General features: G+C 47.3%; 1 protein-coding gene across 1 annotated transcript; it reads left to right on the top strand.

The window, feature by feature from the left end:
- The first annotated feature begins 29,371 nt into the window (after positions 1 to 29,371).
- THNSL2 (threonine synthase like 2) lies at positions 29,372 to 133,809 on the top strand. The gene is made up of 9 exons (XM_075332647.1): positions 29,372 to 29,493; positions 102,727 to 102,957; positions 103,715 to 103,909; positions 106,468 to 106,620; positions 110,362 to 110,592; positions 119,110 to 119,255; positions 119,343 to 119,468; positions 121,810 to 121,961; positions 133,140 to 133,809. Exons 2-9 carry the CDS (start codon positions 102,735 to 102,737, stop codon positions 133,336 to 133,338), a joined length of 1,425 nt encoding a protein of 474 aa, XP_075188762.1. The 5' UTR covers positions 29,372 to 29,493; positions 102,727 to 102,734; the 3' UTR covers positions 133,339 to 133,809.
- The last annotated feature ends 10,370 nt before the right edge of the window (positions 133,810 to 144,179 follow it).

Here is a 144,179-nt window from a genome sequence, read left to right as displayed (position 1 = left end):
CAGTGCCCCAAACCGAACCTTATCTAAAGCCTGTATGAACCCACAGAATTTAAGTTCCATATGTTTGCTCATCTCTATACACTGAGACTATAGGCACGGAACATATACCTCAGTCAAAATAACTGTATGTCAATGCTATATTGCAGAATAAGCAAGTTAATAGGGTCACATTGCAAATCTCATGGTACCATGTCCGTCACAAGTAAAAAGCGAAAAGTCAGAACCAGTAGGATTTTTTGGGCCTTGAGGTACCTTGCGGGGTCTAATGTGACTCCATTCATTTGCACTAAACTACAATGTAGCCGCAGTGTACTACAATATTTTGACACATGACATATGCCATAGCCAAATTCACTGTGTAATCACAGCCATATAGCCTATGGGTTGTACAGAGACAGAGGAACTTTCCAACAGACTTGCTTAAAACTACATTTATAAGCTGCAGTTTTGAAAAGTTGTGTGCCCCCATGTTGGAGACTCTAGTAATGGTGGCTTATAAAAGGGTGGAAAAGTGGTTCTCCTTAAGGAATAAGTAGCAGTCCATGTTACTGAAAGAAGAAGGCTTACTTGTCTTATCCCAGCAGAGGCACAACATGTTTGATGGTGTAAGTCTGATAGCACACCATTGCACTCATGGAGGTCCTGCTTTTTCCTATCTGTCTACTTTATTGCAATCTGATTGTATGAAGACAGTCACTTAAAGTGGTTGTCCAATACCTATAACTCTTTTATAAATATCTAAAAAATTCCAATTCCAGATTTTGCTGCGAGTAAGCATGGATCGATTGCACCACAAAGAGTACCAGGACATACCCTGACATGGGATAGGCTTAACTAAGCTTCTACTGGGTATTTGCCAGAGCTTCTGATGGTGAGAATGTGCTTGGCTACCGGTAGCCGCAAGGTGTCACTCCTAGGGTAGTGTCTGGGGCTGTGGCAGCTGACCTCCAGGGCAGGGACGGGATGGGGTCAGGTATGAACAGATACAGACAGAGTGGATGGGGCAGGTAGGTACAGCTGGGGTAGACAGGTACAGAGAATACAGCAGATACAGACAGGTATGGGAAGGCGACCACAGGAACAGGATACACGGGACCTGAAAAATAGCTAGCAATCTGGTAACTAACTAACTGAACACTCTGTTTAAGCACCTCCCCTAGGGGGAAGATGCCTTAAATACCTAGTGGCTGTTAGCCTATGGCTGAGAGGCACTTCAGAGTAATAATACACTGGACCAGGAGAGCTAATCGAGGGCTGTGGAGAGGCAGGAGAGGGTGAATAGGGACACCGCTATTACAGTACTCCTTGTCTGAAAGAAATTTCTTCTTCAGAATGTCATCGGAGTTAATAGTAGTATGAATGGCCGGTGGAAGAGGTAGACCGGATGCCTGATGTTTGGGAGGTTTTTTCCCGAACCCCAAATGGCAGATGGAACCAGTCTCCAGAATAGTCATCTCAAAGGCTTCAGGGACACATTGGAAGTCTTCTCTCCCTTTGTTGAAGTCAATAGCAAGACGCTGACTAGCAGGGAGCAGAACTGGATGGCAAGGAGGTACATTGGAAGACATGGAAAAATGAGCACTCATCAGACATCTTTTGTGGCAATTTTGCCCCAACGGAGCACCTCTCCAGACCTCCAGTTCAGAGCAGGCATGTTAGTACAAAGACAAAGCAGACCCAGGAGAAACGTGCAAGACAGGTATGGAAGCACCAAGAAGGAGCTCTTCTCCGAATATAAGTTCCCATCTGTAGTTCCACTGGTTCAGAAACGAAGTGTATGGGTTCAGACAAGAGTGCTCCATCAAAAGACGACATCGATAAGGGATTCTAAAGGCATTGGACGGGTATCTGGAACTGATCCACCACAGTCTATTGTATGAAGTTTCCATCAGATCCGGAATCAAGGTGAGCCATCTCCAGAACTGAATTCCTCCATACGATACGGACATAGACAGGATCAACGGAGAAGAGGGATAATTCTCACCTAGCGTAGTGCCTCCTATCTTCCCAAGGCATGAGAGTCCCAGCTTCAAGAGACAGGCATGGATGAAGTGTTCAGCTCCTCCACAGTAGAAACACAGGACCGTGGCTCGACGATGTTCTTGTCATTGCTCGGATATCTTGGTATAATCAACCTGCTTCGGTTCAGGAAATGGAGTGGAAACTGGGAAACCAGTGGACTCTGGAGGAATGGAGCCAGGGTCATAGGTTCCCTTTCACGAGTCACTTCGATGGAGCATTCCTGGAATCTGCAATTGACCTGGGTAGAAAAGAAGGGCAGTGAGCCCCATAGGGGTGAGCAGGCCCATGACGATCGGGAGGGTGCAGGGTAGTAAGGAGTTAAAGGTTTTGGTTGGGGATGAGGGAGGTAGATGGGGGCATGGGATTGGTGGTTGGTACTGGAGGGGGGATTGGTGGAGAGCAAGGAAGGGGTGGGGGTGTAGTTTGAGGTATAAAGAGAATGTAAAGTGTGTTACCTCCCCTTTCGTCGCTTGAACTTTGTGCCCCAGGACGTCTGTGCTGCAGCCCACTGCGATGGCTGACATGGCCGCTTTAATGGATTTAGTGCATGGGGCTGCTGAGGTCCTGGGTGCTGACGTACTGCGGGATCAGCTGGCGGCGGTTTGCGGTGCTGGAGCGGTGATTCCTGCTGCTCCTGCGCCCGGGCCTGTTCTACGTGCTCGGCGGTCACGGCCGCCGGTGCGCTACTCCCCCAGCGGAGGGGGGAGAAGGAGATCAAGGAGCCCCTTCGGGGACCCTCCGGCACGAGGGAGCCCCGCGTCTGCTGTAGTGGAGCTGCCGGCTGCCGGGAGGAACCCTCGCCGGAGATCCCGCGGGTCGGAGGTGGGCGGAGCTTCGGCGAGGCCTACTTCCGGTCCGCGGCCTGCAAGGTCCCGGAGCGGAGTAGCGGCAACCCCCGGTGATGTGCGGGCCGGGGGTGGAGCCCAGCGTATCGGATTGGCGGTGGAGACTCCCTGCAGACGGCAGGGGAGCGACTCAGGATGGGTAGTGGAGGTAGAGTGCGGCGGCGGGCAGAGACGAGCGGGAGAAGAGTGCGGTGGCCCGGCGGGCATGGTGCGGTCCCGGATTACGGTCCCCTCCGGCGAGGATCGTGCTGGGGGGTTCCCGGCGTTTGTCAGAGGCGGGACGGCGATCCCGCAGTCGGCAGGGAGGGAGCCCAATGAGCAGGGAGGACGCAGCAGCGGCGCAGCAAGGATACCGGAGGCCAGCAGGGATGGACGGCGGTACGGCGCCACGTCGTGCCAAGAGACTGAGGTCCAGCAGGAGGCGCCCGGAGGAGCGGGGTGCGGTGACCGTGGGGGTCGACGGCCGCCAGGTGCGGGCTGTCCCCTCGCTGGTCCCCCCTGTGGCCGGCAGCGGCAGTTCGGACTCCGGAGGGGATGAAGAGTCGATGGCAGCGACAGGTCGGACGGAGCGACAGCAGGATGATCGGGGCACAGCTGTGCCGACGTCGGTACAACGGCAGCCTGGTGAGCGAGTGACAGAAATGTTTAATGCTGTGGGTAGTGCGGGCGGGGGAGGGGGTTCCTCCGCGGGAAGTGTTGCGCAAGGGGCGAGTGCGGTCGGTCAATCTGGTCTACCGGGCCCGGAGTTTTGGGGGCAGCTTTTGGGGGTGTTGCAGGGGTTGTCGGCGGAACGGGGTAGTCGGATTGGGCCTGGGGCTCCGGTGGGGGCGTGGGTGGCCCCCTCGGAGGTGGTGCAGACAGAGGCGCCGGTGCGTGAGGTTGCGGCGCGGGACACTACCGCGGCGGTAGATGCGGGACAGGCGGCCGGTGGGGCGGCTGACGTGGGTGCGAGTAAAGAGGCGGAAAAGGAAAAGGAGAAAGAGGATGAGGTGGTGCGGTTGGATGATAGGGCGCGGAGTGAAATTTATGTGTGTTTTGAAGGTCAGTTGGGGGTTCATTTAAAAAAGGAAGTGAGGGACAAGATTTGGAAAGGGGAGTATGTGGAAATTTTATCCCTGCTTCCCTTGGAGAAGTTTAATTTGGATAAGGTGAAGCCCAGTGATACAAAAAAGGAGAAGGAGGACGAGGAAAAACGGAGGTATAGGTTGATCCCGAGGACGTTTACCAATTGGCTGCAGGCCTTTGCGATCTTGGCCAGCGTGATTGGGGAAAAGGAGCCGGAGCACTGTTCCGCTCTATTTGGTTATATGGACGCGATAGGGGAGGCGTATAGAGTATACGGCGGATTAGGGTGGTTAAGATATGACGAGCAGTTCCGGCAACGGAAGGCTCTGCGGCCTGGTGTTCAGTGGGGACACAAAGATATTTCTTTGTGGATGCGGCTAATGACGGCTCCGGCTCAGCCCTTTCGAGGTGGTGCCGGGAGCCCGGGTGCGAGCGGCGGGTCCCCGGCTGGACAGAAAAAGGGGGCTTGTGGCAATATAACGAGGGCCAGTGTAAGTTCGGGGCCTCATGTCGTTTCAAACATGAGTGTTCCGGATGTGGAGGTTCTCACTCCCTGGCAAGGTGCTTTAAGAAAGGAAAAGGAAAGGCGGGGGAGTGGTCTGGAAAAAGGGAGGACGCCAGTGAGGGTAGAGGCGATGCTTCCCTATCTAAATAGGTACCCGGATGTTAGAGCGGCGGAATTGTTGGCACGTGGTTTTACGGAAGGTTTTCGGATTCCGTTTGAATCTTTGGCGCCGGTGTTTCGCCCGGGGAATTTGAGGTCCGCAAAAGAACATCCAGCGGTGGTGAAGGAAAAGCTGCAAAAGGAGGTGGAGTTGGGGAGGATGGCGGGTCCATTCCAGGACCCGCCATTCTCCAATTTAAGGATTTCCCCCCTTGGGGTGGTGCCTAAGAAGGAGCCGAACAAATTTCGGCTCATCCATCATTTATCTTATCCGGCGGGATTGTCGGTGAATGATGGGATATCACCAGAGTTGTCGGCAGTTTCTTATGTATCCTTTGATAAGGCATTGGAGCTGGTAAGGGCTGCCGGGCGGGGGGCCCTAATGGCAAAGGCGGATGTGGAAGCAGCTTTTCGTTTACTTCCGGTGCATCCAGAGAGTCTTCATCTCTTAGGGTGTATGTGGGATGGGGAATACTATGTGGATCGCTGCCTGCCGATGGGCTGTTCCATTTCGTGTGCACATTTTGAGGCATTTAGTACCTTTGTGGAATGGGTAGTCAAAGACGTGGCAGGGGTCCATTCAGTGATTCACTATTTGGATGACTTCTTTTGCGTGGGTCCGGCGGGCTCTTCGGTTTGCTCCTTGTTGTTGTTTACGTTAGAGCGGATTGCGCGGAGCCTGGGTATTCCGTTGGCAAAAGAAAAAACAGAAGGGCCGGTGACTGCTCTATGTTTTTTAGGTATTGAAATTGATACACTGGCAATGGAATGCCGATTGCCTGAGGGGAAGCTTCTGGATTTGAAGGCGTCAGTGCGGTTTTTGTATCAGGCCAAGAAGGTGCGGTTGCGGGACTTGCAGTCATTGCTCGGGAAATTGAATTTCGCTTGTCGCATCATGCCGATGGGGCGGATATTTAATAGGAGGCTGGCAAGTGCAACCGCGGGGGTAAGAGCTCCGAATCACTTTGTCAGAGTGACAAAAGTGATGAAGGGGGATTTGTTGGTTTGGGAGAAGTTCTTGGACCGGTACAACGGTCGGACTCTTTGGATGAGCAAGGCTTTGTCCAATAGCCAGTTGGAGTTGTATACTGATGCGGCTGGAGCGACAGGTTTTGGGGCAATTTTTCAGACGCACTGGTGTGTTGGAAAATGGCCAAAGCTTTGGGTGGAAGCAGGTCTGGTGAGGAATTTGGCGCTGCTGGAATTGTTTCCCATAATTGTAGCAGTGGAGTTATGGGGCCCCGTTTTTTCCGGAAGAAGGGTTTGCATGCATTGTGACAACATGGCGGTGGTGCATTCCATCAATGCGCTGTCGGCAAAATCCCCGCCGGTTGTGGGGTATTTAAGGCACTTGGTGTTGCGTTGTTTGGAGTTGAACATTTGCGTGGTGGCTCGGCACGTGCCAGGGATTCGAAACGAGGTGGCTGACGCGCTATCACGGTTTCAGTTTTGCAGGTTCAGGAAGCTGGTGCCGGGAGCGGACGAGGATGGAGAACCTTGCCCGGACGGGCTGTGGGACCTGGCATCGGTGTAGCTTTTGAGGGGATTAGGAGATCGGTGTCTGAGGCTACTTGGTGTCGATATCAGGCGGTGTGGAAGGAATGGGCAGAGTTGGAAAGAAGGGACTTCGTGGAGTCGGGTTACAAAGACCGAGTGTTGGGGGTCCTGATGTTAATTAGTGGGGATTTTTCGGCAGGTCGGTCCGTTTCGGTGATGGGTGGCAAGCTGGCGGCATTGGCCTTCCTGTTTCAGATGCAAGGGGTCCGGGATGCGACTAAGGATTTTCTGGTGCGGCAGGCAATGAAGGGTTTTCGGAAAGGGGCCCAGTCGCGTGACATGAGGCGGCCGGTGTCATTGTCTTTGTTGGGGCGTTTAGTGGGATGTTTGGGGGAATTGTGTTCGTCTCCTTTTGAGAGGGGGTTGTTTTCGGTAGCTTTTGTATTGGCGTTTTTTGGGGCCTTTCGCATTGGTGAATTGGTCAGCCCGACTAAGCAAGCAATGGGTGGTTTGATGATGGAGGATGTAATGCTGGGGGAGGATAGAGTGGAATGTCGGCTTCGTTTTTCGAAGACGGATCAGAGGGGGCGGGGGTGCTTAGTGGTGTTGTTTGCGTTACCGGGACACCAACTGTGCCCGGTGGTACAGGTTTCGGAGTTTTTAAAGGTGCGCGGAGGTTACCCTGGCGTTTTCCTGCGGCATGCGGACGGATTGGCCTTGTCGCGTTACCAATTCATTGCGGTGCTGAAGATGGCCTTAGCTCGGGTGGGGGAGGAGCCAAGTGAATACGGGTCTCACTCCTTCCGGATTGGGGCGGCAACGGAAGCCGCCAGGTGGGGTTTGAGTGAGGATTGTATCCGGCGGATTGGGAGGTTGGAGTCTTCCAGGTTTCGCTTGTACATTAGGCCTCATTTGGTCAGATGATGATTCGGGGGTGGGGAATTCCTGTTTTGTGTTTTGATGCTGGTATGTGACAATTTTCTTGGCTGTTGCTGTTTTATTCGTGGTGTTTATATTTTGTAGGGCCATGCCTTGTGTGGATCCTCGGGCACTCCTACGTGTATTGGGGAGCGTTGCGGGCGGATGTGCGTCACGATGGTCGGCAGCTTGGAGTGTCGGTGACAGAGGCCCGAGTAAAGTGGCTGGGAATTAGGGGCATGACCTGGGGTAGGGTGCGCCCAGAGGTGGCTTATTATAGCCGTATGGATCGTGACCCGGATGTGTTAATTTTACACGTGGGTGGGAATGATTTGGGAGTAAGGTCGGCAAGGGAATTGAAAAGGGACATAAAGTTGGACCTGTTACATTTGTGGAGGGCGTTCCCGGGCATTGTGATCGTTTGGTCGGACATCATAGCTCGGACGCAGTGGCGTTTTGGTAGGTCGGTGGACCGTATTAATAGGGCTCGGAGTAAGCTGAACCGGGCAATTGGCAGGTTTGTGGCACGGAATGGTGGTTTGGTGGTGCGGCATAGAGAATTGGAGGAGTCCACGGAACAGTACCTAAGGGGAGATGGGGTTCACCTGACCGATGTGGGTCTGGATTTATGGATGCTGGGTTTGAGGGATGGCCTGGAGCAAGCACTTGGGGAGTGGGGGGCCCGGGCCAAGTAAGGTTGTCACTTGGCCGGTCTGTGGCGGGGGGATAGGTCCGTCTGAGAGGTTGGGAGTACCGACAGTCGGTTTGTTGGTACGAAGTCGCTCAAGGGGAGTGGCTTCGGAGTGGATGGGAACTTGCAGGCGGAGGTCCTGCAGGTTCTGGGTGGGGGTAATTAACGATGGAACGTTATTACCCCTCACCTTGGGCCGGTTGGTCACGGCCGAGGTGGTCCTCTGGGCCGGTTGGAGGTTACGGCCGGGGGGTTAAGAATGATGGTTGTTTCCCTCTCGGATGGATCTATCGGTGGTTTTGGTTATAAGGGTATATATGTATAAAGGTTATGTTTAACAATGGGTGGCATGTTGAGCCACGAGTTTGGTATACATATATACGGTTAAATAAAAGCTGTGGCCATTCCTTGCAATAAAGTCGTAGTTATCGTCTTTATTTAAGTAAATATGGTATGGGGGGTAGAACCTGTTAACCTGCTTATCCCTTATAGATGCGTCAAGGAAATTAGATCACCAGCATAGCAGTAATATCACAGCCTGCCAGTTCATACATAATCCTCTAGCTTACACCTTCCCAAAAGGCAGCCACCAGTACCTGATTATTATATCCCAGTTTAGATGAAAGGGTGTGGAATTGAACAGTATTCTGACCAGCAGTCTGAACACTTTGACGCAGCTGAAGAAGAGAGGATGCAACAGAGGCAATACGAGTTGTGATGTGCAGACCTGGACTGTAAAAGTCTGGATCCGCGAGGGTTCAAAAGTACCTGAGCACCAGCCTCAGGCCCAGAGTTCTCAGGGAACTCCGGATAACTATCCAGGTCCGGCAACTCGGGTAATTAAAAAAACAAAGGAAATATAAAGAGAACAAAAAGGGGAAAGCAATCACGTTATACTTATTGAGTCTCTTCGCGCGGCTGTTCACTACTTCCGGGGCCACCCATTAACTTCATACATATGCACTGCTTTCCCCGCCCAGTGCCAGCGTTTCTGATTGGTTGCAGTCAGATGTGTCGCCCTGGCCTATCAGGTCGTCATAAGGGTGCCATGCAATCTGCCCTTCTGCATGGTACCCGCTCCTGCTTGGTTACGGGTCCTGTCCCTTTGGTGTTGCTAAGAACAGGTATACACAAATCCAGAGGAACACTGCACCACACCCACCAAACACCCATTGGGCCGCCTGAGGGGAATAGGGCCACCCAGATGGGGGGATGGTAGAAGGAGGGCCAGAAGTGTCAAGTAGTAGTCAGAGAGTGTCAGTGAGCAGTGACAGGAAAAGGTCACGCTGCGGAGCTGGGCTCCTGTACCCATCCCAGGTGCCAGACGTTGGCCTGGCCTGGAAGGAGCTGGAACCCCGGTCGCAGGGGGTAGTGACAAGGGGCACGGTACTGCCACGGAGGGCAGTTCGGCGGCCTTGTGCTACAACCGGGCAGGGGCCAGGGCACGACGGGGTACGCGGACCCTAGGCTGGGATGTAGCTTTATGCAGCCCAGTAATTCACCCGACGAGGACGGCATCTTCATGAACCGCTCTCCACCCGCTCCAAAATCGGAATACTAGTGCACCGAGAGGGATAGGACTTCCCAAAACCGTCCAGAAAATCCCAAGCGTGAACCCTGAGAGCAAGCTCACCCTGCTAGCCACGCAGGTGAGTGGCACCCGAGTAGTCTTAGGCAAAAGGGATCCACCAAAGGTAAAACACAGTGCCAAGGGACAAGGCTTCAGACCAACCAGCAACGCCAAAAGGGCACAGACCCAGCGTGTTCGAACTAAAGCTGCAAGGCATTCAAGACTTTGGTTTACCCGGTGTCAGTGTCAGCATCTATGGACTGTGTGAGTACGTTGTGCCCCTTTGCTTCCAACGGGTCCCCCAGCCTACCATCACCGAGCCTCGGGACACCATCCCCCGCCCACGGAGGGGTTAAGATCTCCAGCTGCCATCCCATCGCTCCCGGGCGCTCCCTCTCTCTCCTAAATGCAGTAGCATCCCACTTTACCACGACTCGTGCGTGACGTCATGAACACTATCCAATCCACCCATCTCCCCCTTTTGTAAATACCTTTTTCCCCCTGTTTCATTTCGAGCGGCCGCGCGACCCCACCTCGAGCCACTGCGGATCCGGAGCCAAGCAGCCCGTCGGCTATCTCGGGAGCGGCACACAGTCGTGCCCCAGCCTGTATGACAACGTGTCTGGCTGCTTTCAATCAGAAGCGCTCTATGTGCCTCTCTGTTAGTGTAAAAAAAAAAATAAAATTAGTATATGGTCCCCCATATTATGATATTCTGCACACAAAGCATACGGCTACAGTCTGCAGCCCCCAGCTTATCTTGGCTGTGTATTAAAATAAGAGAAACCGCATGCGACCTTTTTTAAAAGTTAAATAAATCATTTTAAAAAGTGATGTGCGGTACTCCTCAATTTTGATACCCAGACATGATGAAGCTGACAGCTGGGAGCTGGTATTCTGAGGCTGGGGAGACCCATGATTATTAGCCCCCCAGCCTAAAAATTGCAGGCTGCAGCCGCCAAGGATTGTCGCATCCATTATATATGACATTCCCGGATCTTCACCCAGCTCATCCCAATTGCACTGGTGCCGTGGCAATCAGGGTAATAAGTGGTTAATTACAGCTCACAGCTACCCCTGTGCCCTAGATTAGTAATGGGGGGGTCTATGAGACCCCCCATTACTAATACTGTGATAATAAGTGATAATAAGTGAAAAGAAATAAACACAAACACCTAAAAAAAATATTTAAAATAAAATACAAAAAAACCCCACCCTCTTTCCTTCCTTTATTAACCAACAAAATGACATAATCCACACGATGTCCATGACAATCTAAGCTGTGCTACACTACTGAAGGCACAGTGTGACTCTAATGGATGTGACAATCCTGTGCGGCAGCTGCAGGCTGCTATCTTTAGGCTGGGAGGGCCCCATATGCATGGGTCTCCCCAGCCTGATTATACCAGCTCCCAGCGCTCAGCTTTATTATGGCTGGGTATCAAAATTCAGGGAGGACCGTATGCCATTTTTAAAAAACTATTAATTTAAATACTTTAAAAAATCCGCATTCGGTGCCTCTTTTTTTAATACACAGCCAAGATAAGCAGACGGCTGGGGGCTGCAGCCTGCAACCATGTGCTTTATCTGTGCTGGGTATCATAATATGTGGGACACTAAACCAATTTTTTTTTATTTGAACAGTATTTACACCAATAAAGATGCACATACAGCGTCTCTAATTGGTTGCAGTTAGACATGCTGTCACACAGAGTGGGGGAATGTCTGACTGCAACCAGAGACATCCTGAGGCTGAAAAAAAAGAAAAAAATCCATCAGAGAGATAGCAGACATGCTTGGAGTAGCAAAATCAACAGTCGGGTACATTCTGAGAAAAAATGAATTGACTGGTGAGCTTGGGAACTCAAAAAGGCCTGGGCGTCCACGGATGACAACAGTGGTGGATGATCGCCGCATACTTTCTTTGGTGAAGAAGAACCCGTTCACAACATCAACTGAAGTCCAGAACACTCTCAGTGAAGTAGGTGTATCTGTCTCTAAGTCAACAGTAAAGAGAAGACTCCATGAAAGTAAATACAAAGGGTTCACATCTAGATGCAAACCATTCATCAATTCCAAAAATAGACAGGCCAGAGTTAAATTTGCTGAAAAACACCTCATGAAGCCAGCTCAGTTCTGGAAAAGTATTCTATGGACAGATGAGACAAAGATCAACCTGTACCAGAATGATGGGAAGAAAAGAGTTTGGAGAAGAAAGGGAACGGCACATGATCCAAGGCACACCACATCCTCTGTAAAACATGGTGGAGGCAACGTGATGGCATGGGCATGCATGGCTTTCAATGGCACTGGGTCACTTGTGTTTATTGATGACATAACAGCAGACAAGAGTAGCCGGATGAATTCTGAAGTGTACCGGGATATACTTTCAGCCCAGATTCAGCCAAATGCCGCAAAGTTGATCGGACGGCGCTTCATAGTACAGATTGACAATGACCCAAAGCATACAGCCAAAGCTACCCAGGAGTTCATGAGTGCAAAAAAGTGGAACATTCTGCAATGGCCAAGTCAATCACCAGATCTTAACCCAATTGAGCATGCATTTCACTTGCTCAAATCCAGAGTTAAGACGGAAAGACCCACAAACAAGCAAGACCTGAAGGCTGCGGCTGTAAAGGCCTGGCAAAGCATTAAGAAGGAGGAAACCCAGCGTTTGGTGATGTCCATGGGTTCCAGACTTAAGGCAGTGATTGCCTCCAAAGGATTCGCAACAAAATATTGAAAATAAAAATATTTTGTTTGGGTTTGGTTTATTTGTCCAATTACTTTTGACCTCCTAAAATGTGGAGTGTTTGTAAAGAAATGTGTACAATTCCTACAATTTCTATCAGATATTTTTGTTCAAACCTTCAAATTAAACGTTACAATCTGCACTTGAATTCTGTTGTAGAGGTTTCATTTCAAATCCAATGTGGTGGCATGCAGAGCCCAACTCGCCAAAATTGTGTCACTGTCCAAATATTTCTGGACCTAACTGTATTGTACCTGATAACTAGCTAGCATTCAGGTAACTAACTGAACACTTTGCTCAGGCACCTCCCCTAAGGTAAAGATGCCTTAAATACCTAGTGCCTTTCAGCCATAGGCTGAGAGGCACTTCTGGGTAACAATGCACTGGCCTTTTAAGAGTAGGAAAGGAATGTGTGCACCCTAAATATGTTTCCAGAGAGCCTGTGCAGCGTGTGCAAGCCTTGGAAGCAGGAGAGCACATGCGCAGTCGTGGAAAGGTGGGTGAGGGTGCAGACCAGCCGCGGCTGTATGTGTGTTCCTGCAGGGACATCAGTGATACACTTAGTTGTTTTTTTTTAAACTTTTCTTTCTGTGATGTTTCGTTTGAGGGTGTCACAGGAGGATTGCCCTAAAGTCACTTATCTGAAACTTCTATCGCTCTCCTTCAACAAGTCATCATCAAAGGGTGCCGCTGTGGTCACTTATCACAGCTTTATCACTACCATCCTCTGATGATCTCCTGGCTCAGAGGGGTGATAGAGAAATGACCGCCGCAGTTTTAATGGCCACTACCACACTTGTTGTATGTCTGATTGTCATGATCCAGGAACGGTATTCTCCGCTCCAGAGTTTCCTAGACGCAGCCTGGTCATGTCAGGGGTTAACTCCCATCGTCCTCGTTCTGATTTCAGGAGGCACTATATCTGGTCTCTGCATTTGCATTCCTGTGCTGGTTATAGTTTTGCTCTGCAGCCTGTGACTGGCTCTGGTGAGATTTCCTGTTTGATCTGACTCCTAGTTGTCGTGCCCTGACCTGAACCCTCCCCCGTTTGTCTGTCTGTCCCAGTCCCAGACTTCCTGCTTCGGTCAGTTGTTTACCCATCCTGGTTCATCCTCCTTGACGTGTTTGCGTCCCCTGACCCTCCGTTCTTGTCTTCTGTTCCCTGTGCCCTTTGTGTTCCCCTCTGCATACCTGATCTCCCGCCTACCGACTTTGGTTCTGTTTTCTGACCTGATTTTGATCCTTCCTTTGCAGTGACTTGACTCTCCTGGCTTAAACCCTGACTGTTTGACTACTCTATTGCCCCCTGGTGGTTTGTCGGTGAACTGCCTGCTGAAGTTACTCTGCTATACTTCAGCTTCCTTTCTGTTAGGCTAATTTCACACATCAGTTTTTTCCATCAGGCACAATCCGGAAAAAAACGGGTAAAACGGATCCGGTGCCGGATCCGTTTTATCCCCCTTGATTTGTATTAGCGCCGGATTGTACCTGATGGCCTTGCGTTGCATCCGGCTTTTGCCGGATCCGTCATAATTGCCTAAAGCGGCGGCCGGAGGGAACGTATCTTGTAACGTTTTTTTGTCCGGCAAAAAAAACGCATCGCGCCGGATCCGGAGCGATACGGCGTGTTTTACAATGGAAGCCTATGGCGTAATGCAATAAAAAAACGGATGCGGCCGCCGGATCCATTTTTGTAAACTGAGCATGCTACAATGTATTGAAAAAAACGGATCCAGCAAAAAAAAAAACGGACGAAAAGGATGCAAAAACGGTTGCGCCGGATCCGTTTTTTTGACGGATCAGGTATATTGGAACCGTCAAAAAAAAGGATCAGGCACATCAGTTTTTGCATATTCTGCGCCAGATCCGTTGCATCAGGCACACGCCGGATTGTGCCTGATGCCAAAAACTGATGTGTGAAATTAGCCTTAGGGGCACTTTGCACGCTGCGACATCGCAGGTGCGATGTCGGTGGGGTCAAATTGAAAGTGACGCACATCCGGCATCGCATGCGACATCGCAGTGTGTAAAGGCTGGATGATACGATTAACGACCGCAAAAGCGTCGTAATCGTATCATCGGTGCAGCGTCGGCGTAATCCATGATTACGCTGACGCGACGGTCCGATGTTGTTCCTCGCTCCTGCAGCAGCACACATCGCTGTGTGTGAAGTCGCAGGAGCGAGGAACGTCTCCTACCGGCCTCACTGCGGCTTCCGTAGAATATGCGGAAGGAAGGAGGTGGGCAGGATGTTTACATCCTGCTCATCTCCGCCCCTCCGCTCTTATTGGCCGGCTGCCGTGTGACGTCGCAGTGACGCCGCACGACCCGCCCCCTTAACAAGGAGGCGGGTCGCCGGCCACAGGGACGTCGCACGGCAGGTGAGTGTGTGTGTGAAGCTGGCGTAGCGATAACTTTCGCTACGCCAGCTATCACCACATATCGCTGCTGCGACGGGGGCGGGCACTATCGCACTCGGCATCGCAGCATCGGCCTGCGATGTCGCAGTGTGCAAAGTGCCCCTTACAGTGTTACTTTGACGCTCCTTCACTGCACTGCTGCCACCTAGTGGGGAATATGCTGTACTACAGCTTACCAGTCCTTTGTACAGCGTGACAGTCTGCCTCCCACAGCTTCAGTGGTTGCTACACCACTTCTTTCCCCACCACCCACATCTTCCACACTGCCACAGTCCCAGCTTCTAACACCACCACCACTCTCCCTTAAATGGTCGTCATAAGGGTGTGGGGGTAGAAGCAGACACATCTGTCACTTACTCTGCTTCTATCACTGCCCCCTGATTACATCTCATTTCAAGGAAAGAACTGTTGGTGATAGAAACAGGGACTGAGGCAGTGGCAAGTTAAGATTCTTGCTGCTAGTGTGACGCCCTTGACTATCCAGGTCGTCCCAGGTAGGCACAACAACACTACACACCCCCCTTCCCAGTTAGGTAACCGCAGTCAAACTAAAAGCCTTGTCACCATCCTCCAGGTTTGATGTCCACACCAGGGGGGTGGGGCCAGGTGGTTGGCTCCACCCACCGAGGAGTTCACAGGCCTGGAGGCGGGAACCTTGTAGTCAAGTTCAAGTGAGTAGAGAGAGTGGTTTTGACAGTGAAGGAGGGAGGTTATGTCCAGAAGCAGACCTGTGTTCAGGCCTGCCAAAGACTACTCTGGTGGCTGGGTCGGAGCCCAGTCACCATTGGCAAGGAGGCAGACGGTAGTGGCCGCCTGCAGGAGATCGGGAAGACGACCGGTGGAACCGTAAGGGACCAGGACAGGGTAGTGGCCCGCCGGAACCGAACCGGGGAGCCAACTGGATACCGGAGCACCAGGCAGGGTACCCCGAACTAGGCTAGAAGCCACCACCATAGTCAAATTAACTGATTGCGGTCTGGACCTCAGGGGTTCATTCCCACCCAAGTCCCGATTGAAGGCAACAGCCCAACCATTCCGGATAAGTGCCACCGCCAAGGGCCAGAGATCCAAAGGGCCAGCGTCTGCGGGCAAATGGGCTCCTATGACAGATACACGCCGGGGAGCGGACTACCGGTGCCTAGGCACAGGAGTCAAGAGGTGCAGGAGAAAAGCGGACATTACCAACATAACCTGGGAAAAGCTGCAGCCGGCTGCGGGCCCCGTTCATCACTCCGTTTAGTTTACCAGTGACTCCAGTGTCTTGTGTCAGAGTGAGTACACCAGTGCCATCAGGCACCGCGCTGCACCGCAACACTACACCCTGAACCCAGCCCCGGCCCACCGGACCCCGGGACCAACATCCCCTACCCACGGAGGGGTCAACATCTAGCTGCGCAACTACACCGCTCCCGGGGGGCCCCTACACCTTCACCGCAGCGGTGGTGTCTACAATCACGACAACCCATGGGTGGTGTCACAAACTATCACCTCAAATCCAAACACCCCAAATCCCCGCGTGTAGCGCCAACTCCCTTGCAGAGCGACGTGTCCCCTGGGTCCGTGAGAGGATCGAGTCACCACCCGCAGTGCGAGCACGGATCCGAGCGGCTCGGCGGTCACAGCCGAGCCTGCGGGGCAGTACACTAGCACAGAGGAAGTATAGCAGTGACCATTGAAGCTGCATGTGGGCATCACAGAACTGTAGCGTCAACTCCCTTGCAGAGCGACGTGTCCCCCGGGTCCGTGAGACGCTCGAGTCACCACCCGCAGTGCGAGCACGGATCCGAGCAGCTCGGCGGTCGCAGCCGAGCCTGCAGGGCAGTACACTAGCACAGAGGAAGTATAGCAGTGACCATTCAAGCTGCAGGTGGGCATCACAGAAGTGTAGCGCCGGCCACTTTAGATGTGGGCAGAGATGAAGTGTGGCGGGGGTCACTGAAGCTGTCTTCTCCATCACAAATCATTGAAACAGGACGTCATCAGGGGACGGCAGCGACAGATGCTGTGGTGAGTGACCACAGTGCCAAACTCTGGTGACGTCCTGTTTCAGGTAAGGTGATAGAAGCTATGGGGTAGTGACTATAGAGCCCTCATCTTGTGATGTCCTATTTGAGACTCCCATCAAAAGATACATCACATATCGCTGATTGGTTTTCGATCAACATCCTCGGTCTAAAAGGACCCTTACTTACAAGTGGTAGTTCCAATCTTAAGTTAATCACAATCAGTGTTAAGGGGGCTTTACACGCGGCGATATTGCTAGCGAGCGTACCCGCCCCCGTCGTTTGTGCGTCATGGGCAAAACGCTGCCCGTGGCGCACAATATCGTTAGGAGCCATCCCACGGACTTACCTGCCTAGCGACGTCACTGTGGCCGGCGAACCGCCTCCTTTCTAAGGTGGCGGTTGGTGCGGTGTCACAGTGACGTCACTAAGCATCCGCCCAATAGAAGTGGAGGGGCGGAGATGAGCGGCCGTAACATCCCGCCCACCTCCTTCCTTCCTCATTGCCGGCGGCCGCAGGTAAGCTGTAGCTCGTCATTCCCGAGGTGTCACACGTAGCGGTGTGCTGCCTCAGGAACGACAAACAACCTGCGTCCTCAACAATCAACGATTTTTGGAAAATGAACGACGTGTCAACGATGGAGGGTTTGATGAGTATTTTCCATCATTAACGGCCGCTCGTTGGTGTCACATGCAACAACGTCACTAACGATGCCGGATGTGCGTCACGGAATCCGTGACCCCGGCGATATATCGCTAGATACGTCGTTGCTAGTGATGAGCGAGCATGCTTGTCACTACTCGGTACTCGCACGAGTATCGCTGTACTCGGGCTGCTCGGCGGGGACCGAGTAATCTCGCGATACTCGTGCTGTACTCGTGGTCTTCATTTCTGCATGTTGGCGCTCTTTTGAGAGCCAGCCCTCATGCAGGGATTGGCTGGCAGACCACTGCAATGCCACAGCCCTGCTAGTTGTGGAATTGCAGTGATTGGCCGGCCTGGACAGCGTGACCGAGCCTTTATACCGGCCGGCGCGCTGTGCTCTGCTCACAACTATCCAGACAGTCAGTGCAGGGAGAGTGTCGCTGATTCAGGGAAAGCTTTGCGGCCCTTTATAGTTAGTTCCGGAGCAGTGCTGCAAACAGTGTGACCAGAAGTCCTTCTCAGGACTATTGTAGTTGTATACAGGCAGGCAGGGTATAGCCAGGTCGGAGTACAGTAGCAGAGTCCTTCTCAGGACTATTGTTGCTATATACAGGCAGGGTATAGCCAGGTCGGAATACAGGCTAGTGACCAGAAGAGTCCTTGTCAGGACTATTGTAGCAGTATACAGGCAGGCAGGCAGGGTAGTGGTGACCGTATACCAGCCTTCATCATATCTGGGGCTGGTGTACACAGTGTAAAACAGTCCAGATAGTGTCAGACTTCTCAGTAATTGTCGCTCCTAAAAACCAGTTAGGTTCTTATTGCGTCCGTGCTTGCATTTAAAAACAGCACGTGTGTGGCAGTCGGTGGCAGGGTACAGGTGCGCGTTTTGCACAAACTATTATATAACGCACAAGTCTAGTGTATAATAATACACGTCAGTCAGCAGTGTCTGATAGTGTCAGACTTCTCAGTAATTGTCGCTCCTAAAAACCAGTTAGGTTCTTATTGCGTCCGTGCTTGCATTTAAAAACAGCACGTGTGTGGCAGTCGGTGGCAGCGTACAGGTGCGCGTTTTGCACAAACTATTATATAACGCACAAGTCTAGTGTATAATAATACACGTCAGTCAGCAGTGTCTGATAGTGTCAGACTTCTCAGTAATTGTCGCTCCTAAAAACCAGTTAGGTTCTTATTGCGTCCGTGCTTGCATTTAAAAACAGCACGTGTGTGGCAGTCGGTGGCAGGGTACAGGTGCGCGTTTTGCACAAACTATTATATAACGCACAAGTCTAGTGTATAATACACGTCAGTCAGCAGTGTCTGATAGAGTCAGACTTCTCAGTAATTGTCGCTCCTAAAAACCAGTTAGGTTCTTATTGCGTCCATGCTTGCATTTAAAAACAGCACGTGTGTGGCAGTCAGTGGCAGCGTACAGGTGCGCGTTTTGCACAAACTATTATATAACGCACAAGTCTAGTGTATAATACACGTCAGTCAGCAGTGTCTGATAGTGTCAGACTTCTCAGTAATTGTCGCTCCGAAAAACCAGTTAGGTTCTTATTGCGTCCGTGCTTGCATTTAAAAACAGCACGTGTGTGGCAGTCGGTGGCAGCGTACAGGTGCGCGTTTTGCACAAACTATTATATAACGCACAAGTCTAGTGTATAATACACGTCAGTCAGCAGTGTCTGATAGTGTCAGACTTCTCAGTAATTGTCGCTCCGAAAAACCAGTTAGGTTCTTATTGCGTCCGTGCTTGCATTTAAAAACAGCACGTGTGTGGCAGTCGGTGGCAGGGTACAGGTGCGCGTTTTGCACAAACTATTATATAACGCACAAGTCTAGTGTATAATACACGTTAGTCAGCAGTGTCTGATAGAGTCAGACTTCTCAGTAATTGTCGCTCCTAAAAACCAGTTAGGTTCTTATTGCGTCCATGCTTGCATTTAAAAACAGCACGTGTGTGGCAGTCAGTGGCAGCGTACAGGTGCGCGTTTTGCACAAACTATTATATAACGCACAAGTCTAGTGTATAATACACGTCAGTCAGCAGTGTCTGATAGTGTCAGACTTCTCAGTAATTGTCGCTCCTAAAAACCAGTTAGGTTCTTATTGCGTCCGTGCTTGCATTTAAAAACAGCACGTGTGTGGCAGTCAGTGGCAGCGTACAGGTGCGCGTTTTGCACAAACTATTATATAACGCACAAGTCTAGTGTATAATACACGTCAGTCAGCAGTGTCTGATAGTGTCAGACTTCTCAGTAATTGTCGCTCCTAAAAACCAGTTAGGTTCTTATTGCGTCCGTGCTTGCATTTAAAAACAGCACGTGTGTGGCAGTCGGTGGCAGCGTACAGGTGCGCGTTTTGCACAAACTATTATATAACGCACAAGTCTAGTGTATAATACACATCAGTCAGCAGTGTCTGATAGTGTCAGACTTCTCAGTAATTGTCGCTCCGAAAAACCAGTTAGGTTCTTATTGCGTCCGTGCTTGCATTTAAAAACAGCACGTGTGTGTCTGTCTGTGGCAGCGTACAGGTGCGCGTTTTGCACAAACTATTATATAACGCACAAGTCTAGTGTATAATACACGTCAGTCAGCAGTGTCTGATAGTGTCAGACTTCTCAGTAATTGTCGCTCCTAAAAACCAGTTAGGTTCTTATTGCATCCGTGCTTGCATTTAAAAACAGCATGTGTGTGGCAGTCGGTGGCAGCGTACAGGTGCGCGTTTTGCACAAACTATTATATAACGCACAAGTCTAGTGTATAATAATACACGTCAGTCAGCAGTGTCTGATAGTGTCAGACTTCTCAGTAATTGTCGCTCCTAAAAACCAGTTAGGTTCTTATTGCATCCGTGCTTGCATTTAAAAACAGCATGTGTGTGGCAGTCGGTGGCAGCGTCAGGCTCCATATTGTCCCTGGATAGAGACGTGCATGATGGCCTGTAAACATGAAGTGCCCATTGTAAGGAAGTGGGTCTATTGTAGTATAGCCCTTAGGCAGGGCAGCCACAAATTGGGAGGCTCCACGTTGTCCCTGGATAGAGACGTGCATGAGGGCCTGTAAACCTGAAGTGCCCATTGGAAGGAAGTGGGTCTATTGTAGTATAGCCCTTAGGCAGGGCAGCCAAAAATTGGGAGGCTCCACATTGTCCCTGGGTAGAGACGTGCATGAGGGCCTGTAAACCTGAAGTGCCCATTGGAAGGAAGTGGGTCTATTGTAGTATAGCCCTTAGGCAGGGCAGCCAAAAATTGGGAGGCTCCATGTTGTCCCTGGGTAGAGACGTGCATGAGGGCCTCAAAACATTGTTCCCATTGCAAAGGAGCGGGTCTCCTGTCGTTGTAATGTCCATTCTGCAAAGAATGGGCGAAAAAATTTACCACTGGGGGTATACCTGAAACAAAGGCCTAAGTATTGCAATTTGTAACGGTCATCATCATGGTGGCGCATGAGGAGAAGGAGGAGCAGTCCAGCGATTATCCAAAGTCCAGAAGTGTGTACCCATGGGTGAGTGGAGGTACATGGCAAACTTTAAATTCCGCTCTCATTTGCTGGTGGTGTGGTGAAGTCTGGCCCAATCCAACCCTTGTTCATCTTGATCAGAGTCAGCCTGTCAGCATTTTCAGTTGACAGGCGGGTGCGTTTATCTGTAATGATTCCACCTGCGGCACTAAAAACACGCTCTGACAAAACGCTAGCAGCAGGGCAGGCCAGGACTTCCAAGGCGTAGAGAGCCAATTCATGCCACGTGTCCAGCTTGGATACCCAATAATTGTAAGGCACAGAGGAATGTCGGAGTACAGTTGTTCGATCTGCAAGGTACTCCTTCAGCATCTGGGCAAACTTAGGATTTCTTGTGGCACTACCCCGCACCTCAGGGGCTGTGGTACGTGAGGGGCTGAGAAAACTGTCCCACATCTTAAAGACTGTTCCCCTACCTCTGGCGGATTGGACTTGTGCCTCTCTCGGCTGTACGCCTCGGTTGTCCACTGATTCATGACCTATGCCGCTAGCGTTTTGTGAGGGGAATGCTTTGCCTACTTCCGTGACTATGGCCTTATGGAACTGCTGCATTTTGCCTGACCTCTCCGCCTCGGGAATAAGAGACATAAAGTTCTCCTTTTAGCGTGGGTCTAACAGTGTTACCAACCAGTAATGATTGTCGGCCAAGATGTTCTTAACGCGAGGGTCATGAGACAGGCAGCTTACCATAAAGTCAGCCATGTGTGCCAGACTCTTAACAGCCATCACTTCAGTATCCTGACCAACACGATGACTGAACATGCTGTCCTCCTCCTCCTCCTCCTCATCATCTACCCTGTCCTCTGGCCAGCCACGCTGAACCGAGGATATGACTGCATGTCATATCCTCAATTTGGCCAGAGAGTTTCTCCATGTCTTCATCCTCCTCCTCGTCATAGTCCTCCACTGCACGTTGTGATGAGACGAGGCTGGGCTGTGTGTTATCATCACCCACACCCACTACTGTTTCTTGCTCAAACTTATCGCGCTCCGCCTGAAATGCATCATGGTTGTTTTTTGAGCAGAGACCATTTTAGAAGGCAGAGAAGCGGTATGGTGACGCTAATAATGTCGTCATCGCCGCTCACCATCTTGGTGGAGTCCTCAAAGTTTTGGCGGATGGTGCATAGGTCGGACATCCATCTCCACTCCTCAGGTGTTATGTGTGGAGTTTGACCCATTTCCCGACGGCTTAGGTGATGCAGGTACTCAACAACTGCCCTCTTCTGCTCACATATCCTGACCAACTTGTGCAGAGTTGAATTCCAACGCGTGGGGACATCACACACCAGTCTGTGTGCCGGAAGATGCAAACGGCGTCTTAAGCCGGCAAGGCCGGCTGAAGCAGTAGGTGACTTTCGAAAATGTGCAGACAGGCGGCGAACTTTTACCAGCAGATCAGACAGCTCTGAGTATGACTTTAGAAACCGCTGAACCACGAGGTTGAGCACATGGGCCACGCATGGAACATGTGTCAGCTGGCCTCGCCTCAAAGCCGCCACCAGGTTCCGGCCATTGTCACACACGACCTTTCCTGGCTTTAGGTTCAGAGTTGTGAGCCAGTGATCTGCCTGCTGTTTCAGAGCTGTCCACACCTCTTCTGCATTGTGGGGTTTGTCACCTATGCAGATTAGCTTCAGCACTGCCTGTTGCCGCTTCGCCGAGGCAGTGCTGCAGTGCTTCTGTGTCGCCCTGGACAAGCCAGGGGCCACAGAGCACAACACTTAAACACCCCACACTCCCTGCAGGCATATCATAGTCAAAACACAAAATCCTTGTTGCCTTCCCCAGGGGCTGTTGTCCACACCAGGGTGTGGAGCCAGGCGGTTGGTCTCCACCCACCGAGGAGGAGGGAAAACACAGGCAGTGAGAGTTAAGCTAAGGAAGTGGAAGGAGGAAAGTAGTAGAGAGGAGAAAAGTGACAGCAAAGAGCCTGAAGTTGGTCCGGGTGTGTGGCCCGGACAGGACAGCAAGGTTGGCAGGATGTGGTGACCGTCTGCAGTGGAGGCCGATTGGAGTCTGCCGTAAGGACCGTGGACGGGTGGTGACCCGGCCGTACCGGACCGGTATACAAAGAGAAGCCAGCACCATTGGCAGAGGACTTTCAGATCCCGGCAAGGCTTGGTGTCGCCGTGAATTTGCCAAATCCGTTAGTGAAGGGAACCTCAGGGTTTCCAAACAGCCAAGTCCAGATAGAAGGCAACCGTACAACCGTGAAGGGGAGACACAGCCACCGCCAAGGGCAACCGTCTCCCAGGGCCAGCGCCTGTGGGCAAAAGGGGCTCCTCCGGCCCATATCCAGGTCGGGGAGCGGGTTACCGTTGGGAAACCATCACTACCAACACTTAACTTAGGTGCAGGGAGAGACAGTCATCACTAACCTGCAGGGAGGAACAACCGCAGCCGTCCGAGTGACCCGTCCATCCAGCCACTTGTTTAACCGTGAACTGTGTCATCATCATTGGGCTGAGTGAGTACCTCCGTGCCGTGCGGCACAGCGCTGCCCCTGCGACCCTGCACCTCATCAGGCCCCGCAACCCGCCTGTCATCCATGTCTACCCCATCACCAGGCCCCGGGACAACCAACCCCCCTACCCACGGAGGGGAGAAATAACAACAAAGCTGCTCCCTGTCACAGGCTCCCGGGATCCCCGTCCAGAGCAGCGGTGGTGTCCACACAATCACCACAACCGTGGGTGGCGTCACGGACAATATCCCCAAAACCCAAACCACCCCTTTTCACTCACGGGCGAGTAGCGCCGCTCGAGTCCCCGGGATCCGGCCATCGCTCGAGCCAACGAGCAGCAGCAGCCGTAGAGCAGCGTCAGCCGGACCCGAGCAGTGGGAGAGCGCACCGTCCCCTCCTCCGCCCGCGACACTTCCAGCTTGGGACTGGTGTGGAGGGTAAAGTGGATCAGGATGCGGAGGAGGAGGAGGAGGCTGAGGAGCATGACATTCCGGAGCTGTAGAGTGTGTGTGAAACCCTGACTGAGGTAGGGCCTGCAAAACTTGGTGTGTGAAGGACGTGTTCCGTCCCTCGCTCAGACTGGGTCCCAGCTTGCACAATATTAACCCAGTGTGACGTCAACGAGATGTAACGGCCTTGCCCACATGCACTTGTCCACGTGTCTGTGGTTAGGTGGACTTTGGCTGAAACAGCGTTGTTCAGGGCACGTGTGATGTTTTGTGACACGTGGTTATGAAATGCGGGGACGGCACACCGGGAGAAATAGTGGCGGCTGTGGACCGAGTAACGTGGGACAGCTGCCACCATCAGGTCGCGGAATGCTTCTGTCTCAACCAGCCTAAAAGGCAACATTTCCAGCGCAAGCAGTCGCGAAATGTTAGCATTTAGAACTGTGGCATGTGGGGTGTTGGCAGTGTATTTGCGCCTGCGTTCAAAGGTTTGCTGAATGGATAACTGAACGTTGCGCTGGGACAAGGACGTGCTTGATGATGGTGTTCTTTCTGCGTAGGCAACTGCAGGTGCAGGAGTGGAGGAGGCTTGTTCGCAGGCAGCATGGACAGGGGATTGGCTCGCATGCACAACCAGCGAAGACGTAGCAGTGACATCAGCAAGCACTGCTCCTCGACTCTGTTGTACTTCACACAAAGTCGGGTGCTTGGCTGACATGTGCCTGATCATGCTGGTGGTGGTCAGGCTGCTAGTTTTGGTACCCCTGCTGATGCTGGCATGGCAGGTGTTGCAAATGGCCTTTTTAGAATCATCTGGAGCCAACTTAAAAAACTGCCAGTGTCAGAGTTCCGGGTTTTCCAGTTTTCTTTTGAAAGAGCTTGCCCTTTGTTAACATGGAGTTTTCTGTTCTGTTGCCCTACTTCCTGTCCATCTGTTTAAAAGCCGCCCCTAAAGCTTAGTCCAGTGCCTGAGTATACTGCTTCCTGTGTGCTCCTGCCCTGCTGCTTTTGGTTCCTGATTGTTATTCGGATCCTCTTGGAAAACAACCGACACCGACTCTGGACTTCATCTGGTATCATCTAGCTGTGCCCGGACTCCGTTTGCCGTCTTTGGTCGGCACTTCTGCCCGGTTCCTTCCGTTTAATACCACTCTGGACTCACATCACGTACGGACATTTTTGGACTTACCTATTGCCCTTTTGTGTCCCGGCTGCTGCGCATTTAGGGCTTCTGGGGTGATTGCCAGACAGTCCCTGTATAGGGGTTCGCTCTTGGTGGTCTCCCTGGGGGAGTCCGGTGCGCGGTCCCGGGAATTCCCTTTCGCTCCGTCCCTGGAAGGTATTTCCTGTATTTATGTTCTACTGTGTTTTTGTTCCGTTTATGTACATATTTTCTGGTTGCATATTATAAACGTCTTGCACCAAGAACTCGTCTCTGGTTGTCATTGCCCTAACGCAATCGAAATCCTCAATACATACAATAGTATTACAGCCAGACTCGGGAAGACCTAACATTTGTACAGGCACCTTGTGTCGTGTTGTTCCGGGGAACAGTTGCCTGACGTCTGCCTGGGGCCACCACTCTGCTTCTTACTGCCTGTTGTGATACTACGCCTCCCTCCCCCTGTGCACTGCTGTCCTCGCTCTGCATATCCTCCTGCCAGGTTGGGTCAGTTACTGGATCATCCACCACGTCGTCTTCCTCTTCCGCACCCTGCTCCTCCTCCTGACTTCCTGACAATTGTGTCTCATCATCGTCCACCCCTTGTTGAGACACGTTGCCAACTTCGTGAGAACGTGGCTGCTCAAATATTTGGGCATCTGTACATACAATCTCGTCATGGCCCACTTCAACAGGAGCTGGCGAGAGGCCAGAATTTGTGAATGGAAACGTGAACGAACAGCTCTTCCGAGTGTCCAAGTGTGGGATCAGTAATGTCCGTGGACGTGTACTCGGCCTGGTGGTAGGAAGGAGGATCAGGTTCTGAAATGTGCGGTGCAGTATCACGGCTACTGACACTTGACCGTGTGGAAGACAGAGTGTTTGTGGTGGTGCCAATCTGACTGGAAGCATTATCCGCTATCCAACTAACAACCTGTTGACACTGGTCTTGGTTCAAGAGCGGTGTACTGCTGCGGTCCCCAAGAATTTGGGACAGGACGTGCGAGCGACTAGATGTGGCCCTTTGTTGTGGCGAAATTAGAGCTTGCACACAACCTCGGTCTCTGCCTGCACCACCATCACGTCCACTTCCTTGTTCGTTGACAACGCCCTTGCGCATTTTGCAATGCTGTGCTGATGTGTATTCACTAGACTTGTGCGTTATATCCAAGTTTTTGCAAAACTCACACAAATGCAGCGGAAAGCTGCCACCAACAGGCACACACGTGCGGTTTTTAAATGCAAGCACGGAGGCACTAAGAACCTAACAGGTCTCTATCCAGGGACAACGTGGAGCCTCCCAATTTTTGGCTGCCCTGCCTAAGGGCTATACTACAATAGACCCACTTCCTTACAATGGGCACTTCAGGTTTACAGGCCATCATGCACGTCTCTATCCAGGGACAATGTGGAGCCTCCCAATTTTTGGCTGCCCTGCCTAAGGGCTATACTATAATACACCCACTTCCTTACAATGGGCACTTCAGGTTTACAGGCCCTCATGCACGTCTCTATCCAGGGACAACGTGGAGCCTCCCAATTTTTGGCTGCCCTGCCTAAGGGCTATACTACAATAGACCCACTTCCTTACAATGGGCACTTCAGGTTTACAGGCCATCATGCACGTCTCTATCCAGGGACAATGTGGAGCCTCCCAATTTTTGGCTGCCCTGCCTAAGGGCTATACTATAATACACCCACTTCCTTACAATGGGCACTTCAGGTTTACAGGCCCTCATGCACGTCTCTATCCAGGGACAACGTGGAGCCTCCCAATTTTTGGCTGCCCTGCCTAAGGGCTATACTACAATAGACCCACTTCCTTACAATGGGCACTTCAGGTTTACAGGCCCTCATGCACGTCTCTATCCAGGGACAACGTGGAGCCTCCCAATTTTTGGCTGCCCTGCCTAAGGGCTATACTACAATAGACCCACTTTCTTACAATGGGCACTTCAGGTTTACAGGCCATCATGCACGTCTCTATCCAGGGACAATGTGGAGCCTCCCAATTTTTGGCTGCCCTGCCTAAGGGCTATACTATAATACACCCACTTCCTTACAATGGGCACTTCAGGTTTACAGGCCCTCATGCACGTCTCTATCCAGGGACAACGTGGAGCCTCCCAATTTTTGCCTGCCCTGCCTAAGGGCTATACTACAATAGACCCACTTCCTTACAATGGGCACTTCAGGTTTACAGGCCATCATGCACGTCTCTATCCAGGGACAATGTGGAGCCTCCCAATTTTTGGCTGCCCTGCCTAAGGGCTATACTATAATACACCCACTTCCTTACAATGGGCACTTCAGGTTTACAGGCCCTCATGCACGTCTCTATCCAGGGACAACATGGAGCCTCCCAATTTTTGGCTGCCCTGCCTAAGGGCTATACTGAAATAGACCCACTTCCTTACAATGGGCACTTCAGGTTTACAGGCCATCATGCACGTCTCTATCCAGGGACAATGTGGAGCCTCCCAATTTTTGGCTGCCCTAACTAAGGGCTATACTATAATACACCCACTTCCTGACAATGGACACTTAATGTTTTGAGGCCCTCATGCACGTCTGTATGCAGGGGCATTGGTGAACCTCACAATTTTGGACTGCCCTGGCAAAGGAAAATACTACAAAGACTCACTTCCTCAAAATGGGCACATTAGACTCAAGAGGCCTTCATGTACGTCTCTTCTCAGGGACATCGGAGTGCCACACAATGTTTTCACGTAAAATCTTTCATGTATTAATCTCAAAAAGTAACATACACCAGCTCTATCTCACTATTGGGTATGTGCCCTTAACATTTCCGCCATGAAAAATCATTTTGGGGTCATTTTGGAAGGTTTTCTGGTGAGTCCGTAAAAATGGCGTAAAACGCGGACAAAATTGTTCACAGCTGTGACTTTTCAGTGATAAATGCTTCAAGGGGTCTTCCCCATGCTGATGCCATGTCATTTGAGCACTCTTCTGAGACTTTTGTGCCATTTTTAGGGTTTCTCCATGCTGCCGGGGGGTCATTTCACAAAAATACTCGGGTCTCCCATAGGATAACATTGGGCTCGTTGCTCGGCCCGAGTACACGAGTATCTTGGGAGGCTCGGCCCGAGCTTCGAGCACCCGAGCTTTTTAGTACTCGCTCATCACTAGTCGTTGCGTGTAACGGGGCCTTTAGTTCTGATCATAGATAAACTGATCTGTAGGTACAAATGTTGGGAGACATTTCTGTGAAAAGGAGGGGGCCCAATACAAAAAATAACATGGGTCCTAGTGTTTAGTCCTGATTAACAACACCTCACCACTAACCATCCAGGACAGGAGGCTGTGGTGCTTGTTTGCTCCGTTCTTATTCTCCACACTTTTGCTTACCTGCATACCTGTGTAAGGCGATCACTGGGAAAGTTCTGACTCTCAGGGGCAGATTAGGAATGGTGGATGGGTGCATCCATGTTGACGTAGGCCTCCAAACTAAAGTCAGTGCAGAAAGTCAAACTTCTCAACTTTTTTGACTGGGGATTGGGACAGAGTGAGTTTTGCGGCACAATAAGTTTTTCCCATCGCTATGTCCTCCTTAAGTGGTCATACTTCTCCACACCCATTCTTTTCTCCTCTACATCTTGGTTTCTCTGTAGCTAAGACTCCAGGATACAAGACACCTTCCAGAAGTTCTGATTTTCAAGAATTTTCAGGCATATTTTTGGCAAAAACCTAGAAAATTCTCCTATTCTTCAAAAAGTCTGGAGAATCATCTCTTTTTTCTGGACTTTACAGGAGATTTGACCATTATGTAGTCGAGCTTGACCCTAAAGGTGTAAGGGGTGGGCAGACCCCTTACAAAGAGGTGCAGTGTTTCCCCCTGAAGATACCCTCGCTGGGGTAGACAAAGCTGTTGATGTTTTATGTTGATGTTTTATTGTAATTGCACTGTATAGCTGGGTTTCCCCTAGTGGCCGAGTGGGACGGCTGTCCCCATAGAAACTGTGCAGGAGGGAGGAGGAGCCGGAAGCTGAGGGGGAAAGAGAGTGTGTGTGTGTGAGAGGCAGTTGATTCCGGGACAGGGGAGAAGGAACAGCCAGGGGCAGAGTGTGGAGCTGAGTGGGCAGAAAGAAAGAAAGAAGGGAAGAAGAGAAGAAGTGTCCTCAAGGGTGAAGCAGAATTGGTGTGGGTCCAGTCTGTGATAGCCGGAGTGGGAGCCTAGGTGAAGTGGAGTAGCCGGGCACATCCCCACTAGAGGAGACGACAAGGAAAGATTTCCACGGACAGGAATTGTGACCGTGCGCTACAAAATCCGTGCATTGAGCTGTCTGTGAAACTCTGTGCAATAAAGATGTCGTTTGGTTTATCTGATCACTGCCTGAAGAGTCTTCCTGCGGCTGAAAGTATGCTCTTTTACACCACACTCTGCCCCACAGAACAATCCCCTGTCCCAAAAGTGACGGCGGAGCCGGGGGTAAGCCTGATAGAAAAAGGGGCCACGACTACAAGCCCCGAGGCACCCCTGGCACCCCGTTACAAAGGAATGAACTACATTTCTATGTGGCCAGCTCTTATGGCAGAATAGGAAACTGAGGCTTCAGGGTCTGTGAAGACTGCAGTGAACACTTGCGCTGTACCTTTAAGATGCACAGTCACATGACTCTGGGTACAGAGGGCAGATTCCAGCAGCACAGAGAACCTCTGCAGGAGCTCTCCTTCCCTGACAACTTATTTGGGTATTTTTAATGAAAATTGAATATCGGAACAAGCACAATTAGGTTTTTCTGTGAAGTGACCCCAGGAGACTTCTGATCAGGTACAAAATGAACGTTCCCAACCCCAGGACTGACCATTGTTTATGTACTGTAACTGTCCCTCTGAGCTAAGCAGATTAACCCTATCCCATCCCTCCAATAGTCCTGCAGCACCAGCAGCTCACAGGCTGATTATTGTTTTATCTGGTGCTATAAACATTTTATGTGTGTGGGTTAAGATTAGCTACTAAGAAGACACAACCTGTAATGGTCACTGGTAATTTATGGAAAAGTTATAACACAGAGCAGTTACATTCTTGTACATAGGAGCAGTATTATGGTACTTATATTCTTGTACATAGGGACAGTATTATAGTAGTTATATTCTTGTACATAGGAGCAGTATTATGGTACTTATATTCTTGTACATAGGGACAGTATTATAGTAGTTATATTCATGTACATAGGAGCAGTATTATGGTACTTATATTCTTGTACATAGGGACAGTATTATAGTAGCTATATTCTTGTACATAGGGAGCAGTATTATAGTAGCTATATTCTTGTGCATAGGAGCAGTATTATAGTAGTTATATTCTTGTACATAGAGGGTAGTATTATAGTAGTTATATTCTTGTACATAGGAGCAGTATTATAATAGTTATATTCTTGTACATAGGAGCAGTATTATAGTAGTTATATTCTTGTACATAGGAGCAGTATTATAGTAGTTATATTCTTGTACATAGGAGCAGTATTATAATAGTTATATTCTTGTACATAGGAGCAGTATTATAGTAGTTATATTCTTGTACATAGGAGCAATATTATAGTAGTTATATTCTTGTACATAGAGGCAGTATTATAGTAGTTATATTCTTGGACATAGAGACAGTATTATAGTAGTTATATTCTTGTACATAGGGGCAGTATTATAGTAGTTATATTCTTGGACATAGAGACAGTATTATAGTAGTTATATTCTTGTACATAGGGGCAGTATTATAGTAGTTATATTCTTGTACATAGGAAACAGTATTATAGTAGTTATATTCTTGTACATAGGGAGCAGTATTATAGTAGTTATATTCTTGTACATAGGAGGCAGTATTATAGTAGTTATATTCTTCTACATAGGAGCAGTATTATAGTAGTTATATTCTTGTACATAGGAGCAGTATTATAATAGTTATATTCTTGTACATAGGAGCAGTATTATAATAGTTATATTCTTGTACATAGGAGCAGTATTATAGTAGTTATATTCTTGTACATAGAGGGTAGTATTATAGTAGTTATATTCTTGTACATAGGAGCAGTATTATAGTAGCTATATCCTTGTACATAGGGAGCAGTATTATAGTAGTTATATTCTTGTATATAGGGGCAGCATTATAGTAGTTATATTCTTGTACATAGGGAGCAGTATTATAGTAGTTATATTCTTGTACATAGGGGGCAGTATTATAGTAGTTATATTCTTGTACATAGGGAGCAGTATTATAGTAGTTATATTCTTGTACATAGGAGCAGTATTATAGTAGTTATATTCTTGTACATAGGAGCAGTATTATAGTAGTTATATTCTTGTACATAGGGGAAGTATTATAGTAGTTATATTCTTGTACATAGGAGGCAGTATTATAGTAGTTATATTCTTGTACATAGGGAGCAGTATTATAGTAGTTATATTCTTGTACATAGGGGGCAGTATTATAGTAGTTATATTCTTGTACATAGGAGCAGTATTATAGTAGTTATATTCTTGTACATAGGGAGCAGTATTATAGTAGTTATATTCTTGTACATAGAAGCAGTATTATAGTAGTTATATTCTTGTACATAGAGGCAGTATTATAGTAGTTATATTCTTGGACATAGAGACAGTATTATAGTAGTTATATTCTTGTACATAGGGGCAGTATTATAGTAGTTATATTCTTGTACATAGGGAACAGTATTATAGTAGTTATATTCTTGTACATAGCAGTATTATAGTAGTTATATTCTTGTACATAGGGGCAGTATTATAGTAGTTATATTCTTGTACATAGGAGCAGTATTATAGTAGTTATATTCTTGTACACAGGGGCAGTATTATAGTAGTTATATTCTTGTACATAGGAGGCAGTATTATAGTAGTTATATTCTTGTACATAGGGGCAGTATTATAGTAGTTATATTCTTGTACATAGGAGCAGTATTATAGTAGTTATATTCTTGTACATAGGAGCAGAATTATAGTAGTTATATTCTTGTACATAGGGAGCAGTATTATAGTAGTTATATTCTTGTACATAGGGGGCAGTATTATAGTAGTTATATTCTTGTACATAGGGAGCAGTATTATAGTAGTTATATTCTTGTACATAGGAGCAGTATTATAGTAGTTATATTCTTGTACATAGGGGAAGTATTATAGTAGTTATATTCTTGTACATATGGAGCAGTATTATAGTAGTTATAGTCTTGTACATAGGAGGCAGTATTATAGTAGTTATATTCTTGTACATAGGGAGCAGTATTATAGTAGTTATATTCTTGTACATAGGGGGCAGTATTATAGTAGTTATATTCTTGTACATAGGAGCAGTATTATAGTAGTTATATTCTTATACATAGGGAGCAGTATTATAGTAGTTATATTCTTGTACATAGGAGCAATATTATAGTAGTTATATTCTTGTACATAGAGGCAGTATTATAGTAGTTATATTCTTGGACATAGAGACAGTATTATAGTAGTTATATTCTTGTACATAGGGGCAGTATTATAGTAGTTATATTCTTGGACATAGAGACAGTATTATAGTAGTTATATTCTTGTACATAGGGGCAATTTTTATTATAAAACAAACAAATACAATTATAAAAACACAAAATTGCCCGAAGAAAACACAAATCACTGCATTCTGCAGTCACATATACAAAAGCACTAAATAATCACATTACATGCATAAATAAATGATGAATTCCACCGTTAGCAGAGAGAGAGAAAAAAAAAAAAAAAACACCATATCTCCTAACTGAACCTCACATTCCTCCATAATGTGGCGTTCCTCTGACTCCTTCCAATTTCTATGGTTTTGATCCACCGGAGCTCCGACATAACCTGATCGGCTGCAGCGGTGTGATCAAATGGCTCATTGTGCAGCGATACCCGGGTCCTCATGTGCCAGTGGTAGTACTTGATGACACTAATTATGATATACATGGTCTCTCTGTCGATATTACTGACATTTGAGGGGACACCGTACACTATGTCAGGATACTTTAGGGTCCGCAGTCTGGGGATTTGGAGACGATCGGACACTTCCTCCCGGATCTTCCTTCCTCCCCAGCAATCACATATAAAGTGATCCATAGTCTCCTCCTGCCGACAACCAAGGGGACAGGTCCGATCAGAGACGCTCAGAAACTTCAGATTCCCCCGGACAAAGAGCCGACTATGGAGCGAAAGCCAAGTAATATCGAACAGTTTGGAAGGAAGTCGTCTCCCGTTCAGGAACCTGAGACTGTCCTGAAGGGTGGTCGTGACACAGTCCCTCAGGGCCAGTGGAGAATGGAAGAAGGTCCCACATATCCGAGCATACAGGTCTCTTCTCGTGTTGCTCTCAATGTAAGACCTCTGCAGTCCCCACTTCCTGACACACTTCAGACCATAGTCCAGATACTGGGGGAGGTGGTCACCTGTCCATCTCCTCCTCTTGAGACTGCCGCCTCGCACCCAAGACTCTGCAAAAGGCAATATCCAGTACCTGATACTATTCACCCACAGGGAGCTACTGTTTGAGTCCATGTTCCCAAAATTCACCTTCAGAAACAAGGAGTCAAAGAAAACCCTTGGATTCAACATATCCAGCCCACCCTCTCTCCGCTGTAAGTACGTTACTCCCCTATTTATTAGGTTCAGCCTATTCCCCCACAAGAGCTGGAAGAACAGGCTGAAGAGCCTCGCTGAGAAAGGCTCTGGCAAAGGGAAAATGACAGAGACATACAAAAACACGGGGACCAGGTAAGTCTTCAACATAGTGACCCTTTCTCTGTAGGTCAGCCTCCAGTTCTTCCATCGCTGAACCTTCACATTTCCGGTTTCCAATTTCTCCTCCCAATTGAATAGGGCTTGTGCAGAAAATATACCCTATGGGAACAAACATGCTAGAAATAGGAGGAAACCCCTATGGCTAAATAGAGCTGTAAGGGAAGCAATAAAAGAAAAACAGAAAGCCTTAAAAGAATTAAAGAGGGTAGGTAGTGATGAGGCATTATATAATTATAGAAAATTAAATAAAATATGTAAAAAGCAAATTAAGTTAGCTAAGTTTGAGACAGAGAGACTCATTGCGAGAGAAAGTAAAAATAATCCTAAAATATTCTTTAACTACATAAACAGTAAAAAACTGAAAAGCGATAGTGTTGGCCCCCTTAAAAATAGTCTTGGTGAAATGGTGGAAGGGGATGAGGGTAAAGCCAACCTGCTGAATGACTTTTTTTCTACGGTTTTTATACAAGAAAATGCCATGGCAGATGACATGACCAGTGATACCATAAATTCACCCTTGAATATTACCTGCTTAACCCAGCAGGAAGTACGCCGCCGCCTCGAAATCACTAAGGTTGACAAATCTCCGGGCCCGGATGGCATACACCCCAGAGTACTACAGGAATTGAGTTCTGTGATAGATAGACCATTATTTTTAATCTTCTCAGATTCCTTAATAACAGGGTCGGTACCGCAGGACTGGCGCATAGCAAATGTGGTGCCAATATTCAAAAAGGGGACAAAAACTGAGCCGGGAAATTATAGGCCGGTAAGTTTAACCTCTACGGTTGGTAAAATCCTTGAGGGTTTCTTGAGAGATGCTATACTGGAGTATCTCAAGAAAAATAACCTTATGACAGAGTATCAACATGGGTTTATGAGGGATCGATCCTGTCAAACTAATTTGATCAGCTTCTATGAAGAGGTAAGTACAAGCCTGGACCAGGGAAATGCAGTGGATGTTGTGTATATGGACTTTTCAAAAGCTTTTGATACGGTGCCACACAAAAGGTTGGTACATAAAATGAGAATAATGGGGATAGGGGAAAATATGTGTAACTGGGTTAAAAACTGGCTCAGTGATAGGAAACAAAGGGTGGTTATTAATGGTACGTACTCGGACTGGGTCTCAGTTCATAGTGGGGTACCACAGGGGTCAGTATTGGGCCCGCTTCTTTTCAACATATTTATAAATGACCTTGTTGGGGGCATGCGGAGTAGAATTTTAATATTTGCAGATGATACTAAACTCTGCAGAGTAATCAATACAGAGGAGGATAATTTTATATTACAGGGAGATTTATGTAAATTGGAGGATTGGGCTGAGAAGTGGCAATTGAAGTTTAATGTAGATAAATGTAAGGTCATGCACTTGGGTAGAGGAAATAACATTTATGATTATGTACTTAATTGTAGAACACTGGGTAAAACAGACACAGAGAAAGACTTGGGTGTATGGGTGGATGGTAAACTTCACTTTAGTGGACAGTGTCAGGCAGCTGCTGCCAGGGCTAATAAAATAATGGGATGTATTAAAAGAGGTATAAGTGTTCATGAAAAAAATATAGTTCTACCTCTGTACAAGTCACTAGTGCGACCGCACTTAGAATACTGTGTACAATTCTGGTCACCGATATATAAGAAGGACATAGCTGAACTGGAGAGGGTGCAGAGAAGAGCGACCAAGATTATTAGAGGAATGGGTGGGCTGCAATACCAAGATAGGTTATTAAACTTGGGGTTATTTAGTTTGGAAAAACGAAGGCTTAGGGGGGATCTAATCACAATGTATAAATATATGAGGGGACAGTACAGAGACCTTTCCAAAGATCTTTTTACACCTAGGCCTGCGACTGGAACACGGGGGCATCCGCTACGTCTTGAGGAAAGAAGGTTTAATCATAATCACAGACGAGGATTCTTTACTGTACGAGCAGTGAGACTATGGAACTCTCTGCCGCATGATGTTATAATGAGTGATTCACTACTAACATTTAAGCAGAGCCTGGATGCCTTTCTTGAAAAATTTAATATTACCAGTTATGTATATTAGATTTTATGACAGGGTATTGATCCAGGGAACTAGTCTGATTGCCGGATGTGGAGTCAGGAAGGAAATTTTTCCCCATTGGAACCTGTTTGCCACATTGGGGTTTTTTTTGCCTTCCTCTGGATCAACATGTTAGGCTACGGGTTGAACTAGATGGACTTAGAGTCTCCCTTCAACCTTAAAAACTATGATACTATGATACTATGATACTATGAATTTAGCCTGGCATTATCATCCCTCCCGAATTTAACCCCTAGGATCTTAATATGGGTGGAGGCATTGGCAAACTGCGGCAGATCAAAGCCGGGATCAGTGTCTAATGTCCACAGAGCTTGACTCTTCTCAAGGTTGACCAGAGACCCGGAGGCCTCTGAGTAGCTTCTGATGGACGCAGATAACATCTGCACCTCATGAGGATTGGAGATCACCAACGTCACATCATCCGCATAGGCAACAACATTCAGAGGCAAGCAGTGGGGGACCGACACCCCCTGAAAATCGCACTCCTGCAGTGACCTCAGAAACGGGTCCAGGGCAAAAACATACAGGAGTGGACTCAATGGGCAGCCCTGTCTCACCCCTGCCTCAACTCCAAAAGTGTCACCCTGCCAATCATTAATCAGGGGAAAGCTCACCGCCTCTCTGTACAGTGTCTTCAGCCAATCCACAAATTTTCCCGGAATACCGTACTTTGACAAAGTCGCCCACAGATAGTCATGATCAACCCTGTCAAAGGCTTTAGCCTGGTCCAGACTCACAACATATCTCCCACACCGCTGAGCTTTACATCTCTCGAACATCTCCCGTATCGAGATGACTGCTCCAGAGATGTTCCGCCCTTTTACTGTGCCAAACTGAGAGCCTGCCAACAGTGCCGGAGACAAACAGACTAACCTAGAAAAGAGGATCTTTGCCAGAATCTTCCTGTCCACATTCAGGAGGGCAATCGGCCTCCAGTTCCTGATGTCGCTCGGCTCTTTACCCTTAGACAGCAGAACCAACGAGGAGACTCTCATGGATGGAGGCATCAGGTGAGTTTCTAGGCAATTGCTATACACATCCACAAGGATTGGAGCCAGGAGGTCTCTAAATTTCTTATAAAACTCTGCTGTAATACCATCTGGACCTGGTGCCTTCTTCAGACATAATTTATCAATAGCCTCCTTAACTTCCTCCACCGTTAATTTTGCTGTCAAAGGAGAAAAGTCCAGATCATTAGTATCAGGCACTGGAGTTGCCTCCAAGAATTGAACCATCTTATCTCTATCCAAAACCTTCCTCTGAAACAAGTCAGCATAGTAAGATCTCACCACCCCCAGGATACCCTCCCGTGAATCCTGCAATACACCCTGGGAATCAGTGAGACCTGTGACCATTTTCTTGGCCACCCTCTCCCTGCAATTCTCAAACGGATCAGGGGCCCCTAAGGACCCATAATCTCGCTCAAGAACCAGGGAGGTGTACCTACTGTACTGATACTGCCTTATCTCAGATTTCAGCCGGTTAATCCTTACTCTGTCATCCCCACCCGCTGAATACAATGACTCCAATTCTTTACGCAGTCTTAGGTACTGGCTGTACTTATTCCTCCCTTTATTAACTGACAGTCTCTGCAAGAGGGATCTGATATCCTCCTTGACGTCCTCCCACCAGTCGGTCACGTTGTCATAGAAGTCAGCCCTGTCTAGATGAAGCTCCATAAGAGAGTGGATACGATTCTGGACATAAACATCATCCAGGAGACTTGAATTAAGCCTCCACAACCCTCTACCAATGTCCGGACGGGTAGAGACTCCTAGGCACAAGCACAAAGCGAGGTGATCAGAGTAAGGGACGACCTTCTCACTCAGGGCGCCGACAGCCTCAGTAGGACTCACAAACACAAAATCTATCCTACTGCTTCTGTTGGAACAAGAACTTAGGCTGCCGACCTCCCTGTGTGAAAGCGTCAGTCAGCCCTGCCTGTGTTATGATGTTCTGTAGGACCTTACCATCCCTGGTCACTGTCCTGCCTGAGGAACTGTCACCGGATGTCAGTATCGCATTAAAGTCCCCCGCCATCACCACTGGAAGAGAAGTGAAGAGGTAAGGCTTGACATCATTATAAAGCTGGATCCTGTCAGTCACCGTCTGTGGCCCATAGATGTTAATAAGCCGGAGTCGCCTACCATGGATAGTGACTTCCAGAACCAGACACCTCCCCATGACCACCTCCGTCATCCTATGTACAGTCACGTCATTGGTGCTAAACAGGACAGCGACCCCGGCGTAAGGCTCCACAGCCAGTGACCAGAATGATGGACCGGACCACCATTCCCTCTCAGCCTCCCTCATAAGCCCCAGGGATGTCAGTCGCGTCTCCTGCAGGAAGATGACATCAGTGCCCAGGTATCGTAGATGTTCATATACCGTATGTCTCGTCCTCCTCACCTTAATACTATTCACATTACTCGAGGTTACTGTTAATGAGAACCCGGCCATCACAACACAATAGAAAAGGAGCAGAGTAACAGCCATCATCATGAATCAAAGATGTTCTGTCCACCACTGGTGTCCATGTCAGTCTCTACCTGAGGGTCTACAGAAATGGGCTTCCTTTTCGGCGGGGGATGGTCCTCTACATCCCTGTCACATTCAGCATCAATTTTCCTTAACTCGTTCTCATAGTCCTCATCATTAGACTCTGATAACACCCCATACCTGCCGGACACGACCATCACTTCAGCAGAACCCTGGACCTTCTTGCTAGCACTCTGACCAGAGTCATATTCTGCCTCAGGTTTACGAGAGGACGCATTTTTTTTCTTCCTCTTATTGTGCTTAACACTCCAGTCCTCAGATACAAAGAGTGATGCAGAAGAGGGGCCTACGTGAGGCTGCTGGACCTGAGGGACAACCTCCATGTTCCTCTTTGTACCCTGCTGCTCTGGCGTCACATGGGCGGACTCCTGGTGGGCATCTGAGTTGGTCGGTATCTCTCCTGACATTACATCCTCCTCCTGAGCCTCTGCCACCAACTCAACTACCTCCTGAGCCTCAGCCCCTGCCATCACATCCTCATCCGGGAAGGCTCTGCAGATGTTGTGCCAGGCGTCTGGACAGTCCCTGTGAGGATGGCCCATCTTACCACAGAGGTTGCACCGGACGTCCCGTCAATCTGCAGCGACATGGCCAATTTCCCCACACAGGCTGCACTTCACCACAGTACAGGCATTGGCCAGATGACCCTTTCCACCACATTTGAAGCATTTTCTGGGCTGCCCGGGGTAGTAACATCTCCCCTTCTCCCTCCCAATGAAGAAGGAGTTGGGTAGGTGGGCAGTGATATTATTATATTGCCTCAGCTTCACCTGTACCTTCCACCCCATTGTCCAGATACCATCCTCATCCCTGACCTTGGTGAGATCAGAGACGAGGTCACAATGTCTCCGGAGCCACACCTCGATGTCCTGTGGGGGAACGGCCTCATTCCAAAAGGTGACATTTACAGTAACAGTATCTGGCCTGGAAATAGGAACCAACCAAAACTTATTCCAGCCCTCGGTGTCCCTGAACTTGGGATAATGGGCCCAGAATCTGTCCAGATCACCAACGAGCTTGAAACTGACCTCATAGCCCTGCCTGTCCTGCAGATTAGAGACGGCCAGAATCTCATGTACCACAAACCCCATCTGGCGGCACAGCAGCTCCCTCACCACATATCTGCGTTGCGGCAGATCCTCCTTGGCACCCATGTACTTAAAACGCACAACATTTATACGTTTAAACGTCTGGCCGGTATATCTGGCACTAGAGGTGAAGGATGGGGCGCCGCGGCTCCAGGCATTCCTGGGGGGCACCCGCTGGGTCACACTGGGCTGACTGACAGGGAGAGGATCTGCAGTAGGGGGGGCTGTCACACCTTGTGGACTAGATGGTAAAGGGGGATAGTCACATACGTCATGTACATTATCCTGAGCAACATCATTATCAGACAGTGCAACGTCCATCACAGATTGTGAATCCCCTCCCGCCCCCGACCCCACGGGGACAGTGTCATTAGCCCCAGGCTGTGCCTCAGCCTCATCAGCACAGACAGTCTCACACATACTGTCCTGCTCCTGTGAGGAGCATGCTGAGACTTGTGGTGCCTCTGCTGGAGTCTGAGGCGTATGCTCCTGTTCAGACTCTACAGGCTGTCCCTGCTGCTGCAGTGGTGCCCCCTCCTGGAAGCAGAAGCGTGCAGCCTGTACCACCGGCCGTGCCTGCTGCTGGGGGGTCTCGTCCTGAACAGTCTCTGACTTTATGTGGGGGGTCCTGGTCTCCACAGCACAGTCTTGTGTATAGGAGGCAAACCGCTCCCGATTCACGTAGGTCTCCTTCAGGGGCCCCATCGCCTCCAGACAACAGTCCATGTCCTGTACCACCCCGGCCAGCTCCACACCCAGCGCATTCAGCCTCATGTCGTACGTGGCATTGTTATCAGGGTGACTGGTCTTCAGGTGGTAAATACAGTCTATTTCACTTTGCAGCATTTGTTTATGTGTCTGCAACTCACCCATCTTCCTTACCAGTCCAGGTATCTCCTCTGCCAGCTGCAGCTCGGGCGCACGCCCCGTCTCCACAGCTTCAGGCTTGGCCACAGGTGCAGGGACCTTGAATACAGGCTTGTCAGAGGCCTCCACCACAGATGTCTGCATGGTGGCCTTGCTGGACCCAGGCACTGGGACTTGCTTACAGCTGGCACTGGACTGCGACCTGAGCCCGCCATGCCGGACACCACATGCTGCTGCTGGAGATTCTCTTGCAGGGTCTGCTTCTCCAAAGATGTCCTCTGTCTGCGGGCCGGAGAGCTGAGCTGCACATGCACAGCTGACGGTGATGGAAGCTGAGCTCCTGGCTGGAGCTGTGCACTGACCGGGGCCTCTCTGGAGGAATCACAACACTGCTCACTTTGTTTCTTTTCTTCACTCACTTCTGGCTTCTTTGCTGCACTTGGAGTTTGTTTACCTCCCAAAACAGGACACATGGATTCCTTACTTTCTCCTTTCCTGCTGGAGCTTTGTGCAACACTCACAGGTCTCACAGCGACTCTGGGGGTGGTATTCCCAATGGAAGAGGCCTGGGAGCCGTGTCCCAGTGTAGGCCGGGAAGCCTGGGCCTTGCCTGGGGAGCTGCCCCGCCCTGGGCTTGCTCCAGACATCAGGAGAACTGCTCACACACAACCTCACAGCTTGGGGGCAGTATTATAGTAGTTATATTCTTGTACATAGGAAACAGTATTATAGTAGTTATATTCTTGTACATAGCAGTATTATAGTAGTTATAATCTTGTACATAGGGAGCAGTATTATAGTAGTTATAGTCTTGTACATAGAGGGTAGTATTATAGTAGTTATATTCTTGTACATAGGAGCAGTATTATAATAGTTATATTCTTGTACATAGGAGCAGTATTATAGTAGTTATATTCTTGTACATAGGGGCAGTATTATAGTAGTTATATTCTTGTACATAGGAGGCAGTATTACAGTAGTTATATTCTTGTATATAGGGGCAGCATTATAGTAGCTATATCCTTGTACATAGGGAGCAGTATTTTAGTAGTTATATTCTTGTACATAGGGAACAGTATTATAGTAGTTATATTCTTGTACATAGCAGTATTATAGTAGTTATATTCTTGTATATAGGGGCAGTATTATAGTAGTTATATCCTTGTACATAGGGGCAGTATTATAGTAGTTATATTCTTGTACATAGGGGACAGTATTATAGTAGTTATATTCTTGTACATAGGGGCAGTATTATAGTAGTTATATTCTTGGACATAGAGACAGTATTATAGTAGTTATATTCTTGTACATAGGGGCAGTATTATAGTAGTTATATTCTTGTACATAGCAGTATTATAGTAGTTATATTCTTGTACATAGGGAGCAGTATTATAGTAGTTAAAGTCTTGTACATAGAGGCAGTATTATAGTAGATATATTCTTGTACATAGGAGCAGTATTACAGTAGTTATATTCTTGTACATAGGAGCAGTATTATAGTAGTTATATTCTTGTACATAGAGGCAGTATTATAGTAGTTATAGTCTTGTACATAGAAGCAGTATTATAGTAGTTATATTCTTGTACATAGGGGGCAGTATTATAGTAGTTATAGTCTTGTACATAGAGGCAGTATTATAGTAGTTATATTCTTGTAGATAGAGGCAGTATTATAGTAGTTATATTCTTGTACATAGGGAGCAGTATTCTAGTATATTCTTGTACATAGGGGCAGTATTATAGTAGTTATATTCTTGTACATAGGGAGCAGTATTATAGTAGTTATATTCTTGTAGATAGAGGCAGTATTATAGTAGTTATATTCTTGTACATAGGAGCAGTATTATAGTAGTTATATTCTTGTACATAGGGGCAGTATTATAGTAGTTATATTCTTGTAGATAGAGGCAGTATTATAGTAGTTATATTCTTGTGCATAGGAGCAGTATTATAGTAGTTATATTCTTGTACATAGGGTGCAGTATTATAGTAGTTATATTCTTGTACATAGGGGGCAGTATTATAGCAGTTATATTCTTGTACATAGGGGGCAGTATTATAGTAGTTATATTCTTGTACATAGGGGCAGTATTATAGTAGTTATATTCTTGTACATAGGGGCAGTATTATAGTAGTTATATTCTTGTATATAGGGGGCAGTATTATAGTAGTTATATTCTTGTATATAGGGTGCAGTATTATAGTAGTTATATTCTTGTACATAGGGGGCAGTATTCTAGTAGTTATATTGTTGTACATAGGGGCAGTATTATAGTAGTTATATTCTTGTACATAGGGGCAGTATTATAGTAGTTATATTCTTGTACATAGGGGCAGTATTATAGTAGTTATATTCTTGTATATAGGGTGCAGTATTATAGTAGTTATATTCTTGTACATAGGAGCAGTATTATAGTAGTTATATTCTTGTACATAGGGGCAGTATTATAGTAGTTATATTCTTGTACATAGGAGCAGTATTATAGTAGTTATATTCTTGTACATAGGAGCAGTATTATACTAGTTATATTCTTGTACATAGGTGCAGTATTATAGTAGTTATATTCTTGTACATAGGGGCAGTATTATAGTAGTTATATTCTTGTACATAGGGGGCAGTATTATAGTAGTTATATTCTTGTACATAGGAGCAGTATTATAGTAGTTATATTCTTGTACATAGGGGACAGTATTATAGTAGTTATATTCTTGTACATAGGAGCAGTATTATAGTAGTTATATTCTTGTAGATAGGAGCAGTATAATAGTAGTTATATTCTTATACAGTTAGGTCAGTATACATTTGGTCAGACATTTTTCACATTTTTGTTTTGTGGATTACCACAATGGATTTTGTAAACAATTCCGCTGCAGGTGAAGTTCACACTTTCAGCTTTAATTCAGTATTAAACAAAATGATTGCATCAATATGTGAGAAACTAAAGGATTTTTTTAAACTTAAGGCCGTTTTACATGCAGCGACATCGCTAGCGATCAAACCCGCCCCCGTCGTTTGTGCGTCACGGGCAAATCGCTGCCCGTGGCGGACAATATCGGTAGTGCGCGTCACACGTCCTAGTGACGTCGCTGTGGTCAGCGAACAACCTCTTTTCAAAGGGGGAGGTCCGTGCGGCGGCACAGCGACGTCACACAGCGGCCCACCAATAGAATCAGAGGGGCAGAGAGCAGCCGCATGAATGTCACTCCCACCTCGTTGCCGGAGGACGCAGGTACGGTGTTGTTCGTCGTTCCTGCAGTGTCACACGTAGCGATGTGTGCTGCCTCAGGAACGACGAACAACCTGCGTCCCAGAAGTTCAACGACATTTGGAAAATGAACGACGTGTCAACGATCAATGATATTTGAGGTAAGTGAGATCGTTAGCGGTCGTTCGTAAGTGTCACACGCAACGACGTCGCTATCGACGCCGGATGTGCGTACTATTTTCGTGAGTCCAGCGATATCTCGTTAGCGATGTCGTTGCGTGTAACGGGGCCTTTAATACCTTCATTTCAGAGGCTCGAAAGTAATTGAACAAGTTAAATATTTGGAATTAAAAAGTTAATTTCTAATACTTGGTTGAAAACCCTTAGTTGGCAATGACAGCCTGAAGTCTTGTACTCCTGGACATCACCAGACGCTGGGTTTCCTCCTTTAAGGCTGCGTGCACATGATCAGTGTTTGCAGCGTTTTGGATGCAGGGTGTTTTCGCTGTGTCCAAAACTAAGTGTTGTACAGTACAAGCATAGTTGATGGATTTCAAGAAATCCCGTGCCCACTGTGCTTGTTTTTTCTACAGCAAACACTGACCTGCGGTGCGTCTTTCCAGACCGCAGCATGTCAATTTTTTGCTGCAGTCGCATGTGTCCTCCGTAGGGAGAACACAAGCGAGAGATTGCAGCGCACGAAATCCTGATCGTGGGTACAAGCAGCTGCGGTCTCCTGCGGAGGAGATGCGCGGCCCCACAGCTCAAGACTCGCTGCATACAGAACGCAGAGAGTCCTGATCGTGGGCACATACCCTCATGCCCTCCAGCCCTTTACTGCAGAGGTGTTCAGTTGCTGTTGGTTTCTGGGTCTGTCTGAATTTTAGTCTTTAACAAGTGAAATGCGGCTCTATTAGGTTGAGATCAGGCGATGACTCGGCCATTCAAGAATATTCCACTTCTTTGCTTTAATAAACTCCTGGGTTGCTTTGGCTTTTTGTTTTGGGTCATTGTCCATCTGTATTATGACGCTCCGACCAATCAGTTTGGCTGCATTTGGCTGGATTTGAGCACCCAGTATGTCTGTGAAACCCCAGAATTAATCCGACTGCTTCTGTCCTGTGTCACATCATCAATAAACTCGGGACCCAGCATCACTGACATCCATGCATGCCCGGCCATCACACTGCCTCCACCATCAATAAACAGTAGGGACCCAGTGTCACTGGCATCCATGCATGCCCGGCCATCACACTGCCTCCACCATAAATAAACAGTAGGGACCCAGTGTCACTGGCATCCATGCATGCCCGGCCATCACACTGCCTCCACCATCAATAAACAGTAGGGACCCAGTGTCACTGGCATCCATGCATGCCCGGCCATCACAATGCCTCCACCATCAATAAACAGTAGGGACCCAGTGTCACTGGCATCCATGCATGCCCGGCCATCACAGTGCCTCCACCATCAATAAACAGTAGGGACCCAGTGTCACTCTCATCCATGCATGCCTGGCCATCACACTGCCTCCACCATCAATAAACAGTAGGGACCCAGTGTCACTAGCATCCATGCATGCCCGGCCATCACAGTGCCTCCACCATCAATAAACAGTAGGGACCCAGTGTCACTGGCATCCATGCATGCCCGGCCATCACACTGCCTCCACCATCAATAAACAGTAGGGACCCAGTGTCACTGGCATCCATGCATGCCCGGCCATCACAGTGCCTCCACCATCAATAAACAGTAGGGACCCAGTGTCACTGGCATCCATGCATGCCCGGCCATCACACTGCCTCCACCATCAATAATCAGTAGGGACCCAGTGTCACTGGCATCCATGCATGCCCGGCCATCACAGTGCCTCCACCATCAATAAACAGTAGGGACTCAGTGCCACTGGCAGCCATGGGTGAGGGGACACATCCTGAACTGACCTCAAGGTGTTACCAGAGCTCCCTAAGGTCCCTTTACTTGGTGTTTCAACCCGTCGCCAAGTTGGATACTTAATCCTTCTGTAGCCCTGCAAACACTCTAGCTAGGAAAATGGCCGGCGGGAGACACTAGTCCCACCGTTGCACTAATAAACATGGAGGGAAAAGAAAGACAGACAGGGGGGTAAACAGAAGGATATAACCACCAAACTTAATGGCAGCAGACAGACTCCAAAGTAGTAGATGTATGGACACAGGACAATTCCCTAGCAGTTCCTTCCACCAGGATGGCCAGAGTAGAATGAATTCTATCAACAGCATGGACTGCAGGGAAAACTCCACTATTTAAACCTAAATGGGTGACCTGCCCTGCTATGAGCTGCTGGCAACAAAAACTGACATTAATTCATGAGTCTTTTAAATGGGGAGTCTAATTGGAGTTGGGAGGCTCCAGTCCTAAGGCTGTCACTAGTCTCAAAACAACAGGAAGATGACTGTCACATTATGGATTTCACCGTGCAGTGAACCCTCTGTATTTTCTTTCATGCAGTCTTCTCTTTATGGTAGATTTGGATATTGATACGCCTACATTCTGGAGAATGTTGGTCACTTGGTTGGATGTTGTGAAGGGGTTTCTCTTCACCGAAGTATTATTAGATAACACCATGACTAATCCTTTAATTCCTCTATTAAACACACTTTGCGTTGGGTTTTGTAGACTTCTGGCTCAGGACATGTAAACATGTGAGCTGTGTCATTGTACGGCGAGGAAGACCCCACCATTTATCCTAAGCCCTTGCGAAGCTTCAGTAGGATCATGGTCTGATTTTCGGAGTATGCAGGTGGGCTTACAACTAAAATCAAAGCCAAATATGAGATGTGGAAGCCACCTGTCATCAGCCACAGGAAGGACGAGATCCGTGAAGGGCTTTGCATCAGGATTATATTCTTTGTTCTCTATTTCTTATTTCAGGTGAAGGGGTCAGGTAGGAGGCCATTCTTGGTGAACGTTATTTGCAGATATCAGTTGAGTATTGGGGAAGAATGATGAGCAGTGTAGACTCTAACACACCATGATGACAGACAGACTCGGTAAACTGATTGGAGGAAGAGTCCAACTGCTAAACTGGTTTATAAAAACTCTAAACCAAAAAGTTCTAGTTTGATCTCATCCATCCACAAAACATGGTTTCTGTAGACCATAGTTGTAGAAAGGACATGGACTACACACCCAAAACTTATCATTGCGGCTAAGTAAAATTTGCAAAAGTGAACAAGAGGTTTTTAATTTTACATCTGATGAGACTATATGATACCCCCTGCCACATCATGCCAAGTCTCTCAGTGTCTGCTGCATTCTCTCTTGTTCAGATGATCTTTAGCAAATTGTAGATGGCCATCAATCTTCTTTTTCAAGAGCAATGTCTTTCTTCTTCCAATCCCACAAAGCAGACCATCGTTGTTCCTAGTATCCTCCAAAAGAACAACTTATGAACATATGAGAGAGGCCTTTAGTTGCCTAGAGGTTACATTTAGTTCTTTTGTGATCTCATGGACTGTTTGCCTTGCTCTTTTTTGGTTGACCACTCTGGGTCTTGAATTTCTTCCATTAGTACAAAATCTCTGACTGCAAACTGGTGGTGTCCAAACACTTAAGAGACGGATCTTTAATAGGGATGATTGAATACCTCAAATATTCAGCTTCGCGAATATTTTCCGAATAGGTCGCCGCTATTCGACTATTCGCGAATATTCGATGTGCAATGTAAGTCTATGGGAAACCAGAATAACAACTATTCGGGCTTCCCATAAACTTACATAGCGCATTGAATATTCGCATAGCGGCGACCTATTCGTTGGATATTCCCGAAGCCGAATATTTGAGGTATTCGATCATCCCTACTCTTTAACCTTGTCTGTCCTGAAAATCTCAAAACACATCCAAAAATGTGTCGTAAAGAACAGAATTTTTTTTTTTTTTATTGATTTTTGCATTTAAACATTTAGAAAACAAAGAAAATCCTAAGCACACAGATGATCTGATGTAGTTTGAAGCCATATTTATGAAAAAAAAAAAAATCTGGAAAATTCTGAAGGGTTCACAAAACTTAAAAATATCATTGTAGGCATGTATGCTTTATCAAAAATGGACTTGCTCCTATAAAAAGCCTTTATCAAATTTCATCCAACCACAGAAAACGTTCCATTATCAGGTGAAGCTATGTGTAACTGCCCTGTTAAAAAAAAAAAGTGGTCTTTTTTTCCCCCCTTCCATCTTAGGCACTCAATATCTTCTTTTTATGCTACTATTTAAAAATGTGAAGCTTGGTCTACACATTTTTTTTCTTTGCCTGTTTACTTGTTTAGAATAAAAAGACAAATTTTTGAAAGTTTGATTCAAATTTTGTGCTACTTGTCGTTTTAACCTGTAAAATTTTGGCATGTGATGTCCTGCTCTGCACTCGATAGGTGAGTTGTTCAACCAGAGCCGGGTGTCGGCTGTTTCTTGTTCACTACTCATCAGTCCAGCAGGAGTTAATTCCTGCTGGCTTGTGAACTGCTACTAGGAGCTCAGGTTGCTTATGACCACTCACAGCTGCCTCCACCCTTTGTAAAGGTGCTGGATCTTTTTCCTCATCGTTGATTATAGCTCCAGCGATTCCTGTCTTTAGCATGTGATCCAACTCTGGTTATCTGTTGTATGATATCTGGTGTGGTGTGGAAATATCCCAGTTGTCAGTTTATTTCCTCCCTGTATCTTATTTCTTCCTGTGCACGTGTTGTCTGTCCCGGTCTGGTTGCAGTCTGTATGTGTTTTGGTTCTCCCCTGTCTGTGTTACTTGTGGGATTTATTACTTCAGTCCCGGCCCTACCCAGGGGTGGGGGATAGGGGATGTTAGACTAAGGTTTGGACAGGAGTTAAGCCTAAAGCCTGCTTTACACGTTACGATTCTGCATACGATATCGTATGCGATCGTAACCGCCCCCATCGTATGTGCGGCACGTTCAATTTGTTGAATGTGCCGCACAGACGATTCACCCCCGTCACACGTACTTACCCGTCCATACGACCTCGATGTGGGCGGCGAACATCCACTTCCTGGAGTGGGAGGGACGTTCGGCGTCATATCGACGTCACGTGGCAGCCGGCCAATAGAAGTGGAGGGGCGGAGATGAGTGGGACGTAAACATCCCGCCCACCTTCTTCCTTCCGCATTGTCGGCGGGAGCCGCGGACGGAGGTAAGCTGTCCTTCAATGTTCCCGGGGTGTCACACACAGCGATGCGTGCTGTCTCAGGAACATTGCACAACCTCACATTCAATCTTTGAGGAATGAACGACGTGCATGCGATGAACGGATTTTCGTTCAATCGCAATTGCACGGAAGTTTTACACGCTACAATCATACTTACGATGTCGGATGTGCGTCACTTATGACGTGGCCCCGTAAGATTTATTGTAGCGTGTAAAGCGGGCTTAAGACACAGGGCATGAAAATCAGAGCAAGTGGAGGGCGATAAACAATCGCATTACACTAGGACCAATATTAGCCTGTGTGTCAGTACCCATGAGCGATTATTTTCTCAGCCCTAATCGGATCGAGAAAACAATTGAAGCATGCTGCGGGAGTAGTGCGAGACTCTTTCTCTCGCACTCATGCAAGTCTATGGGGCGAGAGAAAGATCACACTGCACTCGCAGTACTCCGGTGTACCGCGAGTGCAGGGCGAGAATGGCAATAGCTGGCTACGGAGGAGAGAGGGAGATAAATCCCTCCCTCTCCTCCTCCGTGCCGGCCCACCCCTCCTCACCGCTGGCCCGCCTCTCCTCAGTGCCGGCCCGTCCCCCGCAGCTGAGGTCCGATCGCATGATCGGACCTCAATCACAGTGACACTCGCATGACACTTGGCTCTTGCTGTGCTGCCAGCGCGAGCCGAGGGTCATGCAAGGATTGCATTAGTCCCCTGTGTGGCCCCAGCCTTAGGGTCACTCTGGCAGTCTAGACCTTACCACCATTGGGTGTACCTCTTGAATAAGGGACAGCGCAGGGTACCCAGTCTGAAGGCCAGTCTAGGTGCCCCTGCTTCAGTAATTCATCACTTCCGTGACACATTTTCACCAAAATTTGGTTTGCACATTAACTAGACCAGAATTTCTCAAACGTTGTCTTTTGAGTCCTCACCAGATAATCCAATATGATGCCAGTAGATTCAGGAAAGCAATTTTCCAGTATAAAAGAAGATTGCATTTATTGAAAATACTACGTAAAAAACATATAGCCATCTTGATAGCATTGCCATTGATATATTTTAGACCAATTGTATGTCCTTAATTGTAGCACCATATAAAAATGTCCAAAACATTCCGCAGACCCAGATTACAGCTATGAAGAAATTTCTTGGACACCAGAAGCAAGGGCCAGTAACATGGCAAACGTGGAATAACATGTAGAACCCCAATCTATTGGAAGAACAAAGCGCTAAAAGAAGAGAATCGATAACTACATGTTATATACTGTGTACTGTATACCATTCTTATTATACAATGTAGTCCAGGGTTTCTTTCAGGGGTGCACAACCTTTTTGATTGGAGGACCACAGTTCGTAACTAAATTTAAAGGGTTTTTCCAATCAGAGACATTTATTAATATCTTAAGTATATATCATTAGTGTCTTATAGGTGTCAGTCTTGGAAGTGGAACCTGCACCTACTGTATTGGGAAATTGAGACAATGCAGTTTAGAATATGGATGCTCTGCTAAGATACAAACCGTAAAGAGCCATGGAGGGTCCAACATGCATAGACGGTCACCTCATTTACTCATAGACCCATATCTTCCTTATATATGGGGGAGAAAAGATGGAAACACAATGCACTAATGATTCTATCCTGTTTCTGTTGCGGAGATGCGTCACTCTACTTTTTCACATTAAAGCTACATGTGACCAGCTGCGTAGGATCATTTCTGAGTCGAGATGGCTTAGGGCAACACATGGCATCACAGGCCACATGTGGCCCATAGGCTGCTGGTTTTGCTCCCCTGGCTTGGATCTTGTTGGAATATGAAGAAGACCCAGCTGAGATTAACTCCATTTTCTTTTCCACTCTGTAAGAGTTGCTAAACTGCTAAACTGGAAAAAGAGGGCAAATGGGGAGGTGGGAAACCAATTTAGAGGGATAAGAAAGAAAAAAGGTGAGAATCAATTAATCTTCGGATAATAGTCTTAGTTGACTCAAATCTACACACTTTAGTGTAACACCCTGGGGTCAAGTGGTTTTCACCCGACTCGTCGCCGGGCCCGGGGTGCAGATCCTCTGCGTTGTCATGGCCTGGCCTGGTTTCGTGACCTAGAGGTGTAGAGGAGGGAGGGAAAGCAGTGGACGGGAGGAAATAAGGAGGATGGGGGTAGTAGTGATGGTTAGGAAAGTCATTTTAGATCGTGACACCACCTGTAGTACGCGGCCAGTGATGGGCCGCCACTGCAGTTGCTGCTCTCCGGGGCTTATGGTGAAGGTCGCAGTTGGGATGGTGTCGCTCCCCACAGGCGGAGCGTGGTTACCTCGGGGAAGATGATGAAGGACGGATTTGTGGTAGTCTCCGTTGGCGCCTCAGCGCTGGGCGACGGCAAAGGAGAGGCAGAGGCAAGGGCTGCGGTTCCAGGTCTTTTACTCACTGGTAGTTCAGGCACTGCCCCAGAGTATCGGTCTCCACCACGATGGGCTCCAGCCGATCCAGGATCCGTGAAAGGTCTGGTCCAGTGTGTCAGCCTATGGGCCCTTCCTCCTTTGATGCGCTAAGTATCGGATCCCCATGGCATGAAGTACTTGGGGATCCCGGTGTCAGTAAAGTGTCCTGTCCTGTATGCCGATAGTGCGGTTCCGCCGTGTGGCTGGTCAAAGACCTCAGCCCCGGATCCTATATGCTATTTTGCTCCAGGAATGGTGGGACAGGTTCGGTGACTTTTCTAGCCTGTTTCCACGACCCTGGCAGAGTTGGTAGACAACTTGAATTATGCCTGCCCTGGGGTTCTGTATCCCGACAGCGCCGGTCCTGTGGAAGCAGCCTCCTGCTTTTCCCCAGCAACTGTGTTGAAACGCCTTGGCCCACAGAGCTGACTTGCGGCACGTCCTCTCTGCTCGGCATCTGGAGCTGTTATCCCTCTGAAGTTGTGTTGTGTGTTCCAAGCTGTTGCCCCCAGCCGCTGCCACTGGCTGGTTCACTACTCTCACTAAGTCAACCTGCTTTTCCCACTTTGTGCTCCTAACTCCCCCTGGTGGTTGCTTCTCCCTGACCCCGAGTCCTGGTTCCAGTGGATCGGGAGCCCCTAGTGTGGTGGCGTCCTGTAAATCCAACCGCTGTGGTGACCCCCTTCTGTAACCCAACCCTGGCTCGGTCCCCATTGGGGAGGGCAACCCACTGTAATCTGTATGTGAGTGTTGGTGGAACTGGTGCCGACCTTCCTTGGACCCGGGATAAGTAGTACACCCTAAAGGAGGTGCAGTACCCTGTGGCGCCTGAAGCCTCAGGGGCGCCACATGAGCCTTAAAGTCGATAGCACTGACCTATTGCTTGGCAATCATGCCAGTCTGTGAGTTTGGAACGTATCAGGCTCGATTTGTGATGGTGTAAAACATTAGAGTTTTGGAAAATTTCTGGGCAACTTAGAAGTTGCACAACACATGGCATTTTCATGCCAATCCTGCCCAGCTTTGCCAAAATGGGCAGGACAGTGCGTGGCTAATTCCACTTCCAATTATTTTTTTTTTTGGTACATGCCAGTTATGACATACATCTAATTAATGAAGTGGTATGTGCCTCATAATGAATCAGGCCCACCTCGCACCAGCGGAGCCGATCATTAAGACTCACCAGCCTTAATGAATCAGGCCCATGGTGATGTGAAAGCCCCAAAGTGATAAAGATGCACGTTGGGGGCCATTTGTCTGTAGGGAAGAACAAACTGGGTGTTTCTGTCTTCAAATGGTTAACAATTAAAGTATTATATAGGGCAACAGGTCAGAGGACTTAATGCAAATTCTCTTTCACAGATCTGTAATTCTATCCACTTAAAGTGGAGACTTCATAGCCTTGAGGGTTTGGGCAAGTCCTGGATCCTATGCTGCTCCATTGTCTGGGGCTATATCTTATTTAGAAGAACATTTTTGTGGCCTTTTGTTCCTGGTAGCCGGCCCAGGGATGCTGGCTCCAACTACTAGTCTCCTTCTATCCAGTTTGTTGCAGCTTTGTAGCCTAGGTCTCAGAAGTCTTACTGATTTATTATAGTTTTTCTAATGTGTCTGTAGAGTGACGCGGGGCGGTAGTCGAGGGCGAGGAATTGACTTCGGACACCCCAGCATGACAAATGAAATACTTGGTCCTGACTTGGTGTGGATTTTGGCCATGTTGGCTGGGTACCCATGTGGGCCACATACTGTCGCTGGTGTTGGCCGGCAAGGACAAGATGACGATTCATGCACTGGTCACTTTAAACCACAAATCTTTACTGTACATTCATTCTCGTTTACAAGTTTTTGTAAAAGATAGCAGGACATACAGTATATTCCAGCCCGTTACAGTTTTGCACAACATTGTGAGACACAGTTCAACCGTCTGATCTAACTGGGCTGATGAGTCCCAATGTTACCCAGTCCAGGGTTAGTCTACACCGTGACAGTCGCCTTCCCTTCCTGCAGTCCCAGGTCCAGTTTCCTAAGGGGTTTCATAATGACTGGAGTAAAGCTTTGCATACCCGGACATCTAGCGGGACACCGTTAGGTTGGTTGACCACACACCGGTAGAGATTAACCCGATACATTGATGGTTTATGGAGGCCTGGTTGCCAGGGTTCAGTCTTCCGGCTCCTGTTGTCTGGGGCCCCTCTGTTCGAGGATTGGTCTTTAGTAAAATAGCTGCTGGGTTCTCTCGTGGTTCATGGTGGGAAGCCTTCATGCTTGGTGATATAAGGGATGGAGTTGAAGCTCTTTAAGTTTGTGATGTTTTTCTGAGAATTCATTGACCCGACCAAGAGGCATTGCAATACTGTTAAGAGAGTTGTGGCAGGAGGTATAAAGGAACGACCGCCGGCGATGGAGCCTTCATATCTTTAGGCGATGAAGTCTCCGCAGTTTGCCGAGATGCAGTAGGCACTGGATTACTTTGATTTTTCCATTACTTGTGGTTAAGTCACCTTTAATGATTTGGAGTCAGATTTTCCCTTCCTATGAAAATTGCCATCGTCCAACATTTTTTCACAGTTGGAATCAGGGGTCCAGTTTTTTCCTTTACCCTAAAAATGTGGAGTAGAAAAAATAAGTGGAAGTGAAAATACCAAAAGATTAATAACCAAAAGCACAAGATATAGCCGAAGAAGAGAAAATGTTCAACGTGATTTTTTTTTCTAGCGTTGAAAAACAAAAAGGAAAATGTATATATAAAAAAAGAACCTAAAATTACATAAAAATATTGTTAGTCAGTAGATAGAAACTATAAGTTATTCTACCCCTCAAGATCCTTCGTTTTCATTTTTTTCTATTTTCTAGATAGCTCTGTGCAAACATATAATAACTGTTGAATATAAAATGTTAGAAAATGGGAAATATATCATAAAAAATAAACTTTCTGCTCCAAAAAATTTGAATTGACCATATTAATAAGTTTACTCTTTTGTTGAGTATTTTTGTGGGATGTCAGGGCGGTGGGCACCATTGATCTGCCACGTGGGCTTGGAGGAGGGGGTGCTGCGGCTCAAGAGGGTCAGTGTGTGGAAGCAGAGGGTGGGCGATACTGTGGACTCATGGGGTATTGTGGCGGGCGCCATTGATCTGGGGACAGCTTTGAATCGCCGGCGGGTGACACGATGGACTTAAAGAAAATGGCCACGGAGGCCAATCTGCGCATGCGCCGTCTCTGTGGCCTTTTTTTTTTTTAAAGTCCATTGCGTCAACGGCTGACGATTCAATGGAGCCGGAAGATCAATGGCGCTCGCCCGCTGCGACACCCCATGAGCCCGCAGTATCGCCGACCCTCTGCTGCCACACACTGACCCTTTTGAGCCGTGACACCTCATCCTCCGAGCCCGCTGGCAGAGCAATGGCGCCTGCCACCGTGACACCCCACAGTATCACTGACCCTCTGCACACTGACCCTCTTGAGCCATGACACAGCCTCCTCCAAGCCCGCAGCATCGCCTACCCTCCACACCCCCTCCTCCGAGCTCGCAGCATCGCCTACCCTCCACACCACCTCCTCCGAGCTCGCAGCATCGCCTACCCTCCACACCCCCTCCTCCGAGCTCGCAGCATCGCCTAGCCTCCACATCCCCTCCTCCGAGCTCGCAGCATCGCCTAGCCTCCACACCCCCTCCTCCGAGCTCGCAGCATCGCCTACCCTCCACACCCCCTCCTCCGAGCTTGCAGCATCGCCTATCCTCCACACCCCCTCCTCCGAGCTCGCAGCATCGCCTAGCCTCCACACCCCCTCCTCCGAGCTCGCATCATCGCCTAGCCTCCACACCCCCTCCTCCGAGCTCGCAGCATCGCCTACCCTCCACACCCCCTCCTCCGAGCTCGCAGCATCGCCTAGCCTCCACACCCCCCTCCTCCGAGCTCGCAGCATCGCCTAGCCTCCACACCCCCTCCTCCGAGCTCGCAGCATCGCCTAGCCTCCACACCCCCTCCTCCGAGCTCGCAGCATCGCCTAGCCTCCAAACCCCCTCCTCCGAGCTCGCAGCATCGCCTAGCCTCCACACCCCCTCCTCCGAGCAGTAGTTTCAAATGAAAAATAAATTGTGGAGGATTAATCAATTAACTCAAACTAAAACACATTTCACAGGGCAGTTCCTTACATGGATCATTTTCTTCTCCTGGATCTTTTTGAAGCAGATATTCAGGCATAAGTTATGTCATATTGAGTTTTGTCTTCTGAATTTATTCTTCCTTTAGAATAGGAAATTCTCCATGTTTTGATAAATGTTACTTCGGCTTAGTTTCCTCTCTGGAGCATTCTGTATGGCCGTGGCAATAAGTGCAGAAGAGAAGTATGGCGGCCGCACCATCTTCATCAGTCCTTCTCGGGATGTCACTGAAAAACAGCTAAGATCTGTTCCAGCAAAACCTGATGAATTTGGCAGAAACGGGTGCATAGAATTTGGGCATATATGGAGATGGGTTATTGCTATGGAGGTTGCTCCATGAGTTGGTGAATATGGTTCCTTGGAGCCAAAAAGTAGGGCTTTGTTGGTGGAGTAAACTCTCCAAGTCCATAGTTGGATGGCAGGAGCTGGAGATGAATGCAGGTTCTGTTGCTTATCCATGCTCAGGTTGTCATAAGATACTTCCATTTCTGGAGCTTCTAGTGGAAAAAAAATTAAAAAAAATCAAGCCAAGAGTGCCAAAGTTCTCAGCATCTTGTAATTAGTTTAATATAGTTTGTAACATATTGTCTGCTTAATATTATAAACAAAAATATATGCCAAATCAAACCGATCAACCAAATATAAATTCGATTGGTGCCCATTTTGGAATGCTGCAGTGTGCATGTGGATGACTGGTCGATACTTCAAAGTTGCCCACTTCACAGTTTAACCCCTTTACGACAGCCTTACGTTTTAAAACGGCAGCAGTTACCTATTTCTTACCTGAGAAAAAAAGTGAGTGGCACCCCCCAGCGTTGGAAAATCTTCGGTTTCCGCTACCAAGGGTAGCGGAAACCCTTTAGATCACGATCCATAATAGAACGCCCATAGTATAACAACGATTATGTTACAGTAAATGGCAACGCCAGTTAAAGAAAAATATTTCTGTCCCACCTGGCATGATCAAATTTAATCACCGGGTCACCACCGGTTCCGCTGTGTGGCGATACCCACTGCAGCACAGGTTCCTCTATGGGTGGGGGGGGGGGTTAAGGCTATGCCACCCACCTTCAGAAGTAGTCGGCACACCAAATGGGTTTATCTGCTATAGCAAATTGTATGTGTTGCGGGCGGAGGAGGGGACGCCGCGCTCTCCCACTGCTCGGGTCCGGCTGCCGCTGCGGCTGCTGCGGCCTGCTGCTGCTGCTCGGTGGCTCGAGCAATGGGCCGGATCCCGGGGACTCGAGCGGCGCTCCTCGCCCGTGAGTGAAAGGGGATTGGGATTTGGGATAGTTTATTGTCCGTGACGCCACCCACGGTTGTGGTGATTTGTTGACACCACCGCTGCTCTGTATGGGGATCCCGGGAGTGATGGTATGGAGCAGCTAGATGTTAGTCCTCCCCTCCGTGGGTAGGGGGTTGGTTGTCCCGGGGCCCAGTGATGAAGTGGGTGATGCAGGGCTTGGTGAGGTGCAGGGACGCGGGGGCAGCTCTGTGCCTTGCGGCACTGTGGTACTCACTCAGCCTGAGACGATGACACAGTTCTCGGTAAAACACACGGCTGGAAAGACGGTTCCCACGGACGGCTGCACTTGCTTTCCCCAGTAGTTGACGGTGACGGTCCCTTTTTCCTGCACCTAAGATGATGATGGTTTCGATGGGTTCCCACCGGTAACCCGCTCCCCGGCTTGGATATGGGCCGGAGGAGCCCTACTTTGCCCGCAGGCGCTGTCCCTGAGAAACTGGTGCCCTGGCGGTCGCGGTGTCTCTCTCAATCGGGACTTGCTTGTTGGGAGACCCAGAGCTCCCCTTCACTAACGGATTTGGCAAATTCACGGCGACTCCTAGCCTTGCCGGGATCCGAAAGGCCCCTGCCACTGGTGCTGACTGCTCTTCGTATACCGCTCCGGTACCGCCGGGCCACCACCCGTCTGCGGTCCTTCCAGCAACCTCCAAGCAGTCACCCCTGCAGACAGTCACCGCTGTCTGCTGACCTTGCGGTCTCTCAGTCCGGGGCACACACCCGGACCAGCTTCAGGCTGTCTTAACTGTCACTTTCCCTTTTCTTCAGCTTCTCTCTTTAGCTCCTCTACCACTTCCTTCTACTTCCTCCTCCTAAACTGCACTGCCTGGTTCTCCCGCCTCCAGGGCTGTGTACTCCTCGGTGGGCGGAGCCAACCGCCTGGCCCACCCCCTGGTGTGGACATCAGCCCCTGGAGGAAGGCAACAAGGATTTTAGGTTAGCCTTGGTGTTCCTAACTGGGGTGTAGGGTGTGGTGGTGTTATGACCTGTGACCCCTGGCTTGCCCAGGGCGTCACATTCCCCCTTAGCAAAATGCAGACCGTCCGCGGGCTGCCCGTTCAACACCGGTTTTATTTTCTGAAATGATATAAAAGGTAAACACAATACAACTTATGACATCATCCCACATCGGGATGTTCGGTACTTAAACGTTGCAATTGTTTTAACGGTTGCGGCTGCCGCTCTCTCCCACCCAAGTAACCTGGCCCTGATGCTGCCCCTAAAACCCAGGCAGCACCCCTTGACCCCAGTCCTGAACCAGTTACCCGAGCGGGATCTGTCCTTCCCCTCCAGAGGGTAGCCACCGGTTCCTGTGGTGGCTGGGCCCCAGCCTGCTCCACTGTGGGCCCTCCCTCTAACCTGCCTCTCTGGAGGCGGTAACGGTTAGCTGCAACAACAGATGTTATTTACAAGCGACTTAACGTTTGTGGTTGCCCTGCAAGTTCACGGGCTTGTCCATAGGAGTTCCTATGCAAACAACTTTTTGAAGGGTCCCCACGGGGACAACGGTGCCGGCAACGGCCGGTTTCCAATCATGGTAGACAATCAGGTAAATCTTCGGTTATTATTCTCATTTTTACAAAAACTTTTCAAACACACTTAAAACACACCTGTTTTCTTCCCCCTCCCCCTTTTAAAGAACGGTTTCCCTGTACCTAAGTGGGGGCCTACCTAGGTTGGGACGGGTGGACCTCCGGGGTCCGGTGTCAGTGGGGCTAGGCAGTGGGGCAGAGGGAACAATCGGTTCCTCCTCCCTGCTATCGTGTGGGGCAGGCGGAGGCATAGGGGAGCTGGGCACAGGTTCATCCCTGGGCACTGGCACTGGTTCTGGCTCACGGTTGACCGCTTCCACCACTTCTTCATCCACAGGTTGTGGGAACAGTATCACTGGAAGAATCACCGCGCCGTTCTGTGTAGGCCAGTCACGCTGGGAAGTCACCCATCACAGTGTGGATCACCTCTTTTGCCTTCTCTGCTGGTGGAGGAACTGGTACTTCAGCCGTCGCCCTCAATGCTGGTGGGCACCTTTTCAGATGGTCCCGGGAAATCGTGGCCAAAGTGCCCCCTTGGTCACGACTGATCTGGTAGGCCTTTCCATCTTCCCATCCTGTGGGTTGTATGACGTATGGGATTTCTTCCCATTGATCATCCAGCTTGTGGGTCTTCCTCTTCCGCTTTAACACCACATCTCCAGGCTGGAAAGGGCCCGCAGACACTTTCTGATTGAAGCGCTGCTCCTGTTGTTCTCGACTCCGACTTAGGTTCTTCTCCACATACTCCTGAATCTGTCGGTACTGCACCCTCCGCCGGGTGTCCCATTTAGCCGTTGAGGGGAGTGTCTCTGGGGCTTCCAGTCCCATTTCCAGGTCCACCGGCAGTCGGCCGGGCCGAGCCCTCATCAGATACGCTGGGGTGCACTTCGTTGAGCTAGACGGGATATTGTTGTACATATCGACCAAGTCAGGCAGCTTCTCCGGCCACAGGTTCCGCTCCTCCAACGGCAATATTTTGAGGAGGTCAAGGACCAGATGGTTCATCTTCTCACACATACCGTTGGTCTGGGCATGGTAAGGTGTGGTCCGGATCTTCTTGCAGCCGTACAGCTGACAGAACTCATGGAACACCTCCGCCTCAAAGGCTGGACCTTGGTCGGTAAGCACCTTCTCAGGGTATCCATGGGGTCGACAGAAGTAAGCTTGGAACGCTCTAGCGGCGGTACGGCCGGTTAAGTCCTTGACCGGGACAACCACCATGAACCGGGAGTAATGATCTACTATGGTCAGAGCGTAAGTGTACCCACTTCGGCTGGGGGTGAGCTTTACATGGTCCAAGGCGACCAGCTCCAGTGGTTGGTGTGTAATGATCGGGCGTAGGGGAGCCTTCTGGCTGGCTTCATCCTTCCTCCTCAACGTACAAGGACCGCACTCTCGACACCAGGCCTCCACAGACTCCCGCATCCCACACCAATAGAACCGCTCCCTCAACAGCATCTCCAGATTCTTCCATCCGAAGTGGCCGGCACCATCATGGTACGCCTGCAGAACAGTGGGTACATCAGCTTGGGGAATAACCAACTGGCGGATCTTCTCATGGGTCTTCGGGTTGATCAGCTCACGGTACAACCTCCCCTGATGTAGGCACAGCCGGGTCCATTCCTTCCACAAGCGTTGGGCTTCAGCTGGGGTGGCAGGGTCCATCCCAGCAGCGCCTTGCTCCACCAGGGTCTTGACTAGGCGGACAGCGGGCGCCTGATTTTGAGCTTCCTGCCACTCCTGACTGGGCAGCGGATCCAGGTTCACCCGTTGTTGGTGGACATGTACCTTCTCAGTTGGTGGCCGGTGGAATGCAGGCAACTCGATCTCCTCGAGGTCATCATCCTCGCACCCACCTTCTGACAAGTGGGGCATCCGAGAGAGGGCATCAGCATTAATGTTGACACGACCGGCCCTGTATTTGATGGTGAAGTCATAGTTGGCTAGTCTGGCCACCCACCGCTGCTCCAACGCGCCCAGCTTGGCCGTGTCCAGGTGAGTCAACGGATTGTTATCCGTGAAAGCGGTGAATTTTGCTACGGCCAAGTAGTGGCGGAACCGCTCGGTGATAGCCCACACCAGTGCCAGGAGCTCGAGCTTGAAGGAGCTGTAGTTCTCAGGGTTCCTTTCAGTCGGCCGGAGTTTTCGGCTAGCATAGGCAATCACCTCCTTTCCTTCCTGGACCTGGGACAGGACTGCCCCCAAACCCACATTGCTGGCGTCTGTGTAGAGGATGAATGGACAGCCGTAGTTAGGGTACGCTAGGACCTCTTCTCCAGTCAAGGCCGCTTTCAGCTGACGGAAGGATTCCTCATGCCTGTCCTCCCACACCAGTGGGGCTCCGATGGGTCTACCACCTTTGGTCTGTCCCACGAGGAGGTCTTGCATGGGAGCAGCCATCTTCGTGTACCCCTTGATGAAGCGCCGGTAGTACCCCACCAGACCCAAAAACTGACTTACTTCCCTCACGGTGGTTGGTCTTGGCCAGTCCTGGATGGCAGTGATCTTCTCAGGGTCGGGGGCGACACCTTCCGCACTCACCACATGCCTCAGGTACTGCACTCTGGGTTTCAGCAGGTGGCACTTGGAGGGCTTCAACTTCATCCCGTATTTGGCAAGGGACGCGAACACCTCGGCTAGGTGCTCCAGATGGGCTTCATACGTCTGAGAGTACACAATCACATCATCCAGGTATAACAGGACGGTCTCGAAGTTTAGATGTCCCAGACAGCACTCCATCAGCCGTTGGAAGGTTCCAGGGGCATTGCACAGCCCAAACGGCATGCTATTGAATTCACAGAGCCCCATTGGGGTGGTGAAGGCGGTTTTCTCCCGGTCTTCCGGGGCCACTGCCACTTGCCAGTACCCACTGGTGATATCAAGGGTAGAGAAGTAATTTGTGGTTCTCAGTGCGGCCAAAGACTCGTCAATCCGGGGCAGTGGGTAGGCATCTTTATGCGTTATCTGATTAATCTTCCAGTAGTCCACACACATCCGCATGGTACCATCCTTCTTCTTGACCAGTACCAACGGAGCGGCCCAGGGACAACAGCTGTCCCGAATAACCCCTGCCTCCTTCATGTTCCTCAACATATCTTTGGCACACTGGTAATGTGCAGGGGGGAATAGGCCTGTACCTCTCTTTGATAGGGGGGTGTTCACCGGTGGGGATGTGGTGTTGGACCCCTTTGATCTGCCCAAAGTCTAGTAGATGTTTGCTGAAAACTTGTTCATACTCCCGCACCACCCTGTATACCCCTGCTTTGTGATGTGTAGGGGTATCATCAGTGCCCACATGTAGCTGTTGGTGCCACTCATTTACCTCCCCTTGAGGCGGGGGAGTGCTGGTAGTAGGTGGGGAAACTGAGGGAGTGGCCTCGTGGATGGTGTGGGGGTCCAGGGTGAGCAGCTTGGCAATGGTGGCATACCGGGGAAGCCTGACTTCTTCCTCTTCACAGTTCAGTACCCTCACGGGCACTCTCCCCTTCTTTACGTCTACCACCCCTCGGGCGGCCATTACAGTGGGCCAGTGCTCGGAGGGTATGGGCTCCATCATGGCAGGGTAGTCACGCCCCTGAGGCCCTACCGCTGCCCTACACCAAATCATCATCTCACTCCTAGGGGGTGTCGCGGGCGGAGGAGGGGACGCCGCTCTCTCCCACTGCTGCTCGGGTCCGGCCGCCGCGGCTGCTGCGGCCTGCCGCTGCTCGGTGGCTTGAGCGATGAGCCGGATCCCGGGGACTCTAGCGGCGCTCCTCGCCCGTGAGTGAAAGGGGGTTGTTGGGTGTGGGGATGGTTTATTGTCCGTGACGCCACCCACGGTTGTGGTGATTTATTGGCACCACCGCTGCTCTGTATGGGGATCCCGGGAAGGGTGGTATGGAGCAGCCAGTTGTGTTGCCCCTCCATGGGTAGGGGTTGGTGATCCCGGGGCCCAGTGATGAGATGGGAGATGCAGGGCCTGGTGGGCGCAGGGACGTGGGGGCAGCGCTGTGCCTTGCGGCACTGTGGTACTCACTCAGCCTGAGACGTTGACACAGTTTTACGGTAAACCACACGGCTGGAAAGACTGTTCCCACGGACGGCTGCACTTGCTCTCCCAGTAGGTAACGGTGATGTCCCTTTGACCTGCACCTAGTGTTTCTGTGTTGGTAGCGACGGGTTCCCACCGGTAACCCGCTCCCCGGCTTGGATATGGGCCGGAGGAGCCCTGCTTTGCCCGCAGACGCTGGCCCCGAGGAACTGGTGCCCTGGCTGTGGCGGTGTTCCTCCTTAATGGTTGGACTTTTGCCTTCAGTCGGGACTTGGTTGTTGGGGGATCGACGTCCCCTTCACTGACGGATTTGGCAAATTATGGCGACTCCTAGCCTTGCCGGGGTCCGAGAGGCCCCTGCCCTGGTGCTGACTGTCCTTCGTATACTGCTCCAGACCGCCGGGCCACTACCCGTCCACGATCCTTCCAGCAACCTCCGAGCAATCCCCCTTGCTGACACTGTCCTGCACTTAGCCGGACTAACTTCAGGGCTTTCTACGCTCACTTTCACTCTTTTCTTCTTTTCTCCACTACTACTTCACTTTCACTTAGCTCCTCTACCACTTCCTTCTACTTCACTCCCCTAGCTTAACTCCACTCTAGCCCTCCGCTAGACTTCAACTCCTCAACTCAACTTGCTTCCTCTCACTTGACTCAAGCTCTTCCCTGAGCTGACTGACTGGTTCCTCCTGCCTCCAGGGCTGTGTACTCCTCGGTGGGTGGAGCCAACCGCCTGGCCCACCCCCTGGTGTGAACATCAGCCCCTGGAGGAAGGCAACAAGGATTTTAGTAGCTTTGGTGTTCCTAACTGGGATGTAGGGTGTGGTGGTGTGTTGACCTGTGACCCCTGGCTTGCCCAGGGCATCACAGGGGCACAATCAACGGAGCAACATCCATCACTCTCACTCCACCAATCTCTCCTCCTGTTGAGTTTACATGCTGGCTGTACATCAAGGCTCGGATCTCACGCTGCACAGCTCTCTGTCGGCTCCCCGACGCCGTGGCGGCCAGCTGTTGCAGTAGGGCCAACACATAACCCATACAGTGCTCCATCACATTGGTTTCTAGCACTATCTTTGGGTTATGATCACTGGGTTCATTCATGATCACAATCATACCCTGGTGTTGCAGTTCAGCTTGCCCCACTGTCATAGCCACCTGTTTATACCCCACTTGGGTCAATGGGAGTCCATTAGCAGCAATTAGTGTTATACTAGTATCTGGGGGTGCCAGCTCGTCTATCCCCCAATACCGCTGGTACAATATGTATGGTATGGTGGTTACCTGTGATCCAGTGTCCAAGAGAGCCATCACCGGTATGCCGTCCACAGCCACGGGGATGATGGGCCGGGCCCCGATATACCGGTCCCGCCAGTCTGGGGGGCCACGGGGTTCTACTCCTGAGGATTGGCCTGGGGCCCCAGGGGTTGCTCGTTTAACGGGCACTGTCGGAAGTAATGCCCAGGCTTACGGCACTTGTAGCAGGTTGGAGGTCTGCTCCGCGGGTTGTTAGCACTTCTCCGCTGCATCCAGGGAACATCCTCAGGGCTGTCGGCAAGCTGTATCTGTGCTGGAGGCTGAGACCTGGTCAAAGGTTGGAGTGCAGCGAGAATCTTGGCGAGGTCTCCGTCCATGCGACGGACCTGGGCTGCCAGTTCCTCCATCGTGCTGCTTGGGGCTGTAGGTATTGGAGAGGTTGGTAGGGCAGGGGCCACCACAACGGGGGCCGTCTCAATGGGCCACGGGGCTGGCTCCAAGATTTCTGAAGCTGGGGGCTGCAGTGCTTTAATGGCCCGTTCCTTTAACACAGCAAAGTCCACATCAGGGTGTTCTAGGGCCCACAGCCGGAGTTGTTTGCGATCCTCAGGGGACCTCATCCCCTGCACAAATTGCTCTACTAACATCTTGTTGCTGTCCGCCTCATTGATAGGATTCACCCGCTTTAGCGTGCGGAGGGCGGTTTGCAGACGTAAAGCATAGTCCCGAATGCTATCCACAGACCGTTGCCGGCACTGGTAAAACTGCATCCTCAGCTCAGCTTCAGTACGGGTCTCAAAGGCAGTCTGTACCTTCTCAAAGATGGTGGCTACAGAGAACCGGTCCCCCTCGGCCCAGGTCTCCGCCTCCTGCTCAGCCGCGCCGGTTAACTGGCCCAGTACTACCGCTGCATGTTGCTTATCGGTCAGGGGGTACAGTTCTAGCAACGGGTTAAGCTTTTTCCGGAAGACCTGTAAAGCATTAGGTTTCCCGTCATACTGCGGTAGCCAGGTAGCTCCGGGCGCATAGGGCAAGGAGAACGGCATCACCTGAGCGAGCGCGGGGGCCGCGGCACCTCCCCCCAGCGCGGCCGGGACCTGAGCAGGCCCATTCCCATCCACGGGTGCCACTGCGGCTGCAACCACCGCTCCTCCAGCGGCTCCGTCGGGCGCAGACATCTTGTTTCCGTCCCCCTTAGCCTCTTTCCGGCTCCTCCTCTATCGGGGCGGGGTTTTGGCCTTTGCGCCTCTACTACTCGAGAAGACGCTCGAGCGGGAACTTTTCGCGCCAAAGATGGCGGCTTCTGAAATTTTCCGAGGCGCACCTCTACCCAACGGCAGAGCGGTAAGATCCTGTTCGTGACGCCAAGTTGTCACGGGCGGAGGAGGGGACGCCGCGCTCTCCCACTGCTCGGGTCCGGCTGCCGCTGCGGCTGCTGCGGCCTGCTGCTGCTCGGTGGCTCGAGCGATGGGCCGGATCCCGGGGACTCGAGCGGCGCTCCTCGCCCGTGAGTGAAAGGGGATTGGGATTTTGGATAGTTTATTGTCCGTGACGCCACCCACGGTTGTGGTGATTTGTTGACACCACCGATGCTCTGTATGGGGATCCCGGGAGTGATGGTATGGAGCAGCTAGATGTTAGTCCTCCCCTCCGTGGGTAGGGGGTTGGTTGTCCCGGGGCCCAGTGATGAAGTGGGTGATGCAGGGCTTGGTGGGGTGCAGGGACGCGGGGGCAGCTCTGTGCCTTGCGGCACTGTGGTACTCACTCAGCCTGAGACGATGACACAGTTCTCGGTAAAACACACGGCTGGAAAGACGGTTCCCACGGACGGCTGCACTTGCTTTCCCCAGTAGTTGACGGTGACGGTCCCTTTTTCCTGCACCTAAGATGATGATGGTTTCGATGGGTTCCCACCGGTAACCCGCTCCCCGGCTTGGATATGGGCCGGAGGAGCCCTACTTTGCCCGCAGGCGCTGGCCCTGAGAAACTGGTGCCCTGGCGGTGGCGGTGTCTCTCTGTTATGGTTGGACTGTTGCCTTCAATCGGGACTTGCTTGTTGGGAGACCCAGAGGTCCCCTTCACTAACGGATTTGGCAAATTCACGGCGACTCCTAGCCTTGCCGGGATCCGAAAGGCCCCTGCCACTGGTGCTGACTGCTCTTCGTATACCGCTCCGGTACCGCCGGGCCACCACCCGTCCGCGGTCCTTCCAGCAACCTCCAAGCAGTCACCCCTGCAGACAGTCACCGCCGTCTGCTGACCTTGCTGTCTCTCAGTCCGGGGCACACACCCGGACCAGCTTCAGGCTGTCTTAACTGTCACTTTCCCTTTTCTTCAGCTTCTCTCTTTAGCTCCTCTACCACTTCCTTCTACTTCCTCCTCCTAAACTGCACTGCCTGGTTCTCCCGCCTCCAGGGCTGTGTACTCCTCAGTGGGCGGATCCAACCGCCTTGCCCACCCCCTGGTGTGGATATCAGCCCCTGGAGGAAGGCAACAAGGATTTTAGGTTAGCCTTGGTGTTCCTAACTGGGGTATAGGGTGTGGTGGTGTTATGACCTGTGACCCCTGGCTTGCCCAGGGCGTCACATATGTGTATTGTGTAAATGGCCACAAGGTGGCAGTGTGGGTTTGTGATGGCTGCCCTGCATCTGGATAGGTAAACAATGGGTTAAGAGAAAGAAGGAGGATAGGATAGAGCAGTGTTTCTCAACTCCAGTCCTCAAGACCCCACAAACAGATCATGTTTTCAGGTTTTCCGGCTTTCATTAATGTTGCACAGGTGATGGAATTATTCCTTGTCTAATATTGAGGAAAACCTGAAAATATGATCTGTTGATGGGTCTTGACTGGACTGGAGTTGAGAAACACTGGGATAGAGTATATATAGGACATGATGTAGAAGGAGGGTAGGAGATAGTGACAAGAGGCCATAAATCGTTGTGAGTTCAAGATTCTAAGGGTCATCTTTTTGATCACGGACATGCGGGGTCCTGCTCTTCAGAGGACTGTGGAAACTGCATCCCGAGAAGTGGGGTTTAGTCCGGTCGGTCAGGAATGCGTCTGTTTTTTCCTGGAGATGATACCCAAAGAAATCCCCTGCGAGACCAAAGGCCAATGGGCCCTGACAGAGAAGGGTAGGTCCTGGCCAAAACCATGAACGGAAGAGTGCTGATGCATGTTACCTTCCCAAAGCGCAAGCTAATCCCTGTGGGTGGGATGGATAGGTGTGATGTCAGACAGGAGAATGAGGGGCCTAGGGGTGTCTGATAGAGCCCAGGTGCCAAGAAAGCGGTCAGCCGTTAAGTTACACGTGAAAGTGGAGTCTGGAGGGAACCCCATTGGGACCAGAAGCGGTGCCTGTGTAAGGCAAGTGAAGACAATCTGTAATGAAGAATAGTAAAGTTTAGATATTAAAAGAGAATACTCTGGCGTGCATTTCATTATCTCAGAGAGAGAATGGATTGAAGAATGGACTGTGGCGAAGTCATCCTTTTAGTGGAGCGGCGACTGGGAGGTAAGGGGTTACCGATTGGCTGCGCTGCGGCCTGGCAACCCCTGTATAGTCAATTACTACTGAGTGCCCTGTCCCCCTCACACCTCCATGGACCCTGATTCTCGTCTTCTGAAAAAATGGCGGACGTATGCACATAGAGCCCTCTGTGAGCAGTGATACTGTAATAACGTCATTGAGGTTACTGTAATTCACACTGCCCTTGCTGTGATCCAGGGAGTGTGCCTGCAGTAATCTCACCGAGATCACTGCAGGCACACTTCCCACATGGAGTGCCTGCATTTCTAGAACATGGGGGATATGTTCGCTGAGCGTGGCTCCCATATCCAGGAAGACCGAGTCGTCGTTGGACCTCCAAAATGGATTACGGCGAACCAGATTTTTTTTTCAAGAAATTGGTGAAAGAGGGAATTTGTTAGGGAGTGTTTTTTCAAATAAAAAAAAAAAAAAATTATTACTGACTGGGTTAGTAATGTCGTGCATCTGATAGATTGCTCAACATTACTAACCCTTGGCCTTGATGCCAGCTGACATTACAGCTGGTATCAACCCCTTATACAGTATAACCCCATTTGCCACCGCACCAGAACAATGAAATCAGTCTGGACGAAGCGTTAGGACTGTCGCATCTAATGGATGCGCCACTTCAGGGGTGGCTGTGGCCTGCTATTTTTAGTTTGGGAAGGGCCAAATATCCATGAATCTTCTCAGCCTGATAATATCAGGCCCTAGCTGTCTGCTTTACCTTTGCTGGTTATTAAAAATAGGAAGGGGGGGGGGGGGAACGACTTCACATTTTGTTTTAAATTATTTATTTATTTAGGGTAATCAAACCTAAACATTCTTTAGCGCCCCATGAAAGGCACTAAAGGGTGCAAATTTATATGTAGGGGGTTGGAAAATTATTTATTCTATATATCTAATATATTTCTATCATCTATCTATATCTTTAGTTTAGTTTCTTTTTTTCACTTTGAGATGTGTGCATAAAAATTGGACGGCATAAAGATGGTCCGTGTGTTGTCTCATTCTGTTCTCGCACCCATTGAGTTGCATTGGCGTGGTTCGGCTGTTTTATGTGGCTATATGCAGCATGCTGTGATTTTTTTTCTTCAGCCTGATTTCAGCTGAGGAAAAACTCGCAGATCTGTTCTGTTCTCAGGGCAGATCAAAGTATTCTAGGGCGCATGCGCGGGCGGTCTTTAACCTTTCCTCACGCCTGCACAATTACAATACTTTAATCTGCAACTGACCACCTGTTCTGTCTTCTACAATGGTGTCCGTGCCCCCCCTACAAAATGGGACAGGAAGCTAAGTCAGGTGGATGAGTGTGTTGGTTGTGTTCCCACAGCAGGCACAGTTTCACTTGGCATTCACATTTTAAATTAGGTAGATACTTTATATGCCTGTAAACTTTCTGCTTTTAATAAATAGTAAAAAAAAATATTTATCCCTGAAATATTTTTTTTTTTTGGCAGAAGTATAAGTATAGAAGGTGTTGTGAATGTCAGTTATGCTTTTGCTGCTGTGAGGCTCCCTCTTGTGGCCAGGAATGGTTTGGACAGAGACCAGGTGTGTTGAGCAATGGGCATTTCCATTGCTAACTCTCTGCCTATTTAATCCCTAGTCTGCTAGCAGGCTATGCCGCATGTCAGTTCTTTGTTCACCAGCTTGCTTCATCCTGCTCCAGACCACATCTACCCCAGATAAGTGCTTGGCTCTTTATTTGTTGTTTGGTTCTTTTTGCTCTTATCTGAGTTTGTCATTTGCTGTGGTTGTTTTCAGTTTATTTGCATGCAGGGATTTTCCCTCTCAGTTGCTTAGCTGGGAAGCTTCCTGCAGCTATGTTTGGAGTATTGCTCCTATTAGTCCATGTGTTTGTTGCTTCTTGAATTTGTAATTATTCCTGTTTTCTGTTCATTGGTATGACAAGAGCACCTGGTATAGGACGGAGTTCAGATCTAGTGATCTGAGGGCTTTTTGTACTATCAGGTTTTTGGATTTTTGAAGGGTTTTTCTCTGGCCACCATCAGTCCCTTTCCTATCTTGTTCTATTTAGTCAGTAGGGCCTCACCTTTTGCTAATCCTATCATCTGTGTATTATGTTTTCCTATATCACCACTGTCTTTGAATGTGGGGGGCTTGCCATTCTTTATCTATTTTCTGAGGCAGAGAGTTATTCATCTTTCCTTCCTTTAGGATAGTTAGTTCTCCGGCTGGGTCCGCGGTGCACAGGATGTTAGTTCATCCCTCTGCTACTTCTAGTGTTGATAGTTAGTAAGGGGATGGCGGCCAGATTAGTTGCCAATGCTCTTGTCACCTTTTACCAATGATTTATGGTGGTCTTCCATGGTTCCGGATCATAACAAGAAGGACTATAAAGGCAATCAACCCTACTATATGTCTCTAATCTTAAACTATCCCTCCTCCACCAGCTATCCCTACAGTGAATGCAGGTAACAGCAGTTTTACTAAAGAAAGGGCCCTGAAAAAGACTTGTTTTAATGGTGCAGCAACAGTATACAAATACTGCAATACCAATTAAACACTGCCTATATGACTGCTCTAAATTCAGCTCTCCCTCCTACAAAAACTCTCCCTGAACTGCTTCCAGAGGATAGTATACCGAGCCTCACGTCATCAGATCTGAAATAATGCCAAAAGAGACCGTTGCACTCTGAAATGCTAAAGCATGCAAACAATGAATGGAAAGGTCCATTTACACACAACGATATCGCTAACTATATGTTGTCGTCGGGGGCACGGAATTTGTGACGCACATCCGGCCTAGTTAGCGACGTTGTTGCGTGTAACAGCTCCGAGCAAGTGTTAACGATCAAAAATACTCACCTAAACATTGATCGTTGACACGTCGTTCATTTTTAAAATCTCGTTGCTCGTTGTGGACGTAGGTTGTTAGTCGTTGCTGAGGCAGCACACATCGCTAGGTGTGACTCCTCGGGAACGACGAACAACAGCTTACCTGTGTCCTCCGGCAACGAGGTGGGCGTGTCGTTAATGCGGCTGGTCTCTGCCCCTCCGCTTCTATTGGTCGGCCGCTTTGTGACGTCGCTGTGACGGCGAATGAACCTCCTTCTTAACAAAAAGAGGTTGTTCGCCACCCACAGCGATGTCGCTAGGAAGGTAAGTACGTGGGACGGGTGTTAGCCATATTGTGCGCCACGGGCAGTGATTTGCCCGTGACGCACAAACGGCGGGGGCGGGTAAGCTCGCTAGTGATATCGCTAGCGATATCGTAGCGTGTAAAGGGGCCTTAAGAATATATATATATAGATTTGCATTACTGTGAAAGGAAATTAAGAAACAAAATTGAGCTATTTAGTATATAAAAAATGGCCATTTCTATATCAGCCCAGTAGCCACGTCAAGGCGCCTACACTGAACTAAAGTCTCTCTCTGGGTTTGAAAATCTCCATATGTATGGGCATGTAGGAACCTATATAAATAAATATATAAGACCAGATGATGTGAAATCGACAACCAATCATAGTAATGCCAGCAGCCAAAGAGGCTATGGCATTACTGTGTATTGCAGGTAATTCCAACATGTTGATTGGCAGTATAAAAGCCGCAAAAGATGCAGGGCGGAGACTCTAGCACAGCGCTCGAGCACCCGTGATGCTCAAACAAGTAACGAGCATACCCGAGTAACCCGATGCTCGAATGAGTATTGAGCAGGGGTGAGCATGCTCGCTCATCACTAGACATGGCTCTATCAGTAGACCTATGCTTCAGCTCTAATAGGCGCCTAGTTTTATTATTATTATTATTATTATTATTATTATTATTATACCTATTACATATTGGGATAGGATCTTGGAGATGGAAATAATATACAATAAGCTTGAAATTCTACTTGACACCATAATCTGGATGTACATACTGTGATACGATCACCAATATGATTGGATCTTGTTATAATAGTCTATGATAATCTATTGGAAGGTTTTTAATTAATAAAAATGATTTGTATAATATAGAAGGTTTGTTTTTACTCACTTACTAGAAATAACTGATGAAAAAGACCCAGGGCCTCTTCTAAATTGCGGGTCTTAAACAGGCTTCTGCATCAAAATTATCAATTGAGGTGTGCTATTACTGGGTTTTTGCTGAGCTTTTTCTTATGCATTCTCCCCTGTTTGGGTACGGTTTCACTTGCTTATGACTCGTGTGAGTCTCGCATCGGTATCACCCGGCACGGCCCGACGCTCTCCGGACATGAGCACCTCAGCCTCATGTCGCCCTGTCAGGAGAGTGTGTGCCGTTCCGGGTGATACTGATGCGAGACTCACACGAGTCATACGCAAGTGGAACTGTCTCGGGCGGGGAGGGGACGCTGCGCTCACCACGCTCGGGTCCGGCACTGCTGCTGCTTCGCTTGCTGCTCGGTGGCTTGAGCGGTGGGCCGGATCCCGGGGACTCGAGTGGCGCTCCTCGCCAGTGAGTGAAAAGGGGAATGGTTTTGGGGATTTATTGTCCGTGACGCCACCCGCGATTGTGGTGAGGTTGTGACACCACCACTGCTCTGGACGGGGATCCCGGGAGCGATGACAGGGAGCAGCTTGGATGTTGTTCTTCCCCTCCGTGGGTAGGTGGATTGGTTGTCCCGGGGCACGGTGAGGGAGGAATGGCAGGCGGGTTACGGGGCCTGGTGAGGTGCAGGGTCGCGGGGGGCAGCGCGGTGTCGCACGGCACAGTGGTACTCACTCAGCCAATGATGAACGCAAAGTCTCCGGTAAAACAAACAGCTGGATGCACGGGTCCCACAGACGGCTGCGGTTGTTCTTCTCCCGGTAGGTTGGTGGTGAGTGCCTTTCCCTGCACCTGTGTTATGTTCTGGTGGCTTTCCACCGGTAACCCGCTCCCCAGCTTGGATGGATGTTGAGGGAGCCCCTTTTGCCCGCATGCTCTGGCCCTGGGAACTATAGCCTTGGCGGTGACTGTGTTTCCCTTCACGGTTTGAGCTGTTGCCTTCAATCGGGTCTTGACTGCTGGGAAACCCCGGAGGTTCCCTTCGCTAATGGATTTGACCGGTTTTACGGCGACTCCTAGCTTTGTCGGGGTCCGTAAGCCCTGCCGAATGGTGCTGGCTTCTCTTCGCTCCCCGATCCGGTACCGGCGGGCCACCGCCCATCCCCGGTCCTTACGGTTCACGTTAATCAGCCTCTCCTGCAGACGGTCACCACCGTCTGCCAACCTTGCTGTATGTGCCCGGGCCACGCACCGGGACACGGTCAGTCTCCTCTACTACCACTTCACTTCTCCTCTCCTCTAACTCAAAACTGATCTCTCTTCCTCTTCCCGCCTCCAGGACTGTGAATTCCTTGGTGGGTGGGGCCAACCGCCTGGCTCCACCCCCTGATGTGGACATCAGCCCCTGGAGGGAGGCAACAAGGATTTTTGTTTGACCTAGATGTGCCTAGCCGGGGTGTGGGGTGTGTTGTTGTAGTACCTGTGACGTCCTGGCTTGTCCAGGGTGCCACAGAACCGTACCCTCAGATGCATTTCGGTGCAGTCTAGATGCAACATTTTAATGAGTTTGTTATTGCAGGAACACTGGGATTCTCCCTTTCTGAATACAATTTGTTTGTACGAATGAATTTTCTAAAATTCTATAGGAATAAAACAAAAACAATGCACCGTTCCACCGTTGTGTGATAACACAAATTTATCCCTAATAGAATATAAAGAAAGTTATGCATCTAAGTATAATTAGAACAGGAAATAAAGAAATAAAGGGAAAAAAAGAAATAAAAAAAAAGAAGAGTAGAGGACTACTATTTGTCAGTCTTCTCTCCGCTCATATACATGGGCTTCATACAGTGTTGGGAGTAATTAAGGTGACAATGTCAATGAGATGTTATCCCATTAGTTGGTTAAATATAGAATTGATGGTTCCTATAGATAGTGAGACTGGTGACAGCACGCTGCTATCACCTGAGCTGTGATGGTGTGGTGTGATCAATGGCCGCCTTATCAGCGGCTACTGCCCTCCTCTCCCTGCCCCAGGGCTACAAGCCGGTTGTTGGGACCTGATGCCTTTTTTTGTCACTCTCCACATGGGACATTGTGCGAAATCACATCTGAGAGATTGTCAGATGGCAATGATGAGTTCTCCACCAATTAACTGGCTCATGGCTTGGTGGAGCTGGAAAATGACTTCATGAACAGAGTGGCATATGGCGACAATTGTGATTAGTAAAAATGTAAATTATGCATCACTCAATGGTATAGACCTAATGAGACAAGGTCTGATCTTCATTCATGGTCACATCGATCATGCTTGATTGTGGGCTTTAGAGATCTGCAAAGTTATTTGCTCGACTCTGGTCAGTATTCTGTGGGCACTGGACAGGAGATCAGAGAAGTACTTCCTACCTGATGGCACTTGTGGCTCCTCTTTTGATTAGCCAGCCTGGACTGACATCAGTCAAGTGTAAAGATGAGCGGACCCACGGAACCTCAGTTTGGCAGATTCGGTCAGACATTTATATTAAGTTTGATTAGGGACCCACATTGACCTGAACCCCAGTGGAAATCACTAATTGGGCAGTTCGTCTCTCTGCCCACATGCATCCAGCCATGAATAGAACACTTCCAGGGAAGGGTGGGCAGGGTTTTCACAGATGCAGTGGTTTGCAGGGCTCGGAGTCCAGCGTCTACGGAAACTTGACGTAGCCACTGGACTATGGTCCTGCAAATCGATTCATTTCGAATGGTCTTACAAATTTAATGACTAATGCAAACCTGGCAATTTTAGGGGAACTCATTTATTGAGGTTGTCCCGTGTCTCCCCCATCTCCATTTCTCCAGCATTACCAGCCATGAAGCAAATGTAATTAGTGATAGGCGAACCCAAACTGTAAAGATCGGGGTCCATACCAAACCGTTTTCGTGCACACGATCCTGAACGCGAGCTGTCCTGGGAAGCTCATGTTACAGTTCGCGTGCAGGGGCGGTAAACAATAAAACAAAAACAAAAAACCCCCAACACATTATTAAAAAACATTATGATTATACTTACTGGTCCCATGATGTGTCCTGCAGATTCTGTCTCCTGGCGCTTCTGCGTCCGCATCCGATCATTGCTGTGCCCCCAGTTAATCACCACTGACTACAGGACCTTCCGTGTCGTCAGAGCCATGTGTGTGTGTGCATCCGATCATTGCTGTGCCCCCAGTTAATCACCACTGACTACAGGACCTTCCGTGTCGTCAGAGCCATGTGACCAGTCTGTAACCCAATATCTGTACAACATTCGCACCAGGATGCTTCGCGGGACCTGGAAGTATAATGACAATGTTTATTATTAACTATATTCTTTATTTTACAGCCCCCCCCCCACCTCATCCCATAACTGTGAAGTCTAAGTTCGGTGTTCAGACGCAAGTTCGTGTTATCTCAGAACCCGAACTTTACAAAACGTTCGGGTAAGGCTCCCGAACATCGGGGGGTTTGCCCTTCACTAAATGTAATATTAGTGACAATTCCTGTAACACACCTTCAGATAACTATCAGGAATGACTGTTCAATGTATTGGTAGATCCAGAAAAGTTCTAATAATGGGGAATAACATCAGAATCTGGGTCATCAGATTTGTAGAGCTGCATAGACTCCCGACAGCTTCATATAATAGCCCAGTTGATTCTGTGATCACATACATTTCACAGGGGCATATTTGGTGCCCCTGACGGTCCCCAATCAACTATGAAAAAAGTTGATCATTACTTGATTGTCTTCATTTATATTGATCAGTGATCATGATGGAGTTCCCAAAAATGATCTTAGCGTTGATGTTGACGCTTCTCACTTTGATTACTGTTGGCAGCACATCTCTATTTAACTGAGTGGATTGGCCACAATTTCCATGGTTTGTAGGCTGATTACTGGACCTATTTTAACGGGGCATTAACATTTATATGAAGGTTTGTTCAGCCCATTATCCACTCAGATAAATTACCTCAAATTCGCCAAAGATATAAAATGGCAATGATTAAGGCAATGCAGATGAGAAGCATTCAGTTCTGATGTGGTCTCAAACCTGCCCAAACACATTCAGTAAATATCAGCCAAACCCTAATTTCATGAGAATGGAAGCCAATTACTTAAAGGGAACCAGTCAGCAGATTTGGGGCCTATAAGCTGTGGCCACCACCAGTGGGCTCTTATATACAGCATTCTAACATGCTGTATGTAAAAGCCCAGGCTGCTGTGTAGAACGTAAAAATCACTGTATAATACTTACCTAAACGGTCGCTGAGGTGGAGATGGGTCTTATGGGGGTCTCTGTTCTTTCGTGCCTCCTCTTTCGGCCATGTTCGTCCTCCTTCTGAAGCCTGTGAGCATGACGCGGCTATGTCATACACACTTGCTGATTCCGAGCAGGCGCACTACAATACTTTGATCTGCCCTGCTCAGAGCTAATCAAAGTTCGCCTACGCAGGACCTCAATGCCGGTCTTTTCCACATGACGTAGGACTCGTCATGCACCCCGGCTTCAGAAGATGGAGGACAAAGATGGCCAAAAGAGCACCAGAGAACGGAGACACCCATATGACCCAACTCCACCGCAGCGACCGTTTAGGTAAGTATTATAAAGTGATTTTTACGTTCTACACAGCGGCCTGGGCTGTTGTGTCGCCCGGGGACCAGGGGGTACTCAGATCCGGGCCACGAGGTCACTTCTGTGGGTATCACGGTGGCGTGACCCGGTCTGTGATCCCAGGCGCCACAGTAAAAGGGGATTTGGTAAGGGAGATTGTCCGTGACGCCACCCACGGTTGTGGTGAGGTTGGAACACCACCGCTGCTCTGGATGGGGATCCCGGGAGCGATGGTATGGAGCAGCTAGATGTTATTTCTCCTCTCCGTGGGTAGGGGGTCGGCTGTCCCGGGGCCCGGTGATGGGGTAAGCAGGGCGCAGTGCTGCGGTGCGGTGCCCGAGGGCACGGGCGTACTCACAAGTAATTCACACGGAGTCACTGGTAAACTAGGAATTGCCGGTGTCCGCAGCCTTCGGTACGGGGGTGTTAGTGTCCCACACACGGAGCAGCAGCTCCTGTTCTTTCCCTGCAGCCAGGTGCCTTTCTCTCCACTCTCTTCCTCTTTCTCCTCAGCCGGGAACGGGGAATCCACTCCCCTGTAGTGATCCGGGTACCCAGGTACCGAGGGGCCACCGCCCTGCTCCGGCTACCTCTGGCCCCTTCCTCACTACAGCCTGTCCCGGCCCTCTCAGAGCACGCTTCACTATCAGCCTGGGAGCTACAACTCCAGGCTCCTCTTCTGTCTCCTCTCCACACACTCTGCTCCAGCCCCTCCCCTCTCCTCTACTTTTCTCTTACCCTGGGGGATGTGGTTTGTCTTGCTGCACCGGTGTGAGATCAGATTACCAAGGAGGATTAACTCTTTCTGTGACAACCTGGCTGTGCCAGGGTGTCACACACCCCCTTGGTAAAACACGGCCCGTCCTCGGGCCGTCTGGCCACCAACATTTATTAAACTGGGAAAAGAATAAAACATTTTAAACATTTTCACACATGCATTTTCAATCTTCCCACAGCGGGATGTACATTGCTTCAACGTTGCGACAACAAATAACACTTTTAATAATGGCAACGTAACGGGTCCTTTAGTCACCCACCCAAACAACCTAGCCTTGGTGCTGCCCCTAGGAAGTGGGCAGCACCCCTTGACCCCAGTCCAGAAACGGTTCCAGATTGGTCAACGGGACCGGTACTTCGCTGCCGTTGCGGCCGGGCGGACTGCCGGAGCCGTCATCATCTCCGTCGCGGCCGGGCGGACTGCCGGGGCCGGTGGCAGGGCGGTGACAAAGGTGAGGCCTGGGGACCCCAGGTCTGGGTCCTCCCCAACAGGCGCTGCGGGCTCCGCTACCGGTAACAGGGGTAACGGGTCGGTGCATCGCTGCGGCGGCCTCTCCAGGAACCAAATGCTGGCAGAGTCCTGGCGTCCCTGCCTTTACAGTCCTAGTCACATTAACTGCGGTTCCTTCTTCCTGCTCCCCCTTGGTACTCGGGAGCAGTCCTTCCAGCAACTTTTAAAGTTTCCCTTTCGCTTCCGGTCCTCCGGAGCTTCACTTCCGCCCGCGTTCTCAGGGGGGCGGAGCCTCTTTTTCGCGCCCAACGCTTGGGGAAGAAGGTGCTGGGCGGGAGATTTTCGCGCCCAAAATGGCGGCAAAGATGGCGACTTTAAAAATTTTGCAGCGGATCACCGCTGACAGTCCAGAACAAGGCGCACTTCCTCCAGGTAACTGGATGGGCTCGATCCTGTTCATGACGCCAAATGTGACGCCCGGAGACCAGGGGTACTCAGATCCGGGCCACGGGGTCACTTCTGTGGGTATCACGGTGGCGTGACCCGGTCTGTGATCCCAGGCTCCACAGTAAAAGGGGATTTGGTAAGGGAGATTGTCCGTGACGCCACCCACGGTTGTGGTGAGATTGGAACACCACCGCTGCTCTGGACGGGGATCCCGGGAGTGATGGTATGGAGCAGCTAGATGTTATTTCTCCCCTCCGTGGGTAGGGGGTTGGTTGTCCTGGGGCCCGGTGATAGGGTAAGCAGGGAGCAGGGCGCAGTGCTGCAGTGCGGTGCCCGAGGGCACGGGTGTACTCACAAGTAAGTCACACGGAGTCACTGGTAAACTAGGAATTGCCGGTGTCCGCAGCCTTCGGTACGGGGGTGTTAGTGTCCCACACACGGTGCAGCAGCCCTTGTTGTTCTTTCCCTGCAGCCAGGTGCCTTTCTCTCCACTCTCTTCCTCTTTCTCCTCAGCCGGGAACGGGGAATCCACTCCCCTGTAGTGATCCGGGTACCCAGGTACCGAGGGGCCACCGCCCTGCTCCGGCTACCTCTGGCCCCTTCCTCACTACAGCCTGTCCCGGCCCTCTCGGAGCACGCTTCACTATCAGCCTGGGAGCTACAACTCCAGGCTCCTCTTCTGTCTCCTCTCCACACACTCTGCTCCAGCCCCTCCCCTCTGCTCTGCTTTTCTCTTACCCTGGGGGATGTGGTTTGTCCTGCTGCATCGGTGTGGGATCAGATTACCAAGGAGGATTAACTCTTTCTGTGACACCCTGGCTCTGCCAGGGCGTCACACTGTTATATACAGCATGTTAGAATGCTATATATAAGAGCCCACTGGTGGTGGCCGCAGCTTATAGTCTCAAAATCTGGTGAAAGGTTCCCTTTAATGTTTATGGGGGTCATCAATGGCAAATGTAGGGAGAATGAAAAATTGGGATGTTAAATTGTAATATACAAGGGGGAACTTACACATGATGAGGAAGTTGGGATGCAGCAGCTAAATTTAAAGCTCTTAGGCCTCAATGTAAAATACCCAACAGATCCAGTAAATATCATAGGACTTTAGTATTGGTCTTTTCATTTGGGTCAAAGGAACCATAGGCTCCCACTATAGTCTTCCATCTGTTGGGATATATAGCTGTGTGCCGATCAAAACGTGTATGGGCAACTAAGCCTGAGGACTAAGTTACCTGATGATATTTCCCCGTATGGCTACCCAAGCTCAGGAAAGTCCGGTGGTGGCAAAGATCAAGCAGGGGATCTGATCCCAAAACATAAGTATCTACCATATACAGTGTCTACAAGTAGTATTCAACCCCCTGCAGATTTAGCAGGTTTACACATTCAGAATTAACTTGGCATTGTGACATTTGGACTGTAGATCAGCCTGGAAGTGTGAAATGCGCTGCAGCAAAAAAGAACGTTATTTCTTTTTTTTATTTTTTTTTAAATTGTGAAAAGTTTATTCAGAGGGTCATTTATTATTCAACCCCTCAAACCACAAGAATTCTGTTTGGTTCCCCTAAAGTATTAAGAAGTATTTCAGGCACAAAGAACAATGAGCTTCACATGTTTGGATTAATTATCTCTTTTTCCAGCCTTTTCTGACTAATTAAAACCCTCCCTAAACTTGTGAACAGCACTCATACATGGTCAACATGGGAAAGACAAAGGAGCATTCCAAGGCCATCAGAGACAAGATCGTGGAGGGTCACAAGGCTGGCAAGGGGTACAAAACCCTTTCCAAGGAGTTGGGCCTACCTGTCTCCACTGTTGGGAGCATCATCCGGAAGTGGAAGGCTTATGGAACTACTGTTAGCCTTCCACGGCCTGAACAGCCTTTGAAAGTTTCCACCCGTGCCGAGGCCAGGCTTGTCCGAAGAGTCAAGGCTAACCCAAGGACAACAAGGAAGGAGCTCCGGGAAGATCTCTTGGCAGTGAGGACATTGGTTTCAGTCAATACCATAAGTAACGTACTCCACCGCAATGGTCTCCGTTCCAGACGAGCCCGTAAGGTACCTTTACTTTCAAAGCGTCATGTCAAGGCTCGTCTACAGTTTGCTCATGATCACTTGGAGGACTCTGAGACAGACTGGTTCAAGGTTCTCTGGTCTGATGAGACCAAGATCGAGATCTTTGGTGCCAACAACACACGTGATGTTTGGAGACTGGATGGCACTGCATACGACCCCAAGGATACCATCCCTACAGTCAAGCATGGTGGTGGCAGCATCATGCTGTGGGGCTGTTTCTCAGCCAAGGGGCCTGGCCATCTGGTCCGCATCCATGGGAAGATGGATAGCACGGCCTACCTGGAGATTTTGGCCAAGAACCTCCGCTCCTCCATCAAGGATCTTAAGATGGGTCGTCATTTCATCTTCCAACAAGACAACGACCCAAAGCACACAGCCAAGAAAACCAAGGCCTGGTTCAAGAGGGAAAAAATCAAGGTGTTGCAGTGGCCTAGTCAGTCTCCTGACCTTCCACAAGTTTTCAATTTGGTTAAGGAGCTCAAGATTAAAGTCCACATGAGACACCCAAAGAACCTAGATAACTTGGAGAAGATCTGCGTGGAGGAGTGGGCCAAGATAACTCCAGAGACCTGTGCCGGCCTGATCAGGTCTTATAAAAGACAATTATTAGCTGTAATTGCAAACAAGGATTATTCCACAAAATATTAAACCTAGGGGTTGAATAATAATTGACCCACACTTTTATGTTGAAAATGTATTAAAATTTAACTGAGCAACATAACTTGTTGGTTTGTAAGATTTATGCATCTGTTAATAAATCCTGCTCTTGTTTGAAGTTTGCAGGCTCTAAGGGGTGCTTCACACACAGCGAGCTCGCTGCCGAGATCGCTGCTGAGTCACGCTTTTTGTGACGCAGCAGTGACCTCATTAGCGATCTCGCTGTGTGTGACACTGAGCAGCGATCTGGCCCCTGCTGCGAGATCGCTGCTCGTTACACACAGCCCTGGTTCGTTTTCTTCAAAGCCGCTCTCCTGCTGTGACACACAGATCGCTGTGTGTGACAGCAAGAGAGCGACAAATGAAGCGAGCAGGGAGCAGGAGCCGGCGTCTGACAGCTGAGGTAAGCTGTATCCAAGATAAACATCGGGTAACCAAGGTGGTTACCCGATATTTACCTTAGTTACCAGCCTCTGCAGCTCTCACGCTGCCAGTGCCGGCTCCGGCTCTCTGCACATGTAGCTGCTGTACACATCGGGTTAATTAACCCGATGTGTACAGCAGCTAGGAGAGCAAGGAGCCAGCGCTAAGCAGTGTGCGCGGCTCCCTGCTCTCTGCACATGTAGCTGCATTACACATCGGGTTAATTAACCCGATGTGTACTGTAGCTAGGAGAGCAAGGAGCCAGCGCTCAGTGTGCGCGGCTCCCTGCTCCCTGCTCACACTGGTAACTAATGTAAACATCGGGTAACCATACCCGATGTTTACCTTAGTTACCAGTCTCCGCAGCTTCCAGACGGCGTCTCCGTGCAAGCGCAGCGTCGCTTGCACGTCGCTGCTGGCTGGGGGCTGTTCACTGGTCGCTGGTGAGATCTGCCTGTTTGACAGCTCACCAGCGACCATGTAGCGATGCAGCAGCGATCCTGACCAGGTCAGATCGCTGGTCGGATCGCTGCTGCATCGCTAAGTGTGAAGGTACCCTAACTTATTTGCATCTTATCAAACCTGCTAAATCTGCAGGGGGTTGAATACTACTTGTAGGCACTGTATCTACACAAAGAAGTGTTATTCCATTAGGATGATTGCATCAGTGTCCTTTTGTTTACGACAGGTTCAATCTCTGATAGAGAAGAGGTCCAGCCTTTGTGATGTTCATTGACTTCATGGTGGCAGCACTTATCCAGAGATCCCTCATTGAAGTGTAAGGCAGCATAAAGTCTGAATTCAGTCTTATTTCTATGTAAACAATATATTAAAAGAAGACCTACTACTGTGCACCACAAGTGGACTTTCACCTCCCTAATAATGCTTCACAAGGAAAGTGGAATAATCCACAATGTGGGAAGAAAAGGTTCAATGTAGATTGTAAAGCTTACTTTTTAATCTGATGCCCAACAGATTTTAGAGTCAACGTTATATTATTCATATTACTTTTAGATTATGGGGCTAAAAAAAAATAAAAAAAAATCTACGAAACGCAGTCTTGTCAAAATTTGTGTCATTTTTCTTGTTTTTAGATTAAAATCTTAAGTTTCGAAGGGGGTGTACTCATTTATTCTGAGCATTCTATGTCCATATAGTTATTACACGAGGACCCTCTATCGTTGCGATGTAAGTTTGAGTAGAACCATGGAGGTTTTTCGTGTTCGAACCCTAAAACGAGACATTACCATGGATGTGTGAAAATCGGAGGGAAACAGATCAATGGAGCCTCCTAGTAGGGGGAAGAAGCTTGTTAATTAGTAGGTGGTCTACTGATGATGGCCAGTGGTGGCCACATAGGGAACACAGTAAATAGTCGGTTAGCAAGGTCACCAAGAGGAAAGATATATTCTGTAAAAATCCCAGGATTTCTGAAATTGGAAAAACACTTTTAAAAACCCAACAAAATTGCACATTTGGCCACATAGGAGGAGCAGCTTTTGCTGCAATTGAAATCTATAAAAATATAATAAAAAAAAACCAAAACAAACAAACAACAAATACTCAACCTCTTCACCACCCGGCAATTTTAAGTTTTAATCCCCCCTCTTTCTTTCAAGAGCCATAGCTTTTTTATTTTCCGGTCAATATTAATATATGAGGGCTTGTTTTTTGGGACGAGTTGCACTTTTGAATGATACCATTCATTCTGCCCCATATTGTACTGGAAAATGGGAAAAAAAATTCCAAGTGCGGTGAAATTGCAAGATTGTTTTAAAGGTGTTAATAATTCACTATATGGAAAAATTTACCTGGCATTATGATTCCTCAGGTCAGTATGAGGTCATAGATAGAGTTGAGCGCGGTTCGAGGTTCTCCAGTTTGCGGCTCGAGTGATTTTGGGGGCTGTTCTAGATCGAACTAGAACTCGAGCTTTTTGCTAAAGCTCGATAGTTCTAGATACATTCGAGAACGGTTCTAGCAGCAAAAAGACAAGCTAATTACTAGCTGGCTTTCCGCTGTAATAGTGTAAGTCACTCTGTGACTCACACTATTATGAAATTTCAGCGTATAGTGTGCGGGAACAGCGCATTCAGATCACTGCTGTTTGTATAATGGCGATCGCCATTTTTTTTTTCCCTTGTCTTCCTTCCCTAAGCGCACGCGTGTAGTGGGGCGGGCCAGCATGTCAGCCAATCCCAGACACACACACAGCTAAGTGGACTTTTAGCCAGAGAAGCAATGGCATGTGTGATAGGATGTTCATGTCACATGTCCATGCATTATAAAACCGGACATTTTCCTCCAGCACGCCATTATCTGCCTTCTGCGTCTTGGTGTCAGTCACCGCTGGCGTAGCTCCTGTCTCCGATACTGCTGTGTACGCTCTATACACAGCGCTATACAGAATAGGGATAGAAGTTTCTATTAGTCCTTGTAAGGGCTAATACCGGCAGGGTCAGAGCCATAGGTGACAGTCAGGTCCGTGAAAACAGATTTTAACAGCTACACAAGATGACAGCGTCTGTGTAGCTAAGGTCAGGGATTTCCTCGCTGCATTTCCCCATTAGGAGGGATAGAAAGGGAGGCTTCCTTTCCTGTACCCAGACCCACAACCCTGGCACTGTACCCTCCTGCCCTTTACACACTCAAACTCATTGCTACTAAGCCATTATACTAGCAAACACTGAGTGAACTTAGTGGCATCCTAAAAGTGGCTGTTGGACTTCCATTAGTGTCCCACTGGTGCAAACTTATGTGCAGCACCTCTGCATTGCACACTCAAACTCATTGTTACTAAGCCATTATACTAGCAATTTATGCTGCCAGTTTAAGGGCCATAGTTGCATTGTCAGGGATATTTATTCTTTATTATTCTGCTGTTAATAAAGATAGACCACCGCTGAAATCTACACCACCTCTCAATTTTTACTACCACATTTTAAGTGCACAATCTTGTCGCAATCAAAATGAGTGGCAAAATGACAGATGCTGGTGGAAAGGGGAAGAGGCGTGTTGGAAAAGGAAAAAAAGGGTTTGTCCGTGGGGAAGGTGGCAAAGCTCCATTAACATCTGCTGAAGATAGACCATCTTCCAGCAAAAGTAAGATGTCTACTACTTACCGTGGACAATCCGATGTGCTCCCTTTTTTACGGACACGAACAACTGGAACAAAGGTAGATGATGGCCAAAAAAGGAAAATGCTTGAATGGATCTCAAGTGGTCCAACAAGTGCCCTCTCAGCCACATAAACTACCGCATCCAAAAAACACCAGTCCTCTGAGTTGTCATCCCAATCAAACTTGCTTTCTCCCAGCTCTGAAGTCTCCATCTACCCTGCACAGTATGGTGGAACTGAGATGGCTGAGTCTGCAGAGCTGTTCAGTCACACTATAGCCTGGGAATCAGAGGTCTGCTCCCAAGCTACAGTGAGTACAGACCAGGAAATGGTCTGCAGTGATGCTCAGAACCTTTGTGACTCTGATTCAGGCCGTGAGGACCAAGTTTCTGAGCATAATGTTGACCCTTTTTCACAAACTGTAACACTTGTTGTTATAGACAATGAGGAACATACTGATGACGATGAGACGCAGATACCAGATTGGGATGACAACTTAAATATTCGGTCAGGGCAAGAAGAGGCTCGGTCTGAGGGTGAGGGAAGTGCAAACACAACAATTGATGAGGAAGTTCTAGATCCCACCTACTGTCAACCCACAGTCAGGCCCTCGAGGAGGTCAACAGAGACTGTGGAGGAGGATGCAACTGACGACGAAGTTACCTTGCGCCTTCCTGGACAGAGTCGGAGCACTGGTAGCTTGTCTACAACTGCATCCTCAGCCACCACTGTGCCTCTGAGCACTAGTCGGGGTGGATCAGCAGGTCGCATGCCCTCTAAGCCTTGCCTAGCCTGGTCCTTTTTTGACATAGCAAAAGATCGCCCAAATTATGTGATCTGTAAAATTTGTCGTGATTCTGTTAGTAGAGGGCAAAACCTCAGCAGTTTGACAACTTCTTCCATGAATCGTCACATGAATAAATATCATATGTCCCAGTGGGAAGCTCACCGTGCTGCAATGCGGCCTAGCGGAGCAAACCATCCACCGCCTGCCCCTTCCAGTGCATCCGCGCGTTCTTCATCTTCTAGGACTGTGGGGACAGCTGTCACACCTGGTTTTCCACGCACAACTTCCACCACTGTAACCGCAACAGGCAGTTTGCTTGGTAGGTCGTCAGTTGGTTTGGAAGGGGAAACAAGTGCGTGTGTACAGCTCTCTCAGACATCGATAGCACCAACGTTGGATGAAGGCAACATCATATCTACGCCTGCACTTTCCTCACAAACCTGCATTTTTCCAGGGACACCCTACTCAACACCGTCTACACACAGCAGCCAGATCTCTGTCCCTCAGATGTGGACAAATAAAAGGCCATTTCCTGCGACCCATGACAAAGCTAAGAGGTTGACTTTATCCCTCTGTAAGCTCTTGGCTACCGAAATGCTGCCTTTCCGCCTGGTGGACACACAGGATTTTAGAGACCTTATGTCTGTCGCTGTGCCCCAGAACCAGATGCCCAGTCGCCACTGCTTCTCTAAGAAAGGTGTGCCCGCGCTACACCAGCATGTCGCACACAACATCACCGCTTCCTTGAGAAACTCTGTGTGTGAACGGGTGCATTTCACCACCGATACTTGGACCAGTAAGCATGGACAGGGACGTTACATGTCGCTGACTGGGCACTGGGTAACTATGGTGATAGATGGTGAAGGGTCTGCTGCACAAGTCTTGCCGTCCCCACGACTTGTGTGTCAATCCTCTGTCTGTCCAAGTTCCGCCACTGCTTCTGCCTCCTCCACCTCATCTGGGTCCTCCACCTCCGCCCCAAGCCTGCCTGGTCAGGCCACCAGCGTTCTCACTGCGCAGAAGGAATCACGCACCCCTCATTACTATGCTGGCAGCAGAGCGCAACGGCATCAGGCGGTCTTTAGCTTGACATGTCTTGGAAATAGGAGTCACACAGCGGCTGAGTTGTGGGCAGCTCTGGAGACTGAGTTTAATAAATGGTTGTCTCCACTCAACCTGCAACCTGGTAAGGCCGTGTGCGACAATGCTGCAAACCTGGGTGCGGCCCTTCACCTGGGCAAGGTGACACACGTGCCTTGTATGGCTCACGTGTTGAACCTTGTTGTCCAGCAATTTTTAACACACTATCCCGGCCTAGATGGCCTTCTGACCAGGGCACAAAAACTGTCTGCTCACTTCCGCCGTTCAACCGCCGCAGCTGAGCGACTTGCATTGCTCCAGAAGTCTTTCGGTCTGCCGGTTCATCGCCTGAAATGCGATATGCCGACACGCTGGAATTCGACTCTCCACATGTTACAACGACTGTGGCAGCACCACCGAGCCCTGGTGCAATACGTCATGACGTATAGCCTGGGCCAACGAGATGCAGAGGTGGGGCAGATCACCCTGATGGAGTGGTCTCAGATCAAGGACCTATGCACCCTTCTGCACAGTTTTGACATGGCGACGAATATGTTTAGCGCTGACAATGCCATTATCAGCATGACAATTCCAGTCATTTACATGCTGGAGCACACGCTAAACACTATTCGGAGTCAGGGGGTGGGACAACAGGAAGGGGAGGAACTACAGGAGGATTCATATGCGCAAGGGACAACAACATCACCAAGGTCCAGACGTTCATCATCACCAATGCGGCAGGCATGGGACCATGGTGGACAGGGATCAACAAGGGCACATGGTAGCAGGCGAAATGTTGAGGAAGGTGCAGGAGAACATGAAGAAATGGAGGATGAACTGTCCATGGACATGGAAGACTCAGCGGATGAGGGAGACCTTGGTCAAATTTCAGTTGAAAGAGGTTGGGGGGAGATGTCAGAGGAAGAAAGAATGGTTAGCACCTCTATGCCACAAACACAGCGTGGACTTGGTCCGCATGGCTGCGCAAGACACATGAGCGCCTTCTTGCTGCACTTCCTCCAACATGACCCTCGTATTGTCAAAATTAGAAGTGATGATGACTACTGGCTTGCCACACTATTAGATTCCCGGTACAAGTCCAAATTTCGTGAAATAATTCCAGCCATAGAAAGGGACGCACGTATGCAGGAGTATCAGCAGAAGCTGTTACTCGATCTTAGCTCGGCTTTTCCACCAAACAACCGTGCAGGTGCAGGGAGTGATTCTCCCAGTTGTAACTTGCCAAACATGGGACGGTCTCGTCATCTTCAACAGTCTACCCGTACCAGCAGCACCGTATCTGGTGCTGGTAACAGCAATTTTATGGAATCTTTTCATAATTTTTTTAGACCCTCTTTTGCAAGGCCACCAGAGACAACAAGTCTGACACATAGTCAACGTCTGGAGATGATGATACAGGAGTATCTCCAAATGAACATCGATGCCATGACTTTGCAAATGGAGCCTTGCTCATTTTGGGCTTCAAATCTAGAAAAATGGCCAGAGCTCTCCACTTACGCCTTGGAGATTTTGTCGTGTCCAGCTGCCAGCGTTGTCTCTGAACGTGTCTTCAGTGCTGCTGGGTGTGTGCTGACAGATAAGCGCACGCGTCTGTCCAGTGACAATGTGGACAGACTGACGTTCATCAAAATGAACAAGTCATGGATCCAGAAGGAATTTACTACCCCTGTGTCATCCTGGGGAGAGTAAATGCTTGTGGATTTGGAATGTGCTTGATGCAAATGTACCTGTCAAGTTTGCAACTGGGACACAAGTGCTGCCACTGAAGGGGTGTCTGTGTGGCCCAATTTTTGGAAAAAAGGGAGACTCCGCTTGGAGTAACCCTTGCTTACAGTGTTTTTTAAAAGGAGCCAAGATGAACAGAGCTGGGATCAGGAAAGACTTTGCTACCTACCCCGGTGTCATCCTGGGGACGGTTAATTATGGAGTATTTTTGAATGTGCTTGATGCAAATCTACCTGTGAAGTGTACAACTGGGGCACAACTGCTGCCACTGAATGGGTGGGTGTGTGTGGGGCCCAATTTTTGGAAAAAAGGAAGACTCCGCTTGGAGTCACCTTGCGGTGTGTTACATGATTTTAGAAGGGCGTGCCATGCCTATATCTGTGTGTCCTCCTCTTTTTTCTTGTCCTGCTCTTTTGTTTTCGCATGAGTATATGTCCTTGTCACTTTCCCATGTGTTTGTGTTGTGTTGTGAGTTGTTTGTCACCTTTTGGACACCTTTGAGGGTGTTTTCTCGGTGTTTTTATGTGTTTGTGATTGCCTGCCATTGTTTCCTATGCGGTTCGAGTTCGGTTCGTCGAACGTTCGCCGACCGAACTCGAGATCTCTAGTCATAGATACCGAACATGTACAATTTTATTTTTATCTAAAGTCGCAAAAACAATTCTGAAGTTAAAAAAAAATAAATATTTTTTTATATACGGTATAATATTATATACATACATATATATATACATATATATATACATATATATATATATATATACACAGTACAGACCGAAGCAATAAAAAAAATATATAAATTATATTTTATTTTTTTGGGTTTGGTCTGTACTGTGTAACATATATATGTATATATATATATATATATATATATATATATATATATATATATATATATATATATATATATATATATATATATATTCATACACACACACACAGAGTACAGGCCAAGAAAAAAAAAAAAAAGATTATTATATAATTTTTTTTTTGTTTCGGCCTGTAGTGTGTGTGTGATATATAGATATATATATACACTATATACATACACACACACACACACACACACACACAGTACAGACCAAACCCAAAAAAATAAAATATATAACTTATTATAAATTTTCTTGATGCTTTGGTCTGTACTGTAATATATATACACACACACATTACTTTTTTTTGGGTTTGGTCTGTAGAGTGTGTGTGTGTGTGTGTGTTATATATATTACAGACCAAAAGTTTGGACACACCTCATTCAAAGAGTTTTCTTTATTTTCATGACTCTGAAAATTGTAGATTCACATTGAAGGCATCAAAACTATGAATTAACACATGTGGAATGAAATACTTAAAAAAGTGTGAAACAAATAGGTCTTATATTCTAGGTTCTTCAAAGTATCCAACTTTTGCTTTGATTACTGCTTTGCACACTTGGCAATCTCTTGATGAGCTGCAAAAGAATTACTTACTGCTTAATGTAAGTCTATGGGAGCCTCATTCTGGCTCTCATAGACTTACTTTTCAGGATGAAACTCTAAATGCTCGTGTGAACATACCCTTAGGCTGTGTGCACACGTAGCGTCGTGTCCCTGTAGAAATTTCTGCAGGGATTTGACAGCACATATGCGCGTCAAATCGCTGCAGAAACACTGCATAATGAATGTGTGGCGCCCCTGACCTGGTCAGGCACCACTGAGTACTGCACCCATGCTGGGGACAGTACAATACAGGTAATCCAGAAGGCTGACCGAGGTGTGACTACACAGGCGCATAGTGATCAGGTCTCACACATGTACCTATGAGAGGACCCCTGGGGATCCCAGGAGGGGGAAAAGCCTTCACCTTCACTGGAATAGTGGAGGGGGCCAAAAGCCTCCATCTCCTCTCAAGGGGTGTGGTAAGAGAGCCTGGTTGCTAGGTGGCGTAGGCAAGAACAGGAGAGGAGGAGCAGTGAGCCGGTTCAGTGCAGAGTCCAGGGAGCTCCGAGAGGAGCTGACCCCTTCCCCTGGGGCTGTTGCAGTCTGACAGCGCCCGCGCAGTGGCTACCGACGGGGGAGAACGGTCACCTAGGAGTGCTACCCGAAACCCATCTCCAGCTAGAGAGAGAGCACAGAGTGGGAAGTAAGGAGACTGCTAGGGAGTACCAGGCCCAAACGGGCGGCAGATCCCGGAGCGGGGATAGATCCACCTTTCCTTGCTAAACCTGCCGGTGTGGGGCCCTCAAAGCCCACACCACAACACCTAAAAGCCGCAGCCACGTAGCCACAGTTAGGGCCCATAGTTCACAGGAGGCAAGCAGCTGGAGTGATCTGGCCCAGGCAACAAGCAAACGGCAAACGAAGGGGAGAGAGGCTTCAGCAACTTCCCTGGGTGACCCCCATAGGGACTAAAAGTCGGGGTTACCCCAAACCACCAAGGGCTAAGGAAGGCGAGTTGGTAGTCACCATCAGAAGTCAGCCTGAAGGATACCTGGTTCCAGCCTGGTTCATCCCAGCTACGCCCGGGTTACTCACCCTGCCACCTGAAGTGAGTAAAATCCCTGAAAGACATCCTGCGTGTGTGGAGTTATTCTGCGCCTTGTGGTTCTACACACCTACACAGGGCCCTGGGGCTTGCCTCACTCTCAGGAGGCTATTCCAACTAACTGCACTTACCATCAGCCCCAGGCGTCCCCTAATCTGCAGTGGCGGTCCCCACTGACCGCAATTCTGAGAGTGGCGTCACGACAAATAGAAGATTTCCTACCTGTGACAAAGACCAGACTGTTCCATCCAAGTGGAGTCCCTGAAGGTAATGCACCGACACAGCGTTCTCGGGGCTTCACATCTGGCGTCACGAACAGGATAAGGACTAGACCTGTCCAGACAGGTGACCATGTGCCTGGGCGGTCCGCTTGAAAAATTGGAAGCGCCGCCATATTGCCACCATGAAAAGCGCGCTGAAAAACAACAGCAGCCCGCGCTGGGAGAAGTTACCGCCCACGAAGAGGTGTGGCTACCCAGAGATCCCCTGCAGAGTTCTGACCTCGCTTGTGAAGAGAGCGGAAGCGTCCAGAGACGGCGGAACGGAAAAGAAGCCAGCAGCTTGTTGCTAGAGAAAATGGCGTCTGAATGCAGAGACCCAGAGCCAGGCTCCGCTGCCTGGTGGTGTCGGGAGCTCGCCGAGTTCTGCGATCAACTGGAGGCCAGGGTCGGAAGGCTGATCAGAGAGGGACGGACGGAGTTTCTGTGGATGACCGCGGCGGTTCAGGCCTATGAGGGGAGAGCCGCGCGCCGAGTGCCAGACCGGGCGGTGACGACTCAGACCCCGATGCTGCCACCGATGGGTGAGTCCAGTGATGCCCCTGCCAGCGCGAGTGCCCCGACCCCTGCTGCCACGTCCGCGGCCCCTGAAGAGGCGTCCGGCGCGGCGACGCTGAAGCCGGCCGCAGCCACGCCAGGTGCAGCCCGCCAAGCTCAGGCCGCCGCAGCGATGCCCTGCTCGGCCCACCAAGACCCGGTCCCTGCAGCAACGCCCAGTTCGGTCCGCAGAGAACCGGCGGCCACCGCGACCCTCATCCGCGCCGCAGGTGTGACGCTGACCCAGGCCGCCGCCATGCTAGGCCCGGCCCGCCGAGACCCTACCGCAGCCGCAACGCTCGTCCGCGCCGCAAGTGAAGTGCTGAACCAGGCCGCAGCCCCGTCAGGTGCGGCCCGCCAAGCTCCGATCGCTGCAGCGACGCCCAGCCCAGCCTGCACCGATCCCATCGCGACAGCGACGCCGATCCAGGCCGCCGCCACGCAGGGCGCGGCCCGCCAAGACCAGGCCGCCGCCATGCCGGGCGCGGCCCGCCAAGATAAGATTGCATCACCATTTTCCCCGGCCTGCAAGGCCAGAGCAGACACCGCTCCCCAGTCCAAGGAGGTCCCTGCTAGGAAGTCCCTGGTAGGGGAGGACCCCGCATACTGGCAGCTGAAGGCTGACATGGAGGCCAAGTTCCCACAGGAGATGGTGGATCAGTACATGCTCCCTCCGCACACCCCCAAGAGGATTCCGGCAACCCCTGCAGCAACTACGCCAAAGAGTCCCCCGCCTGGGCCTGCTGAAGAAAGTCCATCCCCAGCACTGCCACCAAAGGAGTGCTCAGAAGCACTAAGGGGGAGGGGAGGCCAGGAAGCTGAGGAGCTGACTCAGGAGCCACCAGCAGTGGATCCATGCCCAGAGCCGGAGATGTTGCCATATTCCCGCTGGGACGAGGAAGACCTAACACCGTCTGCTGAAGAAGATCTGCCCAAAAGCCTCACCTGGGAGCTTGTAAGCTGTACCTCGCAGAATCCAGCCCGCAAGACACGGCGCCGTAGCAGAACCCAGTTTTCCCCTGCACCGCCATCCCCAGAGCAGAGAGAAGTCATGGCCCGAGACTTAGAAGAAAAACGGTTCCTGAGAAGAGCCAAAGCACAGGTCAGAGGACCCCTTTGTAGAGGAATTGTGGAAGACTTTAACTTGAAGAGCGGATACGGCTTTATAGTGGCATCAGGTATGAAAGAGGGCATTTTTGTCAATAGACGAGACGTCAGAGCCCACTTGCCCAGAGGACATCCTGGAAGAAACCTGAGAATGGGAGACACAGTGCAGTTTACCATGCATCAAGGCGAAAGAGGCTGGTATGCGCTAGATGTAACACCATGTCCTAAAGAAAAAGAAACAGACACGGAAGAAGAAAGAGATCGAGAAACCAACAGGTGCCACAGCCCTACAGGCCCAAGCCCTGGTGAGGAGGAATCCACATAAAGTACAGAAAGAAGCATAGAAGTTCCCAGTTTGACAGTTTGAAAGTTTGCAACGTTACTGTTTAAGAGATGTGCCCACATAAACTAATGTGAGAAATGAACCTGAAGGCTATGAACTGGCTATAGCCACAAACTCTCGCAGTGTAAATAGTTACACCAGAGGGCACCACCACCACCAGAGTCAGCCTGTTTAAGGGCTTGGCTCGTCTGCAACCAGGGAGCACGTCCGTATATAGGGCCTTGGCTTACCTGCAACCAGAGAGCATGCCTGTTTATGGGGCCTGGCTCTCCACCACAAAGAGGGTACCTGGTCAGCATCAACTGTGGAGGCCGCCTCTGGATCCTGCCAGAAGTGGCTGAAGGCGCGGCTCCACCAGGCCAGGTATACCCTGAAGACCACCAGACCATGAAAGCCGCCTCTACATCCTGCCAGAAGTGGCTGAAGGCGCGGCCAACGTGAGAGGGTTTTGGGTGGGTTAACGGACTTGTGGGTGGAGGGTGGTGATGTATGGTACCTGGTGCTTTTAAAAATGTTTTACATGTTTTAATGTTTTATGCATTTTAAAATGTTGTCTTGCAGCCCGAGGACGTGCTGGTGATAACTAAGGGGGAATGTGGCGCCCCTGACCTGGTCAGGCACCACTGAGTACTGCACCCATGCTGGGGACAGTACAATACAGGTAATCCAGAAGGCTGACCGAGGTGTGACTACACAGGCGCATAGTGATCAGGTCTCACACATGTACCTATGAGAGGACCCCTGGGGATCCCAGGAGGGGGAAAAGCCTTCACCTTCACTGGAATAGTGGAGGGGGCCAAAAGCCTCCATCTCCTCTCAAGGGGTGTGGTAAGAGAGCCTGGTTGCTAGGTGGCGTAGGCAAGAACAGGAGAGGAGGAGCAGTGAGCCGGTTAAGTGCAGAGTCCAGGGAGCTCCGAGAGGAGCTGACCCCTTCCCCTGGGGCTGTTGCAGTCTGACAGCGCCCGCGCAGTGGCTACCGACGGGGGAGAACGGTCACCTAGGAGTGCTACCCGAAACCCATCTCCAGCTAGAGAGAGAGCACAGAGTGGGAAGTAAGGAGACTGCTAGGGAGTACCAGGCCCAAACGGGCGGCAGATCCCGGAGCGGGGATAGATCCACCTTTCCTTGCTAAACCTGCCGGTGTGGGGCCCTCAAAGCCCACACCACAACACCTAAAAGCCGCAGCCACGTAGCCACAGTTAGGGCCCATAGTTCACAGGAGGCAAGCAGCTGGAGTGATCTGGCCCAGGCAACAAGCAAACGGCAAACGAAGGGGAGAGAGGCTTCAGCAACTTCCCTGGGTGACCCCCATAGGGACTAAAAGTCGGGGTTACCCCAAACCACCAAGGGCTAAGGAAGGCGAGTTGGTAGTCACCATCAGAAGTCAGCCTGAAGGATACCTGGTTCCAGCCTGGTTCATCCCAGCTACGCCCGGGTTACTCACCCTGCCACCTGAAGTGAGTAAAATCCCTGAAAGACATCCTGCGTGTGTGGAGTTATTCTGCGCCTTGTGGTTCTACACACCTACACAGGGCCCTGGGGCTTGCCTCACTCTCAGGAGGCTATTCCAACTAACTGCACTCACCATCAGCCCCAGGCGTCCCCTAATCTGCAGTGGCGGTCCCCACTGACCGCAATTCTGAGAGTGGCGTCACGACAAATAGAAGATTTCCTACCTGTGACAAAGACCAGACTGTTCCATCCAAGTGGAGTCCCTGAAGGTAATGCACCGACACAGCGTTCTCGGGGCTTCACAAATGCATTTTCTGCTGTAACTCACCCATGTCTTAGACCAGTGCAGGGACCTCCTTTGTGAGCTGCAGCTCCGGCGCATGCGTAGTCTAACGGGCAATGGCTCAGGCTGCTTGATTACAGATTGGCTGCCACCTGACCTTATGCGTCCTGAGAGCGCCATGCCGATCACCGCTTCTTGCTGCTGCTAGTCTTCTTGTGCTTGCCTTTCCAGTAATGTCCGTCTCTGCCTGTGTGCTGGAGGGGGGAGCTGCACACCTGTGACCCATGATGGCTCTGCCTCACCTCATGTGCACCAAATTGGTTTTCACTTCTCTGGACAGAAGATTCCTTTTGGGATTTACTTTTTTTGTTATTGACAGACGGCTACTTTACTGCAATTCTTGCTCATACAACCACGGTTTTTACTTCATTTTTTTGCTTTACTTTCATTAGTTAATTTCTCTTCTTGGTGTAAAATCCAATCTGTTTTCTTTTGCTCAGAAGCTACTTTAGAATTTGCATCTACAGCAGCCTGGACCTTGTTTTGGGGGGAGTGTCCCCACCCAGTTTATCCCCTGCATATACTCCAGACTGCTGGAGAACCACAGACACAACCTCACAGCTAGGAGGCAGCAGTTATATTCTTGTACATAGGGAGCAGTATTATAGTGGTTATATTCTTGTATATAGGGGGCAGTATTATAGTAGTTATAATCTTGTATATAGGGGGCAGTATTATAGTAGTTATATTCTTGTACATAGGGGGCAGTATTATAGTGGTTATATTCTTGTACATAGGGGGCAGTATTATAGTAGTTATAATCTTGTATATAGGGGGCAGTATTATAGTGGTTATATTCTTGTATATAGGGGGCAGTATTATAGTAGTTATATTCTTGTACATAGAAGCAGTATTATAGTAGTTATATTCTTGTACATAGGGGGCAGTATTATAGTGGTTATATTCTTGTACATAGGGGGCAGTATTATAGTAGTTATAATCTTGTATATAGGGGGCAGTATTATAGTGGTTATATTCTTGTATATAGGGGGCAGTATTATAGTAGTTATATTCTTGTACATAGAAGCAGTATTATAGTAGTTATATTCTTGTACATAGGGGGCAGTATTATAGTAGTTATATTCTTATACATAGGTGCAGTATTATAGTAGTTATATTCTTGTACATAGGGGGCAGTATTATAGTAGTTATATTCTTGTACATAGGTGCAGTATTATAGTAGTTATATTCTTGTACATAGGTGCAGTATTATCTATATATATAATTGCCTTATTCTGTCTGTCTGTCTTGCTCCAAAATTGTGTCCTTACGGTGACACAAAGCTGATTGGCCGCTGGGCTCACCATGGCCCCGCCCCCCCGCACGGATTGGCCGCTCGCCCAGGCTTCGCCCCCACACGGATTGGCCGGACGCTCGCCCATTCTCCGCCCCCCCACAGATTGGCCTCTCGTCCCGGCACCCTGCAGGCATTGGCAACTCGGCCACGCCCCGCCCCCCTCACGCAATGCACGCTAGCTCTGGCCCCGCCCCCCCACGCATTCCCCGAACCAACACGGTCAGGGAGCCACGACTACCAGGTGAGTACTGTACCCCTGGGAGCCCACATCAGCGTACGCCGCCAAACCAGCCGACACATACCCTCGCATTGCTGGGGCTGGCCGGCGTATGCTAGTGTGGGCTCCCGTGCGAGTGGGGGACGAGATACGCTGGTAACCATGGTAGCATAGTTACCAGCGCATCAAGGTCCTGCAGCGGCGGAACATACACACACGCACACACATAACAGCACACACACACACACATACACACACATACACACACACACATCAGATCACACTCACTCTCACACACACCTCACACACACATCACATCGCATCCACATACTCACAACATCCTGGGATATCGCTTGCTTCTCGGCGGCGATACTGTGCAGTGATCTTCCAGGACCTGCCGGAGGATCACATGGCCAGAAGCATGTGGTATCTCCGGATGTTGTGAGTGAGCGCGTATGTGCAATATCGTCAGTGTGTGTGTGTGTGAGTGTATGCGATCGGGTGTGTGTGAAGTGTATGTGATCAGGTGTGTGTGAGTGTATGCGATCAGGTGTGTGTGAGTGTATGCGATCGGGTGTGTGTGAGTGTATGCGATCGGGTGTGTGTGAGTGTATGCGATCGGGTGTGTGTGAGTGTATGCGATCGGGTGTGTGTGAGTGTGTGTGAGTGTATGCGATCGGATCTGTGAGTGTCGGCAGAGGAGCACGGCGTGCTGGAGGAGGCTGGGAGGAGAGAGGCTGATCCTGGGGAAGGCTGAGATGGGGAGGCTGAGAGAAGAGAGGCTGATGCTGGGGGAGGCTGAGGCTGGGGTAGGCTGGGAGGAGAGAGGCTGATGCTGGGGACCGAAAAGGCTGATGCTGGGAGGAGAGAGGCTGATGCTGGGGGAGGCTGAGGCTGGGGTAGGCTAGGAGGAGAGAGGCTGATGCTGGGAGGAGAGAGGCTGATGCTGTGGGAGGCTGAGGCTGGGGTAGGCTGGGAGGAGAGAGGCTGATGCTGGGAGGAGAGAGGCTGATGCTGGGGGAGGCTGATGCTGGGGGAGGCTGAGGCTGGGGTAGGCTGGGAGGAGAGAGGCTGATGCTGGGGACAGAAAAGGCTGATGCTGGGAGGAGAGAGGCTGATGCTGGGAGGAGAGAGGCTGATGCTGGGAGGAGAGAGGCTGATGCTGGGGGAGGCTGATGCTGGGGGAGGCTGATGCTGGGAGGAGAGAGGCTGATGCTAGGGACAGAAAAGGCTGATGCTAGGGACAGAAAAGGCTGATGCTGGGAGGAGAGAGGCTGATGCTGGGGACAGAAAAGGCTGATACTGGGAGGAGAGAGGCTGATGCTGGGATGAGAGAGGCTGATGCTGGGGACAGAGAGGCTGATGCTGGGGACAGAGAGGCTGATGCTGGGAGGAGAGAGGCTGATGCTGCGGGCAGAGAGGCTGATGCTGCGGGTAGAGAGGCTGATGCTGGTGCAGCATGGGGGATGGAGCACGATGGGGGGTGCGCAGCATGGGGGATGGAGCACGATGGGGGGTGCGCAGCATGGGGGATGGAGCACGTTTGGGAGTGCGCAGCATGGCAGATGGAGCACGTTTGGGAGTGCGCAGTATGGCGGATGGAGCACGTTTGGGAGTGCGCAGCATGGCGGATGGACCACGTTTGGGAGTGCGCAGCATGGCGGATGGAGCACGTTTGGGAGTGCGCAGCATGGCGGATGGAGCATGTTTGGGAGTGCGCAGCATGGGAGATGGAGCACGATGGGGGGTGTGAAGCATAGGGGATGGAGCACGATGGGGAGTGCGGAGTATGGCGGATGGAGCACGTTTGGGAGTGCGCAGCATGGCGGATGGAGCACGTTTGGGAGTGCGCAGCATGGCGGATGGACCACGTTTGGGAGTGCGCAGCATGGCGGATGGAGCACGTTTGGGAGTGCGCAGCATGGCGGATGGAGCACGTTTGGGAGTGCGCAGCATGGGAGATGGAGCACGATGGGGGGTGCGCAGCATAGGGGATGGAGCACGATGGGGAGTGCGCTGCATGGGGGATGGAGCACGATGGGGAGTGCGGAGTATGGCGGATGGAGCACGTTTGGGAGTGCGCAGCATGGCGGATGGAGCACGTTTGGGAGTGCGCAGCATGGTGGATGGAGCACGTTTGGGAGTGCGCAGCATTGTGGATGGAGCACGTTTGGGAGTGCGCAGCATGGCGGATGGAGCACGTTCGGGAGTGCACAGCATGGGAGATGGAGCACGATGGGGGGTGCACAGCATAGGGGATGGAGCACGATGGGGAGTGCGCTGCATGGGGGATGGAGCACGATGGGGAGTGCGCTGCATGGGGGATGGAGCACGATGGGAAGTGCACACCTCCCCCCAACACACACACGCGCGCGCACTGCACAACACACCACACACACACACTGGGAACCACAAACAACTGCCCTACACAGACACCCACACACACAGACAACGCTGCACACACACAACACCCAACACACAAACACCTCGGCACACACAAATATACGCACATACCGCACAACACACACATTGCACAAAACATACCTCCCCCCAAAACACACCACACACACACAAACCGCGCAACACACACACACACACAACGCTACAGACACACAGCGCTCCACAAACAACGCAACACACATACAACACCGCTCTCATACATAGGGGCAGTATTATAGTAGTTATATTCTTGTACATAGGGGCAGTATTATAGTAGTTATATTCTTGTACATAGGAGCAGTATTATAGTAGTTATATGCTTGTACATAGTGGCAGTATTATAGTAGTTATATTCTTGTACATAGGAGGCAGTATTATAGTAGTTATATTCTTGTACATAGGTGCAGCATTATAGTAGTTATATTCTTGTACATAGGGGCAGTATTATAGTAGTTATATTCTTGTACATAGGAGGCAGTATTATAGTAGTTATATTCTTGTACATAGGGGGCAGCATTATAGTAGTTATATTCTTGTACATAGGGGCAGTATTATAGTAGTTATATTCTTGTACATAGTGGCAGTATTATAGTAGTTATATTCTTGTACATAGGAGGCAGTATTATAGTAGTTATATTCTTGTACATAGGTGCAGCATTATAGTAGTTATATTCTTGTACATAGGGGCAGTATTATAGTAGTTATATTCTTGTACATAGGGGCAGTATTATAGTAGTTATATTCTTGTACATAGGGGCAGTATTATAGTAGTTATATTCTTGTACATAGGGGCAGTATTATAGTAGTTATATTCTTGTACATAGGAGCAGTATTATAGTAGTTATATGCTTGTACATAGTGGCAGTATTATAGTAGTTATATTCTTGTACATAGGAGGCAGTATTATAGTAGTTATATTCTTGTACATAGGTGCAGCATTATAGTAGTTATATTCTTGTACATAGGGGCAGTATTATAGTAGTTATATTCTTGTACATAGGAGCAGTATTATAGTAGTTATATGCTTGTACATAGTGGCAGTATTATAGTAGTTATATTCTTGTACATAGGAGCAGTATTATAGTAGTTATATTCTTGTATATAGGAGGCAGTATTATAGTAGTTATATTCTTGTACATAGGAGCAGTATTATAGTAGTTATATTCTTGTACATAGGTGCAGTATTATAGTAGTTATATTCTTGTATATAGGAGGCAGTATTATAGTAGTTATATTCTTGTACATAGGAGCAGTATTATAGTAGTTATATTCTTGTACATAGGAGCAGTATTATAGTAGTTATATTCTTGTATATAGGAGGCAGTATTATAGTAGTTATATTCTTGTACATAGGTACAGTATTATAGTAGTTATATTCTTGTATATAGGAGGCAGTATTATAGTAGTTATATTCTTGTACATAGGAGCAGTATTAATATTATAGTAGTTATATTCTTGTATATAGGAATGTGGCGCCCTGGACAAGCCAGGACGTCACAGATACAGCAACAACACACCCCACACCCCGGTTAGGAACATCAGAGTCACACACAAATCCTTGTTGCCTCCCTCCAGGGGCTGATGTCCACACCAGGTGGGGTGGAGCCAAGCGGTTGGCCCCACCCACCGAGGAGTTCACAGTCCTGGAGGCGGGAAAAGGAAGGCAGTAGTTGGGAGAGAGGAGTTTGAGAGTTGAGGGAAGTGGTAGTGGAGCAGACTGACCGTGTCCGGGTATGTGGCCCGGGCACAAACAGCAAGGTTGGCAGACGCTGGTGACCGTCTGCAGGCGAGGCCGATTGACGCACAACCGTAAGGACCGGGGACGGGCGGTGGCCCGCCGGTACCGGACCGGGGAGCGAAGAGAAGCCAGCACCATTCGGCAGGGCCTACGGACCCTGACCAGGCTTGGAGTCGCCGTTAAACCGATCAAATCCGTCAGCGACGGGAACCTCCAGGATTTCCCAGCAGTAAAGACCCGACTGAAGGCAACCGCTCAACCGTGAAGGGAAATACAGCTACCGCCACAGCTAGAGTTCCCAGGGCCAGAGCCTGCGGGCAAAAGGGGCTCCTCTGGCAAATACACCGCTGGGGAGCGGGTCACCGGTGGCAAGCCATCAGGGCCGAAAACACATCAAAAGTGCAGGGAGAGACAGTCACCGCCAACCTACCGGGAGTGACCACCGCAGCCGTCTGTGGGACCCGTCCATCCAGCCGTTTGTTTTACCAGAGACTCTGTGTATGTTACTGGCTGAGTGAGTACCACCGTGCCGTCTGGCACTGCGCTGCCCCCGCGACCCTGCACCTCCCCAACTCCTGCCATCCACCCTCCAGCCGCTACCACCAAACCCCCCTACCCACGCAGGGGAGCGAAACATCTCAGCTGCTCCCTGTCATCGCTCCCGGGATCCCCGTCCAGAGCAGCGGTGGTGTCCCATTATCACCACAAACCGTGGGTGGCATCACGGACTACATCCCCAAACCAAACCATCCTTTTCACTCACGGGCGAGGAGCGCCGCTCGAGTCCCCGGATCTGGCCCACCGCTCGAGCCACCGAGCAGCAGCAGCAGCGCCAGACCCGAGCATGGTGAGCGCAGCGCCCTCCCCGCCCGCGACAGGAGCAGTATTATAGTAGTTATATTCTTGTACATAGGTGCAGTATTATAGAGTTATATTCTTGTACATAGGGGCAGTATTATAGTAGTTATATTCTTGTATATAGGGGCAGTATTATAGTAGTTATATTCTTGTACATAGGGGCAGTATTATAGTAGTTATATTCTTGTACATAGGGGGCAGTATTATAGTAGTTATATTCTTGTACATAGGGGCAGTATTATAGTAGTTATATTCTTGTACATAGGGGGCAGTATTATAGTAGTTATATTCTTGTACATAGGAGCAGTATTATAGAGTTATATTCTTGTACATAGAGGCAGTATTATAGTAGTTATATTCTTGTATATAGGGGCAGTATTATAGTAGTTATATTCTTGTACATAGGAGCAGTATTATAGAGTTATATTCTTGTACATAGGGGCAGTATTATAGTAGTTATATTCTTGTATATAGGGGCAGTATTATAGTAGTTATATTCTTGTACATAGGGGCAGTATTATAGTAGTTATATTCTTGTACATAGGGGGCAGTATTATAGTAGTTATATTCTTGTACATAGGAGCAGTATTATAGAGTTATATTCTTGTACATAGGGGCAGTATTATAGTAGTTATATTCTTGTACGTAGGGGGCAGTATTATAGTAGTTATATTATTGTACATATGGGGCAGTATTATAGTAGTTATATTCTTGTACATAGGAGCAGTATTATAGTAGTTATATTCTTGTACATAGGGGCAGTATTATAGTAGTTATATTCTTGTACATAGGAGCAGTATTATAGTATTTATATTCTTGTACATAGGGGCAGTATTATAGTAGTTATATTCTTGTACATAGGGCAGTATTATACTAGTTATATTCTTGTACATAGGGGCAGTATTATAGTAGTTATATTCTTCTACATAGGGGGCAGTATTATAGTAGATATATTCCTGTACATAGGGGCAGTATTATTGTAGTTATATTCTTGTACATAGGTGCAGTATTATAGTAGTTATATTCTTCTACATAGGGGGCAGTATTATAGTAGATATATTCCTGTACATAGGGGCAGTATTATAGTAGTTATATTCTTGTACATAGGGGGCAGTATTATAGTAGATATATTCCTGTACATAGGGGCAGTATTATAGTAGTTATATTCTTGTACATAGGAGCAGTATTATAGAGTTATATTTTTGTACATAGGGGCAGTATTATAGTAGTTATATTCTTGTATATAGGGGCAGTATTATAGTAGTTATATTCTTGTACGTAGGGGGCAGTATTATAGTAGTTATATTATTGTACATATGGGGCAGTATTATAGTAGTTATATTCTTGTACATAGGAGCAGTATTATAGTAGTTATATTCTTGTACATAGGGGCAGTATTATAGTAGTTATATTCTTGTACATAGGAGCAGTATTATAGTATTTATATTCTTGTACATAGGGGCAGTATTATAGTAGTTATATTCTTGTATATAGGGCAGTATTATACTAGTTATATTCTTGTACATAGGGGCAGTATTATAGTAGTTATATTCTTCTACATAGGGGGCAGTATTATAGTAGATATATTCCTGTACATAGGGGCAGTATTATAGTAGTTATATTCTTGTACATAGGAGCAGTATTATAGTAGTTATATTCTTGTACATAGGGGCAGTATTATAGTAGTTATATTCTTGTACATAGGAGCAGTATTATAGTATTTATATTCTTGTACATAGGGGCAGTATTATAGTAGTTATATTCTTGTATATAGGGCAGTATTATACTAGTTATATTTTTGTACATAGGGGCAGTATTATAGTAGTTATATTCTTCTACATAGGGGGCAGTATTATAGTAGATATATTCCTGTACATAGGGGCAGTATTATTGTAGTTATATTCTTGTACATAGGTGCAGTATTATAGTAGTTATATTCTTCTACATAGGGGGCAGTATTATAGTAGATATATTCCTGTACATAGGGGCAGTATTATAGTAGTTATATTCTTGTACATAGGGGGCAGTATTATAGTAGTTATATTCTTGTACATAGGAGCAGTATTATAGAGTTATATTCTTGTACATAGGGGCAGTATTATAGTAGTTATATTCTTGTATATAGGGGCAGTATTATAGTAGTTATATTCTTGTACGTAGGGGGCAGTATTATAGTAGTTATATTATTGTACATATGGGGCAGTATTATAGTAGTTATATTCTTGTACATAGGAGCAGTATTATAGTAGTTATATTCTTGTACATAGGGGCAGTATTATAGTAGTTATATTCTTGTACATAGGAGCAGTATTATAGTATTTATATTCTTGTACATAGGGGCAGTATTATAGTAGTTATATTCTTGTATATAGGGCAGTATTATACTAGTTATATTCTTGTACATAGGGGCAGTATTATAGTAGTTATATTCTTCTACATAGGGGGCAGTATTATAGTAGATATATTCCTGTACATAGGGGCAGTATTATTGTAGTTATATTCTTGTACATAGGTGCAGTATTATAGTAGTTATATTCTTCTACATAGGGGGCAGTATTATAGTAGATATATTCCTGTACATAGGGGCAGTATTATAGTAGTTATATTCTTGTACATAGGTGCAGTATTATAGTAGTTATATTCTTGTACGTAGGGGGCAGTATTATAGAACTATATTCTAAAAGATACTAAATAAATATTCCACCCTTGCCCCATAGGTGAAGGTATGAAGTACACAAGCACACGTGGAGGAGTGTCAGATGTGGACTTTGAGGGCGTGCTGTTTTCCGGTTTCGCTCCAGACGGTGGCCTTTTTATGCCGCAGCACATTCCTAAGTTGAACACTGAAACATTGACAACATGGAGATCTTTCTCCTATAAAGATTTGGTGAAGGAAGTCTGCGCTCTCTTTATACCGCCCGAAGCTATACCCAGAAATGAGCTCAATGGTATGTTAAAGGTAGACCTCCCGTGCGGAAGTAATTGTGTCTTGAAGGTGGTGTTAGTATTTTACCATAGTGACTTAAAAACATTTTTTACACTTAATACCATCTTAAAGAGAATCTGTTATGTCCCCAAATGTTATTGACGGTCATATATAGGATTAATCTGCAGGTTAATAGCGTTACGATACCGCATTGAAAGTGCGACTGCCGGTAGAAAACTAACTTTATTCCTGAAGGGAGCCGCCGGATTTCAGTTATGGACAAGTGCACAGAGCGGCTAGAGTCACCATGCTATACACAGTGAGCGGCGGCTGTACGCACACCCTGGCACTTTGAGTGACAGCCAGTTCTGCACGGTATCTGTGTAGAGCGTTCAAGCGTACATACAGTCAATCGCCAATCACAATTATGGTGACCGATCCGAGTGTTATAATGCTGCCCAGCTACCTTAGTGAGAGCGACCTGAAAATAATGAATTTTATTCCTCCCTGGTGCCGCCGGCTTTCAGTCACCTCTATGACTGAAAGCCGGCGGCACCCTGAAGGAATAAAGTTCACTTTTTTCGGGTCGCTCTCAGTAAGGCAACTGGGCAGCATTGCAGCACGCCTAATCTGAGAAAACTAAGAACATGGAAGGACAATTCAATGCAAAATTGTCTAAAAGACGAAATCTCCAGTCTCAGACATTGCCCACAACGTTTTAGCTTTTAATCAATCATTTCCACCAAGTCCATGGTTAAATAGATCTCTTCCTCCTCCAGGCCTAATAGACAAAGCATTAAGTCGCTTTCGACACAAGGACGTGGTTCCAATGTCCAGGTTGGAGAGTAGGCTGAATGTCTTAGAGATGTGGCACGGAGCTACTCACGCCTTTAAGGATCTTGCGATGTCCTGTTTGGGGCAGTTCTTGGATTACTTTTTGAAGAAGAACGATAGACATGTGAATATCTTGGTTGGTAAGTCCTGATGAACTGTCTTCTTGTTCTTATAAGACGTACAAGTATATGGAGACATACAGGATCAGAAGATACGGGGAGTTGGGGGTATGTAACTTTAGGGCTAAAATTAGGGCCAATGGGATCTAATAAAGCATCTGCATATCTGAAGTTCTGATTGGACAATTCCAGAGTTTGAAAGTTTACACAGAGGGTAGAAGCAGAGTAGTGGCGAGAACACAGGTGGATCAGTCGGGCCGCAGAGTTAGGACGGACTGGAGAGGTGTGAAAGTGTTAACAGGGAGGCCAAAGAGAATGTTGCAATAGTTGATGTGGGAGATGATGAGGGTGTCTCTAACATTTTCGTTGTTTGGGAGTTGAGGAAAGGATGGATTCTGGAAAGATTTTGGAGTTGGAGATGGCAGGAGGTAGCGAGAGCTTGGATGTGTGGTACGAAGGACAAGGCAGAGTCCCGTGGTGAAGCCAGTCACGGTGAAACATGTTGGGGTGGCTAGTATCTGAATCCTTTTAATAAGCAGATGTGTAGCACCCACGGGGCAAGGGGTTAAACGCTACTCGTCGCCGGGCCGGTGATGTCGGGTGTGGGGATGTCACGGGTGGCCCTGCCCAGCTTCGTGGCCCCGAGGTGTACAATAAAAGGGGATAGGATGAGGAGGATGGGTGGTGGAGAGGATGAGGGTAGTAGTGGATTGTCTCATGATGGCACATGCGGTATGCGGCCAAGGAATTAGCGTCGCTGTCCTCCGGGGTGGACGGTCGTACCAGCCAAGATGGTTCTGCTAACCATAGGTGGAGCAGGCCCCGGGGAGGATGATAAGGGGAGTGGAGGCTGTTGGCGCCGAAGCGCGGGACGACAGCGACGACAATCAAAAGGCTGAGTCAGCTGCTGCGGTTTCAGGTGTTTTACTCACTGTCTTTAGATTGCACAGGAAGTACCAGTCATTGCCGTGGTGGGCTCCAGCCAATCCCGGTTAAGTCAGACGTAGCCACCGGTATTTTAGAAGTGTACTTTCTAAGAGTTACCCCTCCAGGAGTGAGGAACCCGGGCTGAGCTTATACTTATACTAAATAAACCTGAGGAGCTTACAGTGGCTTTAACATACCATAACACGATCCCTTAGCCACGAGTGTTTCATGGCCTGATGTGATCTTGGGGTGATCTGGGATTAGAAGGTCACAACATATTGTTCATTGCAGATCTGCTTTAGTGCCTGCTCGTCATTTACCCTGAAATGTGTATTTAAAGGGAACCTGTCAGCAGAAATTTTGCTCTAAACCTAAAAGTTTCCCCCTCTGCAGCTCAGAACGCTGGAGGCAGAGTGGAAAGGCGGGCACGAGATTATGGGTGGGCACTTGCTGATGACAATCACAGCGCCGCCCATAATCTCGTGCCTGCGCAACACGTCACCAGCGGTCACACGTGCCCACAGTGCACAGTCCCGGTACAGTCGCACGGCGCATGCGCGGGACCACAGGCACACTGGGCGGCGTCCTGAGGTATGAAATGGGGTGTTGGGGGATGGCGTAAATCGGCAGGAGGGACAGTAACGGACACCAGACAGCCCGCCCCCATGGATAATTTAGAAGATTTGCATACCAAAAGGTACAACTTTATAAAGTATTTAATTTGGTCAAAAAGGCGGCACAAAAACTATAGGAACCTTGCTGGAATGCAGCCCTGGAGCTGCAAAAGGGGAAACTTTTAGGTTTAGAGCAAAATTTCTGCTGACAGGTTCCCTTTAATTCCATGCGGTACTGAAGGTTGTTAAGGTTCTTTTCTATCCTGCAGTGATCTAACAGATAGTTGTAACCTCAGCTGCAGCCACTCCCTTCTGCTATAAATAGGCACTTCTCCCTCCTTCCTATGCCGGTTATAGCTCATACTTATTCCGGCTATAGCTCATACTTATTCCGGCTATAGCTCATACCTATTCCGGCTATAGCTCATACCTATTCCGGCTATAGCTCATACCTATGCTGGCTATAGCTCATACCTATGCTGTCCACTTTGCAGGAGTCAGTCTCTGGAGAAGCTGTGAAGTGTTATTTGTTGTGTCTTTCCCCACCTGTTTGTCTTTCCTTCCTTGTGTCCTTTTATTGCAGTGGTGAGACTAGCGTCTCACTGGCATTCACTAGCCAGGGTGAATTTATGGCCAGTAAGGGCTTAGGCATGAATGGCACATGGGGAAGAAGGACTGATCGTGGGTTGTTGGGGTGTGCAGGAATCAGCCTCAGGTGAATGTTAGGAAGTGACCCCCCTCCCCTCTCCCTAGCGCCAGGGCCTTCCGTTGTATTGCTGCCCTAGTGTTCCGTTTTTGTTACACCACTCGCTAGGAGTCCTCTTGTACTTGACGTGACACCTGCAGTCGTATTGTGATACCCTTAACCAATAATGGGTACTGTGGGCATTCCTCATGGTAAACCCTGGCAGCGAAAGTGTTAACCTTAGTACTTTTTGTGATGTTCCTCTTTAATACCGTCATCTCGTGCATCTATAGTAAGCAGTGATACATGGTATGATGATTGATTTACTTTTGGCTTCTTACGTTATGTCTCAGGGACATCGGGGGATACAGGGAGCGCTGCCATCGAGAGCGTGCGTGGCATTGCCAATATTGATATCGTTGTTCTCCTGCCACATGGGCGGTGTACGGAAATCCAAGAGCGACAGATGACCACCGTCATTGAGGACAATGTCCACGTGTTTGCCGGTCTGTATTTATAGTACCGTTACGTTAGTAGTCGGTAAAGGACAGCGGCTCTTCTGTGTCTGTTTTAGTGTCTTCTTTTAGTAGAATCTTGCTTTTTGCCTTCCCACTGTTATTCCTCCTTGAAATGTGTGAATAATTTCCTACCTTTTTGTAACTATTCCGCTTGTCATTTTGGAGATTTATTACAGTGCCTTGCGAAAGTATTCGGCCCCCTTGAATTTTTCAACCTTTTCCCACATTTCAGGCTTCAAACATAAAGATAAAAATTTAAATTTTATGGTGAAGAATCAACAAGTGGACACAATTGTGAAGTTGAACAAAATTTATTGCTTATTTTAAACTTTTTTTTAAAAAAAAACAAACAAACTGAAAATTGGGGCATGCAATATTATTCATCCCCTTTACTTTCAGTGCAGCAAACTCACTCCAGAAGTTCATTGAGGATCTCTGAATGATCCAATGTTGTCCTAAATGACTGATGATGATAAATATAAGCCCCTGTGTATAATCAAGTCTCCGTATAAATGCACCTGCTCTGTGATAGTCTCAGGGTTCTGTTTAAAGCACAGAGAGCATCATGAAGACCAAGGAACACAACAGGCAGGTCCGTGATACTGTTGTGGAGAAGTTTAAAGCCGAATTTGGTTACAAAAAGATTTCCAAAACTTTTAACATCCCAAGAAGCACTGTGCAAGTGATCATATTGATATGGAAGTGTCGCGGGCGGCGGGGCGCTGCGCTCGCTAACGTTCGGGTCCGGCACTGCTGCTACTCGGTGGCTCGAGCGGTACATCGGGTTCTCCTTCCATAGGCAGTGCAGTCCAGAACCGCTGATCGCCGTTGGGAACGGTGGCGGGGGCGGCGTGCTCGGGACCTCCTCTTCCATCAGCTGCACTCTCTGTGGACCTCCTGCTGCGGTACCGGCCCCCGGCTCCCACTCAATCAAGGCTGGTTCAGGAGCTTGGGTGGCCTGATCGCGACGCAGCACGGCCGCAGCGGCCCCTTGCTCGCGGGCCCACACTATGGCAACCATTCTGCGCACCTCTGCCTTCCAATACAGCAGCTGCTGCAAGCTCTGCGCCCTCACCTTCAAGCAGAACCGGCCCAGCTCCCGCTCCAGCCAAGCAGCGGTCCCAGCGAGGAGCTCACCCGGGCCGCAGTCTTCAAAGGCTACTCCTCCAGAGCTTAGATGCTCCGGTGGCGGGCGCTCCCACGCTCCAACCCGAGGACGCTGCCATCTCTCCATCCGTGTCCTCCTCTTGGTCCTTCCTCGGCACCCCCTCTTCAGGGGCGGGGTTTCGGCTTTCGCGCCTCCACTGCTCGAGGAGATGCTCGAGTGGGAAAATCTTCGCGCCCAAGATGGCGGATTCTGAAATTTTTCGGCCGGACACCGCCGGCGGGACACAAGGCACACTTCTATCAGCCGGTAGAGCGGTAAGATCCTGTTCGTGACGCCAAGTTGTCGCGGGCGGCGGGGCGCTGCGCTCGCTAACGCTCGGGTCCGGCACTGCTGCTGCTGCTGCTCGGTGGCTCGAGCGGTGGGCCGGATCCGGGGACTCAAGCGGCGCTCCTCGCCCCCGTGAGTGAAAGGGGGAATTTGGGTTTGGGGATGTAGTCCGTGATGCCACCCATGGGTTGTGGTGAGGTTGGGGCACCACCGCTGCTGGTGACGGGGATCCCAGGAGCGATGGCAGGGAGCAGCTGGGATGTTGTTCTCCCCCTTCGTGGGTAGGGGTTGGTGGTCCCGGGGCCCGGTGAGGTGACAGGGAGGCAGGGTTGGCAGGGTGCAGGGTCGCCTGGACTGTGCAGCGCGGTGCCGGATGGCACGGTTGTACTCACTCAGCCACAAATGTACGTAAAGTCTCTTGTAAACCAAACGGCTGGATGGACGGGTCCCGCAGCCGGCTGCTGTAGTTTCTCCCGGACGGTTGGTGGTGGCTGCCTTTCCCTGCACCTTTGTGTATGTTCGGTCCCGATGGGTTCCCACCGGTAACCCGCTCCCCAGTGTGTATATGTGCCGGAGCAGCCCTTTTGCCCGCAGGCTCTGGCCCTTGGAACTCTAGCTGTGGCGGTAGCTGTATTTCCTTCTACTGGTCGGACGGTTGCCTTCAATCGGGTCTTGGCTGTTAGAAAACCCCTGGGGTTCCGGTCACTGACGGATTTGACCTCTAATGGCAACTCCAAGCCTGGTCGGGGTCCGTAGGCCGTGTGCTGGCTTCACTTCGCTCCCCGGTTCGGTACCGGCGGGCCACCGCCCGTCCCCGGTCCTACGGTTCCGCGTTGATCTGCCTCTCCTGCAGACGGCCACCACCATCTGCCAACCTTGCTCTTAGTGCCCGGGCCACACACCCGGACACGGTCAGTTTACTCCTCCACTCCTACTTCACTCCTGTCTCCTTCACTTCCCTAACTGCACTCTCTTCCTTTTCCCGCCTCCAGGCCTGTGAACTCCTCAGTGGGCGGGGCCAACCGCCTGGCTCCGCCCCACCTGGTGTGGACATCAGACCCTGGAGGGAGGCAACAAGGATTTTGTGTCTGGCTGATGTGCCTATCTCGGGGTGGGTGTGTGTGTTGCAGTACCTGTGACGACCTGGCTAGTCCAGGGTGCCACAGAAGGAGTATCATACCACTGCAAATCTACCAAGTCCCGGCCGTCCATCCAAACTTTCATCTCAAACAAGGAGAAGACTGATCAGAGATGCAGCCAAGAGGCCTATGATCACTCTGGATGAACTGCAGAGATCTACAGCTGAGGTGGGAGAGTCTGTCCATAGGACAACAATCAGTCGTACACTGCACAAATCTGGCCTTTATGGAAGAGTGGCAAGAAGAAAGCCATTTCTCAAAGATATCCATAAAAAGTGTTGTTTAAAGTTTGCCACAAGCCACCTGGGAGACACCAAACATGCGGAAGAAGGTGCTCTGGTCAGATGAAACCAAAATCTAACTATTTGGGCACAATGCCAAATGATATGTTTGGCATAAAAGCAACACAGCTCATAACCGTGAACACACCATCCCCACTGTCAAACATGGTGGTGGCAGCATCATGGTTTGGGCCTTCTTTTCTTCAGCAAGGACAGGAAAGATGGTTAAAATTGATGGGAAGATGGATGGGACCAAATACAGGACCATTATTGAAGAAAACCTGTTGGAGTCTGCAAAAGACCTGAGACTGGGACGGAGATTTGTCTTCCAACAAGACAATGATCCCAAACATAAAGCAAAATCTACAATGGAATGGTTCACAAATGAACGTATCCAGGTGTTAGAATGGCCAAGTCATAGTCCAGACCTGAATCCAATCGGGAATCTGTGGAAAGAGCTGAAAACTGCTGTTCACAAACGCCTCCATCCAACCTCACTCAGCTCCAGCTGTTTACAAAGGAAGAATGGGCAAGAATTTCAGCCTCTCGATGAGCAAAACTGATAGACACATACCCCAAGCGACTGCAGCTGTAATCGCAGCAAAAGGGGGCGCTACAAAGTATTAGCTTACAGGGGATGAATAATATTGCACGCCCCAATTTTCAGTTATTTATTTTTTATAAAAGTTTAAAATAAGCAATAAATGTTGTTCACCTTCACAATTGTGTCCACTTGTTGTTGATTCTTCACCAGAACATTAACATCTTTATCTTTATGTTTGAAGCCTGAAATGTGGGAAAAGGTTGAAAAATTCAAGGGGGCTGAATACTTTCGCAAGGCACTGTACATCTATTGTGTTTTCAATTTGAGCAGTTGATGGAACTTCGGATGAGCTGGATGAACCCATCAAAAAGCTTTTCTTGGACACTGAATTTGTGAAGAGACATAACCTGATGAGTACGAACTCTGTGAACTGGGCACGAGTGATGGTGCAGATCGCCCACTACTTCTATGGGTATTTCCAATGTACAGCAACATGGGCCGATGACGCTCTCCCTCCAGTGGAAATAGTGGTACCAACAGGTGGAGCTGGGAATATTACAGGTAAAATGCCACGTGAGCTGCACTCACTATTCTGCTGGTGCAGTCACTGTGTACATACATTACATTACTGATCCTGTACTGATCCCGAGTTACCTCCGGTATTATACTTCAGAGCTGCACTCACTATTCTGCTGGTGCAGTCACTGTGTATACACATTATATTACTGATCCTGAGTTACATCCTGTACCGTATTGTACTCCAGAGCTGCACTCACTATTCTGCTGGTGCAGTCATTGTGTACATACATTACTGATCCTGTACTGACCCTGAGTTACCTCCTGTATTATACTCCAGAGCTGCACTCACTATTCTGCTGGTGCAGTCACTGTGTACATACATTACATTACTGATCCTGAGTTATGTTAAAAAATATACTCTTAAATATATTTTTCTTCAAATACGTAAAGGCGCATGAATGAAAAGACCTCAAAAATGTAAAAATAAATGTATTTTATCTATTTAAAAATGGTTGCCAGGGTTCAGTTACAGAAAGGAAAAATAATATACTTTGATAGTCTACGCAAAGAGTTCATTTAGTCCATAATGATCAATGGGAAGTCTTTACCCATCTTTCTTTGGTTCCTGAACGGCAATGCAGGGAATGTCATCTCTTAGCGTGTCTTCATCTTTGCAGCCTCGAGTCTTCTCACAGCAGGCAATATGGAGGAGCGACCAGTAGCCCCCTCCATCGTGTATTATATACCAGCTGTTCAGTCCATATAGGGCATTCTAGTGTAACACAGTTGAATATAGTTCCATATTACGTAACCTTCTGGAAACTTCGGGAAGCTTCGGGAAGGATTTAAATATATCCTTCCATGCTCAGCACTCAAGTATATTCAATATGGGCATATTTATCCCTTATAAACTTTATTAATAACCTATGTCCTCCAACATAAACAGAACTATGAACGTATATGTCTTACTATGAAATATTTGATAACTTGATGTATTAATTTCAATGTTTTTACAATTCCCCCTTGAAGCGGGTGGAGTAACCCCGAAATTAATTAATACATCATTAAAATAACAAATCTTCTTTCCTTATTTGGCAATAACGGATTAATATCAATAATAATGATGAAGAATAATTAATTTGCATTATTCATGTAAGTTCAATAATATAATAATGTTGATTCCTGTTATGACAGGCTGTGACTGATCAATCATATAAAAATGTATAAAACTATACTTCGCTAGACCTAAAAAGAAATGCAAAAACCAAATCCGGTCACCATATGATGTCCTCTGAGTTGATGTCTTCTTATCTCCGATGTAATCCGGCATAAACACAGTCTCTTAGAAATAAATCCTTTGATAAAAATGAATGGTTACCAATTTAATACAGTCCCGTATTGCGTTTATCATCGTTAGATCAAAGTCCATAAACTTTATTCTTTATTACAAAGTCCATAGCCAATGTTGATAAACCACAGTTCATGAATGTAGAAGAATAGCAAAAGTCTTTGATGTCTGTGCAGTGCAATTTACATTAGTCACCTTTTATCCTCCATGCTGCCTGTTGTCAAATCCTTTTGGACAGATGTTAAGACGTTCTTGGTCAGCACGACAGGGGTTAACTTTAACACGTCATTGCTCTTCTTAGTAACTTTAGGGAGGTCTTAATGCACAGACCATGTGTCATTGTCCATCCTTGAACCAAAAGAGCACTATGTTTCTGAGATGCAAGCACGGTAAGTGTATTTGTATGTTACACAGTCTTATTTGAGACGTTACCTTTTGGACCTTTTTGCAGAATCCCTTTTAACTTTAGGAAAAATATAAAGTCGTTTTATCTTTTGTAATCTTGATTGAAGATTTCACTCCCTAATCTAAATACCAAATATGGCAATAACTATCACTAATAAATGTCACAGCGTATCATAACTCTAATACTATAATACCATGTCATTATTATTATCGTAAAAGTATTAATATAATTGATACTCAGAATGATAAAATACTGTATAATGGTATAGACGATAGTATTCTCTTGTAATGACCTTTTTGTCGTTGGTGCATTACCCTTCCAAACCCATAGGTGGCAATGTGTTGAATGTAACCAAAATATAATATAAAGTATGAAATAATATAATGTGTACCTATAACATGTATCATATTATAAATATGAAAGGCAACAATGTGGCTTTTAGTTAGATCATTTGTAAATTATAAATCAAAGCAAATAACCTTTTAGAAAAGACTGGATGATACCATCAAAACACAATAATACCCATTATAAATTATTATTGATTAAAAATATAATATATATTATTTGTAAATATAGGAAGGTAAACCTAGATGTACCATGATCTTCCATCTTTATTACTCTAATTTAATTTATTTGATTTGTCTATTATTCATTAAATAACCTACTATAAGGAAATGTGTAACTATAAGTAATATTTCATCCTTATTGTGTTAACATACTAATATAAAAATAATGTGTTACTAGGAAATAAACAATTGTATATATATTGATTAAGGAAGTATCTTTTCTTCCAAAAAATGGAACTTTTCCCTTTTAATATGATTCATATTTAATAAAGTAATATTCTTATATTAGATATTACTGAACTAAATATTGAAGTGTCTTCTCAATTGAGATATTTAAAATCTGAAGAAAAAATAAAAATTGTATAATTTAAGATTTTGATTAAAAATGTGAATATTAAATAATAATTAATATAAAAAATAGGAATAAAAGAAAAAATGAAAATTGGAATAAAAAATTGAAATAAAAAATAATACATAGGATTACCATACCTATCAGTAACCTATAAAAAATAATTAAGTCATGTAACCTTGCAAATAATACACTTCTCTTAGTATATAAATGCATTATGATACACTTCAAATATATTTTTTATTCCCAATTCTTCCTTTGTACTTGCAATATTAATTATTAAAGTATCCTGTAAACACATATATTTATCAAATATAAATGTGTGTGATTGAGACCAAACCTCCCCCTTTCAATATCATGAAATATGATATTATAAAAATTAATATGTTTAGATTAAATTAAATTAAAATTTGTGTTGCATATCTTCAAGACCATATTATAAATATCACTTCCATATTTGAAAAGAAAAATGATTTTCAATCTATGTACCAATAAAAGAAGTGACTAACACAAAAGATATAAAAAAAAAATCAAAACGTTATAACCTTATTCTAGAATGTAACTCTTCAGAATAAACCCTTAATAAAAAATCCTAATATCTCTATACTAAAGAAATGTCTAAGAATAAGATATATATATATCCGGTATAAATTCCTTCATTTATACTTATGTACTATAACTTATTATCTAATATTATACATACATATTATAACCTCGAAGTTAAAATAAAAATTCCCCTTTTTTTTTTTTTCTCTGGATCCAAAGTACTCAACATTGACATTTGCAGCTGCTCAGACAATCAATCATTCATAGACACATTTATGCACACAAGACTGTCATGGTTCTTTAACATATACTTTCACATAAAAACATTGACGGACACAAATCCCTTTTTTCCCAATTATTCTATGCGCATTTCAAAGATTATGTTACTAATTTGAAGTACTTCTCGAAAAAACAAATTCCAATGTATTACACACTGTACATATGACCATGGAACAAACACTTATTTTTAGCTTTAGTACCAAGTCATGCTCTGGTTACGTGCAAGGAACACCATTCCAAAACAGCAAGCAGTTTTACTACACTTCCAAAGCTCAGATTACATTTCTAATAACTCTAAAGGAGATATATATATTCATAAAAGAAACCTTAAAGCAATAATACTCTGGCAATTGGTACCTGAGAAAATAATAATTATTAATTAATCGTGCTTTATATGTTACCTGATTGAGGACAAGAACAAATGTATAAATAAAAAGTTAATACTTCATCAATCTGCTTTTCTGATAAATTCTGAGGGAAATAAAAGAATAAAATTATTATCATATTTATGATAAAAATGAAACACTTGAAATCTGTTACTTTCTCTTATTATTTTATTTTAAATATTATTATTCATATACAGAGATCAAATTATTTATTTATAACATTAAACTATCATTTTACTAAATGAAAATATGACCTTGATTTACTATCACTACCTTTAATATATATATATATATATATATATATATATATATATATACACACACACATACACATATATATATATGTATTGATTCACTGTATATGAATAAACATACTCATCAAACAATAAAATTAATTTACCCAGAAATCCACTTTATTTAACTGAAGACCATACCTAATTTTTTCTTCAAAGATTCGATTTATTAGATTCACATTGAACTTATAGGAATCTCTGAACTTATGTAATTCAAGGTTTTCTCTTAAGTGAGAGAGAATGTCTCTCTCTGAAAGACCACCCAGCTGTCGCGGGCTATCAAATCCTAACCCAGGGAGAGGATCTCCACAAGACACCTGTTTCTGTCTTTCAAAGCTATTACTCATCATTTGTCTGAGATAATCGGTATCAGATTTTGTGACAATTTTCTCTTTCATTGAAGGTGTCAAGGAAAGAGGGGGGGTGTATGACTTATAATTCACATGAAATTTCCTGCGAATTTCATACATCCTGTCACAGAAATATCTGGATCTGGGAGACACTGTTGGTTTTTCGCAAAAACGCTCCCTTTTTCGTGTCGGTTTTTCAGAATTAATTAATTTCTGTTTTAATTGGCTTTTTCTAACAAAATCAATAAATGTCGTACATTCGAATAGGGACTTTTTATTTACTGCCACCGCACAGGCTGCATTATCAAGGAAATTAAATTTCTTGATGAATAACCGTATCATTCCATCCAATCTCACATTTGGAATAACCGCCCTATACAAACGTTCAAAAACGGCCATAAATGAGAACGTACTCTGATTCTGTTCAATTTGTAATTCCTTCAACATCTCATAGTTTGGATCAGATTCATTCCTTGTACAGAAGATGAGATTTTTCAGCCTTATGATATCATTATCATTTGAACAATCAAATGTCTCATTGTCAGAAAACTTGTTTAATGCCAATTGTCTAAAGAAATGCTGAGGTAACCACATACGGAATAACTGATTCGTCTCACTATTGGTTAAATTTAACTTCTCAATGGAACTTTCAAATATCTCTGAATTTCTGCAAACATGTATTTTAGGATTATATGCGGGAATTAATTTGCATATGTCCATTAAATTTTTTCTAAGTTTAATCCCTAACTTAGCCTGTTCCATTTTTAGAAACTGATCGTCGCCATTTTCTCTCTGCACGTGTCTTTTCTGCACGTGTCCCACTCTGGCTCCTCCCCCTTCTGGCTTCTCTACGTCATTTCCTGCTTCTTTCCCAGTGTCCTGAAAATCACCTTGATTACGTAGCACATGTCTGCCGCCATTATCAAAATTCTGATTTGCAAAATTACAGCCAACATTACAGTCAGAATTCACAATATCACTGACTGACATTTCAGGTTCTAAGCAGTCTTTGGATTTCTCTGTCTCTGACTCTCCTGACAATTCAGGTTGTCTATTTCCACCATTTTTACACTTTTCTACGATTAACTTGTGAAAATCATAGACTAAATGACAGACATTTCTGATTTTCTGTTTCTCTCTATTAAAAGACCTTACACATTCTATACGTGAATTCTCAAGTTCACACTCCTCATAAAAGCGTAACCAAAGCTCCTCTACATTAGAAATATCTGAATAAGTGAACTGAAGTTTACTTTGCTTAACATATGAAGAGATAAAATCCATTTTCTTACCTGAAATGATCAGATGATCCGATGGATGATCCTGTAAGACTTGATTCACCTTGTTCAGCACGTCCAATACTTCTTATGGACTGACTTTATCTTTCTTGCTCAAAAATACGTCAAAAGTTAACTTCTGTGGCTTTATAAAGTCTTTAAAGTTCATTTAAACAAAAAAAAAAAAAAACATTCATGCTACTTGACTTATACGTATTTCCTAGGTTCTGCGTGATTTTTATAAATTGTCGATTCCTGATCCTTTGCAGGAGATACTTAAAATACTTATGACTTTGATAACTTCGACCCCCCTTATGCAAAGTGAAGGAACAACAAAAAAAATGTAAAAAAATCACGAATAGCTGACTCGCCAAATGTTAAAAAATATACTCTTAAATATATTTTTCTTCAAATACGTAAAGGCGCATGAATGAAAAGACCTCAAAAATGTAAAAATAAATGTATTTTATCTATTTAAAAATGGTTGCCAGGGTTCAGTTACAGAAAGGAAAAATAATATACTTTGATTGTCTACGCAAAGAGTTCATTTAGTCCATAATGATCAATGGGAAGTCTTTACCCATCTTTCTTTGGTTCCTGAACGGCAATGCAGGGAATGTCATCTCTTAGCGTGTCTTCATCTTTGCAGCCTCGAGTCTTCTCACAGCAGGCAATATGGAGGAGCGACCAGTAGCCCCCTCCATCGTGTATTATATACCAGCTGTTCAGACCATATAGGGCATTCTAGTGTAACACAGTTGAATATAGTTCCATATTACGTAACCTTCTGGAAACTTCGGGAAGCTTCGGGAAGGATTTAAATATATCCTTCCATGCTCAGCACTCAAGTATATTCAATATGGGCATATTTATCCCTTATAAACTTTATTAATAACCTATGTCCTCCAACATAAACAGAACTATGAACGTATATGTCTTACTATGAAATATTTGATAACTTGATGTATTAATTTCAATGTTTTTACAAGTTACCTCCTGTATTATACTCCAGAGCTGCGCTCTCTATCCTGCTGGTGCAGTCACTGTGTACATACATTACATTACTGATCCTGAGTTACCTCCTGTATTATACTCCAGAGCTGCACTCACTATTCTGCTGGTGCAGTCACTGTGTACATACATTATATTACTGATCCTGTACTGATCCTGAGTTACCTCCTGTATTATACTCCAGAGCTGTACTCACTATTCTGCAGGTGCAGTCACTGTGTACATACATTATATTACTGATCCTGAGTTACCTCCGGTATTATACTCCAGAGCTGCACTCACTATTCTGCTGGTGCAGTCACTGTGTATACACATTATATTACAGATCCTGAGTTACATCCTGTACTGTACTGTACTCCAGAGCTGCACTCACTTTTCTGCTGTTGCAGTCACTGTGTACATGCATTACTGATCCTGTACTGATCCTGAGTTACATCCTTGTATTATACTCCAGAGCTGCACTCACTATTCTGCTGGTGCAGTCACTGTGTACATACATTACATTACTGATCCTGTACTGATCCTGAGTTACCTCCTGTATTATACCCCAGAGCTGCACTCACTATTCTGCTGGTGCAGTCACTGGGTACATACATTACATTACTGATCCTGAGTTTCATCCTGTATTATCCTCCAGAGCTGCACTCACTATTCTGCTGGTGCAGTTATTGTGTACATACATTACATTATTGATCCTGTACTGATCCTGAGTTACCGCCTGTATTATACTCCAGAGCTGCACTCACTATTCTGCTGGTGCAGTCACTATGTACATACATTACATTACTGATCCTGAGTTACCTCCTGCATTATACTCCAGAGCTGCACTCACTATTCTGCTGGTGGGGTCACTGTGTACATACATTACATTACTAATCCTGAGTTACCTCCTGTATTATACTCCAGAGCTGCACTCACTATTCTGCTGGAGCATTCACTATGTACATACATTACATTACTGATCCTGAGTTACCTCCTGCATTATACTCCAGAGCTGCACTCACTATTCTGTTGGTGGAGTCACTATGTTCATACATTACATTACTGATCCTGGGTTACCGCCTGTATTATACTCCAGAGCTGCACTCACTATTCTGCTGGTGCAGTCACTATGTTCATACATTACATTATTGATCCTGTACTGATGCTGAGTTACCTCCTGTATTACACTCCAGAGCTGCACTCACTATTCTGCTGGTGCATTCACTATGTACATACATTACATTACTGATCCTGAGTTACCTCCTGCATTATACTCCAGAGCTGCACTCACTATTCTGCTGGTGCAGTCACTGTGTACATACATTACATTACTGATCCTGAGTTACCTCCTGCATTATACTCCAGAGCTGCACTCACTATTCTGCTGGTGCAGTCACTGTGTACATACATTACATTACTGATCCTGAGTTACCTCCTGCATTATACTCCAGAGCTGCACTCACTATTCTGCTGGTGCAGTCACTGTGTACATACATTACATTACTGATACTGAGTTACATCCTGTATTATACTCCAGAGCTGCACTCACTATTCTGCTGGTGCAGTCACTGTGTACATACATTACATTACTGATCCAGAGTTACCTCCTGTATTATACTCCAGAGCTGCGCTCTCTATTCTGCTGGTGCAGTCACTGTGTACATACATTACATTACTGATACTGAGTTACATCCTGCATTATACTCCAGAGCTGCACTCTCTATCCTGCTGGTGGAGTCACTGTGTAACATTTGTAAATCCCTCAGCGGGGTGTATCGCCCAGAAGATGGGTCTGCCGGTCCAGCTTGTGGCTGTAGTGAATAGTAATGACATCATTCACAGAGCTGTGCAGCACGGCGACGTCTCCCTCGGGGACACAGCGATGACCCTGGCTTCTGCAATGGATATTCAGGTAGTGATGAGTGCGCGTTGTACCTATCACTTCATCCTCTACACATGGACTATGACAATATAAGCTTGTATATCCTCTGCTGCACAGGAGCCCTATAACATGGAGCGGATCCTGTGGCTGGCTGCAGATTCAGACAGTGCAAAAATCAAAGAGATGATGAACGAATTTAATGAGAGGAAAAGACTGAAATTACCAGAAGAGCTACACGGAAAGGTAGAGCATAATCCCACTTAGTCTTACATTCTTTGCTTCATTATGACGAAGAAGATTTCATAGAATTTGGAATGTTCAGAGTTGTGTTATTCCTGCTACCTCCAGCCACCACTAGAGGGCGCTAACTGCATACAGTGTGCACAGTGAACTCACTGATAAATCGGCATACTGCTTAGCTCCCTCTAGTGGTGGCTGAGGATCAATAGTGTCAATTCACTTTTTCTTGCCCCTTGATCTATATATCCATCATTGGGTGCTGGACTATGGCTCACTCCACGCAGAGCAGGTGCTGGCTGTTTTACACAGGCAGCATTAGCCCCAATTAGCAGGATTTGGAACAAAAAAAATATAGCAAAAATGTAAAAAAAAAGAAAATAAACTCAATTGAAAAATGAAGAAATCAAAGCCATATTTGTCACAGCAATAATAGTCTTATCAAAGTATAGAATTTTTTTTTTACCCATAAACGTTATAAAGATTAAAATGTAGTTACCTGGAGAATTGTGCTCAGTTAAGTTTTACTGCACAATAAAAGCCATGAAATAAAAAACCAACTCTCCTAACCCATCTATATGGGCATGTAAGTTCTAGAAAGTTGACTAAAACGATAATTCAGAATCTGTCATCTGTGTGAGAGACTTGTAATGACTGACAGTCTGCTCTCCTGTGGGACATGGATCTCTGTGAGAATCTGCCTCCAGAATTTATTTTACATGAAAGGGGGGGGGGCGTTATAAGTGTGAGACATGTAATAACTGACAACCTGCTCTCCTGTGGGACATGGATCTCCATGAAAATCTGCCTCCAGAGATTATTTCACATGAAAGGGGGAGTTACAAGTGTGAGACATGTAATAACTGACAGCCTTCTCTCCTGTGGGACATGATTCCCCATGAAAATCTGCATCCAGAGTGTATTTTACATGAAAAGGGGGCATTACCAGTGTGAGACATGTAATAACTGACAGTCTGCTCTCCTGTGGGACATGGATCTCCATGAAAATCTGCCTCCAGAGATTATTTTACATGAAAGGGGGCGTTACCAGTGTGACATATGCAATAACTGACAGTTTGCTCTCCTGTTGGACATAGATCTCCCTAAGAATCTGCCTCCAGAGATTATTTCACATGAAAGGGGGAGTTACAAGTGTGAGACATGTAATAACTGACAGCCTTCTCTCCTGTGGGACATGATTCCCCATGAAAATCTGCATCCAGAGTGTATTTTACATGAAAAGGGGGCATTACCAGTGTGAGACATGTAATAACTGACAATCCTCTCTCCTCTTGGACATAGATCTCCCTAAGAATCTGGCTCCAGAGATTATTTTACATGAAAGGGGGCGTTACCAGTGTGAGACATGTAATAACTGACAATCCTCTCTCCTCTTGGACATAGATCTCCCTAAGAATCTGGCTCCAGAGATTATTTTACATGAAAGGGGGCGTTACCCGAGTGAGACATGTAATAACTGACAACCTGCTCTCCTGTGGGACATGGATCTCCATGAAAATCTGCCTCCAGATCTTATTTTACATGGAAGGAGGTGTTATCAGTGTGAGACATGTAATAACTGACAACCTGCTCTCCTGTGGGACATGGATCTCCATGAAAATCTGCCTCCAGAATTTATTTTACATGAAAGGGGGGGCGTTACCAGTGTGAGACATGTAATAACTGACAGCCTGCTCTCCTGTTGGACATAGATCTCCCTAAGAATCTGCCTCCAGAGATTATTTTACATGAAAGGGGGGGGGCGTTACCCGAGTGAGACATGTAATAACTGACAGCCTGCTCTCCTGTGAGACATGGATCTCCATGGAAATCTGCCTCCAGATCTTATTTTACATGGAAGGAGGTGTTATCAGTGTGAGACATGTAATGACTGACAGTCTGCTCTCTCGATCTACATGTCTCTAGAATAGGACATCGGATCACAGATATCAAGGTATCATCTTATTCAACTCTCTATGACCTTCATGTCCATATAGACGGCCTAGGAGGGTTGGTCCTACTGACACATTCCCTTTAAGATATATTCATAAAATGATCATCTCATGTTTAGATTAGATTACAAAAATAATAAATGATAATAAGGAGTTACTATTCATGTTACGATTTTGTCCATCCCTGTCCTTCCACATCGTTAATGATTGGTTAGAGGACCATTAGACGTCTCCAGGAGCCAATATGTGTAATTTCTTATCTCCCTGTGTTGTGAGCTGTCTCCCGCCCCGGTGTGATATTACTAATATAAAGCGCTAATAATATTAATACTTAGTAGTAATAGTAATATGATTGCAGCAGTAAGAGATCTCCGCTCTGTCCTCATCTCCTCCAGCTCCTGGGAATGATGAAATCCTGCTCCGTCACCGACGGTCACATCCTCCAGACCATAAGACGCTGCTGGCAGGAGAACCGCTATCTGCTCTGCCCACACTCCGCTGTTGCCGTCTATTACCATTATCAACAATTCGATATCAACCGGAACTTGTAAGAAATTAATTATTACAAGGAGTTACCACTGCATGAAAATTACATTTATTTCTGGATTATTTATTACTTTTCATTATTGTTTTGGCCGATAGACAGTGGCAGAATTATCCTAAAATTAATTCTTCTTCATTAAATCTGACAAGCTTCGATAATTACAACATTGTATGGCAGCTTCATAATCTCACTGCTCTTACAGTAAAGAATCCATAAAGTCTCTCTGATCTTGCTGTAAAGAATCCATAATCTCTGATCTTACAGTAAAGAATCCATGTCTCTGATCTTACAGTAAAGAATCCATAATATCTCTAATCTTACAGTAAAGAATCCATAATATCTCTAATCTTACAGTAAAGAATCCATAATATCTCTAATCTTACAGTAAAGAATCCATAATATCTCTAATCTTACAGTAAAGAATCAATGTCTCTCTCTTACTGTAAAAAATACATTTTCATTGATTTTACATAAAAAAAATCCATATAGTCAAACTGATCTTACAGTAAAGAATCCATAGTCTTATTGATGTTATAGTAAAGAATCCATAGTCTCTCTGATCTTACAGTAAAGAATCACTAGTCTCTCTTACAGTAAAGAATACATTCTCAGATTTTACATAAAAAAACAATTTGTCAAGCTGATCCTACAGTAAAGGATTCATAGTCTGTCTGATCTTACTGTAAAGAATCCAGTCTCATTGATCTTACAGTAAAGAATCCATAGTCTCTCTGATGTTACAGTAAAGAATCAGTAGTTAGTCTCTCTTACAGTAAAGAATACATTCTCATTGATTTTACATAAAAAATTCATATAGTCAAATTGATCTTACAGTAAAGAATTCATGGTCTCTTACAGTAAAGAATCCATAGACTCTCTGATCTTACAGTAAAGATTCCATAGTCTCTGTTCTCACAGTAAAGAACCCATAGTCTCATTGATCTCACTGTAAAGAATCCATAGTCTCCCTGACCTTACAGTAAAGAGTTTATAACCACTCGGTCTCACAGTACAGAATCCATAGTCTGTCTGATCTTACCATAAAGAATCCATAGTCTCATTGATCTCACAGTAAAGAATCCATTGTCTCTCTGATCTTACAGTAAAGAGTTCATAGTCTCTTGTACAGTAAAGAATCCATAGTCCTTCTGATCTTACCGTAAATAATCCAGTCTCATTGATCTTACAGTAAAGAATCCATAATATCTCTAATCTTACAGTAAAGAATCAATAGTTCCTATTGATACATGTAGGAACAAACGACACGGCAAGAAATGATCTACCAACTATTTGTGAAGACTTTGAAATTCTGGGGAAGAAAATTAAGGAACGGAACGTACAGGTTGTTTTCTCATCAATCCTCCCAGTCGATGGCCATGGTGTCAGAAGATGGAATAGGATACTAGATTTGAACAACTGGCTACGACGGTGGTGCAGGCAGCAAGGATTTGGATTCTTGGACCATGGAGTGAATTACCTCTACGATGGACTTCTCGCAAGAGACGGGATACACCTCACAAAACCTGGGAAACACACGTTCGCCAGAAGGCTTGCCACACTCATCAGGAGGGCTTTAAACTAGAAGAAGAGGGGATGGGAGAAAAAACAGCAGACAAGAACATGCAACAGAAGGACAAACTAATCAAGGATACTAGATGCCGTAAAGAGGACCCAAGACAGGGTAATCAGAAGGAAGCTAAGAAAAGGGGAGCAAAACTTCTTTCCTGTATGCTGACCAATGCAAGAAGCCTGACCAATAAGATGGAGGAATTGGAGCTGGTAATGTATGAGGAGAAATACGACATAGTAGGAATAACTGAGACATGGTTAGATGATAGTTATGACTGGGCGGCTAACCTGCAAGGATATGAATTGTTTAGGAGGGATCGTAAAAAAAGGAAAGGGGGTGGAGTCTGTCTATATATAAAGTCCAGTTTAAAGCCCAGACTAAGAGAAGATATTCAAGAGGGAAATGAAGAGGTGGAGTCTCTATGGGTGGAGATACAAGGAGGGAAAACTAATAAAATCCTCATAGGGGTTTGTTATAAGCCACCAAATATAACAGAAACCACTGAAAATGTATTATTGAAACAAATAGACAAAGCAGCAAATCACAATGAGGTGATTATTATGGGGGACTTCAACTACCCCGATATAGACTGGGAAACTGAAACCTGCGTATCTCAGAAAGGAAACCGGTTTCTGTCAGTAACTAAGGATAATTATCTGTCCCAACTTGTGCCGGGCCCAACTAGAGGGGCAGCCCTTCTGGACTTAATTTTAAGCAACAGGCCAGATAGAATAACAGACGTACAAGTGGATGGGCACCTAGGGAATAGTGACCACAATATAATACAATTCCACTTGTCCTTTAGTAAGGTGCCTTGGAGGGGGGTTACAAAAACGCTGAATTTCAGCAAAGCAAAGTTTGATCAGCTTAGAGAAGACCTTCGCCAAATTGATTGGGACAATATCCTAAAAAATGGGAGCACAGAAAATAAGTGGGACATTTTTAAATCGGTATTAAACACCCACTGCGAGCTAGCCATACCATACAGAAATAAAAGGGCTAGGAACAGGAGAAAACCAATGTGGCTAAATAAGGATGTAAAAGGGGCAATGAATAATAAGAAAAAGGCATTTAAAAAGCTAAAACAAGAAGGCAGTGAGGAAGCATTAAAAATATATAGAGAAAAAAATAAAATGTGTAAAAAACAAATATATTTAGCAAAAGTAGAAACTGAGAGACTCATTGCTAAGGAAAGCAAAGCAAATCCCAAACTATTCTTTAATTATATAAACAGAAAAAAGATTAAAATTGATGGTGTTGGCCCTTTAAAGAATAATGAGGGTAAAATCATAGAAAGCGATGTGGGAAAAGCAAATGTTTTAAATACTTTTTTCTCAACTGTGTTCACACAGGAAAAGCATATGCTAGGGGAAATGCAGAGTGATCATGTAAATGCCCCATTAAGTATGACCTGCCTAACCCAGGAAGAAGTGCAGAACCGACTTAGTAACATTAAAATTGACAAATCACCAGGCCCTGATGGCATTCACCCTCGGGTATTAAGGGAGTTAAGTAATGTGATAGACAGGCCTCTATTCCTTTTATTTAAAGACTCTATAGAAACTGGGTCTGTTCCACTGGATTGGCGGCTAGCAAATGTGGTACCAATATTCAAAAAAGGGTGCAAAAGGGAACCTGGAAACTATAGGCCGGTAAGCTTAACATCTGTTGTGGGTAAAATGTTTGAAGGGTTTTTAAGGGATACTATTATGGAATGTCTCAATGTTAATAACTGTTTAACTCCATATCAACATGGATTTATGAAGGATCGCTCCTGTCAAACTAACCTGATCAGCTTCTATGAGGATGTAAGCTCTCACATGGACCAAGGAGAATCATTGGATGTCATTTATCTCGACTTCGGTAAAGCATTTGACACTGTCCCACATAAAAGACTGCTAAGTAAAATGAGAAAGCTTGGGCTCGGGGAAAATGTGTGTAGATGGGTAGGTAGCTGGCTTAGTGGTAGAAAACAAAGAGTGGTTATTAATGGTGCATACTCAGATTGGGCCAGGGTTACTAGTGGGGTGCCACAGGGGTCTGTATTGGGCCCCCTACTATTTAATATATTTATTAATGATCTGGTGGATGGTTTACAGAGTAAAATATCAGTATTTGCAGATGATACAAAACTATGTAAGGTAGTTAACACAAAGGAGGACAGTTTGCAACTACAGATGGATTTGAGTAAATTGGAGAATTGGGCTGAAAAATGGCAAATGAGGTTTAACACAGATAAGTGTAAGGTTATGCACATGGGAAGGAGAAACAGATGCTACGATTACTTACTAAATGGGAAACTGCTGGGGAAATCAGACATGGAAAAAGACTTAGGCATCTTAGTGAATAAGAATCTAAATTGGAGTGCCCAGTGTCAGGCAGCAGCCACCAAAGCAAATAGGGTGATGGGATGCATTAGAAGAGGTCTGGGGGCACGAGATGAAAACATCATTCTCCCTCTGTACAAATCACTAGTCAGACCACACTTGGAGTATTGTGTGCAATTTTGGGCGCCGGTGCTGAAGAAAGACATTACTGAACTTGAAAGGGTTCAGAGGCGGGCTACTAAAATAATAAATGGAATGGGTGCATTACAATACACGGAAAGGTTATCAAAATTAGGTCTATTTACTCTAGAAAAGAGAAGACTTAGGGGAGACCTAATAAATATGTACAAATATATCAGAGGGCCATATAGAGATCTCTCCCATGATCTGTTTGTACCAAGGACTATGACAAGAACAAGGGGGCATTCTTTTCGATTGGAGGAAAGAAAATTCCTACATCAGCATAGAAGAGGGTTCTTCACGGTAAGAGCAGTGAGGCTCTGGAACTCTCTTCCTGAGGAAGTGGTGATGGCCAACTCACTGAATGAATTTAAGAGAGGAATGGATGCATTTCTTGTTAGCAAAAGTATAGAAGTTTATAAATAGCATAATCTTACAGGTAGATAGAAGAGCGACCTAGATTATTAGAGGAATGGGGGGGGCTGCAATACCAAGACAGGTTATTAAACTTGGGGTTAGTTAGTTAGGAAAAACAAAGGCTTAGGGGGATCTAATCACAATGTATAAATATATGAGGGGACAGTACAGAGACCTTTCCAAAGATCTCTTTACACCTAGGCCTGCGACTGGAACACGGGGGCATCCGCTACGTCTTGAGGAAAGAATGTTTAATCATAATCACAGATGAGGATTCTTTACTGTACGAGCAGTGAGACTATGGAGCTCTCTGCCGTATGATGTTGTAATGAGGGATTCACTAGTAAAATTTAAGCAGAGCCTGAACGCATTTCTTGAAAAATATAATATTACCAGTTATGTATATTAGATTTTAAGACAGGGTGTTGATCCAGGGAACTAGTCTGATTGCCGTATGTGGAGTCAGGAAGGAATTTTTTTCCCCATTGGAGCTTATTTGACACATTGGGGTTTTTTTGCCTTCCTCTGGATCAACATGTTAGGCTACGGGTTGAACTAGATAGACTTAGAGTCTCCCTTCAACCTTAAAACTATAAACTATAAATAGTCTCTCTCTTACAGTAAAGAATACATTCTCATTGATTTTACATAAAAAATCAATATAGTCAAACTGATCTTACAGTAAAGAATCCATTGTCTCTCTGATTTTACCATAAAGGATCCATAGTCTCATTGATCTCACTGTAAAGAACCCATAGTCTCCCTGATCTTACAGTAAAGAATGTATAACCGCTCGGGTCTCACAGTACAGAATCCATAGTTACAAAAAAGTGTGATACCACACAATGGAGAATATTATCCAAGATATTTTATTATTGATAATAACAAACATTTAAAACGGGGGTGCACAATGTACACTCCTTATTCTAGTAATCACAAAGTAAGAGGACGTTGAAACCTCACCAGCGTGGGGACCGAGACCGGACACTAAGTGTAAAAGACTGTGCCTGGGGAATCATAGGGCAAATCGCCAATCAAATAACCCATAACAATATGCCCAGATACAGAAAGTAAACTCCCTCCACCTAGCTTCACCAGCGGGTGTGCAAGGTATGGTCACCCGGAATGCTAAAAGAGCAGAGCCGGAGACATCATTGTCTGAAGTACATACCGGAGGTCGAAGCAGGAAGGGAGCCGGTCCAAGGTCCACGCCCGACGCGCGTTTCGGGTACCTTTCTCAGAGGCACCACACGCTGTGTGAGGTTTCAACGTCCTCTTACTTTGTGATTACTAGAATAAGGAGTGTACATTGTGCACCCCCATTTTAAATGTTTGTGATTATCAATAATAAAATATCTTGGATAATATTCTCCATTGTGTGGTATCACACTTTTTTGAATCTTAATCGGAGTTTTCCTACCATATCCAAATCCTATTATGGGGATTATTATGGTCAGATAAATATCTGCTTAATATGTATAATTATAGTGGTTTATATCCCCTTTTTTCTATGAAAAGCTTTTCAAGAATCCATAGTTACTCTGATCTTACCATAAAGAATCCATAATCTCATTGATCTCACAGTAAAGAATCCATAGTCCTTCTGATTTTACCGTAAAGAATACATAATATCTTTAATCTTACAGTAAAGAATCAATAGTCTCTCTCTTACAGTAAAGAATACATTCTCATTGATTTTACATAAAAAAAAATCCATATAGTCAAACTGATCCTACAGTAAAGAATTCATAGTCTCTTACAGTAAAGAATCCATTGTCTCTCTGATTTTACCGTAAAGGATCCATAGTCTCATTGATCTCACAGTAAAGATTCCATAGTCTCATTGATGTTACAGTAAAGAATCCATAGCGTCACTGCTTTTACAGTAGAAAATCCATAGTCTGACTGATTTTACAGTAAAGATTCCATATCCATAGTCTCTTACAGCAAAAAAGATAAAGTAAAGAATGTCCCTCTTAAACACTGGAGACCAAAATTGTACACCGTATTGTAAGTGTGGTCGCACTAGTGACTTGTATAGAGGCAATAAATCGGATAAAAAACCCAATAAAAATAATACTGTGTGCAGAATTATTAGGCAAATGCATATTTTGATCACATGATACTTTTTATACATGTTGTCCTACTCCAAGCTGTATAGGCTGAGAGCCAACTACCAATTAAGTAAATCAGGTGATGTGCATCTCTAATGAGGAGGGGTGCGGTGTAATGATATCAACTCCCTATATAAGGTGTGCTTAATTATTAGGCAACTTCTTTTCCTTTGGCAAAATGGGTCAGAAGAGAGATTTGACGGGCTCTGAAAAGTCCAAAATTGTGAGATGTCTTGCAGAGGGATGCAACAGTCTTGAAATTGAAAACTTTTGAAGCGTGATCACCGAACAATCAAGCGTTTCATGGCAAATAGCCAACAGGGTCGCAAGAAGCGTGTTGGGCAAAAAAGGCGCAAAATAACTGCCCATGAATTGAGGAAAATCAAGCGTGAAGCTGCCAAGATGCCATTTGCCACCAGTTTTTCCATATTTCAGAGCTGCAACGTTACTTGAGTATCAAAAAGCACAAGGTGTGCCACACTCAGGGACATGGCCAAGGTAAGGAAGGCTGAAAAACCACCACCTCTGAACAAGAAACAAAAGATAAAACGTCAAGACTGGGCCAAGAAATATCTTAAGACTGATTTTTCAAAGGTTTTATGGACTGATGAAATGAGAGTGACTCTTGATGGGCAGATGGATGGGCCAGAGGCTGGATCAGTAAAGGGCAGAGAGCTCCACTCCGACTCAGACGCCAGCAAGGTGGAGGTGGGCACCGGTATGGGCTGGTATCATCAAAGAGGAACTTGTGGGACCTTTTCGGGTTGAGGATGGAGTGAAGCTCAACTCCCAGACCTACTGCCAGTTTCTGGAAGACAACTTCTTCAAGCAGTGGTACAGGAAGAAGTCGGTATCGTTCAAGAAAAACATGATTTTCATGCAGGACAATGCTCCATCACATGCATCCAACTACTCCACAGCGTGGCTGGCCAGTAAAGGTCTAAAAGATGAAAAAATAATGACATGGCCCCCTTGTTCCCCTGATCTGAACATCATAGAGAACCTGCGGTCCCTCATAAAATGTGAGATCTACAGGGAGGGAAAACAGTACACCTCTCGGAACAGTGTCTGGGAGGCTGTGGTGGCTGCTGCATGTGTACCGCCCCCGTGTCAGCAGCCAGGCTGCTCGGATCCAGATCCGCAGTGGCTCGAGGGGTCTCCGGACATGAGGGTCATGCGGCCACTCGAATTAAGGGGTTATTTACAGGGGATAGTGTCTATAGTTTGTGACGCCACCCGTGGTGTGTGGTAAGGTGGAGTACCACCGCTGCGGTTGTGGAGTACCCGGTGGTGATGGAGTGGGCAGCCAGGTGTTTAACCCCTCCACGGGTAGGGGGGATGCCCCGGGACTTGGTGATGGTGACAGGGAGGTAAGGGTCACTTGCGTACTCACTCAGTCCAATAACGCTGACACCGACAACTTAGTAAACCAAAGTTCTGGACACTGCTGCCAGTGAGGGGGAGCATGTTTGGGTCCCATTTCTGCTGGTGTGGCCTGTTGATCTGTGACCTTTCCTTGGCACTGTGTTTCTTCTTAATTGACCCCTTTAGCTTAGAACTAATCGGGTCCTGCTCCCCAGTGTGGCTAACTGAGGGAGCTTGCTCTCAGGGTTCACGCTTGGGATTCTTGGGATCCTAGACCTTTTGAGTGGAAAGTCCTATCCCCCTTGTTGCTCTAGTACCCCGATTTTGGAGCGGGTGGAGAGCGGATCTTGAAGGCTCCGTCCTCGTTGGGTGAATTGTCAGATTGCCTGAAGCTACTCCCTGACCTAGGGTCCACGTACCCCATCGTGCCCTGGCCCCAGCCCGGTGATGGTACAAGGCCGCCGGCTGTCCTTCACGACAATGCCGTGCCCCTTGTCATGACAATGCCGTGCCCCTTGTCACGATCCCCTGCGACCGGAAGTCCAGCTCCTACCAGGCCCAGACCAACGTCTGCTACCTAGTATTTCTAAGGAGCCCAGATCCTGACCTCCTCTCTCCTTCACCTCCAACACTACACTGGCCTACTCCTGACACTCCTGACCTCCCCTTAACCAACCCCCTAAGTGGGCGAGCCTATTCCACTCAGGCTGTCCACTGGTGTGTCTGGTGGGTGTGGTGCAGAGTGTTTCTAGGATTTTGATTAGCTGGTTTTGGCAACACCATTGGTTAGGGACCCGTAACCAAGGAGGAGGTGATTATTGCACATAAGGGCAGATTGCACAATACCCTGGGACGACCTGATAGGCCAGGGCGTCACACATTCAATGTTGATTGTAAATAGATCAAGCAACTGACAGAATCTATGGATGGTCGGCTGCTGAGTGTCATCATAAAGGTGGCTATATTGGTCACTAATTTTTTCGGTGTTTTGTTTTTGCATGTCAGAAATGTTTATTTCTACATTTTGTGCAGTTATATTGGTTTACCTGGTGAAAATAAACAAGTGAGATGGGAATAGATTTGGTTTTTATTAAGTTGCCTAATAATTCTGCACAGTAATAGTTACCTGCACAAACAGATATCCTCCTAAGATAGCCAAATCTAAAAAAAAACCCTCCAACTTCCAAAAATATTAAGCTTTGATATTTAGGAGACTTTTGGGTTGATTTAGAACATAGTTGTTGATCAATAATAAAAAAATCCTCTAAAATCCAACTTGCCTAATAATTCTGCACACAGTGTAATATATAAACCCTTTTATTGAGCATAAATTGAAGGGATTTTTGTTAAAAATTGTTAAAATTAGAAATGTACAGGACACCAAAGCAAATCCAAGGCACAAAAAAAAAAAATAGAGTCATGACAACAGGAATTAGTCACGCATGATAAAGGTAAATAAGAATAAATGCAATTAGCACATACATTTGCATATGTTTTGATGCTGTGTATGATGAGATTAAAAGATTTTACTCAATAAATGAGATTGTCATAAAAAGAGTATACACGGTAGCAAAAAAAAATATCCAAACAGGTATGTAAAAATGCAGAACTAGAGGATGCATTAAAAAAAATGAATTAGAATGGTGTGTAAATTGGAAGAATAGATACCTGGTTTAAGCAGAATCAATATTTTTTAACAAACATCCCTTCAATTTATACTCAATAAAATATTTTTGTATTCTTATTTTTGTTGTATAGAGTCATATTTCTTTTTAGCAGATTTATGGTCTTTAATAGACTCTAAAATATTAGGTCACATGGGCTAATTGTATAGAGACAACACTGTGTTCTTATCATGATTAATATCTACCCTTCTATTGCTGCATCCCATTATTTTATTTGCTTTGGCAGCAGCTGCTTGACACTGGTCACTTAAGTTCAGTTTTACGTCCAGCCAAGTATTTCTCATTGACAATTATACCATTTAGTACATAATTCTGTATATTGTTCACTTGACTCAAGTTCATGACATTACATTTATCTGTGTTAAGCCACAAGTGCCATTTCTTCACCCAAGCTTCCAGCTTTTCCAAATGATATCAAATTTTTCTCCTATCTGTTATTTTGCAGAGTTTAGTATCAGTCTCAAATATGAAAATTATACTCTGCATACCATCTCCAAGGTCATTACTAAGTATATTAAAAAGAAGAAGGCCCAATACTGACCCCTGTGGTACTGACGTGTTAACTGTGAGCCAATAATGTGTTGTATTAATGTCATCTAAGTGGAGTTTAGACAAAAGAAACCTTTTAAAGAGAATGCGTCATAAAGTCAATACACTTTGCTCCAGAACCCCTTTATCAAAAGGAGCCTGTCATGGGGTATGAAATGACAGAATAGGGGCTCCTAGGCTCGCCCTCAGTCTTCAGACTCTCCACTGTCCCTTATCTCAGAGGTAGACTTGATGGTAGCCAGGTCTGAGCCATCAGTGTGACCCTGACTCCTGTTGGAGCCCTGATCTTACTTCCCCTCTCCCCTACCCTTGGGATTGGCCAGAAACATAGTAACAAAACCCCAAAGAAATGACACGGACAAGGGATAACGAAAACTCATACACACTGCAATCAAACACAAAGGAGAGACTATACATGTACAGGGGAATAAAGAAAAAGGAAGTAACCGCACAATAGGGGAACTTCCACACCACTCAAAATCGCAACCATGAACTGGATCACCACAAAGACCGGAATCGCTGACGCTAAGCTGAAGCTATAATCGGCACTGAGTGGTAAGATCCAGAATCTTATAATGGAAGGAGATGGCTGTGATTTGCAACTGGCAAATTGAGCTCCTAGCAGAGTTCCCGAGGTTAGGAGGAATTAACTCCTGCAGGACTGAGGAACAGAGCACATGAAACAGCCGACGCCCAGCTCTGACAGAATAACTAGGAGACATCAGGTTGCCTGTAAGGCTCTGTAGTGTGAACAGAGCCTGACACCAATGAGTGTGGACCTGAACAGCGCATGACAGAGCCGTTTTCAATATCCTTTCCCTTGCCCATTTATTTGAATGACCTGCATGTGATACCAGAAGAAAGAACCCATAAGTCACAAGGCCGTTTGAATGTTTCGCAATTGACTACAGCCAGATTTGTTGGTTGAATTCACAAATTTATTACAAACCATGATATAATTTTTTATTCCACAGACTCCGATGCTGTTTGGCCCCAGCGTCAGCAGCTAAATTCCAGGACGTCATTCTCCGAGCTGAACTTATACCGGAGATACCGCCGGAGATCGAGGCCTTGATGAAAAAAGAAACGCGCTCCATAGTCCTCAAGAAGCAAGATGACTGGGAGAAGGTGCTGCGGGAGAAAATAGAAGCCATAACCCAGAAGAGAATGTGAAAAATAAATATATGCAGAAATCTGTGACACTAGACATTGGCAGAAATATAAGATGTTTACCTGATTTAGGACCAGGCCTCTGAATAGATGGACTTGAGTTAGGTTAACTAATGCGAAACACAATTACAGGGATTTTGTGACTCTGTTATTTAGAAGAAGCAAAGGAATTGTTGTTAAATATAGACATAAATGTGACTTTACCACTTGAATCCTAAGCTGCTCCACTGCTACTGCTTCAGCTGTGTCCACTGGGAACAGAATTGATGCTGACCACACGTAGATGACTCACCCCAGGGCTATGGGGTACTCGATCCCGGGCAGTGCATTTACTGGGACAGTTCACTGGGTGGGTTATGTACAGGGGAATAATAATAAAGGTTTTGTCGTGACGCCACTTGCGGGTTGCGGTTATGTAGATGGAGCCGCCGCTGGACAGTCTCTCACCACTGGGGCCGATATTAATGGCAGTCTTTATTTTGGGCCCTCCGCAAGTAGGGCCAGGCCCCAGGGGGTAGGTGATGGAGTTAGGTGCGGAAAGAAGTTAGGCCACACAAGGGATTGCAGTGCAACTGGTTTCTTTACTCACAGCGTTGTTATGGCTTGCAACCCGAAGAAGGCTGGTCCTCACCCTTGGTCCCCTTAGTCTCAGTGCCAGTGTGGTAACCTGGTGGCTTCTTTCCCTTGCACCTGTCTCTAGTTGGTGGGTCCCCGTCACTTGGAGCATCTGGGGGTCCGCTCCTGGTAGTCTTTGAGTCTTAAGTGGGCTTTACATTCTGCGACATCGCTAGCATCGGCTAGTGATGTCGAGCGCGATAGCACCCGCCCCGTCATACGTGCGATATTGTGTGATCGCTGCCGTAGCGAACATTATTGCTATTGCAGCGTCACACGCACATACCTGGTCTGCGACGTCGCTGTGACCGCCGAACAATACCTCCCTCAAGGGAGAGGTGCATTCAGCGTCATAGCGACGTCACTGCGGTGTCACTAGGCGACCGGCCAATAGAAGCTGAGGGGCAGAGATGAGCGGGACATTACATCCCGCCCACCCCCTCCTTCCGCATTGCCGGTGGACGGAAGTAAGGAGATGTTCATTGCTCCTGCGGTGTCACACACATAGTGATGTGTGATTGCACAGGAACGAGGAATAACATCGCTAATAAGCAGGCAACGATTTTTGGTTTTAGGGCCACCTCTCCAAAACCAACGATTTTTGCCTGTTTTGCGATTGTTTAAGGTCGCTTGTGTACGTGTCACACACTGCGATGTCGCTAACGGCGCCGGATGTGCGTCACAAACATTGTGACCCCAACAATAATACATTAGCGATATCGCAGCATGTAAAGCCCCCTTTAGTGTGTACGGCGGGCAGTTTGAATCCTGTAGGGTCGGTGTTCTGTTCCAGTCCCTGGTTCTCCCATCACTGCAGGTGCCCCAGACTTTACGGTCGGTGAGGTCCAGGATGGTCCCTATCAGGTCTGCCTGGAGCGTTTGCTTGACATACAGCTCTGCACCCCATCGGTTCTATGGTTCCAAGAGTACGCCACCGTACTCCTTCGGCAAGCACACGCCTGCGCCTGACAGGTCACTGTTACACACTCCCATCAGTACGGTTACGTCCGTCTCCTTCCACTTCCACTTACTGACTGTCTGACCCATCCTCCCTGGTTGTCGTCTAGTGGACTAGATTGGTTACACCCCTAGGTGGCCATCCATTTGGTCCAACCCTAGCCTGTCACCAGTTCTAGGGGAAGGGAAAACAGGGATTATATATGTGTTTTGGTGTTACCGCCACTGGTCTTCTGGGTCCCTGGGGGTAGGCCCTGCATCTTTGACAGGATGCAGTTCCTTGTAGCTCCTGATGGCTTCAGGGGCTCTACACAGACAAAGACCAGTAGGACCACATAAGGGTGAAGGTTGGATCACCTTGGAAAAGTAGTGTTTACGTTTTCTGTTTTATGCCTTATGTTTGTTTTTTTCAGAAGAAGGTTAACCTTTTGTAATCAGAAGAAATGTTTACAATTGGCCGATTTAAAGGTATGTACAGTCATGGCATAATGTGTTGGCACCCTTGAACTTTTTACAGAAAATGAGGTTTTTCTTCCAGAAAATTATTATAATTCCACATATTTTGTTACATTTTTATTTCCTTTGGGCATATTGGAACAACAACTTAAAAAAAATAGAGAAAAAAAAGAAAAATTTGACATAATTTTACACAAAACTCTAAAATGGGCTGGACAACAATGTCGGCACCCACAACTTAATATTTGGTTGCACCTCCTTTACCATTTGAAATAAATAACTGCAACCAATCGCTTCCTCAAACCGTCCACAAGCTTCTTACGCCTCTCACCTGGAATTTTGGACTCTTCTTTTGTGCCTCTCATATTTGAAGGCGTCTTCTCTTCTCCCAACAGCAATTTTCAGATCTCTCCACAGGTGTCAATGGGATTTAGATCCGGACTCATTGCTGCCACTTCAGAATTTTCCATCGCTTTGTTTACATCCATTTCTGGGGATTCTTGAAGTGTTTGGGGTCATTATCCTGCTGGAAGACCCATGAGCTAGGACGCACCACCAGCTTTCTGACACTGGGCACTACATTGCCACCTAAAAATCTCTTGGTAATCTTCAAATTTCAAATTGCCTTGCACACAGGCAAGGCCCCCAGTGCCGGAGGCAGCAAAACAATCCCAAAACATCTCAGACCTCCACCATATCTGACTGTAGGTACTGTGTTCTTTTCTTTGTAGTACTCATTTCCTTTTTGGTAAACAGTAGAGTGATGTGCTTTGCCAAAAAGCTCTATCTGGGTCTTATCTGTCCACGCTGTCCCAGAAGGAGTTTGGGTTACTCATGTACATTTTGGCAAACTGCAGTCTAGTTTTTATACCTCTCATTTTTTATGTGTTTCATTTCATTCGCATGTGAACGGATAGTTTACACTGACACTGATGCTCCCTGAGCCTGAAGGACACCTTGAATTTCTTTGGAACTTCATTGGGGCTTATCCACCATCCAGATTATCCTGCATTGTAACCTTTCATCAATTTTCTCTGCCATCCACGTCCAAGGAGATTAGCTACAGCACCATGGGTTGTAAACTTGACTAGTTGTGCACTGTGGACAAAGGAACATCAAGATCTCTGGACATGGACATGTAACCTGATATTTTTCAACAATTTTGATTCTCATGTCAGACAGTTCTCTTCTCCTCTTTCTGTTCTCCATGCTTAGTGTGGCACACACAAAGTTGGTTACGAACAATTTTGGAAACATGATAACAATTTGTACTCTTTATTTTGGGATTTTGTGTTAAATTATGTCCAATTTGCCTTTTTTTTTCTTTATGTTGTTATTCCAATATACACAAGAAAATAAATGTGTTTAGCAAAACGTGTAATTGCAATAATTTTTTGGGAGAAATACTTCATTTTCTGGAACAATTTCAAGGATGCCAACACTTTCGGCAATGACTGTATATCCTTTTAACATAATTTTTAAAGTAGTCTAAAAGATGAAAAAAAATCTATATTCTCCTATATATGACTTATATGGACCCTCCTTCTCACTGCAGCTTCTCTTTCCTCTTTTGGTCTTCTTGCTTCCTCTTCTAAAAAGGATGTATTCTGACTGCAGCCAATCATTGCCAGTGTGACGGCCTGGCAAAACCAGGTTGTCACAGAGCCTGCACAAATCCATCAAAATGCAGGCCATTCTCCTCTTTGGCACCAACACAATCCCCACACCGGTATACACCAGCCAATCAGGCCTAGTCACCCCCCCCAGGACAATGGGAGGGATCAAGAAGAGCTTAGGAAGTGACAGAGTAGGGTTTAGTTTCAATTTTAGCTGTAGTCAGTGGAGACCTGACAGGAGGGAGTTGGAGCTCCCTGGAGAGGGTGGTAGTCGGGGTTGGGTCCTGGACTACCGGACTAGGTGGCAGTGAGGGCCACAGACACGGAGATCCGGACACAGGGAACCTGAGGCCGACCGGGGCAGGGTTGTAGCCCGCCGGTGCCGAGAGAGGGGATCTGGTTCGGAGGCCGTTCAAGCGGACTAGTCCAGACAAGAGGGAGACAGACAGAAAGTGCAGAAGAAAGGGCCCCTGGCTGTATATCTGTGTGTGTGACCCGAATGCAACTGCTGGAGGCTACCGGTCACTGGCAACTTGGTTTACAATACAGACTGTGTGTTTATTGACCATCCAAATCATCATCAGCCTATCCAGCACCATGATAACCGAACTGTGAGTTTCCTGCTCCCTGCAATCCCTCACAATCCCCTGGGTCCCGGGACTACACCTCCCCTACCCGTGGACAGGATTCCATCCTGCTGCCCTGCTCCATCAGCCCCGGGTGTCCCATCACCAGGCAGCGGCGGTGCTACAAACTCTCACCGCAACTGTCGCGGGCGGCGGGGCGCTGCGCACTACACTCGGGTCCGGCGCTGCTGCTACGGCTGCTCGGTGGCTTGAGCGGTGGGCTGGATCCGGGGACTCGTGCGGCGTTCCTCGCCCGTGAGTGAAAGGGGTGTTTTGTTGGTGTTTGGGATGTCGGTTTGTGATGCCACCCACGGTGTGTGGTGAGGTTGGGGCACCACCGCTGCTCTGTATGGGGATCCCGGGAGCGGTGACAGGGAGCAGCTGGGATGTTTTCCTCCCCTCCGTGGGTAGGGGGATTTTGGTAGTCCCGGGGCCCGGAGTTGTTGTCTGTTTGATGGATTGCGGGGCTTGGCCAGGTGCAGGGTCGCAGGGCAGCGCAGTGCCAGACGGCACGGTGGTACTTACTCAGCCAGTAACGCACATGGAGTCTCTGGTAAAACAAACGGCTGGATGGACGAGTCCCACAGACGGCTGCGACGGTCACTCCTGGTAGGTTAGCGGTAACTGTCTCTCCCTGCACCGGTGTTATGTTCTCGGCCCCGATGGCTTCCCACCGGTAACCCGCTCCCCAGCGGTATGTTTACCGGAGGAGCCCCTTTTGCCCGCAGGCGCTGGCCCTGGGAACTCTAGCTGTGACGGTAGCTGTATTTCCCTTCACGGTTGAGCGGTTGCCTTCAGTCGGGTCTTTATTGCTGGGAAGCCCCGGAGGTTCCCATCGCTGACGGATTTGACCGGTTTAACGGCGACTCCTAGCCTGGTCGGGGTCCGTGGGCCCTGCCGGATGGTGCTGGCTTCTCTTCGCTCCCCGATCCGGTACCGGCGGGCCACCGCCCGTCCCCGGTCTTTACGGTTGTGCGTCAATCGGCCTCTCCTGCAGACGGTCACCACCGTCTGCCAACCTTGCTGTTTCTGTGCCAGGGCCACGTACCCGGACACGGCCAGTCAGTTCCTCCACTACCACTTCCCTAACTCCAAACTCTACACACTGAACTCCAAACTCCACTGAAAACTGAACTCTTTTCCCGCCTCCAGGACTGTGAACTCCTCGGTGGGAGGAGCCAACCGCCTGGCTCCTCCCCACCTGGTGTGGACATCAGCCCCTGGAGGGAGGCAACAAGGATTTGTGTCTGACTTTGGTGTTCCTAACCGGGGTGTGGGGTGTGTTGTTGCAGTACCTGTGATGTCCTGGCTTGTCCAGGGCGCCACACAACCCATGGGTGGCGTCACTGACAAAAACTCTATCCCCTGTAATAACCCCTTTTCACTCGTGGGTGACGGACGGCTGTGCGAGCCCCGGATCCGGCTGCCACTCGAACCACAGCCACCGCCTGGATCCGAGTGCTTCGAGCGGCCCCCCGGTTGTGATCTTTCCCCCGCCCGCAACACCAGCAGCAATCACCCTACTGAACCTAGTTAAATAAAGAGGTTTAGCCCCTTTTAATGCTCTAATTTATACTGTATGGCAGTGTTTGTCCTCACCGATGACCACAGCAAAGAGGAGTTTAACTGGAGCAATGGTCGTGCATACACGAGTTCCGTACCGACACATTATCCCAAACCATAGGGCTAAAGTTATCGATTATACCAAACAGCGCATTGGTGGAATAAAAAAATGGATAGCAGATCTGTTGTTTTTCTCCATGTCCCTCACCAAAAAAAAAATCAAAAACTTAGACAATAAATATGACGTAACCTAAATTTTCATCAATAAAACCTGCTTAAGTAGACATGTAAAAAAAAAAAATCTATCAATGCATAGACGATGCAGAGGTGGAGATTCAATACTGGATCTGGGGAGGGTAAATAATTATGTATCCCATGAAAGAAAGTTTTCTGAAGGGGGCAACCATTTAATTTGGCAATTAATCAAACGTCTCTGGTCATTAAGGGGCCAGTAATGTTTTCTGGTGGGCCTACTTAATATTTAAGACTCTAGTTAGGCCATATTTTCATCCTGACTCCCATAACTCTTGGCGAAAACTTATAGGTTTCTGTAGGTCTTATTTCTTGTGTTGGAGGTATGGACTCATGCAGTTTATTATCAGTCTGAACCCTTCAGTATGCGCTCGGATAGGTTTATTGGACATGTAAGAAGATATTTACAGTAGGACCAGCCCTTTCCGATGTGCCCTTTAGGCAGATGGTGTGAGAATAAACCCTGTGTCCTTTATTGTGCAGACACCGGTGATGTAGACTCCTGCACTTTCACCTTGTAAACTATCTAATAAATGGTTGATTCCTCGCTTTTGGCCATGAGCTCACCTCTGTAACGTGAGACTTTCTTTACTTTATCACTAAAGATTGTTTTACTCATGACAAAGTCTAAAGTCAATGAACCTTTAATTAGCCGCCTTCAACCAAGAGAACCGGTTCTTGGCACAGGATCCGACCGTCATCACTGCCACCATCCTGTGTGCAAAGCATCAGTGTGATATCAAGGAATGCTGTCTTCCACATCTCCATAAATTACTACAAGGATGCCCTACAAGCCAAAAAAGTAACCTTTGTACCCATAATGGTGGCCAATAGTGAATCTGAAGCTCAATGGCCAGCACCAGGAACCAGAGGGAAGCTGCACATTCAGCATGAGTGTCACACTGTGTTTGGCTCTAAACTCACCAAGTGTCATGGCGGCATCTGACACTGTACACTGCCTCCTTTGGTGCTTTTGAGTTACACAGACAGGCTTGAGTGTTGATCATCTGTGTGCTCATTAGTAGAGTTGAGCGCGGTTCGCGGTTCAAGGTTCTCCAGTTCGCGGTTCGAGTGATTTTGGGGCCTGTTCTAGATCGAACTAGAACTCGAGCTTTTTGCAAAAGCTCGATAGTTCTAGAAACGTTCGAGAACGGTTCTAGCAGCAAAAAAACAGCTAATTCCTAGCTGGCTTTCCGCTGTAATAGTGTAAGTCACTCTGTGACTCACACTATTATGAAATTTCAGTGTATAGTGTGCGTGAACAGCGCCTTCAGATCACTGCTGTTTGTATAATGGCGATCGCCATTTTTTTTTTTTTTTTCCTTGTCTTCCTTCCCTAAGCGCGCGCGTCTTGTGGGGCGGGCCAGCATGTCAGCCAATCCCAGACACACACACAGCTAAGTGGACTTTTAGCCAGAGAAGCAACGGCATGTGTGATAGGATGTCCATGTCACATGTCCCTGCATTATAAAAACGAGTATCTGCCCGTCCGGACGCCATTATCTCTTCTGCGTCCTTGGTGTCAGACATCACTGGCGCAGCTCCTATCGCCGATACTGCTGTATATGCTCCATACACAGCGCTGGACAGCTTAGGGAGAGCACTTTCTATCAGTCCTTTTAAGGGCTCGTACCGGCAGGGTCAGAGCCATAGGTGACAGGTCCTGAAAACAGAGACAGCGTCTGTGTAGCAAAGGTCAGGGATTTCGTCGCTGCATTTCCCCATTAGGAGGGAATAGAAAGGCAGGCTTCCATTCCTCTACCCAGAGCACCACAATCCTGGCACTGTACCCTCCTGTCCTCTGCACACTCCAACTCATTATAACTAAGCCATTATACTAGCAAATACTCAGTGTACCTAGTGGCATCCTAAACGTGGCTATTGGACTTTTGTCTAGTCACACTAGTGGAAAGATATTTGCAGCACGTCTGCCTGCATTGCACACTCCAACTCATTATAACTAAGCCATTATACTAGCAAACAGTCAGTGTACCTAGTGGCATCCTAAACGTGGCTATTGGACTTTTGTGTAGTCACACTAGTGGAAAGATATTTGCAGCACGTCTGCCTGCATTGCACACTCCAACTCATTGTTACTAATACATTATAATACCAAAACTTGAGTAAACTTAGTGGCATACAAGAAGTGGCTGTTGTATTCCATTAGTGTCCCACTGGTGCAAATCTATGTGCAGCACCTCTGCATGACACCCTCCTGCTCTGTTTTTAATAAGCTATAATTATAGCAAAAAATACTGCCACTTAGTGGTATACAAAAAATGCCTGTAGGACTCCTTTATTGTGCTACTTGTGCCAAGCAATCTCAAGCACCTCTGCATTCTACCCTCATGCACATTTTGCTATGCTAATTTTATAGCAAACTCAGGGAATTCCTTGCTGCATTTGATCATTACGAGGGATAGAAAGTGAGGCTTCTTTTACTGTCCTGGTACCCACAGAACACGGCCACTGTACCCATCTGTCCACTTTTGCCACGCTATTTAATTTGCACAAAGAGCTGACTCTTTTTCTGCCATCCTAAAATTGTCTGGAATACTAAGTTAGTGTTCCTTTGCTGCCAAGCAAGGTACAACACATGTGCATTCTACACTCCTTTCCATTTCTGGAATGCAATTATTAACTGCAGGTAGTCCAGCCAATCTGTGACGAACACCTTCTGAAGATACTCCTGTACACGTGCGTCCCTTTATATGGCAGGAATTATTTCGCCAAATTTTGTCTTGTACCGGGGATCTAACAGTGTGGCAACCCAGTAGTTAGCATTACTTCGAATTCGTACAATCCGAGGGTCATGTTGTAGGTAGTGCAGCAAGAAGGCGCTCATGTGTCTTGTGCATCCAGGAGGACCAAGTCCTTGGTGTGTTGGTGGCAGAGAGGTGAGAATCGTGCCTCCTTCCTCTGCCCTCTCCCCCCAACCTCGCACAACCGAAATGTGAGCAAGCTCTCACTCATCTGCTGAGTCTTCCATGCCCATCGCAAGTTCGTCCTCCATTTCTTCATGGCTCCTGCACCTTCCTCAACAATTTTTGCTGATACTATGCTCCCTTGTTAATCCCTATCCCCCACCATAACTGCTGCCTAGGTGCCGCTTACCGTATGGACCTTGTAGATCTTATTATCCCTTCTGCATATGACTCCTCCTGTACTTCCTCACCTTCCTCTTGGACCAATACCTGACTCCGAATAATGCTTACAGTGTGCTCCATCATGTAGGTGACCAGAATTGTCACGCTGACAATGGCATTGCCAGTGCTAAACATCTTCGTCGACATTTGGAAACTGTGTAGAAGGGTGCATAGGTCCTTGATCTGACACCACTCCAGCAGCGTGATCTGCACCACCTCTGGATCAAGTTAGCCCAGGGTATACGTCATACCGTATTTCAGCAGGGCTCTGCGGTGCTGCCACACACGCTGCAACATGTGCAGATTCCAATTCCTGCGTGTCGGAACATCGCATTTCCGGCGTTTAACCGCCAGACCCTAAGACTTCCGGAGCGATGAAAGTTGTTGAGCTGCTGGGTGCGAAGGATGAAAGTGAGCACATAGCAGCGTGCCCGCTGCACAAGGCCATGTAGGCCGGGATGGTATTTTAAAAATTGCTGGAGAATCAGATTCAACACGTGAGCCATACAAGGCACGTGTGTCACATTGCCCTGACAAAGGGCCGCAGACAGGTTTGCATCATTGCCGCACACGGCTTTTAAGTCACCAACGTAGTCCACTCAATCAATTTGTACTCTGGTCCCAATGGGAAGACACTACACCCTTTTTTAGGCCCCTCCTGTCTGCAGACAACTGCCAGACAAAGCTATGAACCTCTTGTTACTGTTACCCCCAGTTCAGTTTTATGAGTTTGTGTGCTTGTTACCTGACTACGTTTCCTGCTTGCTGTTTATGTACCTTGTTGGCCGATCCGCATTTCACCTCTGCTTGTTTTCTGATTAAGTCCTGGCCATCCCATTCTGTTCCTCTTCCTCAATTAATGTTTTTGAACCTGCATGACTACTATTCTCTGGAACTGCAGCCTTCCACAGGTATTGATCAACGTGGGCCCTGTGTAATTCCAAATCACTGTATAGGGGTTAAAGGGTTTCAGGGTTCTGGGTGTCCAGCTTGGTGAGTGGCTTGCCTCTAGCCTATCCTTTACAGCCCATCTGAGTGTGTCGATCCAGGCAGGCGTTACACCGTGCCCTCTGCAGAAGGCCATGTAGGCAGGGATAGTGTTTTAAAAATTGCTGCACATCCAGGTTCAACACGGGAGCCATACAAGGCACGTGTGTCACATTGCCCTGAAGAAGGGTCGCAGACTGGTTTGCATCATTGTCGCACCCGACCTTCCCTGACTACTGGTTGACTGTAGACAACCATTGATGAAACTCGGTCTCACTCTCCAGAGCTAACCGTCCACAATTCCTCAGCGGTGTCTCACATTTCCCCTACATTTCAAAGTAAACATTTGACCGCATGATGGCCTTGAGCTCTGCTGCCAGCATAGTAAGGAGGTGTGTGGGATTCCTTGGGCGCAGTTACAAGGAAGGGTGGCCTAACCACACAGGGTTTGGGCCGAGGTGGAGGACCCACACGAGGTTGAGGAGGCAGAAGCAGTGGAGGAACTTGTACATACAGAGGAAGGATTGACACACAAGTCGTGGGGACGGCAAGACTTGTACAGCAAACCCTTCTCCATCTCTCACCATAGTTACCCAGTGCCCAGTCAGCAACATGTAACTCCCCTG

This window comes from Anomaloglossus baeobatrachus, chromosome 1, assembly GCF_048569485.1.
Source record: "Anomaloglossus baeobatrachus isolate aAnoBae1 chromosome 1, aAnoBae1.hap1, whole genome shotgun sequence".
Classification (NCBI taxonomy): domain Eukaryota; kingdom Metazoa; phylum Chordata; class Amphibia; order Anura; family Aromobatidae; genus Anomaloglossus; species Anomaloglossus baeobatrachus.
This window is presented reverse-complemented; position numbering and strand designations above follow the sequence as displayed.

Excerpts from the sequence above, each read along its gene's own strand:
- THNSL2 (XM_075332647.1), top strand. The coding sequence starts at position 102,735 with ATGAAGTACACAAGCACACGTGGAGGAGTGTCAGATGTGGACTTTGAG. Across the intron at positions 102,958-103,714 it reads ACCCAGAAATGAGCTCAATG|GCCTAATAGACAAAGCATTA; the intron begins GTATGTTAAAGG and ends TTCCTCCTCCAG. Across the intron at positions 119,469-121,809 it reads CAGAAGAGCTACACGGAAAG|CTCCTGGGAATGATGAAATC; the intron begins GTAGAGCATAAT and ends CATCTCCTCCAG.